Source organism: Pinus tabuliformis, chromosome 9 (assembly GCF_031772625.1).
Source record: "Pinus tabuliformis cultivar Carrire ecotype Pingquan chromosome 9, CPIR1, whole genome shotgun sequence".
In the NCBI taxonomy this organism is placed as follows: Eukaryota; Viridiplantae; Streptophyta; class Pinopsida; order Pinales; family Pinaceae; genus Pinus; species Pinus tabuliformis.
This window is the reverse complement of record NC_142307.1, coordinates 553,428,836-553,573,014: the sequence shown is the minus strand read 5'-3', so window position 1 is coordinate 553,573,014 and position 144,179 is coordinate 553,428,836. Positions and strand designations below refer to the sequence as shown.

At 35.7% G+C, this 144,179-nt stretch overlaps 1 pseudogene; it reads right to left on the bottom strand.

Moving 5' to 3' along the window:
* Positions 1 to 78,612: 78,612 nt before the first annotated feature.
* Positions 78,613 to 79,489, bottom strand: LOC149149703 (organic cation/carnitine transporter 4 pseudogene; annotated as a pseudogene).
* Positions 79,490 to 144,179: the final 64,690 nt, after the last annotated feature.

The following is a 144,179-nucleotide window of genomic DNA, read 5'->3' as shown; positions in this document are numbered from 1 at the left end:
AATTTCTTTCACAAAGTAAAGGAACCTAAACACCAACAAATACTTTACCAACCATACATATAAGCAACATAAAAATCAACACAAGAAGCACATATTAAACAAATAGATTCTTCAATATTTTCTCAATTCCTTTTACATGGGAAAGCTTTAACTTGTTGTCACATCAATTCATATGCTTCAACCTACTGAGAGATACAACCCTCAAACTAATGCAACCTCCAACTTATTGGTTTCTCAAGCTCCAACCTAAAGGAAGTTAATACTCCCTTATTTCTCAGCTACTATTGAAAGGAGCTACAACCCTTGAGTTTATAAACTACCACTGATAGGATCTACTACCCATGATTTGCAAGCTAACACTTGCTTGACTTCCTTGATTCATCTTTAATCACATTTTCATAATTAAATCATGTAGGGCACTCCTTTTCATAAAACAATTAAATAAATCTCACCTCATGCAATCACCATAAATCACCTTCAACAACTTCTCTAATCTCTGATCCTATGGTTCATTCACCACCACCAACAAAAAAAATACCATCAATTCAATTATGCCTATAAAGAATTAGAGCTGATATTTTTAGATTTGGATCTTTTAGTTAAGTTCAACTCTTTAACTTTCATGAATTCATATTTTAACTCATGTTCATCTTTTTTTAACTCTTCTTGATGTATTCTTGTTGTCTTCAAACTCTAGTTTGTTGTCGCGATATGAAAAACTGAGTTAAACTCACAATTTCTTCAATTTTGGAAGTTTTACAGGATTTAGTAGGGCTTTTATCTGCAGTTCTAACTTTGGTGAACTTCTAGATTTGGCCAAACTTCCAAATATGCCACCAAATATAACAATTTTTTTCCAAATTCACTAATTACCATGTAGTTGTGGCTAAATTGTCTGCCAACTTTAACTGAACCGGAAAACATGACATAGTCTGCCAAAAAATCCATTTAATGGCTTTGTTTATCGAGTTTTGGAGTCCCTATCTACTAGCACCTTCACCCATACATCCAGGTGTTGTGACCTATCCCTAATGATGTTAAGAGATGAAAAAGGTCAGAGTTCTGCATGTGTTGCTAAACTGGCTGACTTAGCGATAGGCCGAATTGGATGTTGACATCATGCTTGTGTCATATATGTCAAATTTCCTCTTAGAGTGGTCCATGTGTCACTCAAAGGCACCTGAAAAGTCCAAATAAATATGCTAGATGTCCTTAGTGTGTACCACCACGTCAGTAGTTCCTATGTCATGTTAATGCCATCCCAAGCCTTTGAGTTGCTTACATCATACTGATGCCACATACCACCGTGGCTCCACCTATGCTTCCACGTCATCTCTCTCATCCAATTAGAATACACCATCTGTCCTTTGACATCTATCCTTCTGAACTAGGTCCCACATGGTCAAGGGTCAGGGGAGTCAACCCATTTCCTTGTTGTGCAGCAGTCTAAATTCCAAACTTCTGATTAACATGACTAGAACCTTGACTTGTTGTAAAAAATTTCCCTATTCAATATTTTAAACTTTGAGATTTGACCGACCATATCTTTTGATCCAGGAAGCCTTTTTCAAACTTCGACATACCATTGGAAAGGGTTTTCCAAGCTCTATCCATTAATATTATTTCCAAGTACATCTAATATAATATTTTATGCTAAAAATGGTTCAAAAATCTATACTCCTTGAAACACACTTGATCACCAAGTTGTCTGCACACAACTGATATTAACCAATCCATGAATTCTTTTGAAGTCCTTTCCAAAAAGATATCATAAGGCTCTCAAGAAGTCCATTCACAATCTAGGTAGGAATATGATAAGGGAAAATGAGCAACAATACTCTGCAAACAAAATCAACTCTAGAAGTCCATGAAGGCAATCATACACAACTAGGTATCAAACTATTTTTCTTAGTCACTATTTTTTATGAAAAAAATCAGACATCAAGCAAGAGAGTGTAATGCTTATAATCATTATGATAGAGGTTCTCATCAAACCTCTAGGAATAAGCTTGTAAACGATAGAATAAGAGATATTGATCAATTCTATAATATAAATCATAATTCATTTGCTCCATTATCCAAGTATATTATAGAGTGTTACAGATGCAATAAGTTTGCACATATGGCACAATATTTTCCTACAAATTCAAGAGAATATTTTTGGAATAAAATCAAGAAGAACCACCAACGGAAAAATGTAGACTATTATGTATGCTCAAAACAATCAAATTCAAAAATACATTGATAGTGGGTGCTCTAGACACATGACCATAAATCAAAAGAAATGTATTACTCTAAAAGAAGAAAAAGGAGGAAATGTGTCTTTTGGAGACAACCGATCTACAAGAATCTCTAGAAGAGGTATCTTAAGCCTTGACAATGGTAGCGTTAAAGAAAAAAAATGTTCTGTACATTGAAGGACTAAAACATAATATTTTAAGTGCCATCTAGATGTGTTATCAAGGTTATGATCTCACTTTTCATGCTAAATAATGTGAGATAAGGAAGATTAATTAAGGAATATTAGTAGGAAAACTTATAAGGACTTTAGGAAATGTATATATTCTTGATGAAATTCAAGGAGAAAAACACTAGATTGGATAGAAATATGAGAGTTGATTATGGCATAAAAGGGTATGACACTTGAGCTTTCACAGTTTGGAAAAAATCAACAGAACACAAACAGTGAGAGATATGCCCAAAATCTCAATACCAACAAGTGTCATGTTTGAAACTTACCAACATGGGAAACAAGAATGAGTGAGCTTCAAATCAAGGGAGTGATCGATATAAATCCCACTAACTCTTGTTCACAAAGATATATCCTGACCAAAAAGAACACCATCCCTGCAAGGTGAATGGTACTTTATATTGGTTATTGATGATTACTAGAATGATATGGGTTGCATTTCCTAAAGAAAAATCAGAAGCACTAGACACTAGATACTTTGCAGTCATTACAGGCCTTAGTTGAAAATGAAAGTGATCTTAGAATCAAATGAATTTAATGAATTTTATTAGAAATATGGTATCAAGAAACAAATTTCAGTCACAAGAACTCCATAACAGAATGGAGCCATAGAAAAAAAGAACGGATCAATGGAAGAAACAACGAGAACAATATTGCTAGAATCCAAATTACCATATAAGTTTTGGAAATAAGTAGTTGTTGTAGCAATTTACATCATGAACAAAGCACAGCTCTAAGTTAATAGTGACAAGACACCATACGATCTATGGAAAGGCATGCCAACATTAGTTAAGTATTTCAGAATTTTTTGAAGAAAATGTTAAATGAATATAAATGATGATAAATTGGGAAAATTTTATTCTAAAGTAGACAAGGGAATATTCCTTGGATACTCAACAAGAAGCAAAGCTTACAAATGCTACAATAAAATACTACACAAAGTTATGGAATGTATTGATGTAAGAATAGACAAAGCTTGGAAAAAGAAAGAAGTAGAACAAACAAATGAGAATTCAGAAGATACCATCTATGTGGACCACACAAAGATTACTACAATTGAAGAACGAGAAAAAGAAGAACATTCTCCATCCAAAACATCTTTTAAATTTGCACCTAAAAACACCTATAAAACTAAATCATTATAGATGTTGATGCAAGTATGAAAAGCCAGAGAAGAATGACCAATTCACCAAGAAAAGTCAAATTTTCCTTGCTATCCAAAATATAGCCAGAGGATTTTTCACAAATCATTAATAACCAACATTGGGTGCATGCTATGGAAGAAGAATTGAATCAAATTGGGAGAAATGGAACCTGGGTACTTGTGCCATGACTAAAAGATAAAAATGTGATTGGGACTAGATAATTATTCAAAAACAAAATGAATGAAGATGGAAAAATTATTAGAAATGAGGAAATGCTTGTGTGTCAGGGTTATGCACAAATTAAAGGAATTGATTTTGAAGAAGCCTTTGCTCCAGTTGTCAGACTAGAAGCAATAAGAATGCTTTTGGCATTTTCATGTTCTAAAGGCTTCAACTTTTATCAGATTTATTTTAAATCAACATTTTTAAATTTATATTTAAAGGAATAAGTATACATCAAACAACAAGAATATTTTTAATTTTCTGAAAATAAAGATTATTTGTGCAAATTGAAGAAATATCTAGTATATGGGTCAAGAAAATCTCCAAGAGCTTGGGATTACAGAATGGACTTGATGGGCCTCCCAAATAGGTAAAACATAATGGCCATCTAACAACTCCCATGAACACAAAGACTATAGTAAGCCTTCCTTTTTGCACTTAGTGACACTTTCCTAGATTAATAATTTATTAGGAGACTCAAAGCGATTTTTCATACTTTATGTGCCTAACATGGATATTGTGTGGGATATTGAAGAGATTTTGAATATAATTCAAGGAGATCCATCTAGATATATTCATGGGGCCTGCTCCCTGCTATAGAAGGATCCCAGCTTGGTTGATTGAGGATAGTATGTGATCCTTCTACTACATGGTGGCCTAAGAAACAAGATTCATTTTTTTACGGATTTTGGAGGGAAAGGAGTCCTACCCTAAATGATTTTTCCCTCTGCCAATATTTTATAAACAAGAAGCTCAAGTATCCTAGTGGGAGTAGAAGAAAAGCATAGTAGAGCCTGTGAAGAATAGGGAATTTTAGATTTTTAAGCAAGTTTTGTAACTTTGTCATGTACAAGCAACTTTTTTAGTTAATGGAAGTGATATCTTATTTTAGCTTTTAGTTTGGCTTTCTTCTAAGCGTTTTGAGCTTCCTTGGGTTACGGACCACCCCATGTGCTCAAGGTTCCTCTTGTACCATTTATGTTAATGCATTTTTTTATCTCTGCAAAATACTTCAGAAGGTTACTTTCATCCATGGTTAATTAGATAGTTTTATGTGCAATATTTTTATCTTATCATTTGATGATAAAAATTATATTCATTACATTAGTTAATTGGCATGTTTAATATACATTTAGTTCACTTTCTTTGTTGTTTTTTATATTATTTTTATTGTTCATTGTTTCTGCACTGTATCCTATTTTGCAGCTACAAGAAACCCTACATCCTTTCATTTTTCCAAATTATCCCTATCAAAAGTTATTGTGATTCCTTGGATAGGTTTACTTAGAAATTTTTTAGCTTCTCCTTAGATTATTTATCTTCCAACATCACACTAACATGCTCACTTTCTCTTTATACTATCTCTTGTATAAAAACAGGGACTCTTGTAGCAATTTGCAACTTGCCCTCTAAATTGTCTTAGATTTGCACCAAGCTCATGATTTTCCTTCCTTAGTGTATTAAAATTCTCATGGAACAATAATAATGGAACTTAAAGGTAATAATACCTTGTAGACACCTATATTTTATTTTCTATACAAACTGCTCATTTTCTGTAAAATTAGGGTTTACTATTTGTAGGGTTTTATTTCAACAGTGTGCTTGATTTCCTTGAAATATATAATAGGAGTGCTTTCATTTCATTACAAATAGATTGGTTTTCCTTCCTTTATTACAAATAGCCTAGGTTTGTGTGTTGTCTTTCTTCCTGTTAGTTATTTCCAGCAATTTCAGTTTTCTTGTAGCATAGAATAGTTAGATTGATCTTGGTACATCTATATTTAATTTAAATTCCTCCACCTACATAAAAGTTATCAAAAGGAAGAGATATTTCCTACTACATATACAGTTTTTCCCCTTTTAATTTTTTATGAACCCCGGGTTAACAATTAAATTCGAGACCCTTGGGAGTTGCAACATTATTGTTGCAATGCTTAGGGCCATCAAGACCATTGTCTTCAACAATAACATTTCAGAAGAGGGGTTGTTGATAACAACATAAACATTAAGATGAAAGAGGAAATATTATTGATTACACTTGTTTATGTGGATGATCTCATTTTTTTTTTAAATAATAATGATATGAGTCATGGATTTTCTCACGAAATGTCAGAGGAATTTAAAATATTAATGATTGGAGAATTAACCTTCTTCCTTAGACTATAGGTTTCTCAAACCAATGAAGGAATAATTATTTCCCAAACAAAATACCTCAAGGAGGTGCTCAAGAGATTTGGAATGGAATCATGTGCATAAACTAGTACCCCTATGATTACCAGATGCAAGTTAAGCATGATGAATATCCTGAAGTCAATTCAACTCTTTACACGTTTGTGATTAGGAATATACTATACTTCAAAACTTCAAAACTAGGCATTATGCAGGAAATAGGAATGGTTGCAATATTTTAATCAACACCAAAGGAATCACATATGCAAGCAATAAAGAGGATATTTTGATACTTAAAGGGAAAACTCGGTTTTGAGCTTTGGTATCCTAAGAGTACATATTTCACATTAACAGTGTACATAGATGTTGATTGGGAAGGTAACATTGATTATAGAAAAAGCACCAGTGAGAGCACATTTTTCTTAGGAAATTTCCATGTGTTTTGGTCAAGTAGAAAGAAATCAACAATTCATCTTTCTATAGCCGAAGTTGAATACATGGTAGCAAAATATTGGTGTACCCAAGCATTTGGATGAAACAAACTTTGTAGGACATCAAAGTGCAATATAATAATTCAATTGTCATTTTCTGCAACAACACTAATGCAGTCAATATCTCAAGAAATTTCATCATGCACTAAAAAACAAAGCACATTCAAATCAAGTATCATTAACTTAAAGAACAAGTCACCAAGTGGAATGTCACAATGAAATATATTGGCACCAAAGAACATATTTCTGACATCTTTACAAAATCTCTTCCTAGATAACCATTTGAATATGTCAGGCAAGAGTTGGGATTGATATCTCATTTATCTCAGTAAAGAAAGCAAAAACTCAAGGGGAGAACCCTTTGTTGTTGATGTCAAAGAGGGAGAGAATGTAGACAGGGGGAGCAATTGACAAGAAGTAAGGAGAGATTATATTCAAGGGGAGTAGTTGTTGGAAGAATTAGATATCAAAGTGTTTCCATCAATGAAAAAGGGGGATATCATTGAAAATTGTTGTTATTGATGTTAAAGGTTGTCCAAATGAAAGAGAAAGTTGCATATTCAAATAACACATTTCAAGACCTGTTAAACTATATATGGAACAACTTATAACTCCTCATAATTGAGGGGAAATGATTTTTTGAATATTCATTAATATATTATATAATTCGGCCCAACCAATGGACAAGTCAACCCTACCCTAGACCCCAAAATCATTATAAATAGGCATAAAACGGAGATTTTATAGCCATCACTCAAGTGAATTTTGTTATGTTTTAGGAAGGAGGAGGAGTATATCTAAGGTTCATACCTCATGAACTTTTAAGAAGTGAAGTGATGTCGAGTTGGAGAAGTATTTTATGAAGTATTTGTTGAGATGTAAGAGGCTTTTGACATGCTTTCTGAAGGATTTTTTAGTCTCTTGGGTTGTGGTTTGAAGGAGGGAAAGTTTTGGTGTGGAGAAGGTTGAGTTATGATTTAGAGGTGGCCAATTTATGCCCTGTTCTAGGTCGAGCCTATTTGAGGCCATTTCTTGTTTAGGGTGATTCATGTTGAAGGGAAATTTTTATATGTTGGATTGATTTTTGTTGGAGGCCAGCTCAATTTGGAGGCCAAGATCTAGATTGGTTTGGGTGCAAGCTTCTATGAGGGAAAACCTTCTTTTGAACAATTTCTAAGCCTAAGTATTATTGTAAGTTGGTGCTTATTGAGGATTGGTTTCCTCATCTTCTTGGTAGGTTGGAGCTTGCAACTTTTGTAAGTTGGTGTTTACATAGTATTGGTGTCCTCACAAGTGCTTGTAATAAATTGAATACTGTTAAAAAAAAGTCAAGTGTTTCTTCTTCAAGTTTGGATTTTCAACTTAATCTTCGTGCGTTTGCATTATGTTGACGAATGATTATGTGATGAGATTTTATTTTTAAGATTAATAAAGTGAAAAGAATTTAATATAAGTGATACTAATTCAGTCCCCCTCTCAGTATCACTATGTATTTCCAACACTTGGCTAGCAGTAGTTGTGGTAGTTTCCATAATCTTTTCTATAATGAGCCATAAGGTAGAATACTTGTTAAGAGAAGGTAGTGGATATTGGAGCACCTACACAGAAGGCGCCTAAACAATATAAAGGGAAGGTGGTGATGTTCACTTAATTCAATAAGACATATGGAAAAGATTGGTTACGCATGAATACATGCATTTTGGTGGATCATATGGGACAATTGCACTAATCACCCAACTAATTCAAGGCGTTGTTGATCTCAACATACATAGTAGTTGGTTAAAATAATGATGTTATAACATACTCAAATCCCCTTTTACCTTATTGAGAGTATGTGGTATCAAAATTTTTACTTTACTTAACCAACTCAAAATTCTTTTCAGATCACCATTTCTTCTCATTCAATGCTTTTTGATGATATAAATTTTAATAAAAACAAATTCTTGATCATTGAGATATGATCATGCTAAAGGTTTCCACCCTTGATGTCAAGAATTAATGACCTTGCATTTAATTGATTCAATATTTCGTTAATGACTTAATATATTTACCTTCAAATAATTATATTATTTTTTTAATAATAAGAAGAAATGATACATTTAATTAACACCATCATCCTAAATTATTCGCAATCACAAATTAAAAGTGTGGAATATATGGAATCCAAAATTTCCCAATGTAAAACAGAAAATATTTTAGCAATCATGAATCGATCCCCTATCTCTTAATCGAAACCAATGGACCTTTCTACTATTGGCTAAATTTTTCATGTCAACTTTTAATAACCTTGTCGAATTAGTTAAACTTCCTATAAAAATTTTGGTCATCAACTAAATTCATTATCTCAATTCTAAGTAACCTTTCCAAATCCACTGAACTCCAGATGGAACTTTCAATGGTTGACTAAATTTCTCATGTCAAATTTTAGTAAACTTGCCAAATATCTAAAACTACCGAGAGAATTTTAGGCCTCCTTCAACTAAATTTTCCATGTCAAATTGTAGTAATCTTTCTATAGCCACTAAAATCCTATGGACTTCTTTTCCATCGATTAAATCTATCATGTTTTTCCATCAATTAAATTTATCATGTCAACTTTTACTAACCTTTTCATATTTGCAGAATTGTTAATGGACTTACCATGTTTTTCCATCAATTAAATTTATCAGACCAACTTTTAGTAACCTTAGCATATTTGCAGAACTCCCAATGTACTTTTTAGTGGTTACTTTTCCACTTGTCCTCTAAATTTAATGTGAGCGCCTAGTAAAAGTTTTAAATATTTACCAAACTCTTGCAACAATAGATTTTGGCAAAAATATAAAACAAATATAAGATAATGCAATTTGCATTAGACATTGAAAATGGTTATTTCTATTGAAGTAATTTTTCAATTTATTAACAAGCATTCTTTGCATTGAACTCCAATGGTCATAGATTCAATAAAAAATATTGCCTAGAATTCCCTTCTCCTTAGTGTATTGAAAAGTTTTTTTTATTGATGTTTAATATTGATTATTCATTGTCCTTTAATTATCAACCAGGTGTAATAGCCCTGGTGAAAATTCCATGTAATAAAAGTTAAAAACAATAACCAGGGTTGATGGGACACTTATTCCAAGATGAATGTTGGGCAAGACATCATAGGGGGTGTTCATTTGATTGTTTATGGCTAAGGAAATTGGCGAAGGAAATGGCTAAGGCTTCGGAAAGGAAAAATGACATTTTTGGCACATTTATTTATGAGAATAATGGAAATTATGAGAAGAGGAAGGTGAAAGGTCGCAGGTTGCATGTGAGGAGGAAAATGAAGGAAAATAATGGAAAATGAAGAAAATAGAGGCCTCATTCATAAAAAGGCTTCTGAGGATCAATTGGTAACCTTTTGTTAGTTGAGTTTTGGAGCTCTCTCATTATTCTCTCTCTCTTATACTATTGGACACTTAAAGTTCACTTGGAGCATTTTGGAATTGGAGCAAGAAAGGAAAAGAAGGAAAGAGGAAGCAAAGATCGAGTAGGGAAAGGAAGGATGAAGAAACTACATCAGGATTCATTGTAGGTATCGACTTGCATGTGTATTTTCCTTGTTATATTTGGAATGCATGGTATTTCATGTGGTTATTTTCTATCATGGCATGGGTTTTTCCAAGTGTAACTGTGTTCTCAGCCTAGCCTTTCCATTTCTAGATAGTCATGGTTTGATGGGGTTATCATGTTTTGGTTGAGCTAGATTGCCATATGGATTCGAAGTTGAGTCGAGTGGATCTCAAAATGATAGAGCACATGGCCTAGTGGTCCCTGAACTAGACTATGGGTCACGGTAAAGCCATTGGCCTAGTGACCCCTGACCCAGAAGTGGGTTGCGTAAAGCTAGGATTATGTTGCCTCGGTGGTCCTAAGAATCATTGCTGGTGAATGGAAGGATATATGGTAAAGCCAAGAGGTGGTTTTATCTCCATTAGGCCTAGTAATCCCAAGTTTGGGATATGCAGTAAATCCTGGAGAGTGGGTCTCGGTTTAGGGCCTATTGATCCAAGTTTGGATTGTGATAAAGCCTAAGAGAATAGGAGATAAGAAAATTCCTCACGGTGTAGGTGGAGAAATCCGGTGGCATCTGTTCTTGTTTGGCCTAATGATCGGGTAGAGATCATGGTAAATCCTGTTATGATGTGTTCATTGTGTTGGCCTAGTGATCCAGGATGGATTACTGTAAACCCTGGTTTGTGTTGATGAGGGTGAGGTGGTTTAGCCTTAGTATGCCCTGGTTGGTTATTTTGGGTTGAGTCTCAAATTCATGCTTGGAATATGACACGAGGGTCATTGGCTGAAGAGAGACTTGACTCAACCAATATATGGTCGGGTTGAACATTGTAGTCCCATCTCTGGTTGGTTTATTACATTCATTAATGAGAAATTCATTCCCTTGATTTTCATGTGTAAATGTACTGATGTATATATGGATTTTGATGGCTGATATGTTTATGGTATTTTTATTCCTATTATGCTAGTTATATGTATATTTTATGACAACAACTATGTATGGCTCTCAGTATGTGTTTACTGGTATATGATTGGATAATGTGTCTATGACCTAATAGATGATAATGCAACAATTTACATGTGGGAACACTGATTCATAACGATTCTCAAATAAGTATGATATCCCTAAACTTAATTCAGTTGTTTACACCTTTAGGTTACATGTTTATGATATGTTTGACGAAATGCATGTCATTGCTAGTAGGGGTCGGGTTATGGTCTTGTTCAACTTATTTCTTTTGCATCATTGTTTCCATGTATTTTTATTGATTTTAAGCTATCACTCAATTATGGGCAGTGACCTGATCTCTAGGCCTGAAATAGTGGCTTAAATCCTGGGGTCGTTGGCATAGAACTAGCAATGTTGGTCTATGGTTTTTGGCAGGAAAGCCTGTGAGAGTGACTTTTAGTTGTTGGTCGCTCCCTTTCACATAGCTTGAGAGCGACTATGGCCTAAGAGATCCAGAACATCAGTGGGACCCTGGGACAGGTTTTCTGAGTGGCTGACACATCTCTTAAGGGTTCTAAATCTGATGTTGGATGATTGTGTTTGAAGTTTCCATTGATTCCACTTCCTTAAGGTCACATGGGAGGTTGAATCTGATCATAGTAGCCTCTCGTCTCATGTTTACCCTAGTTGGCATGGTTACTTGGGTAGATGTTGGACGAGGATGTTATAGAGTGGTATCAAGGCATGGTTCAAACCTTAGACTAGACGGTTGATGTGTGTTGGTCATGCATGGCTGTCAATTGCATGTGTGTATTTTACACTTGCATTCCATGTGCTTGTTGCATTTTCTTGATGATTGATTATGGTTGTAGTAATCTCTCCATGGAGAATTGATGTTGATTTTTTGGAATGCATTTGTATTGAGTATATGACTGGTTACATATTGTAACATGTCTCTTACATGTTGATTCTATGTCACCTACTTGCATCCTTGTATTTTTGGGGGTAAATTTTCTCAGTTATGTGTAGGACCTTATGACATTGTTTACACTCAGAGGCCTTTCCAACATTGCAAGAATATCATCAATTGAATTTTATATGCAAAAGTTATGCCTCCTATAATTTGGATCATTGTGTTTTACCAACATGGAAAATGTGGATGCCATGTTAGCCCTCATTTGTCATGGAAAATGGATTAGCCACATGAGGGCTGTGAAGAATATTCTAGAATGGTCAAAATTGTAACTCTAGTTGAGAGTTGAAGGAGTCAAACATGACCACTAATTGGCTATATGCAAAAGTTATGCCTCTTGTAATTTGGATCATTATGTTTTACCAACATGGAAAATGGGGATGCCATGTTAGCCCTCATTTCTCATGGAAAATGGGTTAGCCACATGAGGACTATGAAGAATATTCTAGAATGGTCAAAATTGTAACTCTAGTTGAGAGTTGAAGGAGTCAAACATGACCACTAATTGGCTATTGAGCTATGTTATAACCAGGTCACTAGGAGGAAATAAGATTCCATTAAATCTCGATATGTCTTGTTCCAGAGTAGAGCAAAGAAATTGCGAGTGGGAGTCAGAGAACATAACAAAGGATTCAATGTTTTGTAGCGGCCTATTAAGCCACAGATTTCAAGTGACTCCATAGAGAGTATGTTCTCCTTTGTACTTGCATTATTTCCATTCTAAACAAAACATTACAGAGTAGCCGTAACTTCCAATTGGATTTTCTTCGATAAAGATTTCCTAAAAGATATCTTTGTGTTCATTGTGAATATATTTTATTATTCTTTATTTTCCACATTTTATTTATTCCATACACAAACAACAAATCAATAATTAAGAAATCTGTAATGTAAAGAAATTTAACCTTCATAACATAGATTTTAATTTATTTTTATGAGATTTATTATAATGAAATATCTAATAAAATATTCATAACAATTTACAAATAATATATATAAATTTTCACAGATTAAAAAAAAAAAAAAAAACACAACAAAACAAAACAACAAACAAACCAACCATACACATTTAACATCCCAATAAACCAAATTTAACATCCCAATAAACCAACATAATTGTTTGAAAATAAAATACATTAAAAAAAATATTAAAATTTTGATTAAAAGAAAAGTGCATTTTACATTTTAGTATTAAAAAATTAAAACGCATGGTCATATGTATTGCCATTGATTGCATATATCTACTCAATATAATATTTGTGAAAAGTTGAAAATAAAATAATGTTAAATCAAATCTTCTATTAAATAGAAACCATTTATAAATAAAAGATTTCAATAATGTGAATTTTATAAATAAAATATTTCAATAATGTGGATTTTGATAAAGATCCAATCTTTCTCATTTACACATCTTGACAGTGTAACTTTTACATATCCTCGTCCCACTTTTCTAAAGGCCCTCGAACATTATGGTATGTGGTCATTAGAGATGATGGTTTGTTTTAAATCCCAATTTTGCATGTCCCCATACTACTGCACCTAATAAAAATAGTTAAGGACTTTAGGTTACAAAGTTGGCAGTGTAACTTTTACACGTCCACGTCCCACTTTTCTAAAGGCCCTCAAACATTATGGTCAATTCATTTAAATGATGGTTTATTTGATGTCCCAGATTTGCATGTCCCCATTACTGATTCACCCAATTAAAATAGTTGCAGGCTTTAGGTTACAAAGTATGTGGGAAACAAGGGGGGCCTTCCTGGTCGTTTGTCCCATTGTGACTAAGAATATTATTGAAGACTTTAAGCTACACGAATCTTGTGTATTTGTCCTCATGATGGGCTTGATTATTAATTAATTAAATCTTGACAAATACTTACCCCATGCTTCATATGTGTCATACATGTATATGGAAACCATGACTCATCCACTGCCATGCCATCCCATCACATCATGTAATGTAATGTAATGCTTGCCACATCATGCACATGATACTGTTGGCTTGAACACGTGTGCGCCCACAACATATTCCATCCAACAAACACTGTAACTATTCTCTACCAACTTGCCTATTTTTAACTGAAGCTATTTCACCGCCCAATTCGAAATACTGCCGTACTTTCAAAATATTTATTTCCTGTACGTATAAACACGAGATTTACCCTGCACCGATGGTCAAATTCATGATAATTCCAGTACGCGAAGACGTAGGTTGATAGATCATAGATAGTGCGCACAGGCTCGTCAATGTGTCGCGCAGCTGAAGTTCAGGCGAGTCAGTGTGTTGTGCAGGAGAGATTCGAACCCTGGCAGATGACAGGTGTTCTGTGTCTGAGAAATTTCCGGCACTGACTCGAATCATATTTCAATGTGGTCTGAGAACAAGTGGGTGAACAAGTTGTAAAAATAACAGCGACACTGCGGTGGAAGAGTCCGTGGCGATGTCCCTACCGTCAGTGAATTTTTGAAATTGTCACACTAGCAAATCAGGTCACTAGCCTCACAGACCACGAGAGAGAAATCTAGGAATTCGTGTCTCCCAAATAGGGATACTTGCATCGTTAGGATATTCTGAGCACCTGTTTTGGGTCTTCAGGGCTTTGAGCATCGGTTTTGGGTCTTCAGCGCCTTGCGAGGATCATTGAATGAAATATAGTGATTGGATCCTAATGTAATATTTTTGGAATATATGGTTATGGGAAACGTTTTGAGTTACTATATAAGATTTTTTAAAGTTATCATTTTCTCTTATTAGGAATATGGGCGTTATAGGGGGATTTTTGATACTACGAACATGATTCTTTACTTTTTAGATATTTTAGGAGGAGGAAGCTTAAGCCTTATACCATAAAGGAAGTTTCAAGAATGACACCTTAATCCACTACACATGATCTCTTAAACATATCCTTGCTATGTGAGTGGGAATCTTGATGATATTATGAATTTTTTAAACTAGGTATGGGCCTTAATGTCTTGGATATGGTTGGGGAGAACCCGAGTTTTAGACCATAAATGAAGATTATAAGATTTAAGATGCAACAAAAATGCATGACCTCCAAGGAGAATATTTGGCCTCCAAGTGGAGTTATGTGCATCATTACAATTTTCAAGCACAAGTTATGGGTCAACGATTACTCGATCTCAAGCACCTAGGACCAATAACAACACCTTGATCACAAACATGATAACCAAAGTGTATGCTTCGCCTCTTAGTGGGCCATATTGGCACCATTAGTATTTTAGGAGAAGTAGGTATCCATCTGAAGATTTGGACCCAAGTTAAGTGGTGAAACTTTCTCCATAGGCCTAAACAATAACTGCCAAGGATTAAAATCCGTCATTTAGTCCTTAAACAACCATAAATGATCTCTTTATGGGATATTTATCCTTCAAGTTTTAATATGGAGACTACTAGAAGGTTTTGAGCACCAAGTATACTTTGGGGTCAATAATGTCACCTCAAACATGAGTTTCGAGGCCCTATACATGGTCAAGGGAGGAAACATGAACCTCAAGCCATAAAAAAATCCTTTATCCATTTAATGCCAAGAATGAAACCTTCCACAACCACACATCATCGGTCAAGGGAGGAAACATGAACCTCAAGCCATAACAAAATCTATTATCCATTCAGTACCAAGAATGAAACCTTCCACAACCACACATCACCTTTTGAGGGTATCCTTGGCTTATGATTGGAGATGCGAGTGTAACTAGGTGGTTTTGAGTGGTAAGTGTGTGCATCAAGACCTTATAAATGATCTAGGGAAGAAGGCCATACATTGTCTCCTAAAGAAAGCTTTGAGGCCTCTAAAGTGTGGCCTTCTTTGGCTGCCTTAGAGCTTTGAAGAATCTAAAGCAACCTTGACCATTTTGGGGGGAGGTCACTCATGCCTCAGGCCCTAAATGTAGCTTCTAAGGATGAATAGACATGAATGAGGACTTAAACCACCAATAAGATCTTTCTATGGGATCTTTCCCCTTTACCATAGGATATGGGTTTTGTTGGAAGTATCTTTAGCTTGTAATAGATGATATGGGTTTTGTTGGAATGTTTTTAGCACTATATTTGGGTCACAATGCTTTGAACAATGTTAGGGGATGAAATCTTAGCCCTATGCCCTAGAGAAAGCTTTTAGGCATCTTGTGACAATAATGTCACTTCAAACATGGGTTTAAGGTCCTAGACATGGCTAAGGGAGGAAGCATTAACCTTAGGTCATAAAGGAAGCTTCTATCCATCTAGGGCTAAGAAGCATGCTTTGAATAACCACACTTCGTTTCCTTAGGATGTCCCTGGATTATGATTGGGGATGTCAACGCCACTAGGTGGTTTTGAGTAGTAGGTATATGTCCTAAGACTCTAGAAATGTGTAGTGAAGAAAGTTATGACATAGTTTCTAAATAAAGAATTAAGGCACCAAGGGTATCCTTTACCAAGTTTAGGGGAGGAAATTCAAGTGTCAAACCCTAAAGGTAACTTCCAATGCTGAAGGGAAATAAAAAATGACTTGAACCACTACATGAGACATTTCTATGGGATCTTTGGACTGTGTTGTAGCCACTACAACACCACCCAAATTTTTGGGTATATTCAAAATTTTGGGTACCCCACCACTGACCCCAAGCTACTAGGGTTTCGATAAGTCCCCCAGCCGGTTACTCTCCCCACGACCTTGCCTATCCTCCCCCTTTGGTGCGCCCACTCACATTTCATACATTGCATTCGCGTATCATGTATTATCTCAAACAGAGGCCTTAAGATCGCATTAGGGTTTTGAAATTTAATGCCTTCATTAATGCATTAATAGTCTCTCATGATTTTGTATCTCATTTTCACATGATACGCATCACGATCAATAGATGTCCTATATTTGAACAAGCATGCATTCAAGTTGGCTTCCCTTAAGAGTGACAATATTAGGGTTTGGGAGAAACCCTAGATTGTCAAAAGAGTGATCCCTTCCTGTTGTTACCAAATTCACATGCCTCTAGGGGTGCATTCTCATTGGCATCACATGGCATCATGGTGAGTGTCATTTCAAATCTTTTTCCCTAGGTTCTTAGTCAATCCTTCACCTCAGCATGTGCATTAGGGTTTGTGAGAATCATTTCTTTCCTTGGCATCTTTGTAACCCCAGGGGCATGTGATTGAAGGCCCAACCTCGCTCTGAAATTATCCTCACTCACTAGGGTTTATGGGAATACATTTTGTCGATGGCACAGTCTCACCATCATCCTCGTCCCTTCCAAATGTATCTAGGTTTGTGTATTGTCATCCCCATCTTGTGCACTTGAAACCCTGGATGATCAAATAAATCCACGACCTTGTCTAACTTCATCTTATCCTCTAGCTACATTGCCACAAACATCTATTGGCACTAACTGAGCATCATAACATCATAACATCATCTTGGCATTATTGATCCTCATTCCTGTAACAACACCGAGGTGGGAAGGGACTCATTGTTTTAGTAATGCACTTGAAGTCTCAGACGGTCCCAAACTTGTTTCTTAACCATGTGCATCGTGATAGAACAATGACATCTTGCATTGTTGATAAAGCATATTTCGATCACACTAGGGTTTATGAAACTAATTCCCCCCTCTCATGCATCTTTAGGACCCTATGTCAGCATGGCAAAGGACCCAGCCTCACTATGGATTAACCCTCACCTTACAAAATTCATGCTCGGAAGAGCTTCTAATATTTTACACTATAACTCCATTAGCACCATGGGAAACACATAATAGAAAAGCCACTTGTAGTTACCAGTCCCATTAAAGCGTCCATGTTTAGATTGATCTCCAAATTAAAGCATGATTTGCTCAACCACGTGACTTATAACACATTTTCCTTAGTGGATCATTCACATTATTTGTTTGAGTTCCACGCTTCCACATACAAATCATATACATGTGTAAATCCTTTCAGTAAACTAATTGGTCTCATTTCATTGTTTTATTTCAGGAGATCGAAGGAAGGCAGCTTGGATGCATATCAAACAAGACAATGTTAATGTTAGGTTAATATCTTGCTACGACATCACTTAGATGAAGGGGAAATTAATTGAATATGCCATGGCTATACATTGAATGATGCAAGAGATGCATTAATAAATCCCCAGTCATGACGCAACTAAGATGCTTTGAGGACAAACCTCACATACTCTTCTAAGGAATTTAAGAAAAAGTGAACACCACACAAGACACACTCTTTATACATGGTGATTATTTAATTTATGACATGATGGTATTTAAGTGAGCAAAGGGTTAATTATTTCGAGTTTGAACCACCGTAAAGCACTCGAAAGTCTTATGGGAAGTCAGTTTTCGGACAAGGAGTAAAATCCAAGTGGTTAGCTACCATGAAGGTTAGCATACACTAGGGTTGCGTACGGGCTTAAATGACAAAGGGAATTGAAAGCATATGTTGTTTAAGTTTTCCAGCGGAGACATATGTCTAAGAGGATATTTTGAGCCCAACTTGGGTGTTTAGATGCCAGGTGGAAGCAATGCCTTGAGCACGACTGAAGGGTCATGTATTCTATATGTGCAGTGTCTATATCTTTTGCTGAAACAAACTTTGAAAGGGGATCCTCAAAATAATAGATGTTAATCATGAAAAGGCATTTAGGACCACTTTGCAACATTAGCTTGAAGCCCAAGTTATTTATTCAACGACCTTTTGAAAAATCAATGTTGCATGTCTTGTTATTCGCTGAAGTCGCATCTAAATAGAATCCTCCAGGTATTTGATTCTACGACAGGGAGGTTATTATAGTACAATGCATATACGAATGTGCACAGGGAGTGATGTCTCTTGGTATGCACGTATCGCTGGAGAAGGAGTTCTTACAGAAGTTGAATTCTGAATTGGACTCATTCTGCAAGTTGCAGTTCCTTTGGCAAGCCCATAAGTCACAAAATCACACTCCAAGAGTAGCCAGGGAATGTGACCTCTTATGCAACACGACTATGCGACCCTTGGGAAGTCGTGCTTCCACCAAATCTCGCAACATCACACTCCACGAGTAGCCAAAGGGTGTGACCTTCATTGCAGTGCGACCATGCGACTTCTCCAACAGTCGCTAAGCTGCAAGATCAAAACCTTTGATCAATTAACAAAGGTTGTTGAATCTAGCATTTGATCTCTCCTTTTTCCCTCGCCATAAGAAGCTAAACTCCTCATTGATATATATATATAGATACGATCCATGTTAAATGGAGCGAGAGATTTGTAGGTGGAAAGACATGAGTCAAGCGACTAACATTCACTCTAGGGAGACGATGGACGAGTTTAGGATGCAAACTAGCATTTAGTACCCAGGCATATGTTTTACTAAAGCCAACAAACCCTCTGAAAGTATCCCACTGAGTGTGAAGACACCAACACCAAGTTCCAAATCGGTCACATTATTTTAGAGAGCTTGTTAGTCGTCACGTCGCAGCTTAGGATATCAGCTGGAATTGTGACCAAATTTGTTGCGAATGTATCACCACCAGTGAGTCTCATTCCAACTCACAGTTGTTGGGTCACAGTTTAACACCTCTGGAAAACATCCAAGGAGCACGACTTGTGGGAGATTCAATTTTGTGACCTCTCATAAGTCACACTCCCACTCATAGTCGACAATTGCATTGTAAAGCCCAAATGTCACAGCCACAAATGCGACCTCCATTATAAGACCACTAGGAAACCTCATAAGTGGTAGTCCTTGGGTGTGATCGGTCACAGGATGTTTTTGGGCTTGTGAGAAGAAAGAAAATCATTCAGGTCCATTCAACAGGTGCGACTCTCCCTCTGGTCTGACTGTTGAGTCTTGAAAATGTCATTCATTTCCATTACACTTTCACTATTATGTCCATTATATCACCTCCATTTCACCTCCATTTCAGTACTATGTCACCACATTCATCCCACTTTCATTATCATTGGGCCACATTTATGTTTTTCCAATATTTATTATTTCTAAGCATTTTAAGTGAATTTGTGATTAAACATTAGAAAATAATGTGCATATGCTTATACCTAACAAATGGGTTGAGATTGTTGACATGTGTAGGTTGAAAGGAGGCTTCTAGAAAACCCTTATGTGGCACCCCAAGGCCAAATTCGAATTTGAGTGGAAAGAATTATGGGATCATGAGGATATGTGTCACATCTCCTAATTGTATTGTAACTCTAAAAAGACATGTGTCTTATCAGTTCCTATTTTGATTAGGACTCTAGAGGTAGAGGGAGAGATTCATGGACTATCATTAATGAGATGGCTCTCATATTTTTTGTATAAATAGGAGATCTCTCTCCTTCATTTGTTAGTCTTTTAGTTCCTAGTTCTTAAGTTTGTAGTTCTTCCTTAATGGCTTTTGAAAGCTTTGGAGAACTTTGTTGTACTTTGTACTTTTGAAGAAATTGAATAAAGCTTTGATTTCTCAACATGGAAGGAGATGTGAAGTAGATGTCATGGAGTATATTAGAATGTAAGGTAGAGTAGATTTCATTTTGTAAATATTGCTTTGTATAATGTAAGGTAGAGAAGATTTCATTTTGTAAATATTGCTTTGTAGAATGTAAGGTAGAGTAGATTTCATTTTGTAAATATTGCTTTGATTTGATTATGTTATTTGATTGCTTTCAATTTTGATAGATTAGATTTTTCATTCATGCAATTTTAATTCATGCAAGTGTGTTCAATTTTTCTTTGATTTCATAGGTGGCAGAGGGCCCCTGTCTTGTATAGTTGTCATTTTATTTTTGCATTTTATTTCACCATGTATATTAGCTGTACATAAATTGTTTTCAAGTTGATTGTAGATTAGTGATGCACATAGCCTTTTAATGAACTAATGACGTGATAGAATCATCTTGTCCTTTTGCTGAAGCAGCAAGGATACTGGGTCTCATAGTCATTCTCTCATTATTTGATTATTGCATTTTATTTTGATTGAACTAGTTGTATATTTACACTTTTGTTTAAATACTAACTCCATCAATAACATGTTTTAAGTTCTTTTGAAGTGCTAAGTTTTGGAAATTACCATTAGGGACATAGGCCTTGTCTTGAAATCTTTATCCATACTTGTCCTTTAAAAGTATTCTTAAGACCTTAGAATAGGATTTCCATTTGCATTAAACACTTTAGAAAACCAACAAGAACAAAACCCCAAAAACAACATAAACTATAAAACAACGAAGTAATAGAAATGTTAACTAAGCACATATGGTGCACCACACTTCATCAGTTTACGATACCCAGATTGATAATTTATGTAGAGCAATTTAAGACATTAAATTGACTAGAAATTTTGGCGTCGTTGCCGGGGAAGTGTAATTAGGAGACCTTATTTCTTACATCTAAAAAAAAATTAACAATTCTTTAGTAGGCTCTCCTCCTGCACTTCGTGTGATCTAGAGGATCAGAAAAAGGATTGTTAAGTAAAAAAAGAAATAACAATTCTTGAGTATGCTCTCCTCCTGCACTTTGTGTGATCTGGAGGATCAGAAAAAGAATTGTTATGTAAAAAAAGAAAAAAAAAAAAAAGGAGACAAAATAAACTTCAACATTTCAATTGATTCAAAAAAAAAAAAAAAAAAAAAAAAAAACTCAACTGCTTTGATAGGTTCAAATTGTCCAAACTTGTCTGGTTATGCTTTGTAGTGGTCTTCAAAACACTGTATCCTGTTTTAATAAGGTTTTGCAACTTAGCTGCGGAAACTGCCCTGATTCCGCAGCTAGCTGAGAATTCCGCAGCTGTTTCAAGGTTTAGCAGGTTACAAGCGTCAAATGAAGAAACCAACCACATGGGCATCTCCAGAATTGTCCCGACATGGATCCTATCCTAGTCACCCAGCTCAGATCAATGAAAAATCAGCCTAAGACCTCAGTCAAAGTCTTGTTTTTAGCATGTTTTTCTTGAAGTATTTGCTGCCTGAAATTGAAAATCATTAATCCTTTTTATAAAATTTTACAATTTCAGAGAAGAAAGAAAAAAGAGAAAAGCAATCTGTGGCTATCTCCATTCCTAGTTTTCACTGTGGCTTCAATAAAAAATATGCCTCCCTGTTCAAGCTTTAACCTGTTGATTCCTATAGGAGGTATTCATCATTTAGTGGCAGATTTCTGAATTGATTTCACCTTTGGATAGCTACATTATCGATTAGAAACAGAGGGTTGAATTCTTGAAGGTAGCTTCTGGTGATCCATTAAATTATTAAGGGCAGAGTAGTCATTTTTCTCCAAGGGCAAGAGCATGTAAGCTGATTACATTTGCTGACAAAAGGACAAATTTGTTAGCTGAATTTTATCTTATTTCAGGGGTCAAATCCTCTTACTGTTGGAGCCAATTTCCTCTGCCATTATATCCATCAGATTACAGGTCTACTTCATGGGATGAGTTCAGCATTCACCATAATTATTTGGAGATTGATCTGAGTTAGAATGAATCAATAAGCTCAATTGTTGCCACTTAGATTTCCGCCACCTACAAAACCTGTGATATAAACAACCTGAGCTGTAAGTTCAACAAAATTCTTAAGTCGTTGTTTTAAAAATGCAAGGTATCATTATTAATCACTACAGCAATTGTTTGGAAACGTTTCAGATAACCTGTGACTATCAGTCGCCCCAATTCTTCAACTCTGTCCCTCTGTCTAAAGATCACAAGCCTAACAGGGTTGATGAACGGGAGCGTATTGAGCAAGCCGGGGGCAATGTTATGTGGGCTGGAACATGGAGAGTAGGAGGTGTTCTTGCTGTATCTCGAGCATCTGGCAATCGGTTATTGAAACACTATGTTGTGGCTGAACCTGAGATTCAAGAAGCAATAATTGATGATGATTCTTGTAATTGTTGAACCTGTGTAATACACCTGCAGAACAGTAGATCAAACAAGAAAAACGAATGCAGCAATAAAAATATCAACTCAGAAAGAATGCAGAACAGAGAATTGTTAACTCAGGAAAAATGCTTAAACAACAGAAAAAATGTCAAACTTCAAACATTCGATTTGACCAAACAGAGATGAATTTAGAAAAACTAAAACATGGGTTTTTTTTCCAGGTGGGTTAATTAAATAACCCAGAAACCGTTTGAAGAAATTTGTGGCGGTCTGGGAGAAATCTTCAGTTCTTTGGAGCCTCTTTTTTGCTGCCGCGTGAAGAAAAACAGAAATTGAGTTAATTAACTGGTAGTTTGAATGCGTGATTCAATTCCACGTGCCTGAGGAAGAGAAATCCGCTCAGGTCCTATCTCCTTGGCGGCCAGATCATCCACCGTGTCACTGAATATGAAGAAAAAAAAAAGATTTTTATTAATTGAACAGAGGACAATTCAAACACGGCACGTTTTGGGTGTTTGAAGTCATACGTTTTCCGCCACCCGTCTGCCCATTTAATAGTAACCCAATCAAATACGGCTCTCCTTCACCATCCATCTGCTGAGATGTGCGCAAGTCATCCGATCCAACAAGACTCAGCCGTTACTCTACTCATACCATATTCGCATGCATTTGTATCTTCTTGTGAATTCATCTTGGCTGCTCATCCTCTGTTTCCGCTTACAGTTCTTGAACACTCCCGTATCCATCTTCCATTTTCAGCCACTGTTCTTCCATAAACCTTACAACATAACCCAGCTGTCTTACCTCTGTTAAACCCTCACAGGCAGACAAATTTTAAACAGAGTAAAGGATGGGTCTATTACTAAAGGCAGAACCGGAAGGGCTTAAGTCTATGAAAGGGCCAAATAGTTATGATCATGGTTATAGACTGTTCATCAACTATAAATTCATCAATAAAACTGTTTTGCTCCATTCGCAGTGTTCCTACATACAAACAATGGATTTTTTTTTTCCAAAATTGATGATCCACTGTTTTAGCCACTTTCCGCAGCTAGCCCAACTTTCCGCAACTGTTTTGTTAAACTCTAGGTTGCAGGTGTCATCAAGCAAAACAAGTCACATGGGTAGCTGGGGGAATGTTGGTACATGGATGGTGTCCTATTCATTCGATCAAATTTGATGGAAAAGACCCCGGTCAAAGGGAAGTCAAATTGTGTGTTATCACTAAGTCGCCACACTGAGTCACTACATGTCAAGAAAAAAATAATAATTTTGAATCAATGAAATGAATAAGTTATTTGCTCACTTTTCTGAAGGTATTGATTAATTTTGGACTGATGATGAAAGATGAATGGCTAACTTTGTATCCAAGATTTTTAGCTACAGAACTGTGCACATTCCGCAGCTGTTCTCTGATTCCGCAGCCAGAAAAACCTCATTGTTCAAATCAGCTTATCTTTCTCATACAAAATCAGATTTTGATGATTTAAGTATCATTGGAAAGATCTCAACAAGATCTATACAATGAGAAATCTATCATTAGAGTTTGAAATGGAAAATAATGAAATAAATTGCTGGAAAGAAGCAACATTCAACTTGGGCACCAATTTCAAAGCAGGTATAAATTCTTTTGATTTTTCCTTTGAGAACTTGTTTCATTAATACAAATTCTTAGTTTTGTGTGTAAATATCATAACTAGAGAGATTGATCACCTCTGTCCTTTGATAATCTTACATTCCATTGCAGAAGAAGTATTAGTTTTTTTGCAGGTTCCAGGAGGAAGGACAAATGACTACAAGAGAATGGTGTCTCTCTAAGAGACCAATTTGTTTCATAAGAAGATGATCAGCAATAAAGAGGAAATATGCTGATGCAAAATCAGATCCAAACACTTGAAAAACTTTTAGATACTATTGTCTCCATCACATCCATCCATCACATCCATACTTCATAATAAACTATTCATCTCATTTTCCTCCATATTTTCCATTTACATTCACATACACCTTCCATCTCTTTTTGTCCATTCATAACCCACAAATAAAAGCAAGAGGCTCATTCATATGCTTATTTCCCATTACCATTTCTACTCTCCATTGCCATCTTCCATTTCATGTCATCTTCATTCCGCAAATAAGCCCTGCTTCAATGCAAATTATTGAGTCCATAGTCCTTTGAGTCTAAGTTCTTTGTAAAAACACCTTGAGGCTTGCATGCCTTAATGGCAAGTCCTCATGCTGACGAACAATGGGAATATATTAATGTCCCTTGTTCGTCAGATCTTCTAGGTGACTCGACTTCAGCAAATTCATTCGTACCTAGCAAGATGTGTTTGGGCATCTTGACTCTCATTGTCATCAATGGTGAGATTTCTCGTGTTGACTAGTGGCATCCATTAATGGCCACTAAGCCAACAATTTCCTACTATGTTCGACATCAGAACATCTTTTCACATAGTAGGAATTGTGCCAATGAGTTTTGAAGACATGAAGACTATTATTTTCAGCATTTTGGAGCAGATTCAACAAGTTTTAGTAGAAGCAATAAAAAGTCATCTTATCTCTCTATCCATGACTCCTCTTGTTCAGCCACTTGAAGAAGAATATGATCAGAATTTTTCAGCCACCACACATACAACTCATCCATTCCAAAGGGTAAGTGAAGGTACGTCATTTTCTAACTTTTGACCATAGAATTCCATAAAAAGCTAGAATGATAATTGTTGGAAAAACATTTCTCTTCCTCATTTCATAAAATTGCCAATACCATCAGTTGGGGGGGGAATACATTCGTATTCATATCTTACCATGTCCATATCATATTCAGGAGCTCACATACTTCCAACATATATTAATTATTACATTTCTATTATGAGCATACAATGGCTTTTGAAAAAGTGCTTAAAGAATAAATTGGATACAAACAAAATCATGGTTGTCACACAAGAACCAACCATCATGCAATCCAATAAAGATATACTTTGGAACAATAATCAAAATATCATTATGCAAAGTTCAAAGATCAAAATAGAAGGTAACAAAAAAAAAATGGTTGTAACACAAGAACCAACCATGTTGCAATTCAAGTGAAACACTTTACAGAAATATGAAGTTATCAAATGATATCATGCAAAGTTAAGCCAAGGCTCAAGGATCAAAAGAGTTAATGTAATATATATTGCATGAGGACATGCAATAGCTTCAGTTGGGGGGTATGTTGAGTCTTGAAAATGTCATTCATTTCCATTACACTTTCACTATTATGTCCATTATATCACCTCCATTTCACTTCCATTTCACTACTATGTCACCACATTCATCCCACTTTCATTATCATTGGGCCACCTTTATGTTTTTCCAATATTTATTATTTCTAAGCATTTTAAGTGAATTTGTGGTTAAACATTAGAAACTAATGTGCATATGCTTATACCTAACAAATGGGTTGAGATTGTTGACATGTGTAGGTTGAAAGGAGGCTTCTAGAAGACCCTTATGTGGCACCCCAAGGCCAAATTCGAATTTGAGTGGAAAGAATCATGGGATCATGAGGATATGTGTCACATCTCCTAATTGTATTGTAACTCTAAAAAGACATGTGTCTTATCAGTTCCTATTTTGATTAGGACTCTAGAGGTAGAGGGAGAGATTCATGGACTATCATTAATGAGATGGCTCTCATCTTTTTTGTATAAATAGGAGATCTCTCTCCTTCATTTGTTAGTCTTTTAGTTCCTAGTTCTTAAGTTTGTAGTTCTTCCTTGATGGCTTTTGAAAGCTTTGGAGAACTTTGTTGTACTTTGTACTTTTGAAGAAATTGAATAAAGCTTTGATGTTCTCAACATGGAAGGAGATGTGAAGTAGATGTCATGGAGCATATTAGAATGTAAGGTAGAGTAGATTTCATTTTGTAAATATTGCTTTGTAGAATGTAAGGTAGAGAAGATTTCATTTTGTAAATATTTCTTTGTAGAATGTAAGGTAGAGTAGATTTCATTTTGTAATTATTGCTTTGATTTGATTATGTTATTTGATTGCTTTCAAATTTGATAGATTAGATTTTTCATTCATGCAGTTTTAATTCATGCAAGTGTGTTCAATTTTGCTTTGATTTCATAGGTGGCAGAGGGCCCCTGCCTTGTATAGTTGTCATTTTATTTTTGCATTTTATTTCACCATGTATATTAGCTGTACATAAATTGCTTTCAAGTTGATTGTAGATTAGTGATGCACATAACCTTTTAATGAACTAATGACGTGATAGAATCATCTTGTCCTTTTGCTGAAGCGGAAAGGATACTGAATCTCATAGTCATTCTCTCATTATTTGATTATTGCATTTTATTTTGATTTAACTAGTTGTACATTTACATTTTTGTTTAAATACTAACTCCATCAATAACATGTTTTAAGTTCTTTTGAAGTGCTAAGTTTTGGAAATTACCATTAGGGACATAGGTCTTGTCTTGAAATCTTTATCCATACTTGTCCTTTAAAAGTATTCTTAAGACCTTAGAATAGGATTTCCATTTGCATTAAACACTTTAGAAAACCAACAAGAACAAAACCCCCAAAACAACATAAACTATAAAACAACGAAGTAAGAGAAAGGTTAACTAAGCACATATGGTGCACCACACTTCATCAGTTTACGATACCCGGATTGATAATTTATGTAGAGCAATTTAAGACATTAAATTGACTAAACACTGACTACGCGACCTCTTTGCCAAAATTGCATGTATGCCCAACTCTTCGCTCACCAAAGACATCTTCTGCGTGCTAAAAGGAAACGGCAGTAGGAGGAACGCACTATACCAATGCACAGTTTCGAAAGGTTGAATTTAACATTAAATAACCTATAAGGATAGCCACACGATATGATACTCATGCACGAGAATGGTTCCTCAAGGTTGGCAGTTGAAATGTTCCCTAGGGGTCGAAGAAGACTCAACAAATGAATATCTACATAAATGTTTCAGGGCTATGAGTGCTTCTTCATTTCTATCTTAAATGTTGTTATGGGAATATAGTATATTCAATAACAATTGTTTCTTAATTTTATTGATTAAATATGACATCTTATTAAGTGACCTTGTGTTTGCAATATGTACGTGGATAATATAATTTGTTTTCTTGCAAATCAGGGAAGAAAGCAAGAACATGACCTAAAAGAAGGGAACTAGGGTTTCTACAGAAGCCACACGACCAAGCATCTGCATGTAAAACACAAAAAAGAGGTGATTAGATGTCAGCAAGGCACAATGACAGGAAATCCCACAATCCATGTTTTCATGGTTTCACAATAATGTTAACAACGAGATCCAACACTAGGTAGGGTTTCCTTTCAGCATGCCAGCTACTCCTTTCCAAGTTCCAAGAACCTTTCAATAAACTCAAAGGCGCATCACCAAAAGATTGATGAATGTGAGAGAAGAATAATGGCAAGAGAACGAGTTGGTCCCATGACCAAGCATCTGCATCGTTGCAACATATGGGAAACAAGCATTCTAGGGTTTCCAATAACCCTCCACATCCTTCTCTCTCTTTCGTTCATCGTGATGTGAATATCACCCACCGTTATATCAGCGAGTATGTTAAGACTAATGTGGGCATGTAACAATCATTTTTGGCTTAAGAAAGGAGCAAGTAATCCCAAGAGTCATTATGATAACTGAAAGGGCATGAGGGAAGGCTAAGAGTCACAGTAGGTGAACAACCACCTCATCTCTATAAATGTTCCCTTGGACCTCATTATCAAAGGAGGACTTTGGCACTTGAGCTAAAGCTAAGACTAGAGATAGTCAGTTTATGCTTGAGAGCTAGAACCACTCAGATCTTGGTAGCTATTAGGGTGTATTTGTAGTGGGGCTAGGGTTTAGGTATCGGGCAACGTTATAAACGGCCTATGTTCCACTATTGGGTTTTGACCAATTTCATGATATGTATTTGAAGTTGCAGCAATATTAATAAGAGCTTCTTTATCTTTGGCACTAATTCACATGCTTACTCATGGTGGTTTTATTAGCTGTTTGGTACTTCACTATATTTGTATGTGTGCTTTCATACACACAAATGTTATGGTATGATACATAGTGGTTGCATGTATATTTTTCTTCTGAATCTATTTTTACTTATTCCTTGCAATGTTGGTGACCTATTGTTAACTACTATGCAATTGACTTCTGACAGGTTCTTGTTTGTTATGTTTGATGAGGTTTTAGCCCACTAATCCCTCTCATGGTATATCTCTTATTATTGTTGTTGAGACCTGTTTGTACCTCTTTATGCAATTTGTCAATCTTGGGTTGATTTTGTTTCACTGCCTGGGAATTTCATTCTTGTCCCACTCTAACACCCTCTCATTTGATAACCAAGAGCAGAAACATTCATGATGGCAGCCGGGCCCACATACTAGATGGGGCTCATATCCCAAACAGTGTGAGGTCTAGTTGGGATATCACACTAGGAAGACCCCTTAGTCATTGGCAGTACATTTTGGCCAATCAACGAATTGGCGGTAGAAGGAGGGCCAGATGACAAGCTGAGCCCTTGGAGCCTGCAGTTTAGTCTCACATATTTTAATGGCTCCGGCAAAAAATTTTCTCCCGGGGTGTTTATTTGGTTTGTCTTTTTTTCAATTTTCAATCCCTAGGAGCAGCTCCATCACTTGTTTAAGTTAATGTTCGATGGTGAGGATGGAACACCCATAATCGAGCACATTTCTGATTTCCTCAAGTTTTGTGAATCTTTTGAGATCGACGATGAAGAGTTTTCTTATGCATTATTCTCCCTCACCCTTGAAGGTCACACCAAGTAATGGTACCACACGTCGCCAACGACGTCCATTCATTCGTTCGAGCAACTCATAGTTAAGCTCCAACAAGCATTTGACAGATACGATTTTCAAGATGTGTTAAAGAGGATAAATGAGCTAAGGATGAAACCTGAAGAATATTTAGAGGATTTTGATTTCAGATTTGTGCATCTTTGTTTTGAATTTCCTAAAAGCAATTTTGACTGCGTGTATTTGAATATAAATTTTCAACAATTGGTTCTTGTTTCTTTGCAACATTTTCAATTAGAAACAAGTCCTATTTTGCATGAGTATCATCATAATTTGCAGATTACAAAGTGTCCAGATTATACCCATAATCTTGTTTTTCCTGTCTCTCTGATTTGGAACAACCTTAAGCCTCCAAGTAAGAGAGTACTGATTGTGGGATTTCTCATCCTTCTCTTAACTTGTTACATAATAAGATTTTGGCTGTAAATGGTTCAAACAATGAACAATGTTTTCTGGGAAATGTATCTGATGGTCTCAACTCTAAATCCCTCATACATCCTTTTGATCTTGAATCTGAAAATTACATAACATATCTTCCTGCTGATGGAACCCCGATCGAGTCCATTCAAAATACATCTCCCTATATTCTTGGATCTCAATCGCTTTCCCATGATGGTTTTGGTTTTGTCTCAGTAAATTTGACTGTCCTATCAAATCCACAGACCACATCAGACCTGCAAATCCTTCTTTCCCTTTGGCGAACATAAAAGGGCAGGATGTGAGTTCGAGTCCAATCGGTGCCCCTTCATCTGACCCTTTGCATCCATTCTACCCTGATTTAGTCCATGGGTCTACTTCACCAGCGGTTCTTTCAGATCATTCATATCTTTATGTTTCTCGCATTTATTGCAATCATGTACATGGGGGTGATGTTTCACATTCAATGGATGCAGATTGTGAATCCCTTAGGCTTGATCTTTTCCACTCGCAGTCTGTAACAGGTGAAGAAGAGGACCATGCATCTCGCCAAACTCAAGCTGGTTTTCTCAATGACCCCTATTCACTCCTAATCCAAGAAGATCCTGATGTGTCAGATACCCAACTTGATCAAACTGGTGGTTTCAACGATTCTCATTTTACTGGAAATATATTCACTCATGCCTTTGGTGATTATCCTACATATCCGTCTATTGATCCTACGAAGCCACCAGAATTTGATGACCCACCTTTCGAATGTTTAGGGACTCATCAGGAAGTTGAGGCACTTCAGCTTCTGCTGATGGTTATGTCAGGTTCTCACGTTCCTGATGAGACCCCTGAACCAAGTCGAATTAGGGTTTCTGAAATTAGGGTTTTTGCGCATCACGGTCCTCCCAACATCATCTCACCGGATGCGATCTCATCTTGGAAATCCTCTGATTCGAGAAAATCTTTCCATCACCTTTCAAGTGATGTGCATCAACCTCTATACCCTAATTTGTTTGCTGAAGGGAGTGCTCTGGCCATTGTCTCAAATATTTTTGATAGCTTCTCAGCTAATTCAATCTGTCAACATACACAATCAAATGATACCTTACAATCTCCTATATGGGAAGGTGCAAATATGTTGACCTCCTCTCTGCCTGAGACCCTTTCAGTTGATTCAGTTCATTTTTGGGAATCCAAAGAATCCGATCTGTCGTGCTGTCGATCTATCAATATTCAAACATCGGATCCAATTCACAATATTTTCACTGAGAGTTTTCCGATCACAACCAACGATAACCACATGCATCCACCTACAAATCTTGTGAAGCTATCAATGTTTGATGGTGTTTTGTTTGAAAGTTTAGAGATTTTTCAGGATGATGGGGAACTTTAGGCTGATGGCTATGTCAGGCTCTCGTGCCCTGGATGAAGTCTATGAACAATTTCAAACTAGGGTTTCTGAAATTAGGGTTTTTACATTTTCATCCTCAAGGATCTCATTTACACCCAGCAGAAGCCCCTCTTTTTAGAGTTATCAAGTTGATCATCCTCTACATCATGATAGGGTTGCTGATCAGATTAATCTAGCAAATTCCTTTTCTAGCCGACAACATCTTGCCTTACTTGCATTGGATTTAAGGTTAAGCATGAAATGATTTATGTCATGGCTGGGTGAATATAAATTTCTCGCTTTTGATTCGGTTAACCAGGATTGGGTTACAGTTTGCGTTGAAAAGTCTTTTTTTGAATGTTTCCCTGGAAGTAGACAAGATTTTCTTTCTGTTGTGCATGCTTTACAGGTAAGCATTTTATTGTTTGCACAACTCTTTTCACAAATTCTAATTGTTGTCATATTTGTTTTGGTAGGTCGGGAATTGTTGCAGTGGCTACATTGGAAGTTTGATTTCACATAACCTGACCTATGCTTTGGTTAAATTAGGATTTAGGGTTTTAGACTAGTTAGGTTTTAGTTTTTCTTATTGGTTGGCCGACTAGAATTTGATTTATGATTTAAATTTGGCATGCTTCACTTTCCTTACTGTACGCAGTTAGTTACCTGCATGTTTATTTTGCACTTGTGTCCTTGCATTTGTTTATTGCTACATAGCATCTGTGAAATATTTGCATATGCATTGCATTGATCATTTAATTGCAATTAGCTGATCTCTTCTGCACATAGCATTACATTGTGTCATTAGTCCTATCTGCTACATTGCATCATGCACCTTCCTTCTCACTTGGCACACACTCACCTTTGACCTAGCCTGGAAATTCCCTCTATGTTGAATATTGTTGCATGAGCCTTCATGAACCTGAAGTTCTCGAACATTTGGTACTGTGAATAGCTTTATCACACTTGTTTTCTCTTGTTCAAACCCTAAAGTGGTTGCTTTGACCTCTTCACACATGTTTGAAACCCTAAGGGATTTTCATGGTCACCTAAACTGATAACTAAAGCCCTAACCCTAATGATTGTGTGAAGTTGTCATGGTTATACCAATGGGTAGCCTCTCTTGGAACCAGTCATCAAAATTTGCATCATGGATATCTCTCCTATGAGTCTAATTTATTAACAAGGAAAATAAGAACAGATTGCTCATGGGGAACCCTAATAAGTTTGAATGACCTATACCCATAACTTGAAACCTCGTGCTCAGCGTGGTCTTGATTGTTTCAATGACTTGTGTTTTCTTTTCACTTGCTAACTGGAAATGAGATGTGGAAGCTTGGCATAAGGGTAAACCTAAATCAAGATATCTCTTAGTTTCTGTCAAACAAGAAACAACCTCTCTTGCTCGTAAAATAAGTCAGGATCCCTCATTCGCCCTAGTGAAATGAATGCCCAGTAATAAGTGCAAAGGCACACATAAAATAAAATGAAATGAAATAAAGGGTAAAGGATCGAGAAAGGCTTCCTACACAGAGAGGCAATGCAACGACTCTTCTGGGGTATTGACCAGGCTCATTGGTAGCGGAGCAACATTTGTGATTTCTTGGAGTGACTCCACTGGGGTATTGTACAGGTCCGCAGGAAGTGGATTAGCACGAGAACGTTAACTTTAAAATTATGAATACAAAAGCCCTTTGCCCCGTTCTTCGCATCATTATCATTTACTGGCACATGTGAACTTTTAATTAGGTGTTTACTAACTGGAAAGCCCTAGCTAAGACACGAAGGGAAGGCATATCTACAAAGGTCGAGGCAACACAAGAGGTGCCCATAACATCTGTTCGATATTCCCTTGCATCATTATTCGCACTCAAACCACAACAGGGGTGTTGACAGAGATATTAGATTCTACCAGTGGTTCGCCAAGTATTGTAGCCACTACAACACCACCCAAATTTTTGGGCATATTCAAAATTTTTGGTACCCCACCACTAACACCAAGCTACTATGGTTTCGATAAGTTCCCCCCAGCTAGTTACTCTCCCCGTGACCTTGCCTATCCTCCCCCTTTGTTGTGCCCACTCACATATCATACACTGCATTCACACATCATATTTTATCTTAGACATAGGCCTTAGGATCTCATTAGGATTTCAACGGTTAATGCCTTCATTGATTCACTAAGAGTCTCTCATGAGTTTGAATCTCATATTCACATGATATACATCATGATCAGTAGATGTCCTATATTTGAACAAGCATGCATTCAAGTTTGCTTCCATTAAGAGTGACAATATTAGGGTTTAGGACAAACCCTAGATTGTCAAAAGAGTGATCCCCTCCTTGTTGTTACCAAATTCACATGCCTCTAGCGGTGCATTCTCATTGGCATCACATGGCATCATGGTGAGTGTCATTTCAGAGATTTTTCCCCAAGTTCTTAGTTGATCCTTCACCTCAGCATGTGCATTAGGGTTTGTGAGAATCATTTCTTTCCTTGGCATCTTTTTAACCCAAGGAGCATGTGATTGAAGGCCCAACCCCGCTCTAAAATTATTCTCACTCACTAGAGTTTATGGGAATAAATTTTTCGTTGGCATGGCCTCACCATCATCCCCGTCCCTTCCAAATGTATCTAGACATGTGTATTGTCATCCCCATCTTGTGCACTTGAAACCCTAGATGATCGAATAAATCAACGACCTTGTCTAACTTCATCTTATACTCTAGCTGCATAGCCACAAACATCTGTTGGCACTGACCGAGCATCATAACATCATAACATCATCTTGGAATTATTGATCCTCATTCCTATAACAACACCAAGGTGGGAAGGGACTCATTGTTTCAGTAATGCACTCGAATTCTTAGGCAATCCCAACCTTGTTTCTTGACCATGTGCATCGTGATAGAACAATAACATCTTGCATTGCTAACAGAGAATCTTTCAATCACACTATGGTTTATGAAACTACTTCCTCCCCTCTTGTGCATCTTTAGGACCCTATGTCAGTATGGCCAAGGACCCAGCCTCACTGTGGATTAACCCTCACCTTACAAAATGCATGCTCAGAAATGCTTCTAAGATTTTACACTATAACTGCATCATCACCATGGGAGACACATAATAGAAAAGCCACTTGCAGTTACCGGTCCCATTAAAGCGTCCATGTTTAGATTGATCTCCAAATTAAGTGTGATTTCCTCAACCACGTGACTTATAACGCATTTTCCTTAGTGGATAATTCACATTATTTGTTTGAGTTCCACGCTTCCACATACAAATCATATACATGTGTAAATCCTTTCAGTAAACTAATTGGTCTCATTTCATTGTTTTATTTCAGGAGATCGAAGGAAGGCATATTGGATGCATATCAAATGAGACAATGTTGATGTTAGGTTAATATCTTGCTACGACATCACTTAGATGAAGGGGAAATTAATTGAAGATGCCATGGGTATACATTGAATTATGCAAGAGCTGCATTAATAAATCCCCAGTCACGACACAACTAAGATGCTCTAAGGTTAAACCTCACATACTATTCTAAGGAATTTAAGAAAAAGTGAACACCACACAAGACACAATCTTTATACATGGTGATTATTTAATGTATGACATGATGGTATTTAAGTTAGAAAAGGGTTAATTATTTCGAGTTTGAACCACCGTAACACACTCGAAAGTCCTGTGGGAAGTCAGTTTTCCGACAAGGAGTAAAATCCAAGTGGTTAGCTACCATGAAGGTCAGCATACACTAGGGTTGCACAGGGGCTTAAATGACAAAGGGAATTGAAAGCATATGTTGTTTAAGTTTTCCAGTGGAGGCATATGTCTAAGAGGATATTTTGAGCCCAACTCAGGTGTTTAGATGCCAAGTGGAAGCAATGCCTTGAGCACGACTGAAGGGTCATGTATTCCATATGTGCAGTGTCTATATCTTTTGCTGAAACAAACTTTGAAAGGGGATCCTCAAAATAATCGATGTTAATCATGAAAAGGCGTTGAGGACCACTTTTCAACATTAGCTTGAAGCCCAAGTTATTTATTCAACGACATTTTGAAAATTCAATGTTGCATGTCTTGTTATTCGCTGAAGTCGCATCTAAATAGAATCCTCCAGGTATTTGGTTCTACGACATGGAGGTTATTATAGAACCATGTATATACGAATGTGCACAGGGAGTAATGTTTCTTGGTATGTAGGTATCGCTGGAGAAGGAGTTCTTACAGAAGTTGAATTCTGAACTGGACTCATTTTGCAAGTCGCAGTTCTTTTGGCAAGCCCATAACTCATAGAATCACACTCTAAGAGTATCCAGGGAATGCGACCTCTTATGCAACGTGACTGTGCGACCCTTGGGAAGTCGCACTTCCACCAAAGCTCGCAACGTCACACTCCAAGAGTAGCTAAAGGGCACGACCTTTATTGCAGTGCGACCATGCGACTTCTCCAATAGTGGCTAACCTACAGGATCAAAACCTTTGATCAATTAACAAATGTCGTTGACTACAACATTCAATCTCTCCTTTTGCCCTCGCCATAAGAAGATAAACTCCTCACTAATATATATACGATCCATGTCAGATGGAGCAGGAGATTTGTAGGTGGAAAGATATGAGTCAAGCAACTAACATTCACTATAGGGAGACACTGGATGAGTTTAGGCTGCAAATTAGTATTTAGTACCCAAGCGTATGTTCTACTAAAGCCAAAAAACCCTCTGAAAGTATCCCACTGAGTGCGAAGACACCAGCACCAATTTCCAAATCAGTCGCATTATTTTATAAAGCTTGTTATTCTCCAGGTCGTAGCTTAGGAAGTGCAACCAACTTTGTTGCGATTGTGCGACCACCAGTGAGTCTCATTCCAACTCACAGTCGTTGGGTCACAATTTAACACCTCTCGCAAACATCTGAGGAGCATGACTTGTCTGAGATGTGATTTAGTGACATCCTAGAAGTCGCATTCCAACTCATAACTGGTAATCACATTGTAAAGCCCCAATGTCATAGCCATAAGTCTGACATCCATTATAAGCCACCACGAGACCTAATAAGTGGCATTCCTTGGGTGCGACTGGTCACAAAATGTTTTGGGGCTTGTGAGTAGAAAGAAAATCATTCAAGTTCAGTTAACAGGTGTGACTCTCCCTCTCCTCCGACTACGCGACCTCTTTGCTAGAGCTGCATGTATGTCCAACTCTTGGCTCACCAAAGACATCTTCTGTGTGGTAAAAGGAAATGAGAGTAGGAGGAATGCACTATACCAATGCGCAATCCCAAAAGGTCAAATTTAACATTGAATAACATATAAGGATAGCCACACAATATGATCCTCATGCACGAGAATGGTTCCTCAAGGCTGGCAGTTGAAATGTTCCCTAGGGGTCGAAGAAGACTCGACAAACGAATATATACATAAACGTTTAAGGGCTATGATTGCTTTTTCATTTATGTCTTAAATTTTGTTATGGAAATCAATTATTTTCAATAAAAATTGTTTCCTATTTTTATTGATTAAATCTGATACATTATTAAGCGACCTTGTGTTTGCAATATGTATGTGGATAACATAATTTGTTTCTTGTAGATCACGGAAGAAAGCATGAATGTGACCGGGAAGAAGGGAACTAGGGTTTCTGCAGAAGCCACACAACCAAGGGTTTCAACGTAGAACACAACAACAAGAGATGATTGGATGTAAGCAAGGCACAACGACAAGCAATTCCACAATCCATTTTTTCATGGTTTCACAATAATGTCAGCAACGAGATCCAACACTAGGGTTTCCTTTTAGCAAGCCAACTTCTGCTTTCCAAGTTCCAAGAACCTTTCAATAAACTTGAAGGCGCATCACCAGAAGATTAATTAATGCGAGTGAAGCATAGTGGCAAGAGAACAAGCTGGTCCCAGGACCAAGCATCTGCGTCATTGCAACATATGAGCAATAATGATTATAGGGTTTCTAATAACCCTCCACATCCTTCTATCTCTCTCCTTCATCGTGATGTGAATATTGCCCACCGTTATATCAACTAATATGTTATGATTGATGTGGGCATGTAACAATAATTTTGGGCTTGAGAAAGGACCAGGTAATCCCAAGATTCATGAGGGTAGATGAAAGGGCATGAGGGAAGCCTAAGGGTCACGGTTAGGTGAAAAACCACCTCATCTGTATAAAGGTTCACTCGAACCTCATTATCAAAGGAGGACTTTGGCACTTGAGTTGAAGCGAAGACTAGAGATAGCTAGTTTATGCTTGAGAGCTAGAGCCGCCCAACTCTTGGTAGCTAGTAGAGTGGATTTCCAGTGGGGTTAGGGTTTAGGCATCGGGAAATGTTATGAACAACCCATGTTCCACTATTGGGTTTTGACCAATTGCATGATATGTATTTGAAGTTGCAGAATTATTAATCAGATCTTCTTTATCTTTGGAATTGATTCCCATGCTTACTTATGGTAGTTGTATTAGCTATCTGGTACTTCACTATATTTGTATGTGCGCTTTCATACACGTAAATGTTATGGTTTGATACATAGTGGTTGCATGTATGTTTTTCTTCTGAATCTGTGTTTACCTATTCCTTACCATGTCGGTGAACTATTGTGAACTACTTTGCAATTACTTTTGGCATGTTCCTTCTTATTATGTCTAATGAGGTTTTAGCCCACTAATCCCTCTCATGGTATATCTCTTATTATTGTTATTGAGACCTATTTGTACCTCTTTCTGCAATTTGTTTATCTTAGGCTGATTTTGTTTCACTGCCTGGGCATTTCATTCTTGTCCCACTTTGACACCCTCTGATTCGATAACCAAGAGCAGAAACATTCATGGAGGCAGCCATACCCACATACCAGATGGGGCTCCTATCCCAAACAGTGCAAGGTCTAGTTGGGATTTCACACTGGGGAGACCCCTTAGTCGTTGGTGATACATTTCGACTTGTCAACAGACTGTAAGAGGGGATATGGGCTCTATTAGAATGTTTTTAGATTATGTATGGGTCATGGTGCTTTGGACATGGTTCGAGGAGGAAGCCCTAGCCTTAGGCATTAAGAATATCTTTAGGAATTTAGGGCCAATAATGTCACCTCAAACATGGGTTTTGGGTCTTGGGCATGGTTAGGGAAGGAAAAATTAAGCTTGCATTGTAAAGGAATATTTTATCCATCTAGGATCAATAAGGATACCTTGAACAATGCCACATGGCTTCCTAAGGGTGTTCTTGGTTTATGACTGGGGATGTCAATGCCACTAGGTGTGTTTGAGTAGCAGTTATGTGTCCTAGGGCTTTAGAAATGATCGAGGGAAGAAGTTCACATCTTTATATAGAAATATTTGAGTCATCTAAAGTAGTCTTGACCATGGTTGAGGGAGGAAACTTATATCTAAAGCCAAAAAGGTGGCTCCTAAGGTTTACATGACATGAATGAAGACTTGAGCCACCACATAAGATTTTTTTATGGAATCTTTATCCTTTTCAAAGGGGAAGTGGGCTCTATTGGAAGCTTTTTAGCGTTAGATTTGGGTCACATTCCCTTGGAAAAAATTTGGGGAGAAAACCCTAACCTTAGGCCCTAAAGAAAGATCATAGGCACTTAGGGTGAGTAATGTCACTTCAATCATGGGTGTTGGGGAATTGGATATGGTTATGGGAGGAAACATGAATCTTAGGCAATAAGGAAGATTCTATCCATTTAGGGCCAAGAAGAATCCCTTACATAACCACACGACTTCCTAAGGATATCCTTTGCCTATGATTAGGGAAGTCGATACCACTACATGATTTTGAGTAGTAAGTTTGTTTCTCAAGACCCTAGAAATGATCTAGAAAAGAAGGTCATACCTTAAACTTTAAATAAAGCTTGAGGCATCTAAGAAGGCCATGCATTGGATGTAATGGCACTTTTTAGAAACTTATACACATTCTATGCACTCTAGACAATATATGATGGTGGGAGGACATAGGGTGATGTAAGCTAAACAACACCAACACAATAATTAACTCCTCCTCACAAACTATTTGTCCCCTTTATACCTATGGCTTAAACATTAAGAGAGGAAATGATGGATTCATATTTTTTAATTTAATTTAGGTTAAATTGTGTTAAATTTAAGTAATTTAATACTTTCACCTAATAAAATTAATCATTATTTTAATATAAGTTTTTCTACATTGTGGATGTTTCTTTTCAGTGATATTTTATGGTTAAATTTCTCCAAAATCCGGTAGCAATATGTTAGAACTTGAAGATCACAATTCAAATGTCATGGGGTTTTTGAGAATGCTAAATCTATTTATGCGCTCAAAAACAAAATTAAAACACTAAAAAAATGATCAAACTAAAATTTATTTTGCTAAAAGTTTCATTATAATTAAGTTTAATTGTTTATAAACACAATGATCATCAAATTCCAATGAGAGAAAATATACAAAATTACACGTCAACTTGCCGTATGATTTGTAATGCATTGACACGTATGTTGTTGATATGTGGTTGTATTTTATTGTTCACTATTTTCCACATTTTATCTATTCCTAACACAAACAACAACTCAATAATCATGAAATTTATAATCTAAAAACAATTAACCTTCTTATTATAGATTTGAATTTATTTTTATGAGATTTATTGTGATGAAATATCTAATAAAATATTCCTAACAAGTTACAAATAATGTATATAAATTACTATATAAATTTTCACAAATACTAAATCATATCTAAAAGGAAAATATAAGTGTAAACTTATACAAATTTAACATCCACAATAAACAAACAAATAACTAATTTTCACAAATACTAAATCATATCTAAAAGGAAAATATAAGTGTAAACTTATACGAATTTAACATCCACAATAAACAAACAAATAACTAATCTGATAATTGTTTGAAAATAAAATTCATAAAAAAAATAATATTAAAATTTTGATTAAAAGAAACGTGCATTTTACATTTTAGTATTAAAAAGATTAAAAGGCATGGTCATATGTATTGGGAGTGATTGCCTATATCTACTCAATATAATATTTTTGAAAAGTTGAAAATAAAATAATATTAAATTTAATCTTTTATTAAATAAAAACTATTTATAAATACAAAATTTCAATAATGTGGATTTTATAAATAAAAGATTTCAATAATGTGGGTTTTGATAAAGATCCAATCTTTCTCATTTACAAATAATTTTCTCTAGGAAGTATAACTTTTACATGTCCACGTCCCACTTTTCTAAAGGACCTTGAACATTATGGTTTATGGTCCTTAGAGATGATGGTTTATTTTAAGTCCCAATTTTGCATGTCCCCATTAGTACTGCACCCCATTGAAATTGTTAAGGACTTCAGGTTACAAAGTTGGCAGTGCAACTTTTACACGTCCACGTCCAACTTTTCTAAAGGCCCTCAAACATTATGGTCAAGTCATTAGAGATGATGGTTTATTTTAAGTCCCAAATTTGCATGTGCCCATTACTGCTGCACCCAGTTAAAATAGTTGAAGACTTACAAAGTATGTGGGAAACAAGGGGGGCCTTCCTGGTCGCTTGTCCCATTGTGACTAAGACTATTGTTGAAGACTTTAGGCTACACGAATCTTGTGTATTTGTCCTCATGATGATGGGCTTCATTATTAATTAATTAAATCTTGACAAATACTTACCCCCATGTCTCATATGTGTCATACATGTATATGGAAACCATGACTCATCCATTGCCATGCCATCCCATCACGTCATGTAGTGTAATGTAATGCTTGCCACATCATGCACATGATACATGTTGGCTTGAACACGTGTGCGCCCACAACATATTCCATCCAACAAACACTGTAACTATGCTGTACCAACTCGCCTGTTTTCTAACTAGAAACTATTTCACCGCCCAATTTGAAATACTGCTGTACTTTCAAAATATTTATTTCTCGTACGTAGAAACACGAGATTTACTCTGCCGCTCACCACCGACAGTCAAATTCATGATAATTACAGTGTAAATTCCGACTACGTACGCGAAGACGTAGGTTGATAGATCATAGATAGTGCGTACACGACCGTCAATGTGTCGCGCAGCTGAAGTTCAGGCGAGTCACTGTGTTGTGCAGGAGAGATTCGAACCCTGGCAGATGACAGGTGTGTCGTGTCTGAGAAATTTCTGGCACTGACTCAAATCAAATTTCAATGTGGTCTGAGAACAAGTGGGTGACTAGTTGTAAAACTCTATAATAACAGCGACAGTGCGGTGGCGATGTCCCTACCGTCAGTGAATTTTTGAAATTGTCACACTAGCAAATCAGGTCACTAGCCTCACAGACCACGAGAGAGTAATCTAGGAATTCGTGTCTTCCAAAGAGGGATACTTGCATCGTCAGGAATTGGTTTTGGGTCTTCAGCGCCTTGCCAGGGTCATTGGATGAAATATAGTGATTGGATCCTAATGTAATATTTTGGAATACATGGTTATGAAAAACACTTTGAACTATTACATAAAGATTTTTTTAAAGATTTTTTATAGTTATCATTTTCTCTTCTTAGGATTATGGGTGTTATTAGGGGATTTTTGATAGCAGAAATATGATTTTTTAGTTTCTAGACATTTTAGGAGGAGGAAGTTTAAGCTTTATACTATAAAAGAAGTTTCTAAGAATTAAGTTTCAAGAATGACACCTTGATTCACTGCATATGACCTTTTAAACATATCTTTACTATGTGAATAGGGATATTGATGATATTATAAATTTTTTAAAACTAGGTATGGGCCTTAATGCGCTGGATATGGTTGGGGGAACCCAAGTTTTAGGCTATAAATGAAGATTATAAGATTTAAGATGCAATCAAAATGCATAACCTCTAAGCAGAATATTTGGCCTCCAAGTGGAGGTATGTGCATCATTACAATTTTCAAGCACATGTTATGGGTAAAGTATTCTTCGATCTCATGCACCTAGTGCCAATAACAACACCTTGAACACAAACATGACAACCAAACATTCACCTCTTAGTGGGCCATATTGGCACCATTAGTATTTTAGGAGAAGTAGGTATCAATCTGAAGATTTGGACCAAGGTTAAGTGATGCAAATTTCTCCATAGCCCTAAACTATATCTCCCAAGGCTTAAAATCCATCATTTAGTCCTCAAACAACCATAAATGATTTCTTTATGGGATATTTGTCCTTCAAGTTTTAATATGGAGACTATTAGGATGTTTTGAGCACCAAGTATATTTTGGGGTCAATAATGTCACCTCGAACATGAGTTTCGAGGCCCTATACATGGTTAAGGGAGGAAACATGAACCTCAAGCCATAACAAAATCTTTTATATATTCATGGCCAAGAATGATACCTTCCACAACCACACATCAAATTTTGAGGGTATCCTTGGCTTCTGATTGGAGATGCGAGTGTAACTAGGTGGTTTTGAGTGGTAAGTGTGTGCATCAAGACCTTATAAATGATCTAGGGAAGAAGTCCATACATTGTCTCCTAAAGAAAGCTTTGAGACCTCTCGAGCGTGGCCTTCTTTAGCTACCTCTGAGCTTTGAGGAATCTAGAGCAACCTTGACCATTTTGGGGGGAGGGAACTCATGCCTCAAGCCCTAAATGTAGCTTCTAAGGATGAATGGACATGAATGAGGACTTAAACCATTGATAAGACCTTTCTATGGGATCATTTCCCTTTAACATAAGATATGGGTTTTATTGGAAGTATCTTTGGCTTGTAATAGATGATATGGGTTTTGCTGGAATGTTTTTAGCACTATATTTGGGTCAGAATGCCTTGAACATTCTTAGGGGATGAAATCCTAGCCCTAGGCCCTAGAGAAATATTTTAGACATCTTGTGACAATAATGCCACTTCAAACATGTGTTTAAGGTCTTAGACATGGCCAAGGAAGGAAACATTAACCTTAGGTCATAAAGGAAGCTTCTATCCATCCAGGGCTAAGAAGGATGCTTTAAATAACCACACTTGGCTTCCTTGGGATGTCCCTGGTTTATGATTGGGGATGTCAGTGCCACAAGGTGGTTTTGAGTAGTAGGTATATGTCCTAGGACTCTAGAAATGAGTAGTGAAGAAAGTTATGACATAGGTCCTAAATAAAGCATTAAGGCACCAAGGGTATCCTTGACCAAGTTTGCGGGAGGAAAATCAAGTCTCAAACCCTAAAGGTAACTTCAAACGCTAAAGGGACATGAAAAAAGACTTGAACTACCACATGAGACCTTTCTATGGGATCTTTGCACTTTAAGAGGGGATATGGGCTTTATTAGAAGGTTTTTAGATTATATATGGATCATGATGCTTTGGATATGGTTCGAGGAGGAAAGCCTAGCCTTAGCCATTTAGGGCCAATAATGTCACCTCAAACATGGGTTCTTGGGAATGGGCATGGTTAGGGGAGGAAACATCAAGCTTTCATTGTAAAGGAGGCTTTTATCCATCTAGGATAAATAAGGATACCTTGAACAATGACACATGGCCTCCTTGGATTATGACTGGGGATGTGAATGCCACTAGGTGGGTTTGAGTAGTAGTTCTGTGTCCTAGGGCTCTAGAAATGATCGAGGGAAGAATTTCATACCTTTCATATAGAAATATTTGAGGCATCTAAAGTAGTCTTGACCATGGTTGAGGGAGGAAACTTATGCCTTAAGCCAAAAAGGTAGCTCCTAGATTGAAGGGACATGAATGAAGACTTGAGGCACCACATAAGATGTTTTTATGGAATATTTATCCTTTTTAGAGGGGAAGTGGGCTCTATTGGAAGATTTTAAGTGCTAGATTAGGGTCACATTCCCTTGGACACAAATTTCAGGAGAAAACCCTAGCCTTAGGCCCTAAAGAAAGATCATAGGAACTTGGGGTGAATAATGTCACTTCAAACATGGGTGTTGGGGCATTGGATATGGTTATGGGATGAACATGAATCTTACACTGTAAGGAAGCTTCTATCCATTTAGGGTCAAGAAGGATCCCTTACACAACCACACATGACTTCCTAAGGATATCCTTTGCCTATGATTAGGGAAGTCAATGCCACTACGTGATTTTGAGTAGTGAGCTTGTTTCTCAAGACCCTTGAAATGATCTAGAGAAGAAGGGCACACCTTAAACTCTAAAGAAAGATTGAGACATCTAAGAAAGCCATGCATTAGATGTCATAGCATTTTTAGAGACTTATACAAAAAGGTCACACCTTAAACTCTAAAGAAAGCTTGAGACATCCAAAAAATCCATGCATTAGATGTCATAGCATTTTTAGAGACTTATACACAATGTATCCACTCTCGACAATATATGATAGCGGGAGTGCATAGGGTGATGTAAACTAAACACCACCAACACAATAATTAACTCCTAACAAGCTATTTGTCCCCTTTCTACATATGGCTTATAAATTAAGAGAGGCAATGATGAATTCATATTTTGTAATTTAAGTTAGGTTAAATTGCAAAAAATTTAAGTAATTTAAACCTTGGCATAATAAAAATAATCATTATTTTAATATTATTCATAAATATTATATATTTAAATAATATAATATTTATTAAATAACACATATTTTAAATTTAGAACTTCTTATTGATGAGAAAAATTCAGATCAAAAAATTCATAAAATTGAAATATTTAATCTTAGGATGTTATAGATTATTTATTCTAAGTTTTGGAATTTTTTCAGTCATATTTTATGGTTAAATTTCTCCAAAATCTGGTAGCATTATGTTAAAACTTGAAAATCAAAATTCAAATGCCTCAAAGTTTTTAAGGGTATCAAATATGTTTATACATTTAAAAACATAATTAAAACCAAAAAAACGATCTAACTAAAAATTGTTTTGCCTTATTCCAACTAATATCTTAAAAACTTACCATAATACGTATTAGCCATAACTATTTTATCTAACGGTAAATAACCATCCATTCTTACAATAATCCATAGTTACCATATTCCCTAAATTAGGGCAAAAGGTATTAGATTTGATCAACAAATAGTTCGTTGAAATTTGATTCAGTTCCTTCACAATTTTCTTCGTTTGAGCCAATCTGTAAAGAAATCAACTTTAATATAAGAGAAGAATGCTTCAACATAAGAGAGTTTTCTAAGAAATTAGTAGGCTAGGCAAGTTAGGAGACCTCACCTAGTCAGAAATGCAACCATCAGATATGCTTTGACATTATGAAGAGATCGCTTTGCTCAAGATTACTGGGCAGTTCTCAATATACTGAAAATTGTGTGTATCTAAAAAGGAAAATAGAAACAATTGTGAAATTGGAGTTTTTTTTTTCAATTTCATTTTTATTTTGGAGAGTTGGAAAGCAGAATTTTAGAGGGTTAGAAAGTAAAAAACGCAAAGAAAAAAAGAAGGTGAAAATAGATTATTACTCATTTTCTAGATATATTTTTATTTTAAGAGAATCTACATAAATAAATAAGTTTAGACAAATAAGTTTTGATACTAAAAGGCTATGTTAGACTTTTTAGGTTTAAGTTTTTGGAGAGAAGAGTAAGTTTGGCATGTTAGACCTTTTAGATTTAAGTTTTTGGAGGGAAGAGTAAGTTTACATTTTTATTTTTTTTTGCTATTGAATTGTATTTCTAAAGCTGTTATATGATCTAGTAAATTGTATTTCTAAAATTGTTATAAGATCTAGTATTATCAGAAACTATTTAAATTTTAAAATAAATTATAAAATCTAGTTTTATTAGAAATTATTCAAATTTTAAGATAAATTAGGAAAACATTGATCAAAAATATATATTTGTTAATATATATATATATAGATATATTGAAATAAAAATATATATACTATTGAATTTTTCTAAATTAAATATTTTTCGTTCAAAAAAATTACATCGGATTCAAATCCAAATCTAAATTCAAACTTATAACAATGCCCTAACTTGTTTCGGCATTTTGCACGTATAGAAACCTGTTTTTCATCCCTCAATGTGATAGTTAACAATTTCGTTTCGTCGGACAGCAACTACCACTCGTCATCCACGCCATATACTCATTTCTTTATAATCACTCTTGATTTTAATAAGATTCACTTCATGGAAACGCATGGTCTCCTCGCTTTTACACAATAAAAGGATTCATTATAATAAAGATTAAGTGTTTGTAAACAAAATGATCATCAAATTCCAATGAGAGAAAATATACAAAATTATACGTCAACTTGCCATGTCATTTGCAATACATTGACACGTCCCCTTATTCGAAAGGCACTCAAACTTTATGGTCCAATCATTAGAGATGGTGCCTTCTTTTAAGTGCCACTTCTGCATGTCCCAATCCCTCCCCGATTAATATAATTGAAGACTTTAGGTTACGGGTATGTGAGGAACAATGTGGGCCTTCTTGCTCCATGTCCCTTTGCGAGGGCCTTGTATCCGTTTGTGACTATGACTCGATTAATATTGTTGAAAACTTAGGCTACAGGATTCTTGTATATATGTCCTCCACTATAAGAACCGTGGACAATCGTTACAATCTAATGATGATGTGTATTATTTAATAATTATTATTTTGTAATAAATTTTCAATTTTGAGAATTTTTTTTTATAGTTTTTAATAAATTTTTAGTTTAAATGGGAAATAATTTGTTGTCAAATTATGATTTGTGTTGTTTAAATTAATTTTTAATATTATATATAAATTAATATTTTCAAAAATCAAAAATATTTTAATTTCAAAAAATTCAACTATCAAACTTATAATTTCAATAAATCCCTAACAAATTATAAACTAATTAAATAAATTTAAAAAATAAAAAATCACACTTAAAATACCTATAAAGAGTGATTCGTTCATTTAGGTGATTCATTCATTTTCATTTGATTATATGTAGTGCTGGCCACGCCATGCAATTGATATATGTTTGGTCGAACGGATTCCTCCTTGGTGGAAAAGCACGTGGGCATCCACAACATATTCCATTCAACAAATAATATAACTTATCCATCCACGTCATTTAAATTTAATTTTTCCATTATTGGGGTTTTTACGAAATTTTAAATTTGAATGGTATAATTTACGAAATTCAACATTTAAATATTTTTAATTACATTCAAAAATTACAATTTCATCAAAACCACTTTTAATATAAGCTATTTGACAGTGGAATTCAAAACATGGCACTAAATACAATTAACTAACTATTCATTTATAGTAAGGCATATGGGTATATATAAATTTAAGGTTTATAATATTAGATAGAATATTAAGATTTATAATATTGAGTTGAATATTATGATTTATTATTATTATTATTATTAATTTTTAAGGTTACGGTTAAGTTAGATATCGAATTTGTTTATAAGACCTCGTGTTTGTGGGATAAGGGACTCACCTCCACGTAAAGATTTCACTACTAAGTCTATGAAGGCATACATACTCTACCTCCTCTGGTTTTGAACCTATAACCTTTTAGGAGGAAACACATGCTCTTAATATCAATTAAAATTTATTTAGTAAATATTTAACTTATCTTTACAAATATTAAAACCCTAGTAATATTATAATTATAACTATACAACTTGAGTGGGCTTAATGGTTAAGAACATGTGTTTCCTCCTAAGAGGTCATGGGTTCAAAACCAGAAGGGGTAGAGTATGTATTCTTTCATAGACTTAGCAATCAAATCGCTACGCGGAGGCGACTCCCTTGTCCAACAAACAAGGGGTTCTCATACACCAACTTGGTGTTTGGCTTGGTCATGACCTTAAAATTGAATAATAATAATAATGAATTAATATATATATATATATATATATATATATATATATATATATATATATATATAAATTGAATAATAATAATAATGAATTAATATATATATATATATATATATATATATATATATATATTTATTCCAATTTGGTGTTTGGCTTGGTCATGACCTTAAAATTGAATAATAATAATAATGAATTAATATATATATATATATATATATATATATATATATAAATTGAATAATAATAATAATGAATTAATATATATATATATATATATATATATATATATATATATATATATATATATATATTTATTTATTTATTTTTTTCCCAGGAAAAATCGTAATTTTATTAATGAAAATAAAATTACATGTTGTAGATGCTTACAAAGCATTCCGTCAAGCTAGTGAAGACTCGTGATCAGATAGCTAATAAATAATAAACTTTTACATGTAGAGAAACAGGTTACCCTTTTCTCCATTTCTTCTTCTCTACTTTCTACCATTCTCCTTGAGATGGAGTGGGTGCTACAAGTGCTAGCTGATTCTCGACATCTTTTCTTGGATTTTCCTTATCTGAGTCCGAGATTTCTTATGCATGATGACGTTTGATACCCCCTAGCTCCTTTACATCTGAAATCCTCACCATCTGCACTGTTGGTTCTGGGATTTTTTTTACTTCATGATTTGATTCCTCCTTTCGTGTATTGTTATGTGGATGCTGGTCTTTTTCATTGGTAAAGGGTTCCATTTCTTCTTCTTCCTCTTCGTCATCAGGCAAATGTTGAGGAAATTGTCATCCTTTGGGTTGCTTTCCCTATTTCTTCTTCCTTTGTGACTCTTTCTTGGCATCAGGGCATGTAGATTGAAGATCACCAGTATGTCGGCATATTCGACATCTAAATGTCGTGTTCTCAAAATCAAGGAACTGAGTCCAGTACTGGTTGTTTTGATTCAAGAAAATTTGATTTGGAAAACCCTTGTTGAGCTCCACTTCCACACAAATTATGACGAAAGTGTAGATCCTTTATTCAACTCTTCGTGTATATTTTTTGATGTATCGCCCTAAGAGGTTCCCAATGCCTTCCATTACTTTGAGGTTCCAGAAGTGTAGGGGAAGATTATGCAGCCTGACCCATACCGACATTCTTGAGACTACCATTGTATTTTCATCAAAATCTGGGAACCATGGGGTAATAAAAAGTCCCGTAGATCCCCAAAACCAAGGGCCTTCTTGCAATATATATTCTTGTTCTTTTGATGATGCAAACTTTACTATGAAAAAAACTTTGGAGCAGAGGTGGATCTCACAGTTTGTTGTCCAAGTTGTGAAGATCCAGTGAAAGAGATCCATCGTCTTTGGTTAGAAACTATTAAATCTGCATATAACAGGTTGGACTTCATATAATGTGCACAAATCATTTGTTTCTGTTAGATCTACAATTAGTGCGGGAAATTGTGTTTGTTGCTCCATAATATAAGGGCTAGGAATGTTGTGTGTCTGAAATGGATTTGCGGTGCCAACCGGTTTTCCTTTAAGGATGTCTTTAAATGACGGGGCTCCATTGTTCTGTCCTTGATTTAATTCTGTTCACTTTGGAATATTGGATACAAACATATCCCTTGCTCCCTTTGAATTGCTCGATCCAACAGATCCTCCCTATAATCTCAGATTCAAATTGATGGTGGATTCTTGAATGCTTCGATTGTCCTGCATCATTTTGCCTCCGTATATCAGATTTTGTACGCACATCGAATAACCCAGTTTGTGAAAAATATGTTGCTTCATCCTTGATACCTAATCAAATGCTAGAAGCCATATGAGATGTGATTTCCCATTTTGAGATTTAATAAAAACATCAAAGGGTGTCTTGTGTTTCGGATCCGATCTCCTTTGTGCACAAATATGTTTTTCAAGAACCCGATTTACATCGGAGGACTGTTCTAAGAGGCATATCGAAGTTTTCAACATCATATGCAAGAGACATGCCTTGTTTACCCTCCGATCTGTTGAAGCAAAAATTCAATCCATCGAAAAATTGCTCACACGACTTTGTTCCAACCTCAATCTGCAATATCGTATGTACAAGGCCCTCTGCTGGAGGATAGACACCAGATCCTATGATTTTTAGCCATGAATTTTATGTTAAAATTCTTGATTGCTGTTGCGAGCCGTCGCCCCGATTCGTGTGATGCTTCTCCTTCAACGTTGGGCAGACTAGGAAACTTCTTTAGATTTGGATAGGTTGCAGATCTAGACAAATCCCATTCCTACACCTTGCGGCGATGCCTTTGACCTTCGCTTGTTCCATCCTATACGAGAGAAGTTAGAGCCTCTGAGACACCACACAACGAAACCATGGTCGTCTCTTCCATTGCTTTGACTCCCCTCTATATTATTATCATTATACTATAATACTATTAATTATTATAATTATATATTAAATAATATTTATATTTATATTAAACCCTTACCAGATCTTTAATAATTATTAATGGGGTTAACCAAATTTACTAATGTGATTGTGCATGTGGATGATATGTGCCTATCTATATCAACCACATCATCGACATTTACTAATGTGGTTTTCTTAATTTATTTATTGTAGACATATTATAAGTAACATAATAAGAATTTGAAATCTTAAACACTCTGTTTCTACAAATCTAATGTTCCTTTTGATCATTTTAGCAAATAATATTAACAAACATTAGAAAATTTGCCCGTCAAATTACATCCCTACTAAGCAGAAACACCAAACTTACTTTGTCGCTTTCCATAGTTGTCGCTTTCCATAGATGGTCAAGTTCACGACGGTGGAAAAGCAAAAGCTTGTTGTAGACAAATTTCAAAGTTGTAGTGTAACACCCTTGGCCATGTAGATAATCACTATTTATCTTTTACTGTGTGAACTTGGTAATTTGATTTGGTAGAAGTTGGTAAGAGAATGCAAGATAAAAGCACAATTGTTGATATTTTTATTCTATTTTATGCTTATTTAAAGAATAATGAGGAAAGACTTCAAGAAAAGAATCCTTCAGTTTCCAAGTAGTTAAGTAGTTAATTCCTTCCCTAGATATTTTTAATAGAAAAGATCTGAGTTGGGAGAGGGCACGAGTGGCTGCAAAGAGGAAGTATAAGAAATAAAGGTATGACATGATGTTGTCAAAGAGAGCAATGGTACTGCTGAAGGGGATTCTTAAACCAGTAGAACCCATAAGGAATTCTATATTGGACTAGGGTCTTGAGGTTCCAGAATAGTTATTGTCTTAGCTTACCTTAGAAACTAAAGTGGCTCGAGGGGAGACCTGGACATAATTGCCAGTCTCATGGTTGGGTGGTTAGTGAAGTCTTGTCTTAAGTTGGTTTTCTGGCTGAGATAAGTAAGAGAGATGAGTATTGATTACTAAAATTAAACCTGTTGTGATTTTGTAGATATTTTGATTTATCTTTTAGAAAACAAGAAATAACTCGTCCTGATTCTATAAAGAAGGTTCTATATCGTACAAAAAAATTGTTTAGTAAAGTAAAGGATTGAAAGATATGTTCTAATACTTTTCCTTAATGTAAACCACTGGTATAAGTATCATTATTACAAAATTTATGATTATTAAAATAAAGGATTGAAAGACATTTTCTCGTATTTTTCCTTAAAGGGCTAGTATAAGTATCATTATCATTTATATATATATATATTTTCTTTTTGCACATGTGTAGTTCCTGTTGTTAGAAGAATAGATAAGGTTTTGGAAATACCTGCGGTTGACTATAGAGGAAACCTCAAGACGAAACAAGGGTTTAGTTATTAAATGGAATTATACCTTCCAAATTTTAGGGGTGTGTAATTTGACAAAAATATAAAAAGGGGATCACTTACTAAATTAAAGATTAAACCTGGGATTAATTTCAAGAACCAAAAACTGAAACTCGTGAATTAATCATTGAAGAAGGTTAATCCTCTAATACGACCAAACACCATCTAAGAGGACAATTCTTTTTCCTCTTGAAGTGAGAAACCAGTACCCAGAGCCGAGGAATAGGTTCTAATAAGGAAAAAATCTTGTATCCTCTGCGGGTATTATGTTAAAATGTTTCCTAAAATTAATACTATGAAATAGCTTCAATTTTATTTTCTCATTTGTTATAAAATCCGAATAGAAATGAATAAATCCTTAGCAGACTATAAAGAGCAGTAACCATTTATGTAAACACATACAGTAAATTACAGAGAAATTCTTTTAATGCATAGCCCTAAATGGCCTATATTATATAACTAGCGAACTGTTAAATATAAAGCAAGTTCACTTTCAGTATTCATAAGCTAGAAAACATTGGACAAGAATAAATAACAGGAGACACAATTAGTGCCATTACGTGGTTGCAAATAGAGTCGAATAATAAAATATTGAATGACATAATTTAAGAAAACATAGGCTATTACAAAGTTACGAAGGATTTGAAGGTGCAACCGTCATAGTACTATTAAAATTCATTAATGTACATACATTTATCTCCATAAAAAAAATTACATTCTCTTGAGGAGATTTAACCTCTCATTTTGTTCAAAGAAAAATTAAAAGAATTGAAAGCGAAATTTTTCCCAGGGATAGGGTGTTGTAGCCATGCATATATATATATAGGTAGGTATAATAACGAAGCTCATGCAGAACCTGGTCCTATATATATATATAGGTAGGTATAATAACGAAGCTCATGCAGAACCTGGACCAAGAGGGAACCCAAAAGGTTGGTCGCTAAAGAACTTCAAAAAGGTAGTAGAAACCCCAATCCAGAACCAAGATTCTCACCTGCAGCCACGACAAGAAAATATGACTGAGCTTTCAATTAACGAGTTGTAAGAATAATTTCTCATAATTTCTGGAAAGCGAGAGGGAACAATTAGTAAACAAAAGAAACCCAGTCACTAGAACACGTAGGTGATAGTTGGAAATGTGGGGGAATTACCTGTTTGTGCACGGTGTTGCATCCTAAGGATGGCCGCCATCAAAAAATGGGACGCAATACTCGTACCTGGCCTAATTGTAAACAAAAATGAACCCAAGTTGCAAACAACAATAAACCCATTTGAGTTGAAGGGTAACTATCTTTTGTGCTCCGCAAATATTAAGTTAGAATCAAATGCAAATACGTCTGAGGGGTTTGTCTTACCTGTGGGGAAAACCCTCGGCACAGGGGTTATAGAGTCACTCCCGTGGTGGAGTAGAATGAGAGTGCCACTAGAGGATTCAAAAGGGAGCAGGTTACACTTCACTACTTGACTCGACTCCGAACCGTTCAATTGAAACCCTAATCTTGGATGGTATAGATCTTTCCAATTGTTCATATCGTAATAACCACATCACGATGGTATAAGTGCTTGTCAGTTGTAGGACTCTTTTCTGGGTAGGATTAAATTATGGAATTCAGTACCCCAACACATGTTAAGGACATGTTGTAACTTAATAGATATGTAGCAAGTGTTAAAGGAAATTTGGATATAGTTTTGGTAATGAGACATGCCCTTAATATTGCCATTATGGTTAACAAGTTTATATGCTATGAACTTTAATGAAATCAAACCCAAAAAAATTACATTAATTCTTGTATGTGTCTGCTTTGGAGGATAAAACAAATATAATTACTCTTTTGTTCACGCTGTACATAAAAAAATAAAATTACAAAAGTCTTTATCCCAAGGATATGGTTCATGCTTATGTAATGACTGTTACAAGTGGTATCAAAGCCAGGTTGTAAAACGGAGGCCTACGAGGCATTTGATTAAAAAATGCATATATGTTGTGATCACAGAGGGGAAGTGTGATGTAGAGAGGCGCTGAGAGTACACAGCCAGTAAGGCCATTTGTCGAATCCGATTCTATACTAGAAATGTGGGTACAATTGGAAGTAGGCCATCAAAACCCCACTGTCATGTTATTAGAAAGTGTAGGACAATTAAGATCCGAGATAACTAATATGCAAGCAGATAATGAGTGGATAATGCGAGATCAAGAGCGAATATTGAAGTCTTTATGATCGTCAGAATCATAAGACTTCTAGACCGACCCAGCGCCGGTAATGATGATAGGGATGAGGAGTAGAGGCAAAAGGGTGAAAATGCACTTGCAGGAAGTCACATTCAACGAGTGGAAGAAGATAAGGGTGGAAATGAAGAAGAATCTGATAACATTGAATTTAAGCTTCTGTGATCCATATCAAGTTTTTTAGAAGATTTTTCAGCGTAAATCACATTCGAATGCATTTGTCGACGCGTTTCGAACCAACGAGTGTGGTTCATCATCAGGACAAGTTGAAGATTCAGATCCAGGCTGCATGTTAAATAGACAGAGTAGAACATCCAACGACTATATTTGACCAGGCAACGACTATATTGAACTGGTCAACTAGAATGGCTAACAACTATATTTGACTGGGAAACGGCTAACCGGACTGGACCAAGGGATATGGACAGGAGAACATAATTGGTTAAATAGTTAGTAATTCAGTTAAATGCCTATTACCATATTTAAATATAAATTAATTAATGGGAATTAATTAGTTATTGAAATGACCTATATTTAAGTAATATAAATAAATCTTTAGTTAGTTAGTTTAATATCAAATATAAACTAGGTAATGTATTTATTCAATATGAACTAAAAATATTAAAATTATATATATATATATATATATATATATATATATAGAGTTAATTAAATAATTAGTAAACTAATAGTAAGTTAGTTTTACTTAAGTTAAATTAACAGGGGCAATATTAAATTTACATATAATTAAATAGTTAATGAAAAGTTAGTTTAATATCTGTATAAATAAGGTAACGTAATCAATTAAAATTAAAAGGGTCAACATTAAATTTATATAAGAGCTATATAATTAAATATTTAGTATTATATTGAAATCATATAATTAAACATTTAGTTAATTAATTGTAAGTTATTTTTTATTCATATTTAATCAAAGGGGTTAATATTAAATCTATATATAATTAAAAATCTAATTGTAAGTCAATATTGTTAAAGTTATTACCATAACTAAATGTTGTTAAATCTATTAATCGATCTTATTAATAAATTTATTAAAATAAATATAAACTTAAGCCTTATCTAATTAAGTATATTAATGAAATACAATAAGAATAATTCCTAAAAGGATAACTCAATAAGTTAGTGGAATAAGGGACCAAGGATAAAAATTAATTAAATCAATGGGTAGAAAGTAAGAAGATTGTTTTAAAGTAGGTTAGTTAATAGTTCTTATCTTAAAAAACCTTCATCAATAATTAGGTAAAGAAAGTATTTATAACGTGTTAGGTCATCAGAAAAATAAGAAACAAAAGATTGAGTTAAAAGGGGAGTTCAAGAAAATTAAATACCAACTTTTGATGGAGAAATGGAAGAAACAACAGAGGCATGGCTGATTAATATTAACAAATATTTCTGAATTTATGATTCAAACAACAACATGAAGGAAAGATTGGCAATTTACCAAATTCAAGGGAAATCTATGTTGTGGTGGAAGAGGTTAAGATTGTTCATGTAATTGACGAGCAAGGGGTGACTTAGGGAGATTTACAGAAATAATTTAAAGAAAAATACTCGACTGAGCGATTCTACGATTATAAGGCAAATGAATTTCGTGACCGTCAATTGGGACAATTAACTATGGATGAGTTTGTGACCAAGTTCATGTCTCTGTTGATGTATGTGCCTTATATCAGGGAGGAAAATGACAAAGTACAACATTTTATGAGAACCTACCAATATCCATGAAAGAACATTTGGAATTTGATAATCCTAAAACCATGGATGAGGCTATCAGAAAGGCGTGAATTTGTTATCAACAGATGCAATAGAAGGGAGAAGGTAGCAAGAGTTGTGCTAATAAAAAAACACATAAAAACTTACAACACATGAAAAATATGAAACGCGAAAATGATAGAAATTTACACAAGAACCAACATAGTAAAAGTTCAGGAAAAATTTAAGCAGAAATTTAACTCCCAAAATGAATCTAAACAAACTGAAGTTTCTAGTATATACCAAAGTTTAGTCAGTCGCAGAAACCCCCATTGAAGTGTTGGAGATGTGGGGAGCCTTATTGTTATAAAAATTGCCCTCACCGCACCATAACAGAATAGATTACCAACATTCAAGACGCTTCTACAATTGGTGAGGTGGCTCGAAACATACCTAAGATTAATGATGCCTTGGATGATCATTACGCTCAATACCAACCCACTATGATCGGACTTGAAGGTAATATTCTTAATCAAGATGTGTCAATTTTGATAGACCTAGGAGCCAATTTAAGTTATATTAGTCCTAAAATTGTGGAGATGTGCCATTTGCAAACTTGTAAATTCAAAAAGCTGGTTGGTACAGCTAGCCATTGGGGCAAAAACAAGGGTGACAACCAAAGTGGATGACCGCCCTATTGAAATAGCAGGTTAGGTAATTAATGTGAAAAATTTTAATGTATTACCCCTAGGACCTTATGATGTTCTAATCGAGATGGATCAACTGGAAAAGCATTAGTAGTTACTTAGATGTAGGGATAAAACCATTAGTTACCTTACTAAGGAAGGTGTCAGGTAATAAATTCAAGGGGTAAAAAGACCTATAAAATTGTGACCTATTGCTACCTCCCAGTTAGGGAAATGTATTAGGAAAGGGTTTCAAATATATTCACTACATGTGGGTTTTACTAACTCCAAAGATAAGTCAGACTCTCTTGAAAGTTTGCTAATTATTCAGGGCTTCACTGATATATTTCCTGAATAAATTTCAGGGTTACCTCCCAAATGAGAGATTGCTTTCGCTATAGAATTAATCCCAAAAGCTGCACCTATATCAAAAACCCCTTACCAAATGAGTATTCTTGAATTGACAGAATTAAAGATGCAGCTGCAAGAATTTCTTGACGAAGGCTATAGTCTCCCAAGTGTATCCAGGTGGGGGGCACTTGTCTTGTTGGTTTGAAAAAAAATGATGGTACCTTGAGATTATGCATCGATTATAGACAACTTAGTAAGTTGACTATTAAAAACAAATACCCTTTACCAAGGATCGATGATTTATGCGATTAAGTCAAAGGAGCCACAATATTTTCTAAGATAAATTTGCGATCCAGGTATCATCAGGTAAGGGTGAAGGAGGAGGACATTCCTAAAACAACCTTCAAATCACGACAAGATAGATGGAAAAATTTCTTGAGTGAATTTGATTTCGATATTAAACATTTAAAATGAAAGGAAAACAATGTAGCTGATGCACTAAGTAGGAACTCACATCATATATATGAAACTTCATATAGCTAAGTGGAACTGAATTTTTTAACTCAGATTAAGGAATTACAAAAAAGGATCCAAAATATATGTTTTTATGGCAACAAACAAAGAAATTAAACAATTTCACACAAAAGACTGAGAATAGTATAAATAAAGATAGCCTATTGACTTTTAAGGAGATAATATATTTTCGTAATCAAATGGCTGTTAGGAAAATGGTGTTATTAGATGAATTTCACCGAAGAAACTATGCTGCCTATCCCGTATATCAAAACCTACTTTCTGCTATAAAGAAAAATTAATTCTAGACAAGAATGAGAAAATATATTACTGAGTACTTGGCCAAGTCTTTGGAATGCCAACAAGTTAAGGCTAAACACCAACATCCAGCTGGGTTGCTCCACCCGCTACCCATTCCAGAACTGAAATGGGAAGTGATAACTTTGGATTTTATCACTGGTTTTACTAAAACCAAGAGACAGAATGATTCCATCATGGTGGCAGTGGATACGTTCAATAAAGTGGCCCATTTTATTCTTGTTCAATCTACCTACAAGATTGTGCAAATTGTAGATATATTTATGCATGAAATCTTTAGACTACACGAAATTCCAAAGGTTATTATTTGTGGAAGAGATGTGAAATTTACATCAGCATTTTGGAAAACTCTTTTTACGGGTTTAGGTACTCAAGTTCAGTTTAGTACTACATATCACCCACAAAATGATGGGGAAAAAGAGTGGGTAAACCAAGTATTGGAAGATATGTTGCGAATGTATGTGATGCAACAACCAAACAAGTGGGAAGAGTATCACCACCTAGTGGAATTCACATATAATAACAATTATCATGAGTCACTGAAAATGAGCCCTTTTGAAGTTTTATATGGGAGGAGATGTAAAACCCCCATTAATTGGAACAATCCAGAGGATAAACTAATGCTCGGACCTAAGATGTTAGCGAAAATGGAGCTTACTATGAAAAAGGTTTGAAAATTTTGAAAGTTGCTCAAGACAGGAAAAATGCATATGCAGATACGAAAAGAACTTCCAATGAGTCCCAGGTAGGGGTTCACATGTATGTCAGAGTGAAACAAAAAAAACACCTTACAATGGAAGGGATATGCAAAATTATCCCCTTGATACTGTGGACCTTTCCAAATCTTAGAAAGGATTGGCCTGTTGCATATCAACTAGCATTACCCAGTTATATGCAAGTCCATAATGTGTTTCATGCGTCTTTATTAACAAAATATGTATATGATTCTAGACACGTAATTAACTGGAAAGAGGTGCAGGTAAAGCTTTAATATAATATTGTTTTATACAATTTTATTTTATTCAGGAAATGCTCATAAGATAATGATACTCTCTAGCTGTGGAATAGGTAGAACCAGATGAAGAGTTCCTGGTAGAGCCTCCATGTATTCTCGATTAGAGAGAAAAATGTTACGAAGGAGAGCTATCACCTAGGTTAAAGTGCAGTGGAATCACTTTAGCCCGGAAGAGGCCACCCGGGAGGATGAAAGCGTGATGCGGGAATCACACCCTGACCTGTTCCAAGGGCACGAGTAAACACCGAGGATGGTGTTTCACTCAAGGAGGGGAAGATGTAACATCCCTGGTCGTGTAGATAATCGCTATTTACCTTTTACTGTGTAAACTTGGTAATTTGATTTGGTAGAAATGAGTAAGAGAATGCAAGATAAAAACATAATTGTTAATATTTGTATTTTTTTTAATGTTTAGTCAGAGAATAACAGGAAAAGATTTCAAAAAATAATCCTTCAGTTTCCATGTAATTAAGTGGTCACTTCCTTCCCTAGATATTTAAAAAAAAAAAAAATCTCGGTTGGGAGAGAGCATGGGAGGCTGGAGAGAGGAAGTAGAATAAATAAAGTTATGACAAGACATTGTCAAAGAGAGAAATGGTACAACTGAAGGGGCTTCCTTAGATGGCCTTAACTAGTGGAACCCATAAGGAATTATGCACTAGAATTGGGTCTTGAGGTTCTAGAATAATCACTATCTTAGTTTGCCTTAGAAACTGAAGTGGCTTAGAGGGAGACTTGGACATAATTTCCAGTCTCGTGGTTGGGTGGTTAGTGAAGTCTTGTCCTTATTTGGTTCCATGGCTGAGCTAAGTAAGACAAATGAGTATGGATTACTGGAATTAAAACTGTTGTTATTTTGTAGATATTTTGATTTATCTTTCAGAAAACAAGAAATATCCTGTCCTCAATCTATAAAGAAAGTTATTTATCATACACAATTTTTGTTTATTAAAGTAAAGGATTGAAAGATATGTTCTGCTACTTTTCATTAACCTAAAGGGCTAGTATAAGAATCATTATTACAAAATTTATGATTATCAAAGTAAAGGATTTAAAGACATGTTCTTATATTTTTCAGTAATTATCATTATCAGATAGATATGTATTTCTTCTATGCACATGTGTAGTTCCTATTTCTAAAAGAATAGATAAGGTTTTGGAAATACATGTGGTACTATAGAGGAAACCTCAAGATGAAACATGGGTTTAGTTATTAAATGGAATTACACCTTCCAAATTTCAAGGGTGTGCAATTTGAACTAGAAAAGTTGTCAACCAGAATATGAAAATGGGATCTCTTGGAAAATTACAGGTTAAACCTGGAATTAATTTCAAGAATCAAAAACTGAAATCCCTCACTTATTCATACAAAAATGTTATTAATCATTGAAGAAGGTTAGTCCTCTAATACGACCAATGAGCATTTAAGAGGCCTAAACGACCTGTATTATATAACTGGAAAAATTTAAATATAAATCAAGTACACTTTCAATACGCATAAGCTAGAAAACATTGGACAAGAATAAATAACAAGAGACATAATTAGTATCGTTTCGTGGTTGCAAACAAAGTCAAATAATAAAATCTTGCGTGACATTTAAAAAAACAGAGGCTATTACGAAGCTACCAAGGAGTCGAAGGTGAAACACTCATAACACTATTAAAATTCATTAATGTACATACATTTATCTCCATAATAAAAAATTTACAGTCTCCTGAGAAGAGTTAACCTCTCATTTTGTTCAAAGAAAAACAAAAAGAACTGAAAGCATAAATTTTCCTAGGGACAGGGTCTTGCAGTTGTCCGTAAAAAACAAATATTCGGGTATAATAATGAAGCTCGTGAAGACCCTGGACCAAGAGGGAACCCAGAATGTTAGCCACCAAACAACTTCAAATAGGTAATAGGAACCCTCATCTAGAACCGAGATTCTCACCTGCGCCCACGATAAGAAAATATAACAGAGCTTGCAATTAATGAGTTGTAAGCATAATTGCTCATTACCCTAGAATCGTAAGTGGTTTACGTGGAAAATTATGTTGAAAATTCGCACCATATGAAGGTATCTAGAAAGAGAGAGGAACAATTAATAAAAAAAAGAAACCATGTCACTGGAACATGCAGGTGGCTGTAAAAAATGTGGGGGAAAATTACATGTTTGTGCACAGTGGTGCATCCTAAGGATGGTCCCCATCAAGAACCGGGATGTAGTCCTCATACCTGGACTGGTTGCAAACAATAATGAACCGAGGTTGCAAACAATAATAAACCCATCATAGTCATGGTAACTATCTTTTGTGCTCTGCAAAGAATAAGTTAAAATCAAATCTAAATCCGTCTGAGGGGTTTGTATTACATGTTGAGAAAACTCTCAACATGGGGGTTACAGAGTTGCTCCCTTGGTGGACCAAAATGAGAATGTCGTTAGAGGGTTCGAAAAGGAGGCGGTTACTCTTTAACTGTGTTAGGCCCCTATACTACTAGTGTAACCCCTTATTGTTATTAGTACAACCCACTTATTATATTGAGGTACCCATGCAGTGCCCATATTGTTACTATTATGCCCCATAGAAGCCCACTATTGTTATTATTGTGCCCTTACATTATTATTGTTATGTCGGCTTTGATTATGTTATGACCCCTTAGACTCCTATATATAGAAAGGAGGTCTTTTCATTTGTATCATCGAAGAATTGTTCATTTATGTAATGTAAAGGAGGTTGCCCCCTCGAAGAGGCTGAATTCTAAGGCATTGATCTATCTTTTCTATCTTTTCTTGAGCTGGTTTCATAACATTTGGTATCAGAGCTTTGGATTCTAGGGTTTCTCTGCTCCAAACAGGTCATCGTGGCATGTTCGTTATAACGTTTTGTCTGTGACGTTTCAGAAGTCCCAAAAAAAACCCATTTGAGAAGAAATCGCGTTGAACCTTGGGTCCGAATTTTAGAGCTTTTCGCGCGATATTTGTGGAGATATGATCTGAGGAAGTTGGTCTTTTTGCAGATTCCTGAATTACATTCAAAACAGGTGACCTGGGGAAAATCGTCATAACTTTCTCTGTGGGAATCAGATTGAAATTTCGTAAGAAGGTACAGAAAGAGGACAGACTGTAGTTTCTTGTACATCCTTTTCAGAACCAAAGATCGAAAATTGTACACGTGGCATGTCGTACAAGTTCGCTCTATTGAACTAGTCTATAATCAAGTCATTGTGGGAGATTTCACATAACTCTTCCTTGGAGAATCCAATTTGGGTCAGAATTGTGGCATTGGAAAGAGGACACAGAGGGCTACCACAGATTGCAATTTCAGAACTTAAAGATCTGAAAGTACAGAGTTACAATCATTTCAAGATAGAGCTCCTAAAATCAAGAAAAACCAAGATGAGGAAGTTTGATGGCAAGGATCGGGTAAATTGGATACTTCAGATGGAGCAATATTTTGATCTACATGGTGTACATCTATTACAAAAGGTATGTATTGCATCTTCATATTTAGAACTTGATCAATTTTTATGGTATGAAGGACTTTGTTGTCATAAACAACTTGTTACATGGTCAATTTTCACGGAGGAAATGATAACACATTATGAGGATACAAAGAGCATCACCTTCTTTAGAGCAACACCACAACAATTGGAAAGAGTAAAAGGGATTTGTGACATAGTGGAAAGCAAAATTATGGAAACCAGGAAGCATATCCCTCACAACTATAAAGATGGAAATGTTGTTTCTCCTAGCCTTCCACAACCTACAAGGGTTACACCACAACAATTGGAAGAAAAAAGAGAAAAAGGGCTTTGTTACAATTATGATAGAAAATGCACTAAAGGTCATAAGTGTGCTGAGAAGAAATTATTTTACATAGAATATGAAGAGGAGGAAGAAAAGGATCAAGAAACATCAAAAGAAGAAGCTATACGCCGGGACCCCGCCCTAGAGAAAGAAGAAATGAATCAGACCATATCTTGTAAAGCATTGGCAAGAATTACCACTCCTCAAACTCTCAAGATAGAAGGACATATTAAGAAGAAAAAGGTGCAAGAAGTGAAAGATCACATCGAGAAAGAAGAAATGAATCCAACCATATCTTGTAATTCATTGGTCGAAATTACCACTCCTCAAACTATCAAGATAGAAGCACATATAAAGAAGAAAAATGTTCAAGAAGTGCAAGATCACATCGAGCATCAAGAAATGAATCCGACCATATCTTGTAAAGGATTGGAAGAAATTACCACTCCTCAAACTCTAGAGATAGAAGGACATATCAAGAATAAAAAGGTTCAAGCAGTGAAAGATCACATCGAGCATCAACAACAAGTTCTCCAAATTTTAAAGGATAACGCCACTTCGGTGCCAAATCAAACGAAACAACAGGTAGATCAACATCGTAGTGAAAAATGTTTTGATGTAGGGGATTGGGTATTTTTACTGCTACATCTCAAGAAAACTATTTATGAGAAAGAAATTTTGGCAATACTACATGCACTTAAAAAATGGCGACCTTACCGAATGGGAAGACTCTTCAAGGATGAGGATGTGGAAGAATTTTTTTGTGCTATTTCTATTATCCAACCAGATTGGATAAACGAAGCAAGGGATGAATGGAAGAAGGACGAAGAAGTATGGCCACTTATTCAAAAGTTGCAAAAGATCCCAATTCAAACAATATTGCCAGAAATTGAAGAGGAAGGAAAAATCATATTGGAACCTGGAGCAGTCACAGAAACAAGACCCGACAGCTACAAAATCGATCAATTTCAGAGTATCTCATCAAGTGGAAAAACTTACCTGCTGAAGATTCCACATGGGAGGAAAAGAATTTTATACAGAAGCATCGAGAACTACTCAAGCATTGAGGACAACGCTTTTTGAAGGAGAGGGGCATGTTAGGCCCCTATACTACTAGTGTAACCCCTTATTGTTATTAGTACAACCCACTTATTATATTGAGGTACCCATGTAGTGCCCATATTGTTACTATTGTGCCCCATAGAAGCCCACTATTGTTATTATTGTGCCCTTACATTATTATTGTTATGTCGGCTTTGATTATGTTATGACCCCTTAGACTCCTATATATAGAAAGGAGGTCTTTTCATTTGTATCATCGAAGAATTGTTCATTTATGTAATGTAAAGGAGGTTTCTCCCTCGAAGAGGATGAATTCTAAGGCGTTGATCTATCTTTTCTTGACCCGAATCCGAACCATTCGATTGAAATGCTAATCCTAGATGGTATAGATCTTGCCAATTGTTCATATCGTAATAACCACAACACAATGGGATAAGTGTCTGTAAAAAAATAAACTTTAATATAAGAGAAGAATGCTTCAACATAAGAGAGTTTTCTAAGAGGTTAGAAGGTTAGGCAGGTTAGGAGACCTCACCTAGTCGGAAATGGAACCATCAGATATGCTTTGGCATTATGAAGAGATCGCTTTGCCATCATATATGCTTTGGCATTATGAAGAGATTGCTTTGCTCAAGATTACTGGGCAAGTTTCAATATACTGAAAACTGTGTGTATTTAAAAAGGAAAATAGAAACAATTATGAAACTAGAGTATTCTTTTCAATTTCATTCCTATTTTGGAGGGTTGGAAAGCTAATAAATATTATGGAGAGTTAGAAGCAATATTTTAGAGGGTTGGAAACTCAAGAACACAGGGAAAAAAGGGAGAAAATAGATTATTACTCATTTTCTAAATATATTTTTATTTTAAGAGAATCTACATAAATAAATAAGTTTAGACAAATAAGTTTTGATACTAAAAGGCTATGTTAGACTTTTTAGGTTTAAGTCTTTGAAGAGGAGTAAGTTTGACATGTTAAACTTTTTAGATTTATGTTTTTAGAGGGAAGAGTAAGTTTAGATTTTTTTTTTTTTCTATTGAATTGTATTTCTAAAGCTGTTATTTTTTTTTTCAAAGAGAAAAAGCAACATTGTATTATATTGAGACAATATAAAAACTTCAAAAGATACAAAAGGGTGGCTCATGGAGCAGCCGCGATAGAAGCAGCGAGGACAGATACCATATCATAGGTCCATAAAGAGACAAATACAACATCACATTCCAGATCATGACATATTGAACTGAAAAACTTTACAGGACAGACAAAAAGCATGTCAAAAGCATCAGCAAAGGTTTTAGCCAAAAACCATTCCAGAAGAAACACAAAGAAGCAAACAAAATTTAATAACCAGGGATAAAGAAATCCTGGACAAAACAAGAATTCTCATCCACCTTTACTTCCATAGACCATTGTCCTGATTCTAAGAGCAAACCATCCTTGGATAGGCAATCAACTAGGAGATTCTGTTCATGACCAATGAATTGAATGGAACAATCTGTCGAGAGTCCCCGTAAGAACATTATCTTGTCCATCCAGCCTGCCATGTGAGAGCTCCTTATGTGGCACGCACCGTTTACATGATCGATCACCGACCTGGAATCACCGTAGATTGAAATAGCCTGAACATCAAAGAAAACACAGAAAGCAAGAACGCCTGCTAGAGCTCTAGCTTCAACCATCCTATTAGAGCCTGTTCCTCCGTTCCAAGAAATTAGAAATTGAAGCTTCTCATCCATGCAAATGAGAACACCGCATCCACATATATTTTGATGTTCAGCTCCAGCAAAGAAAGCACTAGGGAACCTGTTGATACAACATTCTTTTTCTTCTGTGTTTGTTTTCTTAATTTTGGGCTGCCTTTTTGGAACTGTATCATAGATGGCAATGATGTGTTGCAGAATAGAATTAAGAGGTTCCTTTGAGTCTTTGAAGATCTTACAATTCCTCCACTTCCATGCGCACCATAGCACAATAATAATGAGAACTCGCCATGATTCTCTTTGCCCGTTCCACCATTCGAAAGCTGCATGGATAGAAACAAAAGCAACGTGAGGAAAACCAAATAAGATAGCCAGATCATACCAGATTTGCAGAGAGGATCTGCATTGGAAGAACATGTGGTAATTGGACTCCTCAGCCGATTCACACATCGAACACCTGCTTGGACCATGCCAACTTCTTTTTCTTAAATTATCCCACGTCAAATTCTTGTTGTTGAACACAAGCCACACGAAACAGCCTATTTTAAGGGGACATCCCAACTTCCACAGGGCCGCAGGAAATTTTGAGCTTGAGTGAGAGACCTTTGAATTGATCATATCAGAATAAATATCTTTTACCCGGACCGGCAGTTGAGCATTTGGCGCAGTCCAGATTAAGTGATCAGCCGACCCAGAGCGTTGAAACCCACGACCCCCGAGAGCATCTTTTACAGAATTCCATGACAAAACCAGACTCTCCGGCAAACAGAGATCATTGGCATCCTTCCATAAAGGGGCAGAGCTGTGCCAGGAGGAAATGAGCTTGTCCCATGTAAAGATACCACTCCTGTGAAAGAAGGATAAAAGACTCTCAGGAATGGATCTTTCTTCGATACCGCCCAATATGGGATCGATACCAATTAAAATTCTGCTACCAGAATGGATCCTCCACTTCAGGTTCTTTAAAAAGTATTGCTCGATCTTCCGAAGACTAAGCCAAATAGTAGATCCGTGCTTGGATCCAATCGATCCTGTTCTGAACCAATATTCCAAATTTTTACCTTTCAAGTATTTCAATTTAGCAATGATACTCCATGGCCCGTCCCCGAAGATACCTCTCCAGAGCGATTTACATAGGAGTGCTTTGCCGAAGGCTCTTAAATCCATTAATCCCCAGCCACCAAGGCGCTTGGGCAAAGAGATTCTTTCCATTTTGGCGAGATGGAACTTCCGCTGTTCTGACTTACCGCCCTAGATAAAATTAGCTGAAACCTTGTTCATCTTGTGAATGATGCTTGCAGGAAGGTAGAATAAATGAGCCCAATAAACAGCCAACTGCGATAAAACTGCTTGAGATAATATAACTCTGCCTGCCAAAGAAAGACTCCTGAATTCCCATGCCGAAATCTTTTTATAATATCTCTCTATTAACCATTGCCAATCAGACTTGGAGTAACCCTTAGCTTTGAGCTGAAAACCTAGATATTTAATGCCATCCTTGAGTGATCTTGTCTCTATACCAAACAACTCAGAGATCCATTTCACCAATTCCATGTTGATATCATTGTGAAAGAGGGTGGATTTCGCCTTGTTAATTATAAGCCCAGTGGCTTTCTGGAATCTATCAAGAATGTCATTTAAACATATCCACGATACCTTGCAAAGCATTGCAAATATGAGCACATCATCAACAAAGAGATTGTGTGATATGAACTTATTTATGCTTATCTTGACAGGCCTGCATCTATTTTCGGAGACCGCTTTGTTTATGTGGATGCTGAGAGAGTTCATTGCCAGGATAAATAAGAGAGGCGAAAGGGGGCATCCTTGACGAAGCCCTCTTTCAGCTGGAAAATAAGGGGAGGGAATTCCATTGATGATGACCGCGTAGTTCACATTTTCTACGCATGCCATGATCCACCGGATGGAGCTAGGATTCATTCCAATCTTGGCCAATAAACATCTAATAAACCCCCAGTCTAAATAATCATAGGCCTTTTGCAAATCAATTTTCAAGATGGCCGCATCTAAATTTTTTGAACTCATAGAAAACAGACACTCCTGAGTATTAGCCACGGCATCCAAAATGTTCCACCCTTTTAGAAAAGCATGTTGATCCTTAGTGAGGAAGGTGGCCAAAGTTGCTTTTATTCTTTCAACAATTATTTTTGTGATGATTTTAAAGGAAATGTTGCATAATGAGATCGGTCTAAAATCATGAAAGGATTCTGCATCCACCTTTTTAGGAATAAGAGCAATCAGAGTGGATGTTGTGATGTGGTTAATACTGCCAGTCATTCTAGATGCTTCAACCATTCTCAATAAATCTTGCTTAATGATATCAAAAAAATGAGTAAAAAATTCTATTGTCCAGCCGTCCGGGCCTGGGCATTTGTCCTTTTTAAAGGCCTTCAACACTCCAAGAAGTTCATTCTCTGTAACTGGCTGAAATAGTGACTCATTTTTATCATCATCAAACATTTGAGGAACCAAGTCGATACCCCATAGAATGTCCTGAAAAGCACCGCCATCCCTTCTTCTATATTGGACCTTAAAATGTCTTACAGCTTCCCTTGAGATGTCTTGTTGAGAGACAAAGAATCCCCCCCTTCCATCACTTATCTTCCATATGGTGTTTTTCTCGCGTCTGGCACTTGCATATTTATGGAAAAACTTTGTGTTCCTGTCCCCTTCTTTGAGCCATATTGCCCTGCTTTTGAGCCTCCAAAAAGATTCTTCCTGCTTCAACAAAATATGTTTTTTCCTTTCGAGCTCTCTTATGCGACATTTCAAGCTAAAAGGACAAGAGTTTGCATCCATAGATTTTAAAATGCTATCCAGCTCCCGTTGAGTTTCCTGAATCGCCTGCCTGTCCTTTTTCCTTTTTTCAATTTGCCATTCTTTTACCACCTTTCTCACAGCAGCCATCTTGTCTCTAAAAGCCAGAAAAGGGGGAGACATAGCTCTAACAGATAAATCCTTCCATGCTTTGGAGATGATATCATTAAAAACTGGGTCTTCTAAACATGTTCTATTGAATTTAAATGGGTACCCCTTTCTGAAACCTTTTTCCCGCCAGCTGAGAAGAATTGGCCTATGGTCAGATACAAAAGCATTCCCAACTGATGAAAATGGCATACCCAATTTATCTATAATGCTTACATGCACTATAAATCGATCAATCCTTTTGGCAATATACGCCTTTTCTACTCTACCATTATCCCACGTTGGCTTCATTTCCAATGGGGCGATATCCACAAGATTCTTGTTTAAAAGCTCAAACTTTATGCGGTCTGCAAGTGGATCCTTTTTTCTGCAACATCCCCAACATTCATCAAAGCTTAATGTTACGTTTAAGTCACCTCATTCCGGATGCATGCTGAGGGGAAAGCGCGAAGAAGAAACTCCAGCCTAAGTGAAAAAACAAACGGGAGCACCTGGGAAGAGTTGAAAAGCTTCAACTCTGCATCTGGCCAGCCAAGAAACTTAGAACAGAGCCATGAGGCTGGTTAAAAGGTGCAAAGAGGGTGTTACTAGACTCCGTTGACAAAAGAGACTGTATACAGGTGCCGACAGGTGCCTGCACGTCGATAGGGAGTATTGCATGGGAAAGAAACAGCTAGCATCCTGGCGGAAGAGAACGTGAAAACATGCATTGGTCCATTTGCAGACCTCCCGTATTATTAGAAATTATTCAAATTTTAAAATAAATTAGGAAAAAATTGATTAAAATATATCATTGTTAAAAAACACACACACACACACACACACACACGCACATATATATATATATATATATATATATATATATATATATATATATATATATATATATATATATATAAAGATGTATATACAATTGAATTTTTTCTGAATTAAATATTTTTTATTAAAAAAAATTGCGTGAAAATCAAATTCAAATCCAAATCTAAATTCAAACTTAGTAACTATGCCCTAACTTGTTTTGGCATTTTGCACGTATAGAAACCTGTTTTTCATCCCTCAATGTGATAGTTAACAATTTGGTCTCGTCGGACATCAACTACCGCTCGTCATCCACGTCATCTACTCATTTCTTTATAATCACTCTTGATTTTAATAAGATTCACTTCATGGAAACGCATGGTCTCCTCGCTTTTACACAATAAAAGGATTCATTATAATAAAAATTAAGTGTTTGTAAACAAAATGATCATCAAATTCCAATGAGAGAAAATATACAAAATTATACGTCAACTTGCCATGTCATTTGCAATACATTGACACGTCCACGTCTACGTCCCCTTATTCTAAAGGCACTCAAACTTTATGGTCCAATCATTAGAGATGGTGCCTTCTTTTAAGTGCCACTTCTACATGTCCCAATCCCTCCTCGATTAATATAATTGAAGACTTTAGGTTACAGGTATGTGAGGAACAATGTGGGCCTTCTTGCTCCATGTCCCTTTGCAAGGGCCTTGTATCCATTTGTGACTATGACTCAATTAATATTGTTGAAAACTTAGGCTACACGAATCTTGTATATATGTCCTCCACTATAAGAAAAATTACATGTGGGTTTTACTAACTCCAAAGATAAGTCAGACTCTCTTGAAAGTTTGCTAATTATTCAGGGCTTCGCTGATATGTTTCCTGAATAAATTTCAGGGTTACCTCCCAAATGAGAGATTGATTTCGCTATAGAATTAATCCCAGAAGCTGCACCTATATCAAAAAACCCTTACAAAATGAGTATTCCTGAATTGACAGAATTAAATATGCAGCTGCAAGAATTTCTTGACGAAGGCTATAGTCTCCCAAGTGTATCCAGGTGGAGGGCACTTGTCTTATTTGTTCGAAAAAAAGGATGGTACCTTGAGATTATGCATCGATTATAGACAACTTAGTAAGTTAACTATTAAAAACAAATACCCTTTACCAAGGATCGATGATTTATTCAATTAAGTCAAAGGAGCCACAATATTTTCTAAGATACATTTGCTATCCAGGTATCATCAGGTAAGGGTAAAGGAGGAGTACATTCCTAAAACAACCTTCAGAACACGCTATGGCTATTATGAGTGTGTAGTTTTACCCTTCGGCCTTACCAATGCCCTGAAAACATTTATGAGTCTTATGAATAGTGTGTTTCATCCCTATCTTGATAAGTTTTTCCTAATTTTCATAGATTATATTCTTATATACTCCAAAAATTTAGAAGAATATAAGAAGCATTTGCAAATAGTTTTGCAAAATTTATGGGAACACCAACTGTACGCTAAGTACAATAAGTGTGATTTCTATAAGGATTGAATAAAACATTTGGGAAATATAATTTCTACAGAAGGGATAGTTGTTGATCTAGAAAAGATCAAAACAATTATGGAATGGCCTGTCCCTAGTAATGTCGTTGATATCCAATATTTCATGGGCTTAGCAGGGTACTATTGACATTTTATTGAAGAATTTTCCTGAATAGCTTATGTTATCACCTCCTTACAGAAAAAGGAAAAGTTTTCAATTAGACGAAAAGCGCAGTTTTGAGTTATTAAAACACTTGCTAACAACAACTCCAGTGTTAAAAATTGCAGAACCTAAAAACAAATTTGTCATCTGCATTGACGATAGCCAGGAAGGATTGGGAGGTGTATTGATGCAAGAAGGTAAGGTGATTTCATATGAATCCCAAAAAGTAAAAGAACACAAACAAAGGTACTCTGCTTATGATCTAGATCTGACTGTGGTGGTACATGCATTGAAAGTATGGATACACTACATCTTAGGTAAGAAATTTGTGGTAATGACAAACCATAGCAATTTAACTAACTTTCTTAAATAGCCTAATCTTAATGCATGACAAGATAAATGGACAACTTTCTTGAGTGAATTTGATTTCGATATTAAACATTTAAAATGAAAGGAAAACCATGTCGCTGACGCACTGAGTAGGAACTCACATCATATATATGAAATTTCATATAGCTAAGTGGAACTAAATTTTTTAACTCAGATTAAGGAATTACAACAAAGGATCCAAAATATATGTTTTTATGGCAGCAAACCAAGAAATTAAACAATTCCACACAAAAGACTGAGAATAGTATAAATAAAGATAACCTATTGACTTTTAAGGAGATAATATATTTTCGTAATCAAATCGCTGTTAAAAAATTGATATTAGATGAACTTCACCGAAGACCCTATGCTGCCTATCCCGGATATCAAAACTTACTTTCTGCTATAAAGAAAAATTAATTTTAGACAGGAATGAGAAAATATATTACTGAGTACTTGGCCAAGTCTTTGGAATGCCAACAAGTTAAGGCTAAACACCAACATCTAGCTGGGTTGCTCCACGTGCTACCTATTCCAGAACTGAAATGGGAAGTGAAAACTTTGGATTTTATCACTGGTTTTACTAAAACCAAGAGACAGAATGATTCCATCATCGTGGTAGTGGATACGTTGAGTAAAGTGGCCCGTTTTATTCTTGTTCAATCTACCTACAAGATTGTGAAAATTGTAGATATATTTATGCATGAAATATTTAGACTATACAAAATTCCAAAGGTTATTATTTGTGGAAGAGATGTGAAATTTACATCAGCATTTTGTAAAACTCTTTTTACGGATTTAGGTACTCAAGTTCAGTTTAGTATTACATATCACCCACAAAATGATGGGAAAAAAGAGTGGATAAACCAAATACTGGAAGATATGTTGCGAATGTATGTGATACAACAACCAAACAAGTGGGAGGAGTATCTCCACCTAGTGGAATTCACATATAATAATAATTATCATGAGTCACTGGAAATGAGCCCTTTTGAAGTTTTGTATGGGAGGAGATGTAAAACCCCCATTAATTGGAACAATCCAAAGGATAAACTAATGCTCGGACCTAACATGTTAGTGAAAATGGAGCTTACTATGAAAAAGGTTTGAAAATTTTGAAAGTTTCTCAAGGCAGGCAAAATGCATATGCAGATACGAAAAGAACTTCCAATGAGTTCCAGGTAGGGGTTCACATGTATGTCAGAGTGAAACAAAAAAAACACCTTACAATGGAAGGGACGTGCAAAATTATCCCCTCGATACTGTGGACCTTTCCAATTCTTAGAAAGGATTGGCCTGTTGCATATCAACTAGCATTACCCAGCTATATGTGAGTCCATAATGTGTTTCATGTGTCCTTATTAAAAAAAATATGTATATGATTCTAGACACGTAATTAACTGGCAAGAGGTGCAGGTAAAGCTTTAATATAATATTGTTTTATACAACTTGATTATATTCATGAAATGCTTATAAGATAATGATACTCTCTGGCTATGGAATAGGTAGAACCAGACGAAGAGTTCCTGGTAGAGCCTCCATGTATTCTCAATCAGAGAGAAAAAATGTTACGAAGGAGAGCTATCACCTAGGTTAAAGTGTAGTGAAGGCACTTTAGCCCGGAAGAGGCCACCCGGGAGGACAAAAGTGTGATGCGGGAATCACACCCTGACCTGTTCCAAGGGCACGATTAAACACTAAGGATGGTGTTTCACTCAAGGAGGGGAAGATGTAACACCCCTGGTCATGTAGATAATCACTATTTACCTTTTACTCTGTGAACTTGGTAATTTGATTTGGTAAAAGTTGGTAAGAGAATGAAAGATAAAAACATAATTGTTAATATTTGTATTTTGTTTTATGTTTAGTCAGAGAATAATAGGGAAAGATTTCAAGAAAATAATCCTTCAGTTTCCATGTAATTAAGTGGTTACTTCCTTCCCTAGATATTTTTAAAAGAAAATATCTCAGTTGGGAGAGAGCATGGGAGGCTGGAGAGAGGAAGTAGAATAAATAAAGTTACAACAAGACATTGTCAAAAAGAGAAATGGTACTACTGAAGGGGCTTCCTTAGATGGCCTTAACCAGTTGAACCCATAAGGAATTATGCACTGGACTGGAGTCTTGAGGTTCTAGAATAATCACTATCTTAGTTTGCCTTGGAAACTGAAGTGGCTTGGGGGAGACTTGGACATAATTTCTAGTCTCGTGGTTGGGTGGTTAGTGAAGTCTTGTCCTTATTTGGTTCTATGGTTGAGCTAAGTAAGACAAATGATTATTGATTACTAGAATTAAAGTTGTTGTTATTTTGTAGATATTTTAATTTATCTTTCAGAAAACAAGAAATATCCTGTCTTGAATCTATAAAGAAAGTTATTTATCATACACAATTTTTGTTTATTAAAGTAAAGGATTGAAAGATATGTTCTGCTACTTTCCTTAACCTAAAGGGCTAGTATAAGAATCATTATTACAAAATTTTTGATTATTAAAGTAAATGATTGAAAGACATGTTCTTCCGTAAAATAAAGGGCTAGTATGATTATCATTATCTATTTCTTCTGTGCACGTGTATAGTTCCTGTTTCTAAAAGAATAGATAAGGTTTTGGAAATACCTGTGGTAAACTATAGAGGAAACCTTAAGATGAAACATGGGTTTAGTTATTAAATGGAATTACACCTTCCAAATTTCGGGGGTGTGCAATTTGAACTAGAAAAGTTGTTGACCAGAATATAAAAAGGGGATCATCTCTTGGCAAATTAGAGGTTAAACCTGGAATTAATTTCAAGAATCAGAAACGGAAATCCCTCGCTTATTCATACAAAAACGTTATTAATCATTGAAGAAGGTTAGTCCTCTAATACGACTCATGACCATCTAAGAGGACATTTGTTTTTCCTCCTAAAGTGAGAAACCAGTACCGATATCTAAGGAACAAGTTCTATTGAGGAACATATCTCGTATCCTCTTTGGGTATCATGTTAAAACTTTTCCTAAAACTAGCATTTGCACCTTATGTTGCAAAGGAAACGCCGTAAGGCATAGAGTGGTAAGGCATAGAGTGGGGAAGAATAGCGACATGTGAATGGGCATTGTTGAAAGCAAGGGTGGACGATACTATGTATTCTGAAAATGGATATTTTGTTATGGTCAACCTAATGCATTCATTAATTAGATGACAACAAAAAAGTTTCGAGCCCAAGTTGAACCAACACAAATCTTTTCTACAAGACTGAAATTGCCTAAATGATTCCTCAATTAATGGAAATAACCATTTCCCTCCTCTAATACCTAAAATACATTGTAGGAGACCGATTTTTCAAGTAACTTAATATAACTAGCAATTGCCCCAAAAAGTGCAAAGAGAGGTCGATTACAAACAAGTTTTTTTATGTATAAAGTGTTGAGAATGGAGGATCTCGGATTAGACTTTAGTTGGACTCCGTTGGTTTGGGAGATGTATCATGTGTTACCATTTGTGCATATTATGGGCATAAAGTTGGTTATGATGATGGAGATTATTTTCAACCAGTTGTGGGTTGGCAACAACTTTTGTGAATTCCTTGGGTAAGATTCGATCTTCTGGATAATGGAAATTCCAGTGTCCATTTAGTCTATACTAGAGTACAATGATTGTTGGCAAAGCTAAAGAAACTGCCATCAATGTATAGAGCCAATGTAACTCGTAGTCATCATTTTTATCCATACAGGGCTATGATTATAGGTACCAACCATTTGAGCAGGCAGGGGGTGTATTTGTTAAATAGGGATCATGTTATCCTCGTGGAGTTATTGGTTGCACTTAGAAAATATAAAGTAGGATTGAGCATCGACTATCTGGCTGGATGGAATTTTTGATAAGCGCTGGCCAATTTTATCTATTGTGTAATCACTTCCCTGATTTAAAGGCTGCTCTGAGTTACTAATAGAGACGGTTCTAAAAGATAAGGCTTCAAGAACCTTACTTTAGTTGGTGGAGGCTTAGTACATTTTCTTCTGAAGCTTTGGCCTCAAACTCGAAAGCTACTTGTAAAGCATTCTCCAAAGCATTTATACTAAGCAGGTCCATTTTTCTTTGGATATTTTGGTTGAGAGTCCTCTGAGAAGTGAGTCGAGTAACTTCCAATTCGTCACCATGGACTTGAAGCCATCGAAAATATTGTTTGATGCCTTTGACTAGGTACTTGCCTTACATGAATCCATTGCTTCATGATTTCCTCTGTTTTCCCCTTCAGGTATAACCTATCTATCATTTCTTGCTTGAAGCATATCAGAGTTTGTGTAGGAGGTGAATTTGAGTTGACTAAGTCTCGTACAAGAGCCCACCGCCATGTTAAGGGTTGGTCGCTCCATACTGACTTCTTTTAGCATCAACTTCTGTGCATCATTAAGTTGTTATATTTGAAAGAAGGCTTCTCGTACAAGAGCCCACCACCATGTTATGGGTTGGTCACTCCATACGAACTTCTATTAGCATCAACTTCTGTGCATCATCCAATTGTTACATTTGAAAGAAGACTTCTAGGCTTTGTAATGAAGCATCCATCACTTATATTTTAGGATTAAAAGCTTGATATATAGTTCATATATCAGTGATGTTATTGTCCCATAATACCATAAGACTGAAAGATTCATATCTGGTTGGAATTTCGATGATAATGACGGCCTCACATTCTGCTAGACTCCACATTTTCTGAAAGGCCGGGAACATATTTTTCATTTTAGATGCAATTGTTGGTTGTCAAATATGTCTTATACATTATTTTTATTGGACTTCATGCCTGTAGAGATATTTACTCTTGGCTACTTCCCCAGTCATGATAGAGAAAAGGAGCCCAAACACTTGTGAAGCTTCTTCCTCTGCATAGGTGGTGTGTCAAAATGGGTTCTCTTTTTGGCAGACATTTGAGTAACGGTCTTCCGCCAATATAAGATTCTGGTATGCAAGTATAATTTCAACATAGAATTGCCTACATGAACTTAGACCTGAACATTGCCTGAGAATAGAGACTTCAAAGCTAGTTCTTCAAGCGTATGTAATATAGATTCATTTAGAAAAAGGATGCGTGAAGACAATTGTAATGTTGAAGACAGACTTTGATCACCATATTGAGGAACTAACATTGTGCCCGAGCCCTACTGGCTTGAGAGTTTTGACAGGGTTTGTGTTCGACTAATATAGTCAATGAAGGTGAGTATTGAATAGGTTCTGATTGGACCACAAAACCATGATGAGTCTCAATGATTCCTCAGCAAGGCATCAACCAAAACAAAGCAGGAATTACACAAGCCTTTCGGGATGCTCTCTAAAGAAGCATGAAACTTCTCATTGTGTTTAGCAACATTTCTATTGAAGGTCAAGTTGGCTCATGTAAAGCAAGGGAAGTTTTGCATCTTCCACAACTTCACATTGTCAAAGACAGCCGTATTCTCTTGTCCAATCTAAGAAGAGAGAACACTTACAATGCAATATATTCATAAAAACATACTAAGAAATGATAGTTATCAAGATAGAATCTGAATTCAAATGTGGATACCGTACAATACAGAAAACAATTGGCCCACAAAACTACAGTTCAGAAAATTTAGGAGTATACATATTATTAAAGCAAAAACATGCACTTCTTCAAATTTATTGAAAAAAATAGGCATGTGGATAGTCCAGACTAATTTTATAAAAAATTTTAATGATTGGATAACATAAACCCCTACAAAAATGCTCAAAGGTCCGTTGAGCCTTCTGATGCAATCCCTTCAAGAAATGTATTTCCTTATGATACACTATAAACTGTACAAAATCCAACAAAAACTAGAGTAGCAGGTCTTCTCTAAAGAACATTAGATTTATTATTGAGATTATTACAAGTTTGATTTAAAAAAGTTGATAGCCATCACACTATTTTCTTGTGCTTGGTGGGCGTATGTATTTGTTTGCGTGTGTTGTGATTCTACTTTTGATAATGCAAATGATGTAACCTATTCTAGGTGTGTAAGAAGGATATGCACAGACATTAGGTACACCCTTTCAAGTTGAAAAATAAAAAATAAATAAGCACATATCAAACAGAGAATATATGACTAAATACCTAGTGGAAGCTACTTATTTAGTATGTTGGCTCGGTTGGCATGCTTCATTTGAATGTAACTTTGTTTATAAAGGTCTAAGCAGGCCTTTAAGGTGCAGGCAACAGTGTCCCAACTACAAATGCAGTCTCCTCGAGACTTCACACATGAACAAAATAGACAAACCTCTCTAGGCATCAGCAGCAGCATAGTCTTCTGAAATCTCCCATGGCTAGCTCCTAAAACGTCGTTAAACCATGCACTGAATCATTGTAAACGCTCACTGTATCTTAAAAAATTATTATTACCTGTAAAATTTGTCATTGAAAACAGAATTTTTGTGCGACAGGATAAACAAATTAGTGCAGCACGGACAATCAAGTGAGGATCCGCAGGTTGTTAAAAGGCGAGCCCGTTCGAAAATGCACCTCCCCTTTGAACTTTCTCATTAAATAATTTTAGGTCGAGGGGACCCATGTGAAGGCTTCATAGCAGCACGGATTAAGAGCATATGGATGCTGGTTATATGGATCTTTCAATTTTTGTAACATGTCAAAGCTGTACTTGAATGGAGTGGTGTTCATTTTTTATGAAATGAATTAAAGTGCAAGGTTGAACTGCAGGGAAAATGGACACCATTTTTTCCAATAGAATTAATTTAGATTTATTTTAAATATAAATCTAACATGAGTTTAGAGGGATTTAATTTATTTAACAAATATTATTTTAATGTTTTGTGTGGTTATTTTTTTTATTTTTGTTTTTGTAAAGTTTTATTTTTTATTTTATTTTGGTGGATATGAGCAAAATTTCAACTTTGATGATGGAGGGACACCCTTACACATCATACTCGATCGGTTTAATGAGACAAGTAAGAAACTTGCAAACTAATGACACTAAGTAAGTTAAAAGACAGGAGAATGGAAAAAAGGGATGCGTGGAAGGTGTTGAGTATGAAATGATATAGCCACTCTATTTTAATTTATTTAGGCTTATTATTCTTAATGAGGTTGGACAAGTCCCTATATGGTTACACTTCACTAGAAGGAGGATATAACCACAAAAATGAAATAATGCAACAAGTATAACTTCCAAGCATCATGATTCATTTCCAACTTCAACCCACAATCTTTACATCCCAATATACTAAATGAAAAATATTCTTATGAATAAATGACTAATGTACCTCATGCGTGTTGAGTCTCCATCATTGGATGAGTACACTTATTTCAAAAAATGACCTGAGCATATGAGAAAGATGCATCACAAGAGTTGTGTATGTGGATAATGTCAATTATTATTTCTATAATGTGAATCACGGAGGGATGATGATTATTATCTCATGATGCCCATGGCTTCTTTCAGCTTGCCCTTCACCAGGTACCACCGCGGGGACTCCCAAACGAATAGCAGAACGAAGATGCAATACACGGCCGAGGGAATCGAACCCACCACGTACAGATATCTCCAGTTGCCGGAAAAGTAGGACAGAGCCGGCAGCACTGCTATGCCGAGAGAAAAGAAGTAGAAAGTCGACATGCCAACCGGTGCTCTCTTGGACGGTCCGACGGCTTCCATCGCCAAGACGAATGACGACAACCCCAGGCCACCATTGCTAATTGCCGTCAATAGACGGAGAATTAAATAAACCCAGAAATTTGGCGACATTGCCGTCAAGAAACCAAAAATGGCATTGCAGATGCAGACCAACTTCAGGACACCCTCACGCCCCAGCGAAGAATCCGATAGATGCCCAGATATCCCTACACCTGTATCAAAAAATAAATCAGAAACTGAAAGAAAATCTTAATGGCGATCAGCCGTCAGATATAAAAGCGCACAGGGGTTGAAAATATCAATTACCGAGCAAACACCCGACAAAGAACGCAGACTGCAGAAACCCAACTTTGTATTTCTGGCCGCAGACGAGATCCCATCTGCAGACCGTCGAAACCCCGGGGCCTCCGTCCCAGTCCCATGAGGCCCGGTCCATGGAGCATATAGATCCCGTCGGGCTGCAGGATTCGAACCTTGGCTTCACGGAAAGGAAATCCTCTGGGGTTTTCCCTCCATTGCAATGCCAATGGGGTTCATAGTCGGCGAAAATCATGACCATCGTAGGAAAGGCCTCCAGTGTCCGTGCGAGGCTCGATAGCAAGAAATGCTTAATCTGCCACCGCCCGAACAATAACTCAGAAGACACAGAGGCCATTGGGTTGGGAGACAAAAGGACAGTGTGAGGATCAACGACCAAACTTCCTTCAATCGTCTAACACCACAAATCTACGGTCAACAATAAGACACAGCATCGGCTGGGGAAATTCATTTCAAAGGGAAACGCCTTACGGCGTAATGAATTGATTTTTGTATCCCAAACTCGGTCAACAATAAGACACGACATCGGCTGGGGCAATTCATTTCAAAGGGAAACGCCTTACGGCGTAATGAATTGAATTTTGTATCTCAAACTGTTTTCGAAATTATATCCATATGGATTAACTGTTAATAGTTTTTGTGAAGATCTATGATAAACACTTCACTGTTTTTGTGGAGATCTATGATAAACACTTCACTGTTTTTGTGGAGATCTATGATAAACACTTGCACTAGTGGATCACTTTGAAGAATCCCTGCAACCAGGGCAAAGCCATGTCCAAATGACTTGGTCAGCTAGCCAAATAATGCTAGAACATAAATTATAACTAATGAATATATTCTCTATTCTCAGGAATCCTCTGCTTTTTATATTCGGATCATATAGATAATGAGATCAACATATATGAATCAGAATAAGTGATTAATAAACCAACACAAATCCACAATACAACGAAAGTCACCTTCCTGATCTTAAAATGACCTTGCATTCTGCCACCAACCAGCATTTTCTATTAATTAATTTAACAAGAGTTCTCTCTTGTTTATTTAAACTGCATGACTCCATTAGGCCTGCACAAAATTTAATTTGAATATTATTAAATGCAGGCCTGCTAATGGTGATGGAGTAGTTGATGGCCACCATTTCCAAATCTTATATTAAGTCGTAGAGATGGAAATCGTGCTATATATATATATATATATATATATATATATATATAGTTAGTCACATTAGCAATTATAATTCAATGGTGCTGGCTTGGGCATTGATTTTGAGAATATCATCATTCAAATTCAAAATTCAAGTAAGCAACCTGCCTACTCTTTCTGAATCAAAAAGGGAAGTTATTGGTTTTTTCTCATTTCAAGGATAATCTGTGTGTTATGAACTCACAAAGAGTTTATTATAGATAATAGAATTTTTCGTCCAATTTCTGTGTTGCAGGGTTTTTTTCTTTTCTTTTCTTAGTGCTGTTCCCTGCAATTGGAAGTTATATTGAGTGGTAGAGTCATCGTAACTGCTATGTATTAATCATGGATAGGGATCATTATGAATAATATGTACATGTGCATGGGAAATGATAAGCTCTTGCTGCTTGCTCTATTAATGATGAAGGGAAAGCGTGAACTTTCACAGGAAGTCCTCAATTTTTGGAATATTTGATGGCGTCTAAGCTGGCGGTAGAGGATAACTTTGACTTTCTCCATCCATGGCACTGAAATTCTATCTTCGCACAGATTTTCCTAAAGCTAGAATCTCATCAGAAAGCCTTTTCAACCTTAAATTTCCGATAAAACTTTAATTCTTTTAAACTGTTTAGGTGTGCGTATTATATGACTTGGAATTCTGAAACTGAGTCTAACTTGAGAGATTTTGAACCAGAACTCCTTGATGTGTCAGTCTTAATTATTCAAAATCATTGAAATTGGTACATCCAGGAATTTTACGAAGTAAAGATGGAATTGTACCACTAAGTAAGATAAAACAAGATGGATTTCTGCGACGAATTAATAGATCAAAACATCATAATGAGAGTCCATGAACTCATGGGTATCTTAATGTAGATAAAACTGAGTGAATGAGGAAACTTGCAGGCATAAAGTAGAAACTTGAGCTTAGAGAAGCCAAAAAGCACAGTAGATTTTGGAATGGAAATAAGCTTTCCTATTTTGGGTATTCTAAGATATTTGTTTTTGTATTTGAAAAATCAGGTGACGTGGCAAATTTATCTCGACACCAGACTTGTGACTGAATTCTGATAATGTTGGTCTGTGATGAACAATTGAAAGGCTACAGTCCTTAATGTGAATAACCTATGCAAAATTATCTTTAACTGCTTCAATATAAATGAGTTCCATGGCCTTACAAGAAGGAAAAGTGTCTGATACCAACTTGACAACTTCTGATAAAAACAGCATACATGATACAGTACAGAAAATCATACAAAATATTAAGAGTTCAAAAAGAGAATTTGTTGGTGGAAGTACTCTGGTAGAGGATCTCGATGCTGAAGGTGCACTCAAATATCATAGAAGGAAAAGCAACCGAAAAAATCCCAAGTACTTTCAGAAAAGAAAACTTGTTGCTGGAAAGAGCAAATCTACATCTTCAAGATCATTCAAAATATACCAGGGATTTATCGATCAAAACCATCCTGCAGCTCTGAATTCCTTCCATGAGTTTACACTGCTTGTAGATGAAGATGATTTTTCATTGATTAGTTCTCCCGCTAATACTTGCAAAGAAGAAAGCTTCGAACTTGTTTTAGATGACAATGGGGCTTATACTATAGACCCTTAAATTGGGCCTTATGATCATAAAACTTTAAGGGAGGAAAATCTGCAAAACAACATCGATATACAAAGAAATGTTGAAGAGTTTGGGGGTTGTCAAACAATTTCAAGAAATGGATGCAGACTTCCTTGGTCCTGGTCTGGAAGGCGAAATGGTAGAGGTAAAAAATTGAAGGGCATCAGAGGGAAGAGGTTTTCATGTGGTGTGCTGGTTGCCATTAGGAGAAAATCACTCTCTGATTCTGCTAGTACTCTGCACTATGAAGAACCTATTCAATTTGAATATGTTACAGATTTTTCTTCCTCGGATTGCTCCTATTCAAAGGATGAAACCCCATTGGTCAGATCCCCCCCACACGAATGTTTTAACCTTGGACTCGCCTCTGGACAATTATGGTGATTCTCCCCATGTAAACAACAGACGTTTCAGTGAGCTAGATCTCCATCCTCTCATCAAAACTCATCACAGGACCAGAAAGTCAGGGATTAGTGAATATGAGACAGAGGAGGAATCCTTACAGATGAGGACTAACGAAAACATGTTAGTGAATAGAAGCTTGAGTCAAAAGTACATTCCCAAGTCTTTTGAGGAACTGGTTGGGCAGAGCATTATTGCTCAAGCTCTTTCCAGTGCAATTAACAAAGATAAGATTGCACCCTTTTATCTTTTTCATGGGCCCAGAGGTACAGGGAAGACATCTGCTGCAAGAATATTTGGTTTTTCTTTGAATTGCATGGCTGATTGCAATGCAAAGCCCTGTGGAAATTGCAACGGGTGCCAAGGGAATATGGCACTAAAATTCTATCTTCGCACAGATTTTCCTAAAGCTAGAATCTCATCAGAAAGCCTTTTCAACCTTAAATTTCCGATAAAACTTTAATGCTTTTAAACTGTTTAGGTGTGCCTATTATATGACTTGGAATTCTGAAACTGAGTCTAACTTGAGAGATTTTGAACCAGAACTCCTTGATGTGTCAGTCTTAATTATTCAAAATCATTGAAATTGGTACATCCAGGAATTTTACGAAGTAAAGATGGAATTGTACCACTAAGTAAGATAAAACAAGATGGATTTCTGCGACGAATTAATAGATCAAAACATCATAATGAGAGTCCATGAACTCATGGGTATCTTAACGTAGATAAAACTGAGTGAATGAGGAAACTTGCAGGCATAAAGTAGAAACCTGAGCTTAGAGAAGCCAAAAAGCACAGTAGATTTTGGAATGGAAATAAGCTTTCCTATTTTGGGTATTCTAAGATATCTGTTTTTGTATTTGAAAAATCAGGTGACGTGGCAAATTTATCTCGACACCAGACTTGTGACTGAATTCTGATAATGTTGGTCTGTGATGAACAATTGAAAGGCTACAGTCCTTAATGTGAATAACCTACGCAAAATTATCTTTAACTGCTTCAATATAAGTGAGTTCCATGGCCTTACAAGAAGGAAAAGTGTCTGATACCAACTTGACAACTTCTGATAAAAACAACATACATGATACAGTACAGAAAATCATACAAAATATTAAGAGTTCAAAAAGAGAATTTGTTGGTGGAAGTACTCTGGTAGAGGATCTCGATGCTGAAGGTGCACTCAAATATCATAGAAGGAAAAGCAACCGAAAAAATCCCAAGTACTTTCAGAAAAGAAAACTTGTTGCTAGAAAGAGCAAATCTACATCTTCAAGATCATTCAAAATATACCAGGGATTTACCGATGAAAACCATCCTGCAGCTCTGAATTCCTTCCATGAGTTTACACTGCCTGTAGATGAAGATGATTTTTCATTGATTAGTTCTCCCGCTAATACTTGCAAAGAAGAAAGCTTCGAACTTGTTTTAGATGACAATGGGGCTTATACTATAGACCCTTACATTGGGCCTTATGATCATAAAACTTTAAGGGAGGAAAATCTGCAAAACAACATCGATATACAAAGAAATGTTGAAGAGTTTGGGGGTTGTCAAACAATTTCAAGAAATGGATGCAGACTTCCTTGGTCCTGGTCTGGAAGGCGAAATGGTAGAGGTAAAAAATTGAAGGGCATCAGAGGAAGAGGTTTTCATGTGGTGTGCTGGTTGCCAATAGGAGAAAATCACTCTCTGATTCTGCTAGTACTCTGCACTATCAAGAACCTATTCAATTTGAATATGTTACAGATTTTTCTTCCTTGGATTGCTCCTATTCAAAGGATGAAACCCCATTGGTCAGATCCCCCCCACACGAATGTTTTAACCTTGGACTCGCCTCTCGACGATTATGGTGATTCTCCCCATGTAAACAACAGACGTTTCAGTGAGCTAGATCTCCATCCTCTCATCAAAACTCATCACAGGACCAGAAAGTCAGGGATTAGTGAATATGAGACAGAGGAGGAATCCTTACAGATGAGGACTAATGAAAACATGTTAGTGAATAGAAGCTTGAGTCAAAAGTACAGTCCCAAGTCTTTCGAGGAACTGGTTGGGCAGAGCATTATTGCTCAAGCTCTTTCCAGTGCAATTAACAAAGATAAGATTGCACCCTTTTATCTTTTTCATGGGCCCAGAGGTACAGGGAAGACATCTGCTGCAAGAATATTTGGTTTTTCTTTGAATTGCATGGCTGATTGCAATGCAAAGCCCTGTGGAAATTGCAACGGGTGCCGAGGGAATCGAACTCGCGACGTACATATATCTCCAGTTGCCGGAAAAGTAGGACAGAGTCGGCAGCACTGCTATGCCGAGAGAAAAGAAGTAGAAAGTCGACATGCCAACCGGTGCTCTCTTGGACGGTCCGTTGGCGAATGACGACAACCCCAGGCCACCACTGCTAATTCCTGTCAATAGACGGAGAATTAAATAAACCCAAAAATTCGGCGACATTGCCGTCAAGAAACCAAAAATGGCATTGCAGATGCAGACCAACTTCAGGACACCCTCACGCCCCAGCGAAGAATCCGATAGATGCCCAGATATCTCTGCACCTGTATCAAAAAATAAATCAGAAACTGAAAGAAAATCTTAATGGCGATCAGCCGTCAGATAAAAAAGCGCACAGGGGCTGAAAATATCAATTACTGAGCAAACACCCAACAAAGAACGCAGACTGCAGAAACCCAGCTTTGTATTTCTGGCCGTAGACGAGATCCCATCCGGAGACCGTCGAAACCTCGGGGCCTCCGTCCCAGTCCCATGAGGCCCGGTCCATGGAGCATATAGATCCCGTCGGGCTGCAGGATTCGAACCTTGGCTTCACGGAAAGGAAATCCTCTGGGGTTTTCCCTCCATTGCAATGCCAATGGGGTTTATAGTCTGCGAAAATCATGACCATTGGGTTGGGAGACAAAAGGACAATGTGAGGATCAACGACCAAACTTCCTTCAATCGTCTAACACCACAAATCTACGGTCAACAATAAGACACGGCATCGGCTGGGGCAATTCATTTCAAAGGGAAACGCCTTACGGCGTAATTAATACTATGAAATATCTCTAATTTTGTTTTCTCGTGTGTCATAAAATCCCAATAGAAATGAATAAACCCTCAATATATTGTAAAGAGCAGTAATCATCTATGTAAACACATACAGTAAATTATTTTAACGCATAGACCTAAACGACCTGTATTATATAAATGGCAAAATTTAAATATAAATCAAGTTCACTTTCAATACGCATAAGCTAGAAAACATTGGACAAGAATAAATAACAAGAGACATAATTAGTATCGTTCCGTGGTTGCAAACAAAGTCGTATAATAAAATCTTGGATGACATTTAAAAAAATAGAGGCTATTACAAAGTTACCAAGGAGTCGAAGGTGAAACACTCATAATACTATTAAAATTCATTAATGTACATATATTTATCTCCATAAAAAAAAATATTTAAGTCTCTTGAGAAGAGTTAACCTCTCATTTTGTTCGAAGAAAGGCAAAAAGAACCTAAAGCACAAATTTTCCAGCAATAGGGTCTTGCAGCTATGCGTAAAAAACAAATATTCAGGTATAATTATGAAGCTCGTGAAGAACCTGGACCAAGAGGTAACCCAGAAGGTTAGCCACCAAACCAATTCAAATAGGTAGTAGGAACCCTCATCCAGAACCGAAATTCTCACCTACGACCATGATAAGAAAATATGACGGAGCTTGCAATTAATGAGTTGTAAGCATAATTGTTCATTACCCTAGACAGGTAAGTGGCTTACTTGGAAAATTATGTCAAAAAATCGCACCATATGAAGGTATCTAGAAAGCGAGAGGAACAATTAGTAAAAAAAGAAACCCTGTCACTGGAACATGCAAGTGGTACTCAAAATTACCTGTTTGTGCACGGTGTTGCATCCTAAGGATGGTCGCCATCAAGAACCGGGACACAATCCTCGTACCTAAACTGGTTGAAAACAACAATGAACCCAGGTTGCAAACAACAATAAAGTTATAAACCCATGAGAGTCATGGTAACTATCTTTTGTGCTCCACAAAGATTAAGTTAAAATCAAATCTAAATCTGTGTGAGGGGTTGTCTTACCTGTTGAGAAAACTCTCGACATGGGGTTTACAGAGTCACTCCCGTGGTGGAGTAGAATGAGAATGTTGTTAGAGGGTTCGGAAAGGAGGTGGTTACCCTTAACTGCTGGACCTGAATCTGAACCATTCGATTGAAACCCTAATCCTAGACAGTATAGATCTTGCCAGTTGTTCATATCGTAATAACCACAACATGGTGGGATAAGTTTCTGTTACTTGTAGGACTCTTTGTTGGGTAGGATTAAATCATGGAATTCAATACCCCAACGCATGTCAAGGACATGTTGTAACTTAATAGATATGTAGCAAGTGTTAAAGGAAATCTGCATATGGTTTCGGTAATGAGACGTGCCCTTAATATTTCCATTATGGTTAAAAAGTTTATATGCTATGAACGTTAATGAAATCAGGCCCAAAAAAATTACATTAATTCTTGTATATGTCTGCTTTGGAGGATAAAACAAATATAATTACTCTTTTATTCACGTTGTAAATAAAAAAAGAAAAACTACAAAAGTCTTTATCCCAAGGATATGGTTTATGCTTAGGTAATGAGTGTTACATGTAGCTACATACGCAATGACGCGGAGACGTAGGTAGATTGGTAATGTTATAAGCCTCAATCTGTCATGGAGGTAAAATTCAAGCCATTGTAAGTCAGTGTGTGGTGAAGGTGAGGTTCGAAACCGAAGGGATGACATGTGAGGTGTGTCATTGAATTTTTTGGCACTAACTCGAATTAAACTTCCATATGTGAACAAGTGGTTGAATAGTTGTACAACTCTAACAGGTGACTGCGTTGGCTCAATTTGTTTAATTGTACAATATATTATTTAAAATGTTCCATAAACACTGGTAAATATAAATTTATGAGAAATATCAAAACACTTATTTTATGTAAGATTAAAGAAAACTAGAAAAAAAGAACTAAATTATAACACATATCACATTACTAAAAAAAATTATAACACTCATCATATTTTTAAAATAATCAATTGCATTATTACTTTTTTTTTAATTAAAATAAGTAAATTTAAATTTATTTTAAAAATTTGTTATTATTATTATTAATTAAAAAAATAATAAGAATTAATCATATATACATCTTCCACTTTATCATGAATATTTTTAATTTGTAAATAGGTTTTGTTATAAGAACATGTGCTACTACCATGGTTATCAATATCAGGTATCCAAAAAACCACAATTCATTTAATATGACACTTATTCATATGACATTTTTTTTAATCAATCAATCAAATTAAAAAAATAGAAAAGGAATAATCAATTTAGTTAAAAAGGTAGAAAGGGCATAACTACTTTTAAGATAAACCTTGACTTTTAATTTGTGGATACTACTAAGAATATTTCAAAATATTTCATGGAGGTTAAATCCCTACCATTTACCAATAATTATCGACTAACACAATAATATGAATTGAATAGCTAGTAAATGTGGTGGATTAGCATCAAAACTCTTATCCCATGATAAAAAACTAAATTATAACTTTATTTTTAAATTATTATTTTTTGTGAATTAAGATGGTATTACCTCAAAATTTCAGCATACCTCATATAAATATATCATTGTTCTTGCAAAACTAAGTCTCAATCTGCCACTAGGGAAACCAAATATGTTGATTGTGAACTGAAGTTCATGTATTGTCAAGTAGAAACATTTGATACTTATAAACTACTATAATTGCCATATATTGGACTATAAAAAGAAATAAAACAATTGCCAAAATGCATAGCATGATATCAGGAGCGTGATTTGGTAATAGAAGCTGGTTCTTAAGCACTGGTAGCGACTAGTGCAAGAGGTTTTATGTCACATTGAGGGCAGATTTCCATACGATCTAGCCGGGTGTCTAAAATAGCTATACATGAGCACTAATATCATTGCACCCACTTACTTTCGTTCAGAGAGGAGATGATATCATTGTAGCCTTCATGATTTTCTTTCAAGACCCTACCCAAAAGAGTTTTCATCTCCCAATGGAGGGTAATGAAGTTCAAGTACTAGCTCTGCTTTCCCCTAGTATGACCAAGGTCTAGAACCCAAATAACTACCTCCCCTTGTATTTCCAAATCTGAATAAGCTTGTTAGTCATTGGTTGTAAGGGCTTCTAAGTAATCGATATATTCATCAATTTTAGGGGGATGTGGGAGAATTGAAGATGGTTTCAACTTCCTATGCATGGGCTTAGGCATGAGGTCTACTTGAGGGTTTCTTCTCCTAGCACTCTGATGGTTGTGCATTCACTGCCAGGGCATAATGCATTAGAACATAAATATATTCTCTAGATAGCTTAACCACAACAAACCAATACTCAAAGGAATAAGGATAAGAAAACTTGTAAGATAAAAAAACCAAGGGAGTATATGAAACCGAGGAAGGCAAAGCCAATTCACAGAGAAGAAAAAATAAAAAGAACTGACATATGAAATTCTTCTAGTAGGGCATGTAAAACACCAGGAAACACCAAAATTTCAGTCATGACCTAACCCAACTAAGCTCAAAACCAAGAAAAAAAGCACCCACCAACGAGAAAAAAAGCCAAAGAATAAGATTAATGAACATGAGGGACAAGAAAATGCCTTGAGTTTTCTAGCCCACCAAGCTTAGACTAAAAAATTTGTGTGGTCTGAAGGAAGGTAGACATCAAAAGTTTGTATAGCTACCAACTACAATGCAATCAGCCAAGTCCCAAAATTTGAAATATCTTTCACCCCAAAGCCTAAATCTTGACCATTCGCTTAACTTCCAAAGTCTACATCGTAGACCTTCATACCCAAAGACTAGTGTATTTTGTATGAAGGCATAGGTTATTCTAGTCCATTGTAGAAGGTCAACATCCATGCTTAGATAAAAATATGTGGATTATGCCATGACTTTTAGATTTTCTCTTCGCACACAGACCTTCTCCTGTCAGACACCCAAGGGAATTGTCCCACTCGTGGCAGGGGAAAGGTCCAAGCATACCAAAAAATCAAGTTATTAGGATTTCCCCTCACAAAACAATGAAAATGAAGGAATGTGATACAAAGTCTATAAACTCAAACCAAAATTGAAAAATAATGAAAAAAAACTCAAATTGTCTTAAACAAAGACTTCATTCATGAATAGGAATTCAAAACCTTGTTACTTGCCTCAATAATTGAGTTACATTCCATTTCATAATTGAAGGAAGAATCTAGAATTCAAGAGAAAATGTTTGAGGAAGTGAATGCTTGAGGAAGTTTAGAGTAAGCCTCTAACTTTTAGAAACTTTTTCACTAAAGATAACTCCAGGAAGTTTTTAGAGAGATGATTTTGTTTTAATGTTTTACATAATTCCAAGATTTTCTAGAAATATAGAAAATATAGAATTTTTTACATAATTCTTAATTTTAGAAAATAAAAAACAAATTTTTAGGAGGATGCTCGTGCATCAGACTACCGAGGTACACAAATTTCATGGACTCCTGACCATGAGTCTCCATCCTTGCTCCAATTTACCTAGATCCCACACTTTGTGCTACTACTAGTCATGGGATTGTCACAGTTGTTTTGTTGCTATCTGTAGTGTTCCAAGGTTCCATACTTTGCTTTGTTTTCCAATTATCTTGTCTGCAATATCTTTTCCAATCAATCATCCTTTTCTATTGATTCCCTATTTCATTCCACTGCATCTTTCCTTAGGTATCTTCCTCATAAGTTTCCATAACTTTTCAATATCAATATCTAGCTCTTTCCTTTGTTGGCACATATCGCTATTGCTCATATCTTGTTTAAACTGTATGTCCTACTCCTTAGTTGGAAATTCTTCCTCCCCTTCATGCCATCCTAAGTTTGGAACTCCTTTCCCGACCTTGTCTTTCTCCTTGACTTTTCTTCCTTGAATACTTTCTAACTTCATTCCTCTTCCTTCTTGTTGGATAACTTCATTCTTCATAACTTCCTATGGTCCTACAATCTTTTGGGATGAGTTATCCTTTCTAGCATCCATTTCATCCTTTGGACTATGAAACTCCTCTTTAGTTCGATCTTTTTCTGATGCTTGATGAATTTCTTGGTTGTTGCCTTTGTCTTTGTATCCCTTAGACAAATTTGCACCCTCTATTTTTTTTATGATCTCTCTGATATGTGTCCATTGTGGTAGTTTCTTTGTTAACACCACCATCATATTCAATACCTATAAACACATAATCAAATGAATAATTAGTTTGCAAAACTGGAGACTTTTCTACCTCATTTGGTAATCCAAACATTTTTTCCATGTGGTTCTCTGAGTATTCCATGGGATTCTCATCATCTTCTCCTAAGATCAAACCTTGTTTAGGTTCACAAACGTGAACTACTTCTTCATTTTCCAAAGACTTTTGCTCAATTGTTTTGAGCGTTTCATCTTTCAATTGAGTGCTCAATAGGTGCTTCAACTTATTCCTTCATTTCCTGGAATAGAATTTCCTAACAAGCCATTGGACCTTCTTTTTCAGAGTCCATCCACATCTCTAGTCTTCTTCCATTTCTTGTAGTAGCATGCTTATTACACTAAGCCTCTCTTTCAACTCAACCATTTCTTTGTCAAACTCCTCTTGGCTCATTCTCCTCCTCATGCCATTTACTTTGGAGTCTTCCTTCCCTAATCTCTTCTTTGTATTATCCATATATTTTACAATCTTGTGTACCTTCCAATGTGCTTATCACCTTTCCACTAAACCGCTCAGGTGCTCAATTTATCTACAACTTCAACTCTTCACTTGAATAGATTTATTTGATGTAGAGTACCACCTATCATTAACCCTTATGATACATGACTTTAACTTTCAACTTAAATTTCACTTAGGCTCCTACTAAAATTTCATGATATTGAAGTCATTTTTACTTTTTCTTTTTACATCAATATTTGATTTTAACTCTTTACAAAGACACCATTGCATAAATTTCATTTTATACATAGGCTTGACATGATTTGAATTCAACTTCTACCTTTACAATATCACCAACATATTAACTTTTCTTTTGGACTTTGGATTTACTGAAAGTGAATTTTAAACTTTTACCTAACTGTTATCCTCCAAATAATTCTCCCATTTTGCAAACCTTTTCATAACACCATTACCAATTGGAAAACTACTCAATAAGGATGATTATAAATTTATAACTCAAAACTTTCAAACAACACAGTTGAAGCCTGAACTTGCATCCACTTTTATTATATCATTGGAAAACACATAACCGATAATGAAATGTGAATATTGATGTGTTTATTGTATCGTTCGGATGGTCGAGGGCCACTTACTGCACACCTATACACATTATGCAATACTAATTTACAACGACAGCATGCCCACTTTGTTAGGCGCCTGTTCACCAAGGAACTCATTTAAATTTTAAATTCATCCTAAAATGGCATTTGTCTTGAATCTTGATTAAGCTTCCTTCACAACAAACCTAATCTCTTTGATTTGATACCGATTACAGACTCCCAAAATCTGCTGCACGTTATTACAGCCTAGCGTGGGAGTCTTTAAAGGTTCGAATTCCTATCAGATCTGACCATCGACGAAAGAAAAAATAAAAATAAACGCATGAGTAACATGGCCAACGTCAAACCTCTGATAAAAATAAAAAGACTTACAGCTCCCGCAGAAGTAAAAGAAGACACAGGAATTCTAGAAAGTAGAAACCCTTAATCTGCGACTCTTACGTGATCTTCTCTCGATCCTTTAGAAAGTCAAATAACATCTTTGAGCAACTCCTTTTGATCCTTTAGCAAAACAAATAATAACTTATCTCTACTCAAAATCTCTACTCGCATTTTTATCTGGATTGCTGGTTCTCTGAATATTTGGTAATAAGATGGATATTGCTCTGAATATTTGGTAATAAGATGGACATTGATTGGATCAAATTTTTAACTGAACCAGGGAATCGACAATCGAGATAAGCTCAAAGCCTATTAACAGAATTAATATAAAAATTAAAATTCAATGCGATCAAAGAATATTCGAATTGTTTGCAGTAAGAAAATGATTCAGAAAAGATTCCACACGTGGTTCAACAAACATTAAAGATCTCACCCATTTCTGAGATTTCATGCACCAATCTGCAACATCTACCATAGGTCTCACGCGTCAGTATACACAGATCCACGATTTTCTACATTTGATGGTCTTCACAAACTCGGCTAGCTTTACAACTCGTTGTTACACCTACAAGTCTATACAAGTATTGACATAAACAACTAGTCTTCCTGCTCTACATTCAATAAGTAATCTATGATATTTGCAGCATTCAATGTGCAATCAAACAGCGCTACATACTTTTACCTAGGGCAACGATCAACCCACTCTAATGCTAAAACACCCTAATACAATTGAACAATAATGAAGGAAAGCTCAAATTTTTGTTTAACAAAGACTTCATTCATGAACATGAATTCAAAATCTTGTTTCCTGCCTCAACAATTGAGTTACATTTCTTTTTATAATTGGAAAGGAAGATTCTTTTATAATTGGGAAGGAAGTTTTTAGAATTTAAGAGAGAATTGTGAAAAAATTAAGAGGAAATCTCTCATTTTTAGAAATTATTTGACTAAGATAATTCTGTTACTTTTCTAAAGAGTTTTTTTTTTTTTTTTTACAATTTCAGGGTTTTCATAAATTGATATGGATCACAGAAGCCTCAATTCGAAAATCTAGATTACTTTTAGAAAATTAAATACGATTTTTTTAGAGGATGCTCTTGCATCACGACATGAAATTGGAATGAAGATAATATATATAATTTGCATGCGTGCTGCATGGCAGGGTTGGCCACATCACCCCCTTAAATGCGCAGAACGATCTTTAAAGTTCCATTAACCAAAACCTTGACAAGGGGGTTGTTATCTATTTTTAAATATAAAAATGATTAATATATGAGTTAAACATATATACATTTAAAAAAATGTGTAACAATATTCTTTACCACAATGTTCTCCTTAGTTTACCATGGAAATTCTTAACTTGTCAATACTTTTTATTACAATACCATGGGTCAATACCATGGCTCATCAATACCATATGTCTAATATGACACATATTGATATGACATTTTCCTTAATTAATTAATTTGTGATAAATTAATTAAAATAGCATAACTAATTTGGAGATAAATCTTAATCCTTGATCTTTACATACCATGATAAATATTCCAACATATTCTATAGAGGTTAAATTTCTACCATCCACTCAATAATTATTGATAATTAAATTTAATTTCTTAAAAATCTACTCTAAAATAAACATAAATAACAACAAAATAATTAAATTATAAATTATAAAAACCATAAAAAAAACATGCTATCGACCTAATAAACTAAAAAATTCCTTATTTGATTTTTAATATATATATTTTTATAAATATAACTTAATATAAAAAAATGATATTGAAATTGCACATTGAAATTATTAAATTTATATAAATTAAGCAATAATTTTAAAACTTAGATATTTAAAAATGAACTTCAAATAATAGAACAAATTTGTTTATATATTAAAAATTATATTTTAAAAAATTAAAAGCAACCATTTCCCTCAAAATTATTTCACCTCACAAACTTCCTGAAATCGAAATCTAATATCCCTTGTGGATAAAGGCTTCACAGTAAGGGTAAGGGCTATGAATCTTTGGGTGTGATTGTAAAATTTTAAATATAACATAAACATTATTTTTATATTAATTTTAAAGTAAAATGCTATATTCTTTGCTAGTTTATTTGGTGATATCCTTTTTTCAAATCTCCCGCTATCACCAGTGTGCAATCCTAAAAGCCGAGATAGTTGTATCACATATATACAAACCCGGTCAGTTACATATTTCTTTAATAATAATCATAATAATGATGTACGTTATATATTGAGTACTGTGGATGTGATTGTAAAATTCCAAGTCCCGCACGACATAATTTCCATATCAACAGAAACAAATGGGGCAAGATGGTGGAACGTTGAACTATCTCATTCTTGATACCGTTAGAATGTAGGCAAGTTAGAATCTTACCATCAAGTTCGTTCATGGAGTAATTGTAGAGATTTTCAACCTAGGGTTTGCTCAACTAAACACTTGCAAAACTATCTTTTGTGCTGTTGATAGCGTTGTTGTGTGAAATGGTCTCTAATTTTATTCGTTTTTAAAGTGATATTAAGAGGTTTCTTCTTCGTTGAATTGGTATAGATTATTCTTTTTGATATGTACTAATATAGAATCATTTTATTCACAGATTTATTAAGAGTTTGAGAGATCAAATTTCAGAATACAAAATTTCGAGAAAGATTTACATGTAAATTTACTTAATTTTCTCTAGTGCTTCATAAATTTTTGATTAAGATAGATTTATGGCGGTTTTCAGAGTTTCTCTATAGAGACAATGTGTAATTTTTCATTGTTTAAATTGTATTTTTGAATAATTTTAATATTATTAATATTTTATATTAAAAATGTAATGAGTTACACATTTTCTTCTTCTTAAAAATAATCAAATTATCTTACTTTTAATTATTTTTAATTAAATTATTTTACTTTTAATTACTTGTTCTTTTTGAGCATTGAAATATTTTACTAACACACCTATATAATATTAAAATAGATTATTTAATATGGATATTCAAACACTTTATTTAAATTCTATATTTAAATATTTATGAGATGAATAGAAGATTTTTTTTTTTTTTAATTACTTTATCTGTGTAAAGTTATACAAAAATTATAGTATTAGTGATGCCAAAGTAAAATTATAGAAATTAATTTGTCTTTTAATCACTAATTGTTTAGCATTCACCATGGTAACTTTTAATGTTTAATTACTTGGAAATAATACTTACATTTGTAAATAGGTAAGATTAGTTTGTTGGTTGTTGAATTTTGCTGAAATATTTTTTCAACAAACAATGAATTGTTTGAATCTCATAAATACTATTTTTGTGACTAGTAATTTTTTTTTTTGTAAACTAAGGCAAGATTCTATTACTAAAAGAAATAGTACATACATAAATAGGACACCACCCGCCCAGAAGGGAAACCGGGTGGCCTTCGATAGTATATAACAGCCATCCAAAAAAAGTAGATGTTCAGTCTATCTAACCATGCTAAAAACCCCTCTATTCTTCCTAAAAACATACTTGTCGTAACTTGAAACAAGACCATCTAATATATCAAAAATACAAAAAGATTCATAAAAAAACCTCCTGTCGACATCTGCATATTCTACTGCTTCATGGCATCAGGCTTGACCTCATTTTCTGCCTTAACCTCTATTCCACTTGCTTTAAACAGCTGGACCAGCTTGTCCATCTTCCTATCCTGCATGAGAAGAGTCATTTGGATATTCTTCAGTTCTCTTTTAAGGGTGGGCATTCCTTGAGCCAGCTCCACCATTTCAACTGCTACTTGTTCCATGGCCTTGGCGAGTAATCTCTTCATACCCCAGTAGACATGTAATGACTGCTTATATAGGGACATTCTCCCTCTAGTGTGTCCCGGGTCAGGGAGAAAACTCTCCCAATCTTCCATTTCAGGTTCAGATAGTTCCTGCATTGCCTCTTCTTCTAAGTGGTCTATAATTCTCCGAATGTTAGGATTGGTCTCATTAATATAGGCTTCCTCTGCCTCCTGCAACTTCCTCCTCATATCCTTTTTTCCTCTCTTCCTGCCTCTGACCCCACTGACTGAACCTTCCTCATACGCAGCTCTGTTAGTTCGGTTCCCTCCACTTCCTGCAGGCCTCCCTCTGCTCCTCACGCTGCCTCGACCCCGTCGACCTCGATTCCTTCCACGCCTGCTACCCTCATCCTCTTCATCGTCTTCCGAATCCTCCTCCATATCTCCCCTGGCGCCCAATGGAGCAGAGCTCCGCTTCCATTTCCCAACCTTTCCGCCCGGGGTCGGCCGCTATTCCTCCTCTGCAAGATACTCCCGTATATCAAATTCTTTCTCTTCCGAATCTTTCGGTATGTCCAGGTAAATGCGGTGCGACGGTTCCTCAACCACATTCTTCCCTTTCTTATCCATACTCACCCCCTAGCTGCGCGTTCGCCTACGTTGTGACTAGTAATTTGACTCTCAATACCATATAAAAATAATTTTATGTGCATCATGACTACTCCAATTTCCTTGACTTAACTACCTTCATAGAGGGCGAGGAAAATGAGAAAGTCGTAATTTCTAAATAAAGTGACCCCTCTCTCTCTATATATGTATATTTACTTTGTTGTGTGATATATCATTTTGATAGTGGTTGCCAAGTGCGCTTGAGGAGGAGAGAGCTGCTACCTGGAGACATTTGCTAATGGAGGGAGCATCGTTCTCAGGACGTGTTCTAGTGAGTCTTGCGCATGTCCAGAGTGCTGAACCACTCATAGTCAAAGTGGATGAGCGTGAACCGGCTGCCTTCTGGATTTGCGTTCGGAGTATTTGCTCTTAGATCCGCTGCGTGATCTCGTGACGGGTACTAGAGAGGCACCTGATACATTGCGGTCGAACAGTTCTTGGATTTAGGAGTCAACTAAGAATGGTGTGCTCTGCTACATTATGGTGTCGTTGGAAATAATCACGGGGAGCGAGAATGCCATTGGACTTTAAACTTCCTTTCATTTCATCGACTGATGGCAAGAGGCAAATGATACAAGTAGTGAATCAGAGTAGAGAACTCGTACAACCCTGTTGGCATTCTAAACTTAATAATAAAATCATTGTATTAGTCAAGTCGAGAAAACCCACCTCATCTCGTTTTTCCCAGTGGAGTCACCCTGTTGATGTCAACGATCTTCACCTGGAACTTCTATCCCGAGCAAACCCACCTCATCTAGTTTTTTTTTTCCCATAGTGGAGAGGCTGAATGCATTGTGAGTGTGCAACGGCTACAGTGATGTGTGAGGACTGCATGGCTCAAGGTATGGATGGATGGAGAGAAGACAAAACTAAATTATTTCCTTTGTTCTCGTTACCTTTGCAACAACGCTTGCCATAGATGGATTGAAACACTTTTGTGCAATTATTCACCCTTCTTACTCCGACATATGCAGAACAATTGTTGGAGTAGATTGTGGGGCCTCGCAGATTATGGGTTCTCAAACGATGAACAAACCCAATGACTATGAGCGGGTGCAACGAAGAGAGGCTCTTGACGCATCCCATGAAACTGTATTGAGCTCGGCTTCCAAGGCATATGAAACTGTATTGAGCTCGGCTTCCAAGGCATATGCCAAGCTTGCAAAGGACATTTTGTTAAAGTGAAGCCCTATTCAGAGGTTACATGTTTTTTTTTGTGTTTGGTTATGTGAACTTTATCGTGTGGGGAAAATTTGTGTGCTTTGTACGTGAATTTATAAAACAAAGGTGTAGAATCAATAAATGAATGGAGGAATATAATTAAACTACTGGTTCTCAACATACTTTGGTGTGGAGAGAATCTAAGCTAATTGTGTAAATATGTTATGCATCGATGGAAATTGTTGTACTTCGGGCTTCAATAACATCAATTACAGGGTATCTAGTGAGATCCATGTGTGTAGAAAGGTGATTTTCATAATTGACCGTTGGAATCTAGTATCAAAATTGTCTTGCGGGAGATCGACAAGCGTCAATTATACAAAATTCATCAATGGTTAGAGGTGGTTATGTCTTAAATGATTTCAACGGGAAGGTTGAAGATTGTGGTGGTAAAAATATCTTCAACGGGAAGGTTGAAGATTGTGGTGGTAAAAATATTTTTTCTGAGATACTTCAGAGTGGGAAAAGTGTCTAGTAAGACTATTGAGACATATGTGACATGTGAATTGTAATTTGTCATTTTTGTATTAATATTTGTAATGATGTAAAGGGGGCACTTGGAAATGATGCTCACATTAGTAAATAGGTAAGATTAGTTTGTTGGTTGTTGAGTTTTGTTGAGATATTTTCTCAACAAGCAATTCCTTGTTTGGAATCTGCTTGTAATTTGGATTTCAATGGAATTGGGATGCTTATTGAAAGCAAAAGGACAGATGGATCCTTTTGTAGCTTGGTACCTGATGGAGTTGTCAAGAAATTTTCAGAGATGTATCAGAGTTGTAACTGATTCATGTTCTTTTTAGATTGGATCTTTTTCAACATCTAAGTTTCGTGGTTTTCCAGGCAATTTTTTTTGAGGATCAACAGTTTCAGCATGAGAACTTGGAAGATGGTTCTTGGTTCTTATTTTGGACTTATGATTGAGGGGGATGTTTGCCTCACTCTCATGTGATGAAAACCTAAGTCCAAAATAATTAAATTAATTAAAATCATAAAAGTTAGAATTTATTCATACCTTTGGGTTTGTTCCTCAAAGTTAGGAGTCAATTTAGGTCTACTTAGTTGAGAGATTCTCTCCAACTAGTTAGGCTCATAGATTAGTGTAAGGTTGAGATATTTACTCAACCAAAGAGTCCAAGATACACGCACTATAATGAGACAAAATTACTCATGTATTTATATGTGTATCATAAACATTATTAAGTCCAAAATAATTAAATTAATTAAAATCATAAAAGTTAGAATTTATTCATACCTTTGGGTTTGTTCCTCAAAGTTAGGAGTCAATTTAGGTCTACTTAGTTGAGAGATTCTCTCCAACTAGTTAGGCTCATAGATTAGTGTATGGTTGAGATATTTACTCAACCAAAGAGTCCAAGATACACTCACTATATTGAGACAAAATTACTCATGTATTTATATGTGTATCATAAACATTATTTTTATAATATGGAGAGAGGAATATAGTGAGGCTCTCAGGGCTTTTCCGCCATATCTGGTTTATGTATATTTTTTTTTTTATTTGATCAGTGTTTTATTATTTGATTAAATTCCTTCATTGTGGTATCAGAGCTTGTATGGGTTTACTTCCCTCAAGTGTGCCCATAAGATGGAAGAGATCCTAGGGATTGCTAATTCCATGTAGGTAAGGTTAGATTAATTTAGCGTGTGAATATTTATGTGTTGTCCTCGTTGAGGGATTGTTTGTTGGCAGAAGGACCATGGAATTATTTCTAATATCAAATCACACATCTCTCACTAGCACATGTTTCTTCGACTTATGGTTATCTATGAGCATTTCAATTGTTTTTCAATCCTATATTGTACACTGGACAAAGGATATCTTGTTAAGTTTTTGGTTTAATTGATCTACATTTTAGCATTCTATTTTAATCGGCCTTACCTCTATTGTATCTCTCCGAGGAAGCATTAGGTAGAGGCACATCAGTCATCGTTAGACGTGTCGTGGATAGACGGAGATTTGTAGTCGCCCAAGTACCATATGTTTGCAACCCCTGCAATCCTAGAATCTTTTCATGGTAATTGCCTGCTAGAAAAATCATGATCAACTTTCTACTTGCAGGGTGTGGATTTGACACAAACATTCGTCTTCCTGGGTTTTCAATCTCGAATTATCTACTTTCCTTTGACAACCAGATTTGTGTAACCTAAAAAGTTAATTCGACACGTTTGGTTTGCAGTTTTTACGGGGCATATGAGAAGGAAGGCCACCTTTGCATATATATCAGCTCCTCGTGTTTCACTAGTCATCTCGACTTGTTTCACTAGTCACGATTGTTTTCATTTCATTTACAATGGAATCTTTGAAGTTTGATGTTATAAATGTTAATAAACTATCAACATAGATGGCTGGAGCGCTAACAGCTGGAGGGGACAGGCTTTAACTCGACACTGTAAATGTGTTTTAATTGGGGAGTCGAATTGTGGTATCAAAGCTGAAGCCTATCCATTAGATTGGAGATGTATTATTGGGAAGGCAACTGATGCTTAAGTAAAAGATACTGCGAAGAGAGAGTCGGTCTGTTGGGAATCAACGCAGTCTGTCCACTATGATACGATTGCAGTGTGTTGTCGTAACAGGTAAAAGAACCATCACCCATCCCCATCCTTGTTCTGCAGCATCGACATTGCATGCGAGATTTCTCGCTGGCATGTGCTTCCTTCTCTTCATTCGATGCGGTGACAATGACAGTTGCACCAAGGGCTTCTAGATTGAAGAGTCGTGGAAACTTTTACAAGAGCATCTGAGGCACACAAAATACAACAGAGTTGGAGCAGATTACGAAGGAATTCAACAAGAAATCAAATTCTCTATTTACAATAACGACAACAGCAAAATACAGGATTACATATGTGGAAGACAACATAATCTACTTGAACTTCTCTCTACTGTTTTGATAATCTCTCTTCAACAGAGAAGTCGTTGGTCATTACCTTCTCAAAAAAAATCCCAGGAATTTAAGCCTGATTCGACTCGGAAGACATAGCTGGATCACGAGAGAGCCTAAGGGAATCGAAGTCTGCAACTGCAATTGCGAATTGGTAATTTCTCTCTTAGCCAAATGACTGAGTAAAATAATAAGGTATTTTTTAAAGGAAATATTCTTTTGGAGATATAAGAAGTGCTTAAAATTTTTGAAATCAATTCATTTTGATAAAGTGATTTCAAACAATTTCTTTTTAATGGAAGCGGTAACAAAAGTGAACCTTTTTTACTTTGGAGTGATAAGGAGTTATTGTCCAAGTCAAGATAAATTTAGAAGTCCTTGATGTATAAGTGCTTGTGTATGAAAATGAAAGTAATGCATATATGATGACAAAGGCCATTGAAAAGAGATTCAAACATTGTATCAAGCATAATAAAGATTTCAGTTTTTGGTGATTGTGTCCTAGATCCGCCTGAAATCGAATAAGGGGATCTTAGGTACATCATGAGTATGCTTGTGATGGCGAATGATTATTGATGTTGCTTATTGTTTGTGTTTAGTTTTTGACACTATTTTTGTAATATGGTACACATGGAGTACCCAACAAACTAAACAAATGCATGCACATAATAAATTCTCTTCAAGCTCATGTAATCAAGCATACATAAGCAAAGTACAAGGAATCAAGAAGCTGTAACACATAATCAAAGATATCAAGTTGTCAACATCAACATTCAAAAAATAATTCTACATAAACACGCAATTCGACATCATTCACTCAAGGCAATAAATTTAATGAAGCTATCATCTACATCAACAAACAACTACGTCATCTTTTAGATAATGTACTTGAAACTTTTTTGTAAGAGTCAACTCAAAACAAAATAGTAACCTGCAAATCATAATTTGTAATAAATTTGAGTCGAATTGTAAGGGTGCATTCTTGGTTGAAACTGATACCCAAGCTTTGAATTGTTAAAAAGTCAATTAAGTCAAGTGAGTCCATTGTTTTCAACTAAGTCATCAAATTCATTTGAACCTATCATTCACACCATTGTAAGCCTTCCCTTGCGTGCATTTTTTATAGTATTCGACACCCCTCTTTTGATCAATCAAGAGAGTGAGTTCAAGAAAGTGCAAAGTTCAGAACATCAAGAAAGCTTGAAACTGATTGAAGCAAGCATCAAACGAGCGTGAAAGCAAGTAAGTGTAAGTTCAAACAATCAATTGTTAATACAAGTCCAAGCGAGCGTGCAACAATCAACCAAGCATCAATCGAGAAAGTTCAACTCTAAAGCAAGAAAATGTGATATTCAAACAACAATGAAGCCCACTCATTTCTACACCAAGTGACTGTGAGTTATAGTATTCAATTCTTTAAGTGACCGTGAATCAAGCAAAACAAGTTTAACCAAGCAAGAGATCAAGAAAATTCCCAAGCAAGTGAGCGTGATAAACTAAATTCAAGAGGGCATGAAGTTAACTGAAGAAAATCAAGCGAGCGTGATAAACTAAATTCAAGACAGCGTGAAGTTAACTGAAGAAAATCAAGCGAGCATGAAATTGATTAAAGAAAGTTCAAGCGAGCATGTCAAAGATGAACATGGGTAAAGGAGGAAAACGTTTTCAAAGTGCAGCACTGGAAATTAAAGAGTTGAAAGAGTGCAATCATGAAATATAGAATACAATTGAATTACTAGAATGGAAGTTAAAGAAAAATCAAAACTTCATCTATCAAATGACCAACACATTAGACGCTGCAATTTTTTTTCAAAGTGAGCTAGAAATAAAAGAAAAACTCATCAATACACTTCAAATTAAGTTAAGTGAAAAGAAAGATTTACTAGATGCAAAATTTACAGAGAAGTTAGATGCAAGTTGTGACATTGAAGACCTTATCCAACAATTTGATGTCAGTTTCGACACAAGTGATCTTATCCAGCCAATTGTACTACTTAATGATGCAACAAGTATCACCAAAGATCAAATTTATTAGTTTGATGCAGCATGTCAAACTAATGAATTGTTAATGATTGATGTCTAGCGTGATACAAAAGATTTAATAAATCAAAGATAGAATGTTAGCAGCAACAGAAAGTATGAAGAACAACAGCAGGATAGTCTTTCCAAGAAGGTGATCAGACCTTGGGAAGAAATGTATCTCAACAAAGATCGACATGGCCTAGGTGACAACAAAGAAAACACTTTTTTTATTCCATATTTCTCAAAACTAGTTCAATTTGTAAGTGTCGTTTCTCTATATAGTGCTCATAATATGGTTAAGTGTAACCATTGTAAGTGAAATGGCCATATGGAAGCTAATTTTTTGACCTCCATCCTTGTCACCATTGAGGCAAGAAAAATCATCCATATGAAAGATGTTGCAAGAGAAATTAACAACCTAGAGTGAAGATCAATTATGGATGGATTGATCCTTGCAAGTGGTCATCTACAGTCAAACAATTGTCTGTGTTACCGAAGAATTTAGTCTCACATGAAGAAAACTATTGCAACCAATAGTGAACAAATGGTACTCTCATGCACTTGAAAGAGGGAGTACAACACCTCAAGGCGAGGGAGTTTAGAAATCAAATGCAGATGATTGTATCTCCCTTTAATTGACAAAAGGGGGAAATGATAATGGAATTGAAGGTGGTTGTCAGACTGAAAGTATCAACAACATCAACAAAAGTAGCCAGTGAGAAGTTTGATCATCAAATCAACCAATGGGCATCGTCAACAAATTAGCTAGTGGGCATCGTCAAATTAGCCAGTGGGCAATCAACATCAAAGCAGCGAGTGGGTGGTCATCATCAACATCAAAGCAACCAGTGGGCTGTCAACATCAAAGTAGCCAGTGGGCGTTCTCCACATTTACTCAGTGGATAAGAAAATTCACCAGTGAGCATCATTAACATTTTGTTAGTGGACAAAGGATGTGGTTTGAAGGACAGGTGGATCCTTTTGTAGCTTGGCACATGATGGAGTTGTCAAGCAATTTTCAGAGATTTATCAGACTTGCAGCTGATTCATTGTGTGAATCATGGCTGCTCCTCCAATTTTCTTGTTAACTTTATAAAGCATTAAAGTATTTTTTATTTTAATTAAAAAAATAATTTGTTAGCATGTGATTGACTTAAAAGTATGTGTGTTTTATTTGAACTTTCTTACATACTGTCCCATGTCATCTATGAAATTTGTTCACTGTGAGAATTTTCCAATTTGATGGAGATCATGATTAGCATCTTGTAATCAAAATAAAACTAAAACTAAAACTGAAACTAAAACTATATGTAAGTAAATTATAATCATATTACCTAAAACTGAATGAAATAAATAATACAATCAAAGTAAAAAATCAATAATTCAAACTAGAGTATAAATTAGAAAGTAATAATATAAAATTCTATTAACTAAGAATCAAAATAAAGTTAAACTAAACTAAACTAGCAATTGCACCTAAAACTGCAAAGGTACACCAGAGGATAAAAGATTTTGGAATTGTTAATTAGCAACATTAGTGAATGTTGGAACTACAATAGTAGGCTACATCCTATCACTTCAATGTGTAACATGGAAGTTGTATGCACCTTATCTTCATCATGTGGCTCGAATCACTTGATGACTCTGAATATTAGTGCATGCCAAGTCAAAGTTTTTTAAAGTGAACACTCTTTCTTTGATTTTTTGTCGAATTCAGGCATAGCTCAGATTTACAACTTAGCAATCTCCACCGCCACAGGGTTTGGACTATACCATATTTGAAGATTTCAACACCTGGCCAGCTTAGCAAGCTCGCCCTCGTTCTAGTTGGTAACATGTCAACTACACTGAAAAGTAACGTAAGAATTGATTATATGTCACTCTTGAATACCATGGAATTTTGATTTATGTGTTACATGGAATGATGGAAGTTTTATTCATCTTTTATTTATCATGTGTTTCAACTCACTCGACGACTTTGAATATCAATGCACTTCAAGTCTAGTCTTTGGAATTATGGGGCATGCATTCGATTCTTTTAATATTTAATTTCACCAACAACTTTGACGATTTTGATTTAGAAGAGACAAAAAATAAATTTCAGTGTTTACAGAGTAGGATAAACTTGGTGAAGAATGATGACAGTGGATAGTTTCAAAGTGAAAGTTCCACCATGCTTCTATATTATGCATTTGTTCACGGGGAGGATAGACATGGCTAAACTCAATAGTAAAGTGATATGTGGGTGAAAAATGGGTTCCACTATTGCCATTGTTAATGATTTAGATGGTATAATTTTCAAAACTATTCACATATTTTCCAAAAGGGTCGTGGGAATTTTCCTACACATAAGACCCCATCTCCATTGAATTCATAAGATCAACACATGCCTTTCCCTCCTGTACAGGAGGAGATGATGCATTAGCAACCTCCTTTTTCCAATCTTTGTAAACAAGATACAAAACCAGTTTCATTTTTCTAACACACTTCCAACTCCATTTGGTACCTGCGAATCAACAAATCCAATAAACATGAGTGGATAATTCCCTATTAATTTTTCTATGGAATGAGATATACTTATTAAAGCTAAGTTATGCATCAACTAAATTAGGTATTTGAAATGAGTAAATGGAATTGTCTAAATGATTGGAAGGAGGTTTTGAAATTAATTTTTCTAATAATGTCCTTTAAAAATTGTAAATAATATATTTTTTCAAATGAAATATAACTCTTAAAGCTAGATTATACGCTGATAAACCATGAATAACATTGAAGTAAACAATGAGAGAATATATGTAAGGAGAGTGAACACGCATTGTTGCCTTTGAATATGAAAAAACCTTGTAAATTTTGATTTATGACTCTTTCTTCACATGTAAAAATAACTATTTGTTGGTTTAAAATCAATTATGTAAGTTCAAGTAGCCTTGGCTTCGATACCAAAATTGAACAGGTGCAACTTTACGTTCGTCAACAACTTCCCTCAGTGAGGAATGAAGCTTGACTCCACTTACATTCTTTTAATCAAGTTCTCAGTCTCCAAACAACCCTACTGCATTGTAAAAAAGGCACTCATATGAATATAGCAATGCACACATATTTTATAGATTCTCATATCTGTTTCATTCTCTTGCTGGATTGCCCTGCACATTAGTCAGTAATCAGTGAAAGATCAACATGTTGAGGTAATGGATGATTAGATCATTGCTTGAATACTACATCTTGCATCCCTATCCAAGAAATCAAAACTCTCAATTTGAATGGTAGGACTAGATCCTAATGATTTCCTAACGCATGACTTTGGCTTTGGAATAATGGAGGGTGATGTTTTCCATCTTTGATGAATGAACTACACATCATGAACAAGAGGATTGTCAACCTCACATGGAAAGGAGAACCACAAAAATATGGTGACAAACATCCCAAGTTTGATGAGTCAATACACCCACTCTTGCGAAGAATTATGTCCAAAATCTCAAATTCTGCGGCTAGTTCATTGTTCTCTGGAGTATGAATGTGTTTCCATCTCAAGGGTTTTGGAAGTTCCAAGGATAGGTGGTTAACCAAGCCAAGGCTTTGTGGCTTTGGGTAGATGACAACTTCCTCAGATTATTTTCTTAAGAATGCAACCCTTAACCTACCCATTTCCTTCATTTTTTTTTTCAAATCCCAATTCAAATCTGCAGCGTACTCCTTGTGTTTGTATTAACATCGATCTTATTTAACACGTGATTGTATTAATACATTTCTTCTTCAACCAGATTGTTGATAGAGTCTCTGAAATGGAAATGGGATGATCCTCAAACCTAATGGTCATGGAAGAGGTCTCAAATCATCGTGGACATGAACTGTATAAGAAATCTTTGAACTCTAATTGAAAATGTATTCATCATTAAAAAGAACTAACCACCACAATAAACTTTTTCTACCAAAATTGTTTTCAACCTTTTTTAATTTCCCAGTAACACACCATGATTTCAAAATGTTACACTTTATTGTTTTTCTCTAACTTTTGTTAAACTTAGTCAGGATATCAAATGCATTACTCCATATATGCACACTAACCATTATACATTAACATACATTGGCTGAGATAAATATGGCCCCAATCACACTAGCCTTCCTTCTACTATTACAAAATCTCACAAACTCTAGAAAATGTTTAACTCAAACCATATGCAAAACCCCCACATACCTTAAAAAAAAATGAACTGAACGCATGATCAGACTAAGGGTCGATCGACCTTTTGGTCTCTATTGTCCTCTGAAAATCACAAGATTTGATATAAATTCAAAGACAATCTCTTCCCACATGGCGAGTATTGAAGAAATAGATATCTCCTCCATCATTCCTCAACTCACATTTAGAATGACAGTTCAGTCGCCACCAAAGGGGAGGACTCTTGAGTGATCTTCCAATTAGTGTGATAGTTAAAATCATGGTCTTCTTTCCATCGACATCGCACCCTGCAACATCCATGGTGTTATCACAAAACCCAACCCTGATAGGCTGTTGATCACAAAGACTTTGAGTAACTATTTCAAACCAAACTTTTGGCTGAGGCTTAGCCTCCTCAACTTGAGAGGGCTCTCTCACTAGGTTAAAGATTTTAGTTTAAATATTAGATGGATAACTCTATGGAAAAAACAAGTGAAAAAAGTATTGTAGGTTTTAACCCTGTACAGAAATTAACTGCATAAGAATTCTAAAACACAAAAAATAAACAATGCGAGAGCATAACACATAAAACACATATACATAGTTCTACTGAATCTACTGCTTCCTTCATAATTCTGGGATCATCATCAATAATAGATAAAGCAAAATTTGAACAGAAAGCAGATGGAATATACGTTTCTGGCTGCCTTCTTTCTCGAACTGATCTTCTCACACCCAGAGTTTGTGGCTCTTCATCTTCTGATTCCTCCTTTGTTGTAGAGTCTGATTCTTCCTCCTTAAGCTCAAACTCTATCTTCTTAGGTTCATTTTGTTGGAATTCATATTTAATAACATCTTTTACCTCTCTAAACACCACATCTCGACTGTACATAACCTTCCGTGTGAGTGGGTTCAAAAGCTTATAACCCTTTAAACCATCCTTATACCCAATAAAGATGCACTTTTCAGATTTACTATCCAACTTGGTTCATTTCTCCTTTGGAACATGTACATATGCATCACATCCAAATACCCTCAGATGTGAAAGAGAGGGTTTATTACCAGTCCATACCTCTTGTGGAGTATTATCCTCCAACGCTGATGAAGGTGACATGTTGACCAAGTAACATGCAGTATCCACCACCTCTGCCCAAAATTCTTGTCCTAACACGACACCACTGAGCATGCTTCTTACCCCTTCCATCAACGTCTTATTCATTCTTTCTGCAGCTCCATTTTGTTGAGGTGTATATGGAGTACTCTTCTGTCGTGCTATACCACACTTCTTACAGAATTCTTCAAATTCCTTGCTGTAAAACTCTCCACCATTATCTATCCTCAACACCTTTATCTTCTTCTCTGTCTGATTTTCCACGAGAGCCTTAAATTATTTAAACCTGTCAAAGGCTTCAGATTTCTTCTTAAGGAAATATATCCATGTATTCCTTGAAAAGTCATCTATAAATGATACATAGTACACATACTTACCCAGTGATGGAATCTTCACAGGTCCAAACACATCACTATGCACAAGTTTTAATAACTGTTTTGCCCTCTTACTACCAGAGGGGAAGCTCACCCAATTTTGCTTCCCATATACACAATTTTCACAGAAATCAAAATCCAGAGAGCTATTACTCATACCTTGTGCCATACCTTTACCATGAAGTATTTGAAGGCCCTTCTCTCCAATATGTCCAAGCCTTTGATGCCACAACATGGTCTTCTCTCCAGAGACCACTAGATTTTCCGCTCCACTTTTAGGAACCACAAAACTATTGCACTCATCAATAACATTGCTACCTTGCAGCTTGTACAGAGTTCTAATTCAAACTCCCCACATCAATACCAGTGCTCCCCGAACCATTTTGCAGGTATCCTTCTCGAACACTGCTTTTACACCTACATCATCCAACTTGCTTACAGAAATCAGATTTCTGGCCAATGAAGGAATATGCAGAACACCCAGAAGTGTTCTAACCCTTCCACCTTGCAACTTCAACTTTATTTTTCTGCGACCAATGATTCTAGCCTTCCTATCATCCCCTAAGAATACATCACCACCATCGTATTTCCCATAATCACAGAGCCACTCTCTATAGGGCGTGAAGTGAAAGGATGCACCTGAGTCAATCAACCATGCCTCATGATCTACATGTGTACTTGAAGAAGCCAAGTACACATCCCCAACTTCATCTGAGGTGGTTTTCGCCTCTGCAAAAGGAGAATCATTAGATCCCTTTCCTTTATTAGTAGCTTTAGATTTATAGTCCCTTTTGTAGTGCCCTTCCTTTCCACATTTCCAGCACACCACCTTTACAGGTTTTCTTGGAGATTTAGATCTCCATCTAGATTTAGATCTCCCACTCGATGACTTATTTTTGTTTCTGTTCTGGGACCACCCTTGTACAAACAAGGCATCACCATTCTGGATCTCCATATTTTTCTGTCTCATCTCCTCCATCAGCAAGGATGAGACTATTTCATCAAACTGCAAGGCATTTGCATTGCTACCTGTTGCAATAACCAAACTATCCCATGAATATGGTAAAGAACACAACAAACTGATGCACTTATCTTCATCTCAAATTTTAATATCAACAGATGCTAACTAACTTACCACAGTATTAAATGCGTTCAGATGGTCTGTCACCGAGTCTCCATCTTTCATCCTCAGGTTATATAGCTTTTTCAGCAGAAATAGTTTATTCATCAAAGGATTGGTACAAAGTCCCTAACTTGTCCCATAAATCCTTCACCGTAACTTCCCCTGATACATTCAACAATACTGAATCTAAGACACACAATCGTATTGTGCTCTTTGCCTTCCGATCCAACTTCTTCCATTCTTCATCGGACACTCCCGTTGGTTTAGTACCTGTATCTACCACAATCCACTGATCTTTATCCACCAACAGATCCTCCTTGAGTTTCCACAACCCAAAACTCTGACCATTAAATTTCTTGATCTTTATCTTTCCACTGCTCGCCATCTTCTTTCACCACCATAATCGATCTTGCAGATCTCCCACTGAATAGGGTCTACCACAAGCCTGAGCGAAACCTCTCAACAACAAAGGCGTCCCCTTGAAGCCAAAACTGCTCTGATACCAAATGTAGGTTTTAACCACGTATAGAAATTACCTGCATACAAATTCTAAAACATCGAAAACAAACAATGCAAGAGCATAACACATAAAACACATATACACAGAGATTTCCCCTGGATCCCAAAACTAGGACTACCAGCTTGATTTTTCATTATGTTCCTTTCAATGTTATAATACATATTTATACATGTCGAAGCATCCAATACCATGGACCGAAAACCATCGCGTCCAAAAAACATGTGCGAAAATCATGCACAAAACCATAGGTGGGTCCGCTAAACCCCATGTGACCCCCTCCCTCTACACAATCGTTACAACAAAGGGGGGCTCCACCCCCCCTCTAACCCCTCGGTTAACTATGTAGGCTAGTATTGGAAAGAATATAACACAACCCAACAAGTATAAATGGTTGAAAACAATAAATAAACATCCATTGAGATATGGAGTCATAGTATGTTTTTAGTACAACAACAGATTAGCTTACATGGAAGTCAGGGCATAGAGAGTTTTAATCTATCAGCAAAATAGAGACATAATATAGGAAACACAGTTTATAAACACATGGAGGAAGTTAGAGCATTGTCAATGAATTCTAAGTAACATGTGTTCATACCACTGCAAGTGAGTAAATGAAGAAAACCATGAGAAAATCAAACATTAAAACTCTCTTCTGAATCCTAAGTAGTGAAGCAAAAATCTCTATAGGCCATTTGATAGTAACAACCTAAACTATGAATTGAATTTGATATTTGACAGCTGCTCCTCCTTAACTTCGACCTTGGTGATGTCCATAACCCTCCTGCTGGCCTTTAAAAACTTCTTCTTTATCTGTCCTGAAAACTAGGAAACTGTCCCCTGCTCTGTTCTGGCTGAAAAATAGGTGTTGGGATAGAGCTTTTGTCTCCTCATCAAAAATGTATTTTGCAAAACTGAAGGAGGCTTTTATAGACCAGTCTGTCTTGAACAAAAAAATCTCTTGGTTTTTTGTAATACCTTTCCCACTGCCCAGAAACTGTCTTTGAATATCAGGTGTAAACTGGAAAATTCTGATTTCTGAAACACTGCTCCTACAACAGTTTCGTAGCGCAAATTGAGTCATCAACTTCTCCCAGCTCATAATGAATTTGAAGACATAGAAATAGGTTTTTATAGATAGATATGTTAAGAAGAAGAACCTCTTTCCATTTTCCAAAATATGCTTTCAGTTGCTCAAGCAACCCCCTAGAAGTTGACTACTTAAAACAGTTTGTTCGCTGAAAAAGGCTGTTTCAGTGATTTCGTAGCGCAAAATAGGTTTTTTACATATCTCCTTTGTTCTTTGAGTTTTTTGCTTACTTGAGCTTTAAAAATTCATAAAATACCTCCTCACATTCCCCAGCAACATCCTTCTCCAAAAATAGTCCCCTCTTTCATTTGAAGATTGATAAAAAAAGCAAAACTGTCACCTACAGCTGTTTCATAGCGCACTACGAAAGTGTTGTGTGAATTAATTTACACAATTTTTTCCAAAAAATTTCCTTCTAAGGATTCTTCACAACTGTTTCATTATGTAAATATGCCACATATACTTGAAATTACCCATCCTTGAGACATATTAAAAAAGTAATGTCTTTGTTTCAACAAAAATTGTATTAGGGTTTCATCAATTGACTACTCTTGTGCTACTTCCTTAATTTGAACTTTCTTCTTCTATGACTGCTGAGGAGTATCTTGAACAATCAATGGTGTCACTGGCTCCTTAACTTGCTTTCTAGCCTTCAGTTTAACAAACCTGCTTGACCTTGTTTCTGCATGGTGACTTGTCACTGGAGATGATATTTCCTTAGCCTTAGGGCTAAGTCCTGTTTCAGCTTTAAAACCAGACATAAATAGAAATGCAGACCATTCTCTATCTACCTTCTGAAGTTCATGCAAGACCATTAATTTAACTAAGCCATGATGGAACAATGATGTTTCACATGCCTCTTTCTTCAACTTTATTTTATCCTTCGTGAGAGCATCTAAGCCTTTAGTTTCAGTTCTCAGACATTAGCCTGACCTGTGACTCTTTATTTCTTTCGACATTTCTCCTTTGAAATCCCTGTAGATAGAGGACCTGGAAGAAACTGCCTTTCTTAATCTGATGAAGAGCTGCCTCGCTTGAAACCTGCGGAAGAATTCTAGCCTCTGCTCACCCTGGGCTTGTTTACTTCGAACTTCAAAACAATAGCAAGTATCTCTTGCATGAATATGAGCAAGATCAACACAGATATGACCAGGATCAACTAACCCTTTCCGCTTTTGAAATTTGAAATGACTATGGACGAATGACCCCTAACGAATCTAATGATGGATATGAATGGTTGCATGTGAGAGGTAAGGTTCATGGACTGACACCTGATGATGAAATTTTAACGGATTCTGGTGGATTTGACAGCTAGACATGATTGAACACGAATCTATGATTTCATAGCACATCTAGTGTAAATTTGGGGTTTTGCACTACGAAAACACCTAACTACAAATCCCCAATTTCGTAGCGCAAGTAGTGTAATGTTAGGGCTTTACATTACGAAAACTCCTAGACAGTTTCATAGCGCGTTCGAATTTTGAAATGACTAGACACATGAAACATAAAGCATGAAATGGGATCCATAAGGGGCAAAAAAAGGTTTTTGAACTTTATTTGATGATGGAAATGAGACTCCAACCCTATGACTTAGACTCTAGAAACATAAAAATGAATTGACCATGTCTAACACAAAAAATTTGGAACCATGCTGGTTGTCCAAAATTTTAAAACTTTTCAGTGATAACAGTGGCTCCACTTGGGATAGTGTGCCCTTGTGGTACACTAAGAACCTGCAATTCTAGTGCTTTATCCATTTATGATAAAAACAGAAATTTTGTTGATAAGCATATACTTCAAACTATACCTAGTAAAAATTTCTCAATCAACCTTGAGCCTATTTGCATTTTCCTACCTACCTACCCTATCAATTGCAAACTTCTTTCAGCTCAATCAATGTGAAATTTCCAATGTAGCCAATCATTTGCTTTATCTGATATTTGAGTTTTTTTATTTCATTGGAGTTCAAAGCAACTATGATATTGTGATGACCACTGCCACTGAAATGGCCTCTGATCTTCATAGAAAAACTGAAACATTGGAGAGTAAAACTCTTCCATGTATTTAGCTATAGGATCCCCAAATACATGATCAACTTGATGATCCTCATAACATCCTGTTACTTCTAACAACTGATCTTTAGTCACACAACATTTATTTGATAAGTTATCCAACTGCTTTTCTACTTGATTCCCATAGACAACGTAATTTTCCTCATTATTATGATCATTCTTTGAAATAATATGCTGCAAGGAATTACAGAAATGATCAACCTTTTCCTCTGCCTGAGGGTTATAAAAAATTTCTTCCAGTATTTCTTCTTGGTGTTTGCAATTATTTTCATCTTCATTATGATTCGAAGACTGACAAGTCTGCTGCATTTCTACATAAATCTCGAAGGATGTAATATGATTTTCATAGGTATACTCTTGCTGATTTCTATGTTGCATGTCATGGGATGTTATCCTTTCTTCTAGTTGTTGAAATGTATTGTTATGAAGAGCCTCTAAAATTTCTTCATCCATAAATTCATCATCATCATAAAAATCCTCCAAATACTGAATAAGACTCACAGAATGTTTACAACAATCTTTGACCAGCAATAAGGAAGGATGACATTCTTTATACATCTCATAGAATTCATCATGAAAATTAGCAAGAGAATACAATAAACCATTTGCTAAACCTTTATACCAAGACCATGCTTCTCCTTCTAGAGTGGTCATAAACATCTTCATAAGACAGTCTTCAGGGAACTGAACCTTAAGACTATGTACATGCAGATGAAACCTAACCAAATGAAGAGCAACATTGTCTTTCTTTTCATTTCTGAATACTGGAAGATCATCTAACCAATCAACCTTTGGCATAGGATTTGGAAAACCAGGGATATGAGACCAATTCATAGGAGCATACCTGGCATTTTTTCTTGCAATGGAACTCATCCTGAAACTTCATCTAGGGAACTGATCTTCTTAGCAGTGGAGTCACCTTCCAATTTGTTATTTGATGTGTGGAGTTGCCAAGCTATTTTTGTAGCCTCGAACAGATTCTGAAGCTCTTGCTACTTTCAAGAGTTCAGCTCCACGATTTTTTGGGAATGAGTAATCTTCAGGCTCCCGGAAAACGCACCAACATGTTATCACAAAACCCAACCCTGATAGGCTGCTGATCAGGAAGACTTTGAGTAACTATTTCAAACCAAACTTTTGGCTGAGGCTTAGCCTCCTCAACCTGACAGGGCTCTCTCACTAGGTTAAATATTTTAGTTTAAAGATTAGATGGCTAATTCTATGGAAAAACCAAGTGAAAAAAGTATAAACGGTTGAACACAATAAATAAACATCCATTGGGCCATGGAGTCAGAGTATGTTTTTAGTACAATAGCATATTAGCTTACATGGAAGTCAGGGCATAGAGAGTTTTAATCTATTAGCAAAACAGAGACATAATATAGGAAACACAGTTTATAAACACATGAAGAAAGTTAGAGCATTGTCAATGAATTCTAAGTAACATGTGTTCATACCACTGCAAGTGAGTAAATGAAGAAAACCATGAGAAAATCAAACATTAAAACTCTCTTTTGAATCCTGAGTAGTGAAGCGAAAATCTCTGTATTAACATAAAAATGCAGTCTCCCACAATGATACAATATTACTGTTTCTTTTGAAAATTGCCAGCCATGAGGCCTTCCACCTCTTGTCATTTATAGAGTTATCATTACAATCTTAGATTCCCTGATCCAACATGAGGGGAATTCAAAATTTCTAGCTTGACACCTACTCATACCTAAAACAGACTATTAATTACAAGAGACAATTAACTAACAGTCTTAGAGTCCTGATACATTTAGGAGTACAACTCCTTTTATGATAGTAACAACCTAAAATATGAATTAAATTTGATATTTTATAGTTTCTCCTCCTTAACATCGACCTTGATGATGTCCATAACCCTCCTGCTGGCCTTTAATAACTTCTCCTTTATCTATCCTAAAAACTAGGAAATTGTCCCCTGCTCTGTTCTGGCTGGAAAATAGGTGTTGGGATAGAGCTTTTTATCCTAATAAAAAATATATTTTGCAAAACTGAAGGAGGCTTTTGTATAACACTCTGTGTTGAACAAAAACCTCTCTTGGTTTTTTACAATACCTTTCCTACTGCCCAGAAACTATCTTTGAATATCAGGTGTAAACTGGAAAATTTTGATTTCTGAAAAACTGCTCCTACAGCAGTTTCGTAGTGCAATTTGAGTCATAAAATTCTCCCAAATCATAATGAATTTGAAGAAAATGAAAGAGGTTTTTGTAGACAGGTATTTTAAGAAGAAGAACCTCTTTCAGTTTTCCAAATATGCTTTCAATTGCTCAATAAACCCCCTGGAAGTTGACTACTTAAAACAGTTTTTCTGCTGAAAAATGTTGCTTCAGTGATTTCATAGCGCAAAATAGGTTTTTTTACATATCTCCTTTATTCTTTGAGTTTTTTCCTTACTTGAGCTGTAAACATTCACAAATGACCTCCTCACATTCCCCAACAACATCATTCTCCAAAAATAGTCCCCTCTTTCCTTTGAAGATTGATAAAAAAAACAAAACTCTCACCTACAACAGTTTCGTAGTGCGCTACGAAACCGCTGTGTGAATTAATTTACACAGTTTTTTCCAAAAAACTTTCTTTCTAAGGATTCTTCACAACTGTTTCGTTATGTAAATATACCACATATACTTGAAATTACCCATCCTTGAGACATCTTTAAAAAGTAATGTCTTTGTTTCAACTAAAACAGTATTAGGGTTTCATCAATGGACTGCTCTTGTGCTGCTTCCTTAATATGAACTTTCTTCTTCTATGACTGCTGAGAAGTATCTTGAAAAATCAAGGGTGTCACTGGCTCCTTAACTTGCTTTCTAGCCTTCAGTTTAACAAACCTGCTTGACCTTGCTTCTGCATGGTGACTTGTCACTGGAGATGATATTTCCTTAGCCCTAGGGCTAAGTCCTGTTTCAGCTCTAAATCCATACATAAATAGAAATGCAGACCATTCTCTATCTACCTTATGAAGTTCATGCAAGACCATTAATTTAACTAAGCCATGATGGAACAATGATGTTTCACATGCCTCTTTCTTCAACTGTAATTTATCCTTCGTGAGAGCCTTTAAGCCTTCAGGTTCAGTTCTCAGACATCGGCTTGAACTTTGACTCTTTCTTTCTTTCGACATTTCTCCTTTGAAATCCTTGTAGATAGAATACCTGGAAGAAATTGCCTTGCTTAGTTTGATGAAGAGCTGCCTCGCCTGAAACCTACGGAAGAATTCTGGTCTCTGCTCAGCCTGGGCTTGTTTACTTCGAAGTTCAAAACAACAACAAGTATCTCTTGCATGAATATGAGCAAGATCAACACTGATATGACCAGGATCAACTAACCCTTTCCTCTTTTGAAATTTGAAATTACTGTGGACAAATGACCCCTAACAAATCTAATTATGGATACGAATGGTTGCATGTGAGAGGTAAGGTTCATGGACTGACACCTGATGATGAAATTTTAACGGATTCTGGTGTGTTTGACAGCTAGATATGATTGACCACGAATCCCCGATTTCGTAGCGAATCTAGTGTAAATTTGTGTTTTGTGCTATGAAAACACCTAACTACGAATCCCTGATTTCATAGCGCAGGTAGTGTAATTTCAAGACTTTGCGCTACGAAAACTCCTAGACAGCTTCGTAGCGCGTTCAAATTTTGTAATGACCAGACACATGAAACTTAAAACATGAAATAGGATCCATAAGGGGAAAAACAAGGTTATTGAACTTTATTAGATGATGGAAATGAGACTCTAACCCTATGACTTAGACTATAGAAACATAAAAATGACCTGACCATGTCTAACACAAAAAATTTGGAACCATGCTGGTTGTCCAAAATTTTAAAACTTTCATAGTGATAACACATGGTGTGCATTCCATTTCATGAAATCATAAAATCTCCCCAATTCTCCAAAGCCTACATTGAAAAAGAACAAGAACCACAGATGGATCGTCACAGATAACTCAGGGGGATTTCTCTGCAATCTCGCAATTTTTTTTATATAACATTTCCCTTGACCACTAGCACACACTTCCCATATCCAAAATCTGGTCATGAGGTGAAGCCCCTTTAATCCCAAAACGATATCACCCTATGGGGGCCTCATTTTATTTACAATCACCAAAATGGCCAACAATTATGAGCCAATGCAGGAACGAGAATTGCTGGTCCCAAATCCTCTGAGCAGAAAAACCCACAGTCTCCCTGATCCCCAATTTTACTGAACTCCAACAATCACTATCATGAATGCATTGAAACCGTGGGCCTTCTTCAACACATGCTTGTATTAATATTGATCTTCTTCAACAAAGATTGGTGCTAGATTCTATGAAATGGAAAAGACCCTAACCTATATAATATCTAATGGCGAAGGAAACTCTACAGACCAATAAAGTAGTGAGCACCAATCGAACTTGTCAGCCTGCAAACCTGTGAACCCATTGTGTCCTCTGGGAAAATAAACTCCTCCAGAAAAGTAAACAAAAGTCAAAGTTGATGAGGGGAAAATGATCACAAAATTTTCACGTGTCAAATTTACATTTGATGGAGGAGGATGAAAATGGGACGCTGGGATTGGCTAGGATGAACAATGTTTTTCCAGCCAACTCTGTAGAGGGAACTACACTAAACTAAAAATTATAAGTAATTAAAATAAAACTAAAGCAATAACGAAACCAAATTTAAAACTAAACCAAAACAACTAAAAGTCTAGATTATAAACATATTAACTAAAACATAATGAAATTAATATACAACCAAACTAAAAAATAAAGTAAAAAAATCAATTATTGAGACTAAAATGTAATAATATAAAAGTATACTAACTAATAATCGAAATAAAGTTATGACGTTAAACTAAACTAAATTATTATAAATGATGTAACAAAACTAAACCAAAAGTTGAAAGTAATTAAAATAAAACTAAAGTAATAACTAAACCACATTTAAAACTAAACCAAAACAAGTAAAGTTTAAATTATAATAATATTAACTAAATCTAATTGAAATTAATAATACATCCAAACTAAAAAATAGAGTAAAAAATTATTCATTCAAACTAAACTACAAATTAAAATGTAATATTATAAAAGTATATTGATTAAAATCAAAATAAAATAATGAAGTTAAACTAAACTAAATTATTATAAAAATTGAAGTAACAAAAACAAATTAAAAATTAAAAGTAATTAAAATAAAACTAAATTAATAAGTAAACCACATTTAAAACTAAACTAAAACTATAATTAAGTAAATTATGATCATATTACTTAAAATCGAATGAAATTAATAATACAATTCTATCTCCATGGTATGGAGCTTCGTTAATGTAATTGTTTTTTAGTTCTTTGTGTTAGTTCGTATGGATAGTTTTCATTATGTAGTGTTGGATTCTTCCACAAATCTTTAATCAGCTTGCAATAGGAGCTAAATTTAGAAAGCTAGCTTGCATTTGTACTGGAGTTCTCGACTTAATTTTTTCAGTACATAAATGAATTGAAAATTGTACCATAATGCAAAAGAATTTCGCAAGGATTCCATCCAGAACATATAACTTCACGTAAATTTGAAAATTAGCTAGTTGCCTAAACTTTTGGTTATGGGAATGTTGATCATGAAACTCTATTTTAATCTTCAACCTGTTATAGGTATTATTCCTTTTACTTGACTCTTTCTTTCTTTTATATGGAATATAATCTATAAAATATAGTCTATGGCACATTTGAAACTATAAGACATTTGGATGTATACTGTGTATCATCTCAAAAAAATCTTATTTGTTCTAAATATAATTATACATGTGATTTAATTTTTGCACTTATCAATCAATAATCCCCAATGTTGTTTTATGGATATTTATGGATATTGGTATCTTGCATTAATATTTGGATTAATATCATGTAGTTATAATTTTTTTAAATAAAATTTTAAATGAAGTTTAATTTTATTTATACAAAGAATGAAATAATTAATAGATAATATTAATTAATTAATTAATTAAATTATTTTATATATAATAATGTTAAAAGATTTTAGTTTTAGTGGTTTGGTAAATAATTTTTTTTATAGGGATGTAGGTTGAAGTTTTTGGAAACATGTTGTATTGCTCTTTTCTTACATTTATGAAATAATTGTATTTAATGTAATAATAGTAGCCAATATTTTGTTGTTGTTCATCAATTTCGAGGACAATGGAAAATGTGTTGATTTATTGGTTTTATATAGGGTATGTGGGTTTCATTTCGTTATCACATTAAACACTAGTTCCATTAGTTCCATCTTTTTAAAGATATTTTTTAATTCTGTAAATAAATCCAATTCCAAATAAAACTTTTCTAAAATTAAATTAATTTTGGTGATGTTGTGCTTGAAAATGGGAAGCAATGGATTCAAATATGGTCATAAAAAAGAGGATATATACATTTTTGCCCCAAAATTCTTTGAACTGCGTTATTAGAAGTCACTCTTGAATACAAACATCAAACAATAATAATTAAGTTCCAAAAATTTAAATGTGGAAACTTTTATTCTTGCATGTGTCAACATCATGTCTCATTTTATATAGCTTCAATTTGTACCGACTTAACTATAGATTTTATCTTTCCATTACATTGTATGCTTATTAGAATTGATATTATTCTTTTGAATCAAACTTGTATGGACAATCCACGAACGGGGTGTGAACAAGATCAAGCAGGCCTCACCCCTCCTAGCTAATTAACTTGATGATGTTGACATGGTACTCTGCCACCCTCCACATGCACAAGGCACATGGAGCGGTGGCTTCTCACATCCCTCGTATTAATTACATTCATGAAGGTGGCAACAACAAGCTTGAAAGGAATGTTGTGGTTTTGATTCTGGTAAATTTGGTCATTATACTGTTGGTAATCCCTAGCCGACTCCACCTTGGTCCAAGCAGCTCTGCAGCCTCAGGAAGGTCCACTTCGTGATCCTTCACTAGGTATCGGCCCATCCACCATCACCTCAGGCTAGCATTCACAAGTATGTTCTCGGTAGGACTAATTTCTATCTCTCTGTGACCATGGCTAATTCCCTAGTTTTTATGGTTTGTGCATGGAATGGAACTATGTTTTATTGGATGGCTTGGAAGAAGGTTCACCGAAAATTATATCTGGAAATTGGAGTTTGCTATGAGGTTTTCTCTGTTTTATTTACGTATGTGTCTCTTATTTTGGAATTCTCCTGTTGTGTATGGGTATTTGGTGGGTCGGGTCTATGACCTTCTCTCAGTGGTCCTACTGGCTATCCTCTTGGCCCTAGCCATGGAGTCATGATGATGGTTTACTTTCGAATGCTAGTAGAACAGATTCTATGAATTTTGATTTTCAACATGGGAGGGGCTTAGATTTTTCTCATGGCCTCAGTTTCATCAGGCATAGAGGGACCTTTGTTTTCTGGTTCCAAAACTCTTTAAACTCATGGGTGGAAGTCTACATCAAAGGGAGGCAAGCGATTTCATTAAAATTATCTTATTACATTTGGTTATTGGTAGGTACCCTGGTCTGGTGCAACCCATTCTCAGGTTGGCTAACAAGATCTTTGTTTTCTATCACCTTTCATCCCTGCAATCCTTGAACCATGGCTTGTGCTGCTATAGGAAAGGGAAAGGCCACTCTTGGCTCTCACAACCAAGGCAAGAAATATTGAGGTGTGTCTAAATCTCGTCTCACTAATGAACTTGAAGGAAAAGCTCAAGGCAACAAATTTGTATCCCATATTATCAATGAAGCTTCCTCTGCGTACCATGAGTGCAGGTCAATCCAGGTCCACCAACGGATAAAATCTTGGGAAGTCGAGCTTAACTAGCAAGTTGGCCTTATGGATAGTGATATGGAAGATTGTTAGTCTTTGGTTCTAGACCCTGGAGACTTGCGGGGAAGAACCCATGAGTATAAGAAAATTTTCCATCTGTATTGAAGAATATCTTGGTGAAAGCTTTGGCACATATCCCTTTTGGCCCAACCTCGCCTTCTCACAGGCTCCCAGATTACAACAAATATTTATAGCAGATCCAATTTGAACTTCAAAGGAAAAATGGTAGCCTCAACCACATTGAATAACATATCCCGTGTATCCCGCACTCTAAGGTTCAAGGATCAGGTGTGAAGGGCCTTGCCCCTGTGGATTCAGTTGATGATGAATAGTTGGATGTTTACTATTTAGTTTTGTATGAAGCAATCTTATATTTTGTATGCTTATGTTTATAGTTATCTAGAATCTAGGAAGTTTCAGGACATATAGGCTTATCATGTTGTTAGGTAGCCAACATATCTGGTTTCCCTCCATGCAGGTTGATACCACCTGACCACATAGTTTATGGATATAACGCGCTTTTTTGTTTTAAAGATAATGAAAGAAAGGTCCTACCCAGCTTACAAACAAAAAAAAACTTGTATAGAGAAAAAATTATATATTAATTTATGTTTTGAATCCCTAATCATTATCTTTTTTTATATGGAATAATATATGGAATAGTATATGATTTAGTTAATTTTTATAAATAATTTAATATTTAAAAAGAATAAAAATTAAAGTTCTTAATATTTTAAAATGCTATAATGTTAATGTTTAAATTTTTAAATTATTGTGTATAGATAATATATTAAATTTGGGTATTTAAAAATTCCTTAATATTTTATATGCAAAATATAAATTTTTCTTCATTATTATCTATTAATTTATTTTTGTATATGAAATATTATATACCTTTTTAATTTTATATTTAAAATAAGAAGAAAAAAGATAAATTTTACATATGGATTAATAGTTTTAAATCAATATGTTTTGAGGAAGTATTTACAAAACAAATGTATACCTACTTTTTAATACAAACATTTCATAGCAATAAATATTTATTTGGTCATTTCCGATTCTTTTTTCATGTTTCAGTTGTCTTGCCTTGACTTTGTCTTTAAACATTGTAGTTAAGGAATGACAAAGAAGTGCAATAATTAGGCGATAAAAAGGAGTGCGAGAAGAATGAGGATGAAGAAGAGTATTTGACTCATATTATTTTAGTTTCTATAAGTCATAGACATTTTAATCCATGTTTAATTTATGTGCAAAATGCATTATCAATATCCAATCAGTCTATATTCACAAATAAGATTATGGAGTGGGACAAACATTATATGCTCTATGGATATATAGAATAAAGTTATGTGGGATTGAGAACAAAAAATATTTATATTTGCATTGAGTATTTTCATTTTATTTTTTCATGAATACTATCATCTTCGTTACATACTCTCATTTCTCTCGTTTTTTTTAAGTACAAATCTTTATGTATATAGATTTTCCTTTAGATGTATTATTATTTGAGGTTTATTTATAATTTTTCTAACATTATGTGTGAGACATGTGACATTTTTTTTAACTTTTATTTGAATAAATAATTTTTATTTTTATTTTTATAATTAAATTTGATAATATATATAATAAATTAATGTTTCTATAACCAATTTATATTTTAATGTATAATTGTGTTACTAAACATATTTTATCAATCTTTTAAACCTTAATCTATGATTCTTCACATAATTCTATAACCTATACAACAACTATATAAAATTGTTGTTGTTACTATTTTTTTTCATTTAATACTATTTATAGAATAGATAATGTTCTTTCAAGATTTTTTAACTAACTCTATAGCTCAAATAACAACCATATAAAATTGTTGTTGTTACTAAGAAGAAAATGTCACTAATATATGAAATGATCATATTTGTATTGTTAATAACACAACATCATCCATGTAAATTAACAATAATAAAACATGACTTCTTATATGTATACTTTGTTATTTGTGATTCAATTTTCTAACTAATTTATTTATAAGTCAATTTTATGATACATTCTTATTTCTTGTTAATAACACAACATCATCCATGTAAATTAACAATAACAAAACATTACTTCTTATATGTATACTTCCTTTATTATTTATGATTCAATTTTCTAACTAATTTATATATAAGTCAAATTTATGACACATTCTTATTTCATTTATAGTTTACTATTGATTTTGACTAGTCCTTCTAATCTTATCATTTATTGGAATTCTCAAATTTACAGTGAACTTTTCATATAATTAGAAATTAGGTCTTCTCCACTTTACTTGAATTTCTACTTTCTCCATTATCTTTCAAAGTTATTAGACCTAGTTTGATATTTTTTATAAAAGCCAAAGAAATATTAATAAATATTGTTTCTTCATCTCTTTTTAAAACATCAATGACAAGTTATAAGATGGTCAATGCTTGATTTCTTAGGCCAAAAGAAACCCAATAAAAATATCTCACAATTTTCGATAATCGATGGTTGAATGCTTAGGCCAAAAGAAACACAAGGAAGATCCTTGATAATTTTCACATTATTAGTCTCGAAAAAACTCTAGCATCATGCTAGATGCCATGCCAAATTGACCAGTGCTACGTAATTGTGCATTGCACTAAACAATTTGTAATTCATATATGTAGGAATGTAGCATCCATTTAGTTGTATATTCACATAATGTAAATGTGATTTGAGAAAGTCCTACCAAAGTTACTACTTTGTAATTGAATTACAATATTTGCTTTTTTTGGGGGAAAATATAAATTGTCAAACTTTGTCATATAACTATGAATACAATTGTTCTTTGTAAACAAATTTCATAGAATAATCATTTTTTGTTATCATACAACTATGAAATATATATATTAATATTATCCATATTATATTAATATTAGTTTAAATATTTCATAGTATGTTTTATATGTATCATGCTACTAACTTCTATATGCAAATTTTCTAGCAACATAATCCTTAATTTCAATGGCAAGGACTACGCTGCGCCACAACACTTGTTTAACATAGAGATTAAAATATGTTATTTATTAGTAGAATAGTGAGAGTAAAATATCGACGAACCAAGTGAGAACAATAAGACTTCCATTATTAATATTTTATAATGCTTTCAATTAAAATTAACCAAATCATTAATGTTTTTGTTATAGCTGACAATGTTCTTTCAGTTAAAGTACTTTTTTAAGGTACACATGTCAACTACAAGTTGAGCACAAATGAAATTATAGATCTCCCTCATATTGTATTGTAGAATGAGTCTCTCTACTTAATGAGTATATGACTGTTCCTAAAAATCCACTTTATTATTTTATCTTTTTATCTATATGATCATCAAAGTTTAAGATTTAAGGAATTATAGAGTCAAGAGAGGTACAAATAATATAATTGGAGGTGGTACTTCATTCAAGGAGAGGATTTAGTAGTAATTGTGGGATACAAAAGTTCGGCAGAGCTGAGTACCCTATGCTCAAGAGAGCTAGGTATCCTTATGTCGATTTCAAATTCAGGGAATATTTAGGGATGTGCTGATCAGGAGAAAGGTAAACTATTTGACCTAAATATGCAATAGGCATAAGTTCATATTAGTTGTATGTGTAATCTATTTGGAATATAAAACTCCAAAACTAAAAGGTTGGATTGTTGATTTTTTAAAAAGATTCTTTGTTGATCTATACCTCAAATATATTTTGGTTATTTTATTTGTGTTTTCCATAGAAATATTGTAGTGCACATGAGGAGTGACTTTTTCTTTGTGCCATTATTGAACAAAGAGTAGTTGTTTCCTACGCAAATTAATAAAATGATGATTTGAATAGGTGAACCTTTAAAAAAAATGAAAAAGGAAAGATGGGTGAGTTGAACATGCATGATATATGAATGAATTGAACATGCATGATAGAATCATAAAGTAGGGAAGTATTTTAGAGAGTTGGAATTGTTGTAGTTTTTTTTATCTATAACCAACGCAACAAACCCAATTCGATAACCCTGAAAAAAAATCACCCTCAGGTTTGTGCCAACTTTTCTCAAGTGTTTATAGGATTTGGATTTAGGTGATGTGCATAATAGTTATTTTTAACTATTTTAATTATGTTGATAGGTGTGTAGAGTTTGGAATAGGTTTTCATAAATTTCATTTAATTAGGGATTTAAAATTTATATAACACAAATAATGTAAAAGACAACAAATAAGATCAATGATTAATTAGTTAGCAATTAATGAAAAGGTATGTCGCTAAAGGACATAATTGTTAGTGAAAGAGTACTTACCTGGCTATATATATAGGACCCTCATTCTCATTTGTAACATCCTACATCAATTCTTTATATAATATACAATTGACACTTACTATCCTACAATGGATGTATTTGTCTACGAAGTATTTTAATATTTCCGCTTCATATACGACTAGTGGTCGTTACATTAGTATCAAAGCCTTGTCTAATCCCGACTTTTAGCCATCAAATTCCGTCAACATTGTTGTCGTCAAAATTCAAGAGTTTCGTGACAAACTTGGGGGTTCTCCATTTTGCTAGTTTTGCTACTAGGCCTCTAGCTATATATATATATATAGATATTAAAAATTAAAAAGAAAAAAGAAAATAAAAAAGGAAAAAAGAGATTAAAAAATAAAAATAAATATATAAAAAAATGAAAATAAAAAATAAAAAATTGGCAGCTACTTAAATGAACAATTAATTTTAAATTTTGAAATTAAAACTAAAAAAGTTCAAAACAAACAATTTGTAGCTAGAGGCAATTTTCTGCAGTCGTTCAGTTGATAGTCGCCACCCCACATAGCCACGCCTATGCCATTGTTTAGTAGTCCTCTGCCGCGACGCCGCCATAGTCTCCGTCCACCATAACAATCGCCACCAACAATTGTTATGTTGTTAACCATGCAATCCAACAGTTGTCGTTAGCGGAGCCTTAGTTTGTTTATAGAAACTACCACTGTCAAATTTTATCCGTCCAACATTAATATTGCTGCCACCTATACACATGATGGGTCCAGCCCACCCTTGTCACACTTACCAACATTAATAATGTGATTAGGAATGAATTTAATGATTAGCAGTTGGGTTACATATGATATTGTTTTATTTGGCGGTTGATTGCAATGATATTATAATTGATTTGGGGTCCGCACTTATGATTTGTACCCACACCTAACGAATATTGGACAAGTGTCCACTCCTCGGAATTGTCACTCCCACTTTGGTATGAGGGTCTCAAACCCTATCTCCCGGTCATTTCGCTTGTGAACTATTGAGGTTTGAGGGCTCTGCAATGTGGTTATGCTGCGCGAGTTTTCTCTGTGTAATATTATGCTGCCTCTGGTACTCTAGCTCGGCTCTTGACCTAGAAACTTGTCGGCTTCTCCATCTGGTAATGAGCTCTTGTTTGAACCTAGTTATTCCGTTATTTGTTTCTCTGTCTGCACTTAATCTTTCTGTCGAATTATGGATTATAGTCTGCTTGTGGAAACTGAGATTTCTCTGTGTACAAGTCAATGTTGGTTATTTAGCTGGATTGTGCGACTCCTTTGGTCTTGAATCCTTCTATGCGACTGTTCGTTGAGTGCTCTGGTTGTATTCCTCTGTTTCGTGGACAGGTTGCGGTCGCAGGGTCTCAGCTTCGGTTTCCTTCGCAATGTTAAGGTAAAATTTTTGTTCTCTGCTATCAGTCTTTTCTTCTTTTCACACTGTTAAACTGACACACTTGCTCCTTCATGAGCAGAGTGACCCTAGGTGACTGCAATGTCAGCGTCCTGTCTCTGCAAGGTAATTTCGAACCCTAGTTTCGTTGTTTTCTCTCGGTCTTTACTTTCTCTGCCACATATCGCTCACAAACTTTGGTTAATGTCTGGTCGTTGCAGGTATGTTCGTCCTGGAGGGTTTTGGACTTCGGCTCCTCGATGCTCTAGCTAGACCCGGGTAGGGTTGTTCCCTATCATCTTGTAACTTGTTTCTTTCTCGTCATAGGCTAGGGTTACAGCAATTTATTGTAATGATTTGAGGCCGCCGTCAGTATGTATGCGTAGGCTATTAGACTTGCTTTGTTCCTCTTGTGGGTAGTTGCTGTAGGGTTTGGTTTACGGTTAGGGTTTCTAAACCCGTATGCTATGATACCCTTTGAACCTTGTACAGTGTTATTATATGGACTGTATGTATATTTAAATGAGGTTTTGTAACTGTATATATTCGAACAGAGATTCTTGTGCTTATTTTATAAATGAAACAAGAGGGTTTGTTCTTCAGAAGTACCTGTATGATTTGTTTGATTTTGTTGTTCAGAAATGCTTGCATCTTGTCTCTACCTTTGATGCTTGAATTATGTATACTCGTCCAGGATTCCTTTGCGCTTGCTTGATTGATAAATTCAGGGACTGTATACCTTCGTTTCTGTAACATATTAAATATGTCTGCAAACTTGTTTTGATTTGTAGGCCTGCTTGAATCAATGCAAATAGAAACACATATGTGTGTACATGCTTGTGGAACAAAACAAAGAATGGACTTTCACTATTTCTGGAAATTTAACAGAATGACAGATAGATAGACAGTTACAGGATATTGGAAAATAGTCTGTGTGCTCAGAGATATTTTATTAGATTTTTACTCTCTCTCCAAAAAGTCGAACCTCTTACAATTGCATTCTGTTCTTTTTCAATAATTGTCTGGAACTGTTTTCTCCTAACTGCTGTTGGTTACACATTTTTTTAGTTCCAAAAACTGTTTATTGTCCTATGTTACAATCTTGTAAAAATTGACATGAAAATAAAATTAATTACTTGTAACAGTTTACCTAATTAATCCTCTACCTTCCTACATATTGTTCTTTACGAAATTAAAACAACATAAACAAAAACAACTACAGTGTTCACTTAACAATTTCCTTTTCAGTCCTCTCAGAGACCAAATAGCCTTTTTTCATGATGACTCATCAGCTAGATGCTCCTGCATCAGGCTCTCGGGGTAAGAAAAATTCATGGCTCTGTTCCATGAGCTCCTCCACAGAATAACCCACCTTTTGTATCTGCACCACGTCGAGCCACGAATTGTCCTCGATTGGACGGTTCTTCCACTTGACAAGGTATCACAGATACTCCTTCCTGCGAGTCCTCTTGGCCACTTGTGTGTCGAGAATCTTCTCGATCTCATGGGGTTGAGCCGAAGGCATGTGCCTCATCCAAGAACTGTCTCCAACTTGGGTGTCCCGTTCTAGTCGTACCACACTGTCTTCCTCCAGGTTGGCAGTATATGGGAATAGTTCTACCACGTTGAAAATAGGTGATATGCCTATATTTTGTGGCAGTTGTATCTCATAAGCGTTGGCTGAGAATTTACGCAAAATCTTGCAAGGACCAATCTTCTTGAATTTCAGCTTGTTATACACACCCTTAGGAAACCGTTCTTTGCGTAAGTGTGCAAGAACTTCATCACCTACATTGAATTGGACTTCTTGTTGCTTTAGATCTACCTGTCGTTTGTATTTCTGAATGTTGTCGTGCAAATTTGATTTCACCTGTTCATGTAATTCATTCATCGCTTCAGCAAAATCTTCTCCATTAGCACTTCTCTTCTCCAACTTTCCCAGATCCCACAACTCATGTATTCCGCGAGGATGCATGCCGTATAGGATCTGAAATGGCTGTGTCTGGTGTTGCGGTTCAGTGAATCGTTATAAGCGAATTCTGCCTGAGCGAGCGCACGATCCCATAACCATGAATTTTCCCCAGTGAAGCTCCGTAATAAGTTTCCCAAACTCCTATTCAGCACTTTCGCTTGCCTGTCAGTCTGCGGATGATATGCAGAGCTGAAGTTCAACTGTGCGCCAAAAGTGTCCCGTGAATTTTACATCCCTGTTAGAAACAATAGATCTGGGTAGGCCGTGTAATCTAACAATCTCCGTGAAAACCAGGTGAGCTACGTGAGTGGCATCACTAATTTTTCGACAAGGGATGAAATGCGCCATTTTTTAAAACCTGTCTACCACCACCATCACCAAGTCATAACCTCGCTGTGTTCTAGGCAGTCCTAAGACAAAGTCAATGCTGACTGAGTCCCATGGTCTACTCGAAACAGACAGTGGTGTGTAAAGTCTGGTGTTTTGACTATGTCCCTTCGCCAGTTGGCAGACTTTACACCTACTCACATATCGTTGTACATCCCTTCGCATTCTTGGCCAGTAATAGAAGTGTCTGAGTTGCTCCAAAGTTTTGTCTATGCCGAAATGTCCGGCTAGACCTCCGCTATGCTTCTCCCGTATAATATTTTCTCTCATCGAACAATCAGGAATACATAACTGTCCCCCTCTAAACAATAGTTCCTCTTGCAAGTTGTAGTCCAACCATGGACTTTTGTTCCTCAGCACGAGATTTTGACAGGCTTCATAGGCCTCTTTGAAATCTGTGTCGGTCTAGTACAAATCTTTCAAATGCTCGAAACCCAACACCTATATTGTACTTTCCTGTAAGAGCAAGGCTCTTCTGCTCAATGCATCTGCCACCTTGTTGGCCTGCCCGCTGATGTGTTTCAACACAAAGGTGAAACTCTGCAAATACTCCACCCATTTGGCATGCTTGTGGTTCAATTTATGCTGTTGCATTACATATTGCAGCGCTGAATTATCAGAAAATAACACAAATTCACTCCCCAACAGGTAGTGTTTCGAATGCTTCAAAGATTGGATGATAGCATAAAATTCCTCATCATATGAGGAATACATCTGTGTAATTTCATTCAACTTCTCGCTAAAAAAATGCAACAGGGTTTTCTTCTTGGCTGAGTATAGTGCCAATAGCTGTACCACTTGCATTGCATCGAAACTGAAAAAGCTTATTAAAATCTGGTAACCTTAGAATTGGCCTTTCTGTAATTTTCCTCTTTAAGAGCTGAAAGTTGTCCTTTGCTGACTGGCCTTTTTGATAGTGTCCAACATAGGCACGCAGATTTCACTAAAATTTCTTATAAATTTGCGATAGAAACTCACCAGCCCATGAAAACTACGTACCTCAAATAAGCTTTTTGGAGATGGCCAGTTAATGATTGCTGCAATCTTTTCTGGGTCCATCTTTAACTCATTTTCTGCAATTACAAAGCCCAGATAAATCAGTTCTCTTTGTAGGAAAGTACATTTTTTCAAATTTATCAGCAGTTTATTCTGCTGCAATTTCTCTAGCACTCTTCGAACATGTTGAAGGTGCTCCTCTTTAGTCCTGCTGAAAATTAATATGTCATCAAGGTACACTATCACAAACTTGCCGATGAACTCTTTCAGCATTTCATTCATCAATCTCATAAAAGTACTAGGGGCGTTACTCAAACCGAACGGCATGACCAGCCACTTGTACAACCCTTCATTAGTCTTGAAGGCTGTCTTCCACTCATCTCCTTCCCTAATCTGGGTCTGATGATAGCCACTCTTCAGATCAATCTTCGTGAAGTATGTTGCCCCACTAAGGCAATCCATCATATCTTCCATCCGTGGTAGGGTAAACCTGTACCTAATGGTGATTTTGTTGATGGCCCGTGAATCCATGCACATCTGCCATTCTCCTCCTTTCTTTAGAGCAAGAACTGTTGGTACTGCACAAGGGCTCAAGCTTTCCCTTATCATCCCTTTATCTAGCAACTCCTGCACCTGTTTCCTGATCTCCTCATTATCTTTGGGGCTCATCTGATATGCTGCCTTATTTGGTAAGCTTTCTCCAGGTATAAAGTTGATATGATGACTGATGCTTCTTTTGGGAGGCAACTTGTCCAGCAAATCATCAACTATAATGTCTCTGAATTCCTGCAGCATCTCTTGAATTTCTGCAGGCAAATCAAACATTTCTATGTACAACAACACTGTCTTTGCCCTCCTCACAACAACATAATTCACTTCACTTTCCTCGATCTATTTCACAAACTGTTTTCCACCTATTAACAATGTTTTCGTCCTGCTTTCTTCTGTTGTCTCCTCTTCCTTGATGGGTACAAGCGTATGCTTGATTCCATCTTTAACAAACTTGTAGCAGTTCATTTTTCCATCGTGTACTACCTTCCGATCATACTGCCATGGTCTTCCTAGCAGTATGTGACACACGTCCATTGGCATAATATCACAGATAACTTTGTCTTTGTACCTGCCAATGTGAAATTCAACCTCACACTATTCATCAACCAACAGTTGGTGGCCTTTTTGCAGCCACGACACCTTGTAAGGGGTGGGGTGCTTAAGCCGCTTCAAACCCAACTTCTCCACCATCTCAATGGCAACCAAATTATCTATACTCCCACTCTAAATGATCAATTTGCAGCACTTCCCATGTGACTTGCAAACTGTCCGGAATAGTGCTTTCTGTTGGGTATATTCAGCTATTTCTTTGGTTGGTTTCAGCAATACTTTTTTTAGAACTAAGGTCTCCACCATTTCCACTACATTTTCTGCTTCTTGGTGCGGTGCCTCAGCTTCCTCAGGCTGTGTAACAAATGTTCCCCTCTGGCCAGCTTGCTCTGCTTCAGGGCATTCAAAAGATCTGTGCCCCCACTTGTGGCACCTGTAGCACTGGAAATTAGCTCCTCTACCTCAGCCATTCCCTCTTCCTCGCTGATATGACCTACCACCTCTAGTGCTGTCTCCTTTCTCCGCTGTTCCTGAAGCCTTGGAGCTGCTGCCATCTTTTCTATTACTGGCAGTTCATCCTCTGCCATAGGACTGTCCTCGTCCTCTGCTAGTTCCCCGTCCTCTCCTAGCATTTTGTTTTCTAGTAATCTTTTCCTCAGCCTTCACAACACTCTGATAGGCTTCTTCTATATTTCTCAGGGAAAGAATGCTGATTTCATCCAGTATTTCCAGTCTCAAACCGTTTACGTATCTTGTTGTCTTCTTCGGCGTGTCATCGGTATAACCAGCTCTCAAGTTCACTCGATAGAATTCTTCTGTATACTCCCTTACTGTCATCCCTTTTTGTCTTAAATTTTGCACTTGTTGGTAAAGTGCAACCTGGTAATCCTTAGGCATAAATCTGCCTTTTAGCTTGGCCACCATCCTTGACCACTTCTTTATCGGTAACTTGTTCATCCTCCTTCTCTCTGCTTGGACACTATCCCACCACAGGGATGTGTGTCCCTTCAATTTGGTTGCAACAAAATTGACTCTCTGGTCCTCGTTGATCTCTTCACTTTCAAAATACTTATCCAACTCTTACCCAGTCCAACAAAACTTCTGTGGACAGGCTGCCATCGTAGTTAGGAATCTTTGGTTTGGGCTTGCTACTAGCCAACAAAACTGGCCTCAACATCCTCATCTTTGGCCCTTCCTCATCCGATCCGTCTGTTGCAACTATGGCTTCTTCCTCGCTGTCATCTCCTATTTCTGGATCCCTTCTCCTTCCTACCCCCACTTCCTTTAAACGAGCAGTAAGGATCCTTATTTCTTCCCTCAGTCCTTCGTCTGCACTTTCAATACCCTGGCACTTTCAATTTCCTGCTCTGATACCACTTGATGGGTCCAGCCCAGCCTTATCACACTTACCAATGTTAATAATGTGATTAGGAATGAATTTAATGATTAGCTGTTGGGTTACATATGATATTGTTTTATTTGGCGGTTGACTGCAATGATATTATAATTGATTTGGGGTCTGCACTTATGATTTGTACCCACACCTAACGAATATTGGACAAGTGTCCACTCCTCGGAATTGTCACTCCCACTTTGGTACGAGGGTCTCAAACCCTATCTCCTGGTCATTTCGCTTATGAACTATTGAGGTTTGAGGTATCTGCAATGTGGTTATACTGCGCGGTTTTTCTCTGTGTAATAGTATGCTGCCTCTGGTACTCTAGCTCGGCTCTTGATCTGGAAACTTGTCGGCTTCTCCATCTGGTAATGATCTCTTGTTTAAACCTGCTTATTCCATTATTTGTTTCTCTGTCTACACTTAATCTTTCTGTCGAATTATGGATTATAGTCTGCTTGTGGAAACTGAGATTTCTCTGTGTACAAGTTAATGTTGGTTATTTAGTTGGATTGTGCAACTCCTTTTGGTCTTGAATCCTTCTATGCGACTATTCGTTGAGTGCTCTGGTTGTATTCCTCTGTTTCGTGGACAGGTTGCGGTCGCAGGGTCTCGGCTTCAGTTTCCTTCGCAATGTTAAGGTAAAATTTTTGTTCTCTGCTATCAGTCTTTTCTTCTTTTCACACTGTTAAACTAACGCACTTGCTCCTTCGTGAGTAGAGTGACCCTAGGTGACTGTAATGTCAGAGTCTTGTCTCTGCAAGGTAATTTCGAACCTCGGTTACATTGTTTCCTCCCGATATTTACTTTCTCTACCACATATTGCTCACAAACTTCAGTTAATGTCTGGTCGTTGCAAGCATGTCTGTCCTGGAGAGTGACTTCGGATCCTCGATGCTCTGGCTAGTCCCGGGTAGGGTCGTTCCCTATCATCTTGTAACTTGTTTCTTTCTCATCGTAGGCTAGGGTTACAACAATTTGTTGTAATGATTTGATGCCGCTGTTAGTATGTATGCGTAGGCTGTTAGACTTGCTCTGTTCCTCTTGTGGGTAGTTGTTGTAGGTTTTGGTTTACGGTTAGGGTTTCTAAACCTGTATGCTATGATACCCTTCGAACCTTGTAAAGTGTTATTATATGGACTGTAGGTATATTTAAATGAAGTTTTTTAATTGTATATATTCGAACAGAGATTCTTGTGCTTATTTTATAGATGAAACAAGAAGGTTTGTTCTTTAGAAGTACTTGTATGATTTGTTTGATTTTTCTGTTCAGAAATGCTTGCGTCTTGTCTCTACCTTTGATGCTTGAATTATGTATACTCGTCCAGGATTCCTTTGCGCTTGCTTGTTTGATAAATTCAGGGACTGTATGCCCTCGTTTTTGCAACGTATTCTTTAATTATGTCTGCAAACTTGTTTTGATTTGTAGGCCTACTTGAATCAATGCAAATAGAAACACATATGTGTGTACATGCTTGTGGAACAAAACAGAGAATGGAATTTCACTGTTTTTGGAAATTTAACAGAATGATAGATAGATAGACAGTTAAAGGATATTGGAAAATAGTCTGTGTGCTTAGAGATATTTTATTAGATTTTTACTCTCTCTCCAAAAAGTCGAACCTCTTACAATTGCATTCTGTTCTTTTTCAATAATTGTCTGGAACTTTTTTCTCCTAACTGCTGTTGGTTACACATTTTTTTTAGTTCCAAAAACTATTTATTGTCCTACGTTACAATATTGTAAAAATTGACATGAAAATAAAATTAATTACTTGTAACAATTTACCTAATTAATCCTCTACCTTCCTACATATTGTTCTTTACGAAATTAAAACAACATAAACAAAAAAAACTACAGTTTTCACTTAACAATTTCCTTTTTAGTCCTCTCAGAGACCAAACAACCTTTCGTCATGATGACCTGTCAGCTAGATGCTCCTGCATCAACACAGCTTCCATCGACTTGTCTCATCGCCACTACCCTGCCCATACCCTGTCGCCACCCGAACTACCACCCTCGAACCTCCGCGGAAGTTTCCATTCTATCACTGTTAACCCATCATATCATCACCATTTCCCCATCTGCTTGTTCCACCTTATCCATAACACCATCATTTTATCCTAAATCCGACGGACACACCTTTCTCTACCACCGTTGTGTCCCTCAATGTGCCTTTCGGGTGTTTTTCCTCCAATTTGTTGGTCAAAAATTACTTCATATTTTATTTAATTATATAACTAAATTAACTTAATTGATTATATTTATATAGTTAATTAAAATCTTATTTATTAAAGAAAAGGTTTGACAATTTGACTAAGGTTTAATCATTTGAAGTTATCAATTTAAGGTTTAATCCTTAAATTTGAATGGATATATATATATATATATATATATATATATATATATATATATATATATATATATATATATAATAGGATCAAAAAGGGGAGATTGTTCCATTATTCAAGTCATTATAGCTTGAATAAAATGTGAGACTTGGAAAAAAAATAACAATTCATATTAAATTTAGGTTATTATAAGTTTAAAGAGGGTATAAGAAAATATTAAAAAAAAAGGTTTATATTAAGAGGAAAAAATTGGGTGATTACATAATACCTGAAGTCATCTCGACAAAACAAATGGGATCAATCATTGAAAAAAATGATGGAGCTCAATTCTAAAATGACAAGGGAAGAAAGGTTTTCCTATAATGCTATTTCAGTTACAGATCACAAAGTAATTACATTAAAAGGAAGTATCCAAGGAAGAGAAGTTAATGTCGCCATCAACCCAAGCAACGATAAAAAATATATCAACATCAACTTGGCAAATCAGCTATTAATTCGAGAGCTAAGCATTGGTGTAAAGAAAAATATTTTTGTTCAAAAAAAGTATAAAATTAGTGATCTACAAGTAACAATAGGTCATTATGAGTACATATCTCAATTTCATGTTGTAAGGATGGATAAAAATATTGACATCATACTTGGTCAACTCTGGTTTAAAGATTTGGGTACATTCATGTTAAACATAGAGAAACAAGTTTTGACATTTCCTTATAAAGGTAGGTTGGTCACGTTTTGAGACATAACAAATAAATCAAAATCGAAAAAATCTTCAAAAGGTCTTAAGGATATCTCAGACTTGATGTTTCAAGATAACGAAAAAAAACTATATCAAAGAAGCAAAAAGAGGTTGAAGAAGTCATCTACAACAAAGACAAAGAAATTTCACACCTCAGAGATCACCAAGAAAAACTACTTGAACAAGTCAAGAAAGCTAAAGCAACAAAGACGAAACTCAAGGAGCATTTATTAGAACAACAAGAAGAAAATTTATGTTTAAAGAGCCTTAACCAAACATTAGTAGAACAAATCAAGTGTTTAAAAGACGAGAAGTGTGAAGGCCAAAATAAATTTAACTCAGTGAATGAGGAAGGCTTACGTCTCAAAAATCATAATCAAAATATACTCAAACAGATTAAAAAGCTTAAGGACGAAAAGAAATCATTGATGAATAGGTTCAAAGAACTTGTCGCAAAGGAAGCATCAAAATCTCCGGATGTAGCAATCCAAGCTGAAGAAACAAACATCAAGACCACTAATCTTACAGTTCAGGCAAATTCAAACCATATTTAAGCAAAAACGTACTCAGAGGTTGTCGTTCAAACAAAGGACACCCCAAATAAAGATTCAGTAGTTAAGTCAACAACAAAAATGCCTGATGGAAATCAGTAAATTGCCATAAAAACGTTTAAGGAAGTTCAAACAAGAAAAATTCCTTATCTACATCTGAATCACAAGAGTAGACTCCTTGATAAATCTACAAACCTATATCACGCAGAACACAAAAAAAAAAAAATATGTTCCGAATAATACTGAAGTGAGCTCAATCCATTCATACGAAAACTATTCACCACATAGCTCCAAGGGCCAAAAGATTTCCTAGAAGATTAATCTAGGATTGTCTAGTTCGTTTTAAGTACGACAATTCTGTCTATCGCTCAGAACATCATATCGTCTTGTATCAACAAAGATGAAAGCTCAGAAATAAGAAGATATGTCAATCAACAGAAGATAAGTGATCCTTCATCAGTAAGCTTTAAGGACAAAGCTTTTTTAAGGGGAAAGCAATGTAACAAACTAAATTTCTATAAAAATAAACAAAAATAATGTAAAAGACAATAAATAAAATCAATAATTAGTTAGAAATTAATGAAAAGGTATGTCCCTAAAGGATATAACCGTTAGTGAAAGGGTACTTACCTAACTATATGTATAGAACCCTCATTCTCATTTGTAACATCATACATCAATTCTTTATATAATATACAATTTACACTTATTGTCCTACAAGGGATGTATTTGTCTACGAAGTATTTTAATAGTTCCACTGTGTACACGACTAGTGGTCGTTACAATCCTCCACATAATATTTTAGAATATTATAATTGTGTCTATTTTGGAATAAGGCTTCTAAAATTTTAATGTAATTATCAGGGATTATTAGCTAGATGGTAGGGATTTAACTTCAATGACATCTGGTGGGCCCTAGTATTGCAGCAATAATGCTGCAACTCCTGGGACTCCCTTCTTTAATTTTATCAACCCAGTAGTTCGTAACAAACTTGGAAGTGACGGTGCTGTATGCACAAGTACTAGCTCTTGCCGCGGCTGTCACTTGATCAGCTGGCACAAGTCCGCTAGGAGCTTAAGCCAACTTCTATGAGCTCTTAGAAGAAGCTTTTTAACTGATGGATGAAAGCTAACTCAAAGGAGGCTAATCTACTTGCAGAAAGAAACTGAAAGCGGAAAGGAAATGCAAACCCTAGTAAACCCTAGTTTTACCGACTAACCATACTGGTGCAATAAAAATGATGAAAGCTACAGAAAGGAATGCCATTGACTATTAGAAAGGTAAAATGCATGTGACTAAGCCACTTCTAAAGTGAAATATGAAAAGAAACATCTTTTTGTATTTTTGAATAAGTTGCCAGAATTATTATGCATGCGATTTAACTGTTTTTGACTGTGCAGAGGTGGATTGGCGAGAGGAAATGCTTGGAGGAGGTCGAGAAGGTTCGGAGAGGGCCTAAGGGGTCCCTAGCACCCTTCGAGAGAGTTTCACAAAGTTTGGCTATCAAGAAACCACGTTCGTGAGCTTCTACAGGAAGTCAGCAGGGGTTCTACAGGATGTTCTGAAATTTCTACAGGATGTTTTGTAATTTTCTACATGATGTTCAGAAATGAGATTTTGGAGGATGGATGGAGGAAGAAAGATGAAGGAGTGGGTATGGAGGTGAGATAAGGGTGTGAGGAGGTCTAGGACCTGGTGCATGAGGCTAAGGAGTTATTGGATTTGGTTTAAGGATGGAGGGAGCAATGATGCACACGAATATGGGAATTTAGGGCAAAGTGAGCAAATGGCAAACGTGAAGCAAGAATTTGAGTCAGAGGATGGAGCAGATGGGATTTATGGGGTATGCGTAGATAGAGAAGTGGTACGAGTCCTCTGCAAGTTGTTTTTCCAACTGTACCAACGAAGATCTGTAAAATCAGAGACCTAGTTACATTGACCTAATCTGATCTAGCTAACAGTAAAGAGAATGAACAGAAGTTTATTTACAATGAAACCATGTATACTAACTATGCAATGAAGCAATCAAGAATATGAACATGTAACCAACTTCTGCAAATAAAAATCGAACACTAATGGTTGCATGGCGAAGCAAAGATAGTGTTTTTGGTGGCAGCAAAGTCACCTTGATCCCAGCTCCTGATCCCACTTAGGGAGAGGTGAAATCAGAGGTGCTTGATGGACCTTTTTCTGAAGATCTTCCCTGTTATTAACCTATCAACTAAATCTGAACATGAAAATACTTTTTTTTAATCATCAAAAGCAACCTAAATAACAAAACAAGATTTAAATCTAAATCACAGATTTTATTCTAAGAATGCAGAAAAAACACATAAAAGTAAACAAAGGAGGTACTGGGCACTTAAGATGGGTCCAACCCCAAGAGCTAAAGCCTCCTAAGATAGATTTAGAGCTGGTGCAAAGCTGGATTCATCTTTATTGATCAAAAGAATAGTTACATTCCAAAAACTGTCCACAAGGAAAACTTGAAAATATGCTGCAATGCAGAGCTAACCTACTGCCTAAAAAATGACTAAAATCGAACTACAAACTAGCTAACTTCTGCCTACAAAGTGACTAACCGAAATGAGGCCCTAAGCCCTCTTATTTATACAAATTGAGGACCCCAACAACCCTCCTAAACTTTAGGAACTTGGCTGCCAAAACTTGTAGTTAACAACACTTTTACTAGCACTTGCTCGGCTGCCCTTGTGATAATTGATTTGGTGGCCCTTGAACTCCGAGCTGATGGTGGAGAATTCGAGGTAAGGGCCCATAAATGAAGGGGACACATTCCTATAAATCCTCTCCCTTGTTCTTCCACGAATTTGGCTGCCAAGTGCTCATTAAAACCTTTGATTTTGTCTCAAAATTGACTAAAAATCTGCACAAAGCACCCATTAGACTTGCTGGCATAATAACTAACCCAATTCACTCTATTAGCATAAATATAATAAAAAACATGCAATAAACTAATGAGAATGGTGGATTAAGTCGAATTAGGAGGTTGAATGAGCCCATATAATTATCCATTTTTGGGGCTCATCAACATCTTCTATAATATTCTTAGTAATATGCATAAATGAATGATTGAGATTTATCTCCAAAGTAGTTATGTTTTTTTCTCCTTTTAATTAGATTGATTAATTAAAAAAATGTTATATGAGAAAGTTTCATATGAAATGGGTTATGAGTTTTTCGGTCATGTGGTATTAATAAGCCATGGTATTGGCCTGTGGTATTGTAACAAAGTCTATTTGCAAATATGGTGAAGTGGGGGTGAATCTCCATCGATAATAATCACAAAGTAAGTGTTTTTATATTTAACATTGATTGATGTCTATCAATGTTTACCAACCATTTAATTTATATGACTACACTATTTTTAATAGTATTCACAAACCAAAGGTTGAAAATTATGTCCTAAATAGTTATTTCTTTTTTTCTCTTTTAATTAAAATGATTAATTCAAAAAATTGTCATATAAAAATGGGTCATGTTTTTTTTATTACCATGTGGTATTGATAAGAAATGGTATTGTAACAAAACCTGATTACAAATTAAGAATCTCTAACTTTATAGATTAAGAATCTCCATAGTAAAATTAGATTAACTGTCTACCATTAAAAAACTTGTTACATATTAAACTTTTTAAATTTATATATATTTAACTTATACTGATTATTTTTTATAGAATTATAATTAGTTATTTAAAAAAAATACAAAAAAATCCCAACTCAAAATTTCTTATAAAATATATGTTTTTGATGTTTATAATATATTGATTTCTATTTTCTAACCATTTAATTTATATAAATAAGCTAATTTACATTTTATATCAATTTTCCCTAAATATAACTATATATATAAATATAAATATAAATATATAAAATTAAAAATCTTACTAATACGTTATTATTGGGGTCTAAGACTTCAAACAATATAAACAATTTCTCAAAGTAAAGGGCATGTGGGGTCCTATAAACTAAACACAAGTAACACATGATTATTACGCCGTAAGACGTTCCCTCTGAAATCAACTCCCCCAGCTGCCTTTCTGTCATAACCCTAACCGTCAGATCTATTGTTAGACGATTAAACAGTTGTCTGTCGTCCAATTTAATTTAAAAACCTTTAAAAATCTTAAAAAAACCTTTAATGTAAGATTAGTTAATTAAAATTAATTACCCATCCTGTTACCCTAACCAACTCGTCCGCGGAGGGATATTAGCGTTTGCTGCAGAGCGGGGCATTCTTTTGTGCAGGAAGGCATTCTTTGCTGCAGCCCGGAAACTGTACAGTTTGGGGTTTACCTGGTTATTATTTTTTGTTGTGCTATTCATTTTCCACTATTTATGTATTGACCTCCAATCGAACCTGGTTTGGCCAGATTACTGGGTGCAGAGTAGGAGGCTTCTGCTTCTTAGAGATTGCTCAAGGTAAATTTTCAGAAGTCATCTTGATTAATTTCTGTGTTTCATGGGGAATCTGTCCATCTTTTATTACATTTACATTATGTCAGTTGAATCATTTTCATCCTGCATCGTTTTCAGCCTTACCTACCCTACCTTTCAAAAAAGAAGAGAGGGCTCCATACTATTACTCTTTTAAGTGGGGGATCTACTAATGAGCTGGTAGCATAATAAGTGGCCTCTATCAACTATTTCGTCCAAAGGGGTAGGCTAGAATATAGCAGGGATTACTCCCCACCTTTTCAGTCTATGTCTATGCCAATCTATCCGTTCAAGTAAGGGGTGAGTCATCAGTTGTTTCTTCCTCATATTTATATTGATATATTTTTCTAGAAGTTCAGTGCATACCCACCAGCTATAACATGGTATGTTGTGGAATTGATTTGTTTTGGATCCCGATCAAGAAAAAAACCCCATTCAAAACAACTCAAATCATGTAGTTTCTTTATGAATGATGCTGGAAAACACTTCAGCCAGGGCAACTTATTTCTGGTGACCCATGCCCACCATACCCTTATGGGAAAGCTCCATGTTTGAAGCTTTCATTTCCTTCCACTATTCTAATAATTCTGATTCCTGGGAAAACTTCAATTAGTCTTATGAGGGTGATGATATGGCTCATATTTCTATTTTTTAGGAACAAAGGGTTCAATCTCAAGCTCTAAATGAAAAACAACACTTCCAACAAGAGTTGAAATAGCCACCTCATCAATTATTTCAGCATAGTTAGCAGTAGGCTACTCTGAAAACAACTTAGTCATAACATGAGTGACAATATAAGCTACAAGAACATTCTCAAGTTCTTGCCTATTAGGAACAACCATCTCATCAATTTGTGAATCACAATCAGTAATAATCAACAATAGGTTGCTCTTCAGTCTAAATACCACCACCAACAAACAAAACTTTCTTGTGCTCAGCAAAGCCAGGTGTAGGCAAGGAGGTAGAAGCAGCATCATATCCAAAACCTGCTTTATATGTTTGCATCATAGGGGAAATAGGAACAACAATACCTTGTCCATTTTTCCCAAGTCCTCCTCCTGTATATCCCATTTTTCTCAGCAGTCAGGACCCAATTCTGATAGTGTGGTTATCAAAGCTAGGAGAAGCATCATCAGTACCCAATAAAGCATGAGGTGAAACTACAACATCGACATTAGTAGTCTTACAATCAATAGTCGTTCAATACTCTGAGGAATTAAAGCAATGGCAGGTAGGAGAGGCTTACACTGGCCGGTGCTGATTCATTATTTGAGACAGGACTTGTGAAATTGTGCATAGACAATTGACTTGCTTGTCCTGATTTTGGTGATAAATTTTGTAGGGTACCGGTGCCTTGTGAAAACATGCCTGAAAAGCAACCCGGGAAGCAAACATAAGCTTCTCCCACTGATCAAATTCATCAAGCTGACATAACAGAAGTAAAAATAGGTCTTGCAAAATTTCAATCCTTATAGCAAAATTTACCTAAAGATTTCGGTAGGATTGCAAAATCCTATTTCAAGCTATCACACTATTGACTAGAGAATAAGCTTTGGTGAATATGCCTAACAGAGAGTGAAATCAGAAACTTTTCATGGAAACTACTCTAACAATTATTCCAAAGGCACAGTAAGATGATGGGTGCATAATAAGCATGGAGTTATGTTTGGTCCCTGACGTTTTGCCAGCAGAAAACCTTAAAATCAAATTGCCAGAGTGGAAAAAGGAAAATGGAGAATCACATTTTACATTTAGAATAAGATGATGAAACAAAAGCAACATGCAGAACTCTATGATCGTTGCAATGACATCAATCTAATGGATACACTTCCTGTGGGCTAGAGTTTCTTTTCTTTTAGGTTAAGAACAATATAGAGTCGTGATCCTCTAAGCAATAAAGGTATTTATCTTTAACTAAAAAGGAGACAATTGTGAAGCAAAAGAACAGTGACTACCTTGAGTTATCATAATAACACCGAAGGAAAAAATAACGAACAAGGCCCAAAAGCTTGTTTTTTCTGAAGAAGGCTTTGCAAAGTTGCGGTTTCTTGCTGATTTGATTCTTTTTAGCCTTGCTTTTCTTCGCAAAGATGTATAAGAAATACTATTCATATACCTTTCCCTAGAAGCATCCCTAGCTCTTCTTGGAGGCCTTGGAGGATTTTTCCAATTGGATTTCAAGTTATTGCTTACATTCCCATCATTTTCCTTCTCCGAACATCTCGAAAGGGTATCCGTGCCTTTTATAAGACCCATATCTTCAAACTGGTTTGTAACCACAGTAACAATCGACTCCTTCACTATATTGTGATGAGACGAAAAACCCAACTTAGCGTTTGTCTCCTAGACATCCTCATATTGAAGTATATTTTTCCCTGCATTGTCATCTTCTGATGCATTAAGTACTAATGTTAAGCTTAACCTATACCTTATTTTTCCAAAAAACTTTTCGATCAACGCTAGGAATGGTGGAGCCTCTGCTTCAGTGACTGTAATATCACTTTCTAAATCATACTCATTTTCCCTTCCTGATTTTAAGACAAGCCCATCTATATCTAAATACGCAATGGGTATATTAGAATTCTTTTGAATAGTAGCACTCAAATTCAGGGGCATAATGCACGCTTGTTTTAATTGCATGTAGCTCCCCAGCCCATCCATTTTCATCACAGTAGTGAGCCTAAAGGGTACCCAAAACTTCTTAAACTAAAACAAAACTGCCATTTCTATCAATTCACAGCAACATAATCTCCAAATTCACCAAAGGGGCATGAAACTTCCCACTAGATGACAATCTTGAATGAAACCCAATGCCCAAAAGAACATGCAAAACTCATGTGGGGACCTAGCTTCCCTACTGCAGGTTGGTACCCAAATGTCAAATTGTTCTTGAGAATTAGCCTGAGATAGCCATTCTCATTACACTTTCCTTAATTAACAAGCTTTGCTGAAACTATTCCTGTACCTACTCAGAAATTTTGAGCTTGATTAGCACAATAACTTCAACAAGATTTGAATGCTAAAAACCAACATCTGATAACTATACACAATTCAATGTTTCCTTGAGCTTGGCCAGTGGAATGGAACAAATTTCTACAATGTGGATAGTGTTATGGAATTCTAATATATAACGATCATTGAGCATAATCATCTGACGTTTTACAGCGTTTAAGCATGATTTTTGACTTATTTCCAGGAATTTTTTATTACAAATCTGTCCCATCACTAACTCCGACCTCTGGATTTTTGGTGTTTGGAATTGATTTACAATAGTCCTACCCGCGTTTGTCTGTTCCATAACTCACTCGGCCTGGTAGGCCCGCATGTTATGTATTCCAAAAAAATATATTTGGAATTAATGTTGTGAGATCTATGGCTCATCCGATGTCGATTATATTACTTAAAAGAGTAGTCCAATGAGGTATAAATTTCAGTGGTTTCTTTCGGGTGGTTTGGAAGCACATGAGGACATGTTCTTGGTGTCACGATATATCAGTTGTTGCCACTATCCACATTTTTTACAAATCCTTGTTATATTTT